At 40.5% G+C, this 122,249-nt stretch overlaps 2 protein-coding genes across 2 annotated transcripts; both read right to left on the bottom strand.

The window, feature by feature from the left end:
* Nucleotides 1-2,615: 2,615 nt before the first annotated feature.
* Nucleotides 2,616-8,862, bottom strand: LOC101742190 (hypodermin-A). The gene is made up of 4 exons (XM_004922543.3): nt 8,572-8,862; nt 7,592-7,847; nt 4,969-5,154; nt 2,616-4,186 (listed from the first exon to the last, which is right to left on the bottom strand). Exons 1-4 carry the CDS (start codon nt 8,790-8,792, stop codon nt 3,998-4,000), a joined length of 852 nt encoding a protein of 283 aa, XP_004922600.1. The 5' UTR covers nt 8,793-8,862; the 3' UTR covers nt 2,616-3,997.
* Nucleotides 8,863-21,203: 12,341 nt separating this feature from the next.
* Nucleotides 21,204-92,619, bottom strand: NGR-A16 (neuropeptide receptor A16). Its single transcript, NM_001134242.1, is given in 8 exon segments — nt 21,204-22,095; nt 23,154-23,266; nt 27,459-27,558; nt 38,445-38,557; nt 40,247-40,388; nt 44,121-44,268; nt 50,132-50,762; nt 92,437-92,619. Coding segments are annotated over 7 exon segments (1,251 nt in total). The 5' UTR covers nt 50,588-50,762; nt 92,437-92,619; the 3' UTR covers nt 21,204-21,916.
* Between the last annotated feature and the right edge of the window lie 29,630 nt (nt 92,620-122,249).

The raw sequence follows: 122,249 nt of genomic DNA on the forward strand, positions 1-122,249 counted from the left end.
GAAGTGTGAGGGAATACCGTTCCAGAAGAAAACGATAATGCTGTCAATCAAGAAAAATAGGAAGAAAGAAGAATTGAAAATCTAGATGTGAGACATAAGATTAAAAACTTATATTAAAATTTATGAAATAAATATAAGCATGAACGAACTCGAATGTGTTGTTTAAATAAAAATACAATTAAGTAAGACTTTGAATATGACGAAGGAGAATTTTGAAAAAGCGAGATGAGTGTATGATCGAAGAAATTCGTAGCCACATTTAGGTTTACAATACACCTCAGCATTAGTAAATTAGGGCGAAAAATGGAAAGGGTTTAGGTAGGATAAGCCAAGTAGACTATTTAGACAGTGCTGTGTGTGTACCCTACAAAGATCTAAGCTTGTTCCCTTGACCACGCAAAACGAATTATAATAATGATCTCGAAAAAAAAAAAAACTAAACATTCAGATAAAATACTTGATAGATCATCAATGGACTAAAATATCCACGAATTCATATCGAAGCGACGGAATCAAATTTTTGGACGTTCCTATACGGAATAACTGAAGCTATTCCAATCAGAACTCTAACAAACTGACTGGTGACGAGCTTGGTGTGCAAAAACATTTTGGGTGTCAGACATATAAATTAAACAGACTAACTTTATTCACACTCTGATTTAATCAATGAAGTAGGAAACCTATGGAAATGAAACGTCAACCAAAATTTCGTGCCAGTGTGACGTCATCTGGCCACAAAACATGGCGGCTTTAGTGCTGTACAAAAGATTTCAATGTTATCAGGTTTTATCGATAAACGTTCTTGGCTCGTTTTATTTTAAGTATTGTTGAGTATTATTTATTTGTAGAATTTATACTTTAATGGGAAGTAAGTAGGTATATTGTTATGTGCAAATATGATATGATTTAGATGGGTGAAATCTAAGACAAGTTCGTCCTTCGAATTTGCCAAGTAAACGATATGATGATTTTTAAAAGTTGCTACACTGATTTTATAAAGTTGTCGTTTGTCGCAAAACATAAAGATTGGCGTAGTTCAAAGCCATCAGCCCATTTCTAGCATGCTAAATGTTATCGTATTTTAAGTACGTGTTTTTCTTAGACTATTACAATCTATTTTAATTGTTTTGCTGACTCTAAAGTCCGTAACATATTACCGCAGCGCACACCAAGGAAGGTGCGCCGCACCATTTGAATCACTTTCGCTTGAGAGTGATTCAAATTTTAAACTTATCAAGGGACCGCGTGAAAAAAAAAACACCTACAGAACATTTATTCGTTAATAAAATTACAAACGTCATTCCTTGTGACTTCCTCTCTAAATTAACTCAATTATTAAATATTTAACGAGTTGACAATAGTGTTTTACTCACTGCGGAATAAAACTATTTTATTTAAATAGTTCCGAAGAGATTTTGTCGGTAGCCTTTTTCCTGAAATATCTAAACAGAATGTCTAAATATGTTTTGATGACATATTTTAAAGAGGTATTTATGATTAGTGTCATGATCAATAGATTCCGACCGAAAAATGGTTTCCGATTTTTCGGATGAGGGCTCCATAATGAATTTAAATATATATAGATAATAGTTTTGGGGCATCGACTTTCTTGAGATCCTATAAAATGTGTTTTAATTATTATTTTTGTATGTTTTAAGCATGATAAAATAAGAAATTTTATATAAGCAATCATATTAAATCGATATCAAAGTCATTATATAATGTCAACCCAAAACAGACGCCCGAACTGACGTGACAATGACATTTGGCGCGCTAAACATGGCGGATTTTCGGCCTCATTAGACGGAGACGGAGACATTTACGTATATTCATGTTTCATTTTATGTACGCACTGAAATACTGTTATATTGTTTTCCTGCGAGTTAAAGTGCTGAGTAAGAACGAGATAGATATATGTTTATGTGTGTGCTTTCAAAATGGGTGCTATTTATATAAGCAATAGTACGTATAGAACAATATGTCGTGTCCCTACTATATAGGTCTATGGATTTAATCTGCCAATTTTAAATTGATGCATTTTATTCAACTACCGTCTTCTGACTTTTTTTTTTTTTTTTTCCTACCTAAGCTGATAGCCCTAGCGGCTATGTCAGCGTAACCCTAACTTTAGTAGGTGAGCTCACGGGGCTCAAACCTGACGATGTTGCTAACACGAACCCTAGCAAGAGCCGTGCCTCGCAGAATTTACCACCGGGTCGGAAACGCGACCCACTGAGAAGATCCGGCGAGAAACTCAGTGGGCTGTGTCTGAGGGTTAATTTACTCGTGGAGCCCTTCGTCGCAAGCGACGGGTTCGACGAAAACGATGACCGGTGCTTGAGGTACCTAAAAGCACCGTTAGTGGATCGGGTGGATCCGAAATGACGTGTGTGTCTTCTGACCGCCTGCATTCTCTTTTAAATATGTCTTAACCGGCTATCCCCTCTTGACTGGTCACGTGGCTTAGTCACGTGACTTTAAAAGCAGTCAATTGAGCAACTAATAACCAATAATATTTAAATGTTTTGCAATACAAACCTCATATTTAATAATAACTCTTAATATCTACATGACTTTATATAATCATAGTAATATAAATAATCATAAGCCTTACAAACAATTGATTTATTTATTATATTCATGTATTATTCACATTGGCGGACTTAATGACGTCTAAGGCAATCTCTACAAGTCAACCGAAGTTAGGGCACAGTAAATAATGCTAGTACATCCAAATATAAATTAAACTTACCAACACAAATACATATTATACATAAGTGTTAATATACATAAATACAAATATAAATAAATACACACATCACATAATTTCGTATTTATTTAGTCATATTTTAATATCTAACTTTTCAAATAAACCACTAAATTTATCGTCAGACACGACGGATCGATTTTCCAAAACATTTACCATTAATCAATAATAAAATTAATAACAATAATAATAATAGTAAAATAAATATAATAATATAGAGGGGGAAGAGGTCGACCAAAGAAGACATGGATGGAGTGTGTGAATGACGATATGAGAGAGAGAGGAGTGAGTGTTGAGATAACGGCTGATAGAAGAAAATGGAAGAGAAAAAATAGCTGTGCCGACCCCACCTAGTGGAATAAGGTGGAGAAAAAGAAGAAGAATAACGCAAAATTTATCATTTCCAAATTTTCATCAACTTCTTTACTCATTTTTCATCGTGAATTTAACATAATCGGGTCTATTTATCGAATTGAGTTTTTCAATATTGAATCCACTGTTGTTCGTCGCAAATCAATCTCCGTAACTATCAATTTACAAAACAATCATAGAGACGTATAATAACAGCCATCCAATCCGGCACTGCGGTAGATTGAAATACGGCGAATGGCGTCACAATTCGTCCTGTAATTTCCTTGAACAGTATTAATATTTTAAAGCAGAGAAGCAAGAGAGGATCTATCATTATCATGGTGAGTCCTGACATGATTCATTGGTCGTCGAGAACGACCAGGGTCTGCTTGAAGATAGTGAATCTTCTAATCCGCACGGGTAGGTACCACCACCCCGTCTATTTCTGCCGTGAAGCAATAATGAGTTTCAGTTTGAAGGGTGAGGCAGCCGTTGTAACCGCACTGAGACCTTAGAACTTATATCTCAAGGTGGGTGGCGCATTTACGTTGTAGATGTAAAGAAATAGAAAAAAAAAATTAAAACAAAAAAACTGCTTTTACTGGTAGGTTGGTGAGATATATTACCGCCAAGTTACTTGATACAAGATACCTATAGACGCAACTTGAATATCATCACCCTCCTTCAGACATAAAGTTTCATCTGTGATGTAGTAACAGGTTCCAGTCACAAGACTGGGACAGCTCTTGAGCTCAGGTTATGAGAGAGATAAAGAAGACAGAGAGAGAGAGAGATGAAAATCCTCGAAAAAACTCTTTTATTCTTCATTCAATTGCCTTAAACTTCTTCAGCTGCAATAAATTTAACCGGTGCATTTATCTATTCGTTCGATTTATGCTTCCACCGATGTCCGTGCAATGTGGCGTGTATCCAAGATGTAACGTCAGGTGCCGACACTCTGGTCACGAAACTAGGTCCGACTGCCCCTTGGTCACAATCACTTGTCTTCCAAGACGACACTACACCCCAGAGAACTCCATTGAGCACTACTGGAGCACCCACGTTCCGCTATAAAAAGAACATTCGTAATGAACAAATTAGCACCGATCGGTGTACCTTTCCTTTTCAACATTCGAACATTCTTTACTGGTGGTAGGACCTCTTGTGAGTTCGCACGGGTAGGTACCACTACCCCGCCTATTTCTGCCGTGAAGCAGTAATGCGTTTCGGTTTGAAGGGTGAGCCAGCCGTTGTAACTATACTGAGACCTTAGAACTTATAGGTGCAAGGAACAAGGTGGGTGGCGCATTTACATTTTAGATGTCTATGGGCTCGAGTAACCACTTAACACCAGGTGGGCTGTGAGCTCGTCCACCCATCTAAGCAATAAAAAAATAAAAAGTAACCTATAGTTAATGCGATTAAGGTAATGAAAGTCCTTCTAGCAACACTATGGTTAATTTTACATAGCATTTACCAAGTGTTTCGTAATAGTTTCCGAAGTACGAAAGTAAGCAATAAAAAAAATTTAACATGTTAATGTTTTTTGGGCGCAATGTAAACAAATAAAGCTTAACTGGCGAGTACCTTCGCTTTACATGGCTATATATATATATATATGTGTGTGTGTGTCAAATACGTGGTAGTGTGTGTTATATATATTTTTTTTGTTGATTTAATGCATTCTGCACTCCTTCTCTATATTCACTATAAGTGTGGGAAATTTCATACTCCTTCGTCCGCGCAATTTTCGTAAAAAGGGGTACAAAGTTTTTACTTCACGTATTCATAAATAGATCTGTATTATACTCGTAGGAAGGTTACCTATAATTTATATTCGGTCAACTTACATTTTCCACGCAAATTTCACTTCCACCAGGAGGATCCAGACACATGATCAAGTCAGTCTTATTGACACCGTAGGCGTCCAGCTCGGCGGCGCACTCCTCAACTTCCGATGGATGGAGATGAGTCACTGTGAGCATTCGGCGGCGCTCTATAGCTTCCATCGATTCGGGGTGTTTGGGCTTTTGTTTCTGGTAAAATAAAGTCGATCAAACTTGTTGTGAAAATGTTAGATCTGTATCAATTACTTTGGTGGCTGTAGAATCTTGCTATTACGGGCACAAAGTGGACCATCGACAATAAATAAATAAATTAAAATTAAAGACAAAGAAGAGAATGAAGTAAGTAGTGCTTTCTTCGGCATTCCCGAATCATAGGCATAATTAAAAATAATAAAATAATAGTTTAGAAAAACTAAAAAAATACGCTATTATAGAAAATCGCTTTTTTTACAATAAAATATTTTTTTCTTACACTATTATTAATTCAAATTTATTAAAATTTATTTTCTATTTTTTAGTTGGATTTTCTAAAAAAGCGTATTTTTTTGTTTTTCTAAACTAATTTTTATTAAAGTATTATTAAAATTAATGATTTTCAATAAAATTGAGCCAACATTGATGTTTATTCTAAGTCGGTAACTTATACGAGAAATGAGGAATTCAGGCGCCTGCTGCCTCTCTCGGATGAGATAGCCTGCGGTTCCCAGGTTCCCTCTCCGAGAACTATTTCTCCTATTTCACCTATGTGATCGGCGCACCTGGTAGTTTCCCTTCTTAATCTTGATGCAGACACTCCGGGTCTCAGGAAAACAAAAAATCGCTAATCCTGATTATTCTAGTAAGGATAACGGATCAAACTGTTTAAAATATTTAAATTGTCATCAGTCCTTAATAAGTATGCCAAATTTCGAGTTAATCCGACGTTTTGAATGAGACCAAAAGCATGTTCATAGATTCCGTTACATACTAACATGCGTATAAAGCTAATAAAAAATAGAACTAATTTAAAATAAATTTCGTAAATAATATAATAAAATAATAAGCTCAAACGTGTCTATTAACGAGAAGTGTCCTCGCTAAGACTATATGATAAAATAAAGCTGCTTTCAGACTAAGCTTTAATAGAATGCTATATAGTATAGCAGCCTATACTTAGTCAATAATATATAGTACAGTACAGTGTGAACGTGTCCTTAACAATATATGGCGCGCGAGATTGTTGTGCTGAGCTATATACTATATGCTATTATATCATAGCGTAGTCTGAAAGCGGCTTAAGGGCGATTGAGGACGGTAATTTTGCGAATTTAACAAATACGTCCATCAAAGCAATCAGACCGGCCACATTATTAGCGTCGGGCTAAGGTTCGGTGAGCTAAGTGGCACATAATCCTTATATCATAATTCGCACACCCTTGTAAAACCTAACTAGCTAAGTGACTAAATGGCCTGAATACATTACAGTCACAATTTGTTATTCATACCACTTACTATCTGATTGATTGCTAAGGTGGTTTACTGATTGAAAACAAAAATACTACTGCGCATATGCTTTGTACTGTACTATGATAAACAAGATTTCTTAAAGTGTTAAAATGGGGCCACTCGTAAATATAAACAGTTTTTTTTTTCATTGCTTACTCACAATTCATCCCACCGCCAGTAATTACGCAAATTATAATATTACGGGTTCGATTTTTATTACACGATGTTATTCCTTCAACGTAGAAGTCAATCGTGAACATTTGTTAAGTACGTATTTCATTAGAAAAATTGATACCCTAGCGGGATTCGAACACTGTTGCATCGCTACATACGAATGCACTGGACGTCCTATCCTTTAGGCCACGATAAGTCTGTTACAGTTGCACACAACCGGCTTTTTAGGCAACCGCTTTGCTCTGCCCTTGGCAATGCTGAAGTCCAAGGGGCGACGGTAACTCCTCGCCATCAGATAGGCCGTATGATCGTCTGCCTATAAGAGCAATAAAATAATTACCATACCACCACCAACCGGTCGCATTGGACACACGCACCGAGAACCACAACATAACTATCAAAAGAAAATGTACTCTAACTCCTATGCATTTGAAGGCAAAATCGTATCTTAAATATAAAGGGGATACAGATTCGGAGACAGTGGTTGTAATCAACAAAACCGAAAGGACATAAGCGAAAGTATAGTTGCTTTGCTAAAAAAATCGGTCGTCTGTAAAGTCGGCTTACTGACGATAGTTGAACGTGACAACGTCATTAGAAAATACTGATGGAATGGTTTCATTTTTCAAACGAAAATTTTAATTTTATTTGTTTGATAGATATTTTGTATGGATATAGAGAAGAAGGTAAATGGAAATCACTATCGCTCACTCACTTGAGTGAGTCCTCCTACTTAGGAGAGAGACAGATGTCGAACGCTGCCGAACGCGGAGGCCGATTGTGCCTCTTTGTCGCTCATTGCGCGGTCTCACTTGCACTTCAAGCCTTTAATGGAACGCCTCAGAGCGAGGTGACGCCGCATGAGTCATGTTTCTTCGTGCATGCAGCCGGCTCCATCGAATTATAAGACGTTGTCATGTCAATATGTTATACGAACATCAATTTCTTATGCCGAAAATATGCTTACCAACGATGGATTCCATGACGTCACAATGAAATGAGTTGCGGCAACATCCATGAACGTCTTCTGAAGTCTTATCGCTTTTATTTTCGGCGTGAACCTCAGGGTTTCAGCCAGCTGGACCATGGCCACATCGAAAATGGGACTTTTGTCGTCGAAATAAGGATGAATTTGTATCAGCTTGGCCGGCAGTAGCAGCCCTCCTTTTTTGTAATTGATACTCCCGAGTCTCACTTTCACTAGTTTTAAAGTTTCTCTCATTCTGAAATAAAAGAATAAAGAATATCGGCCTCAGTGGGAGGAGCCGGTATGCCAACCTGCTTATAGCGAAACGGCTGCCTTTTTTCATGCCTTTTTGTATGCAGACAAGCATACTTAATGGAGAGTGGTTACGGTCGCCCATGGACATCAGCAATGCCATGAGCAGAGTCAAGCCGCTGCCTACCGCTATTTCAGTTTTACATGGGTAGCATACATAAAAAAAATACAAATCTATTCAGACATCAGAATAAGAAAACAAAAAGTATATGTAATTTTTTGCTATCAATCTATATGTATTTGAACCCACGGTAATTTAAGATTAATAATATTATGTATTAATACACGCTATGTAATTCGATTAATACGCGCTATGTAATCGAAGAATCTAGTAGCACCTAGAACGCTCGAAAAGTACAACGCCATTTATTGTCAGTTAGCGGAAACACAAAACTCGAAATGTGTGGAATATTCTCGATAATTCTAGGAATATGGTATCGGTTATAAAAGCTTTGCAGAAATGACACGCAGTCAGTAAGTAATCGGAACTACTCGAAGCGAAACAGCGAACGAAGCACCCGAAGGGAAACGGAAGAGACGAATTGAGAATTATAAGCGTTCTGTGAGTGTTCTAAGTGTTGAATACAGTTTTTAAGTTTCACTCCGGTAGTTTTTTTGTTTATTCCGAACCCCAGCGCGTAACAGTATTTAAAAACGGTAAAACTTACAGGAACAATCCGTCGGCGGCCGTCAAAATCCAATTCTCGTCAATCAAGGCCCCCGCGCTGACGTACTTCGATCGCTGCAGTATCGCAACCACGTACGGGAATACGTGACTGTTCGTCACTCTCGTGTGCTCATCTAATTCAGCATTGCTAAGTCGCTGTACCGTTTCTATCTTACTCGATACAGTTTTAATAAATAATAATACGCAAATGTAGATATTCATTTTTCGAATAATGCTAAATAAATAATACGTGTTCGATTTTCGAACATCGGAACGTTTTGAATGCGAACGACTAACGGCGAATTACGTAACCGTTTGTTTGGTAAACGCGCGCAAACATGCTCCCATTGTTTTGAATCGATTGTTGATTTTAAAATTTCGAATTAGGAACAGCGATTTTATTAGCACTAACTAGGATGAGAAGTCGTCGTGGCCTAAAGGATAAGACGTCCAGTGCATTCGAGTGTAGCGATGTGTGTTCGAATCCCGCAGGCGGGTACCAATTTTTCTAATGAAATACGTACTCAACAAATGTTTACGATTGCCTTCCACGGTGAATGAATAACATCGTGTAATAAAAATCAAACCCGCTAAATTATAATTTGCGTAATCACTGGTGGTAGGACCTCTTGGGGGTCCGCACGGGTAGATACCACCGCCCCGCCTCTTTCCGCCGTGAAGCAGTAATGCGTTTCGGTTCGAAGGGTGGGGTAGCCGTTGTAACTATACTGAGACCTTAGAACTTATATCTCAAGGTGGGTGGCGCATTTTTTTTATTTTTTTTTATTGCTTAGATGTGTGGACGAGTTCCAGCCCACCTGGTGTTAAGTGGTTACTGGAGCCCATAGACATCTACAACGTACATGCGCCACACACCTTGAGATATAGTTCTAAGGTCTCAGTATAGTTACAACGGCTGCCCCACCCTTCAAACCGAAACGCATTACGCATTTACGTTGTAGATGTCTATGGGCTCCAGTAACCAGTTAACACCAGGTGGGCTGTGAGCTCGTCCACCCATCTAAGCAATAAAAAATAAAAAAAACTCTTATCGGAGTCCACAGAACGCCACGTCACGCCAAACCTTTTTAAGTATATATATTTCTTCTGTGCATGTGTTTGTCACTGAACTCCTCCTAAACGGCTGGGCCGATTTTAATGAAATTTTCTGTGTACCTTCAAGTGGATTCGAGAATGGTTTAGATTTACAAATCAGCCCGGCATATGGCGCTGCAGTCAGTATCTATGTTATTTATCTTTGGAAGTCAATCGTGAACACTTGTTAAGTACGTATTTCATTAGCAAAAATTGGTACCCGCCTGCGGGATTCGAGCACCGATGCTACGCTCGATACGAATGCACCGGACGTCTTATCCTTTAGGCCACGATGACTAATATTAGATTCAAATTTCAACTTAATATTAGAATGAGTGCGGCCCTGTCCGAGCCGAATCGCAACTGCCTGCACCAATAAAACGCGCTACCAAAAATATATATATGTATAATTTTTATTTACCACCCACTAAATATCGAGCCATCAACCCACGGAAAGAATAACGTATTCTCTAGTAACAAAGCCGAAGTGTAAACAAGATATCTTATTTGCCGAACAATAACAACACTAAGGTTATCATTTTTCCATTTACCAATCAATGATCTATGGTACTGGAAATGCCGTTTCAGTTTTATTTTTGATTTCAAAAGCAAATTGGCGGGGCGTGCAAATAGCTTGACTATGTGTCTGTAGTGTAGACCGGACTATGGAAACTATCGAATATCATAAATGTTGAAGTCACAAAATCCACCGGCATTACAGGCACACCAACCACACTCCAATTGGAACACAAGCGAGGCCTGGGTTAAGAATGGTCAGCCAGATGTATCCCACCTGAACTGTTCGAGCCGAGTCCAAACTCCCGCCCACCTGGTTTCAAAGAAAAACGCCCAATCTGGTGCATGCTTAACCACCTGAGAACGATGTTGGTCACTGTAACCAACTGCGGAAGAGATGGGGCTGGACGGAAAACGAAAGCTGTGAATGCGGATGCCCAGAGCAAACTGTACGCCACATTGTCATGGAATGCCCACTAACGAGATTCGCAGGCCAAGTGGAAGATCTCAAAAATGTAACAAAAGAAGCTATCGATTATTTCACAAACTGTAAATTTAAATTATAACCAAGCAGTGTAAACGAATGCCATACGATAAATAAATAAATAAATTTCGGAAATAATATGTATATTAAAATTAAAATAACAAACGCGTTATTCAATGATGAAATTTGTTTTATTGATGTCCAATCGATTCGGGTATGCCGTGTTTTATTATTGTATTTAGTCCGGTCGTAAACAAACACATTCGATGCACATATTCACAATTTTTCGAAACTAATCTGTGGGTTTTGAATAATTTTTTTTTACCACGGCAACACGACGCAGATTGACGCGGCATTTGTGACTTGACATTTGTCACTTCTCGGCCGGCAAGATAGATTCGCGCGATAGATCAACCTATAACAAAATCCTTCATTTAAAAATATAATATAGGATAAGTTACTGCCATCTACAGGAGCAATGAGAAACTAATCGAAGCGAGGCCATCTATTGGCCGACGCCCGCAAACATTTTGTTAAGTGCTTGAGTTGCTTATCTATAACAAATTTATTACTTTAACAACACATAAGTTTAAGGACATTCGCTATAAGATGTCGCTAGTTTCCATACAAAAAAAAATTATTTGTCTTAAAGTATCGCAGTATCAGGGCTCTGGATCGCCCTACCTCAACGGAATGGTGGTGTGATCGACAGCGTCACTAGACTGGTGGAGCCAACCGAATCAATTGAATAGTTATTTAAAATTGTTATAAAAAACAAATTTAGTTAACTATTATACATCTGAGGTACTATTATTTGATCTAAGATCTTTTTTGAATCCTGAATGAACTCCCCTCCACGGTGTTTTCCGAGTGCTATGACATGTCCTTCTTCAAACGAGGCTTGTGGAGAGTATTAAGTGGTAGGCAGCGGCTTGGCTCTGCCCCTGGCATTGCTGACGTGCATGAGCGACGGTGACCACTTACCATCAGGTGGGCCGTGTGCTCGTCTGCCCACAATAGCAATAATTTTTTTTTAAACATATGCGCGATTTGATCAGATACGTCATTTTCCTTCAATCTTGTATTCCAGAATCACTTCTAGTATTAACACGTTAACTCTTTGTATTAAAATATTTTATGCTGCGAACATTTCGTTGGCTTTCCATTCATTTGTTTGTTTAGCATAGTATCTCAGTTTCCCTAGAAACTTGAAAGCTCACAAGGTCGTTCTTCTTCATGATACGGAGTGCTAAAGCTTTTGTAGTTCAATTAAATTAATGTACAAGCAAAAGTGGGAAAAAATATGTAGGTGATTATGGTCGATTTTGGATCACTGAGTGAGGACTAGTTATTTAAAATCACTAAACTAAGTATACGGAATTAATGACATTTTAATGACCCCTTGTCATCTTAAATGTTTGCAGTTCGTCCCAACTCCACGAGATGGCGCTTGATTCTGTTTGAGTCGCAAATATTCATTCCACGTCCACCAGAAAATCCATTAGCGCCCTTGAAGCTGGAACCATAGATAATACACATTAATTAGCTATAGATAAGAAACTCAAGCACTCAACAAAAATATTTACGGGCGTCGGCCACTAGATGGCTTCGCTTCGATTAGTTTCTTATTGCTCCTGCAGATGGCAGTAATAGATTACCTATCTTATATTTTATTTTTAATGAAGGATTTTGTAAATTTTCAGAAACAATTTGTCTATAATAAAAAAAACACGCGTGGCACTCGGGGACTGCTGCGGTAGAGCTATTGCATAGCATTTTTTATCAGCTTAAACAATTATAAGTAGACAATAATAGTTTAATATTAAAACAATAGTAAAATAAGACCACGCTATATTTATAGACATTAACAAAAGCAAAACATTAACTGTCCCCTTCACACTCATAAGCTAGATCGCGCGAGAGAGAGATGAGCAAACCTTTCATGATGCGCATGCAGTGCGACGTCACGCCGCGCGCTTATTCACAAACACTACACAAGCGCAACGTGTGAATGTGTTGAACGCGAGCTACATAGTAGGCCTAGTGGGGGTGTTAGGTTTTATTTTCGGTACGGAATTTCTTGATTCGGTCTCCGCGCTCAAAGCCTGCGATAAAAGCTATGCAATAGTTAATAAAGACTTGTATGATTTTTATTTTCTGTGTTTAGTTCTACGAATAAATAATAAGGTTTAGTTATACAATAATTAAATGTCTTAAACAACATATAAGTTTAGAGGCATCCGCCACAAGATGTCGCTAGTTTCCATACAATTATTTTATTTTTTTTATTGCTTATTTGGGTGGACGATCTCACAGCTCACCTGGTGTCAAGTGGTTACTGGAGCCCATAGACATACACAACGTAAATGCACCACCCACCTTGAGATATAAGTTCTAAGGTCTCAAGTATAGTTACAACGGCTGCCCCACCCTTTAAACCGAAACGCATTACTGGTTCACGGCAGAAATAGGCAGGGTGGTGGTACCCACCCGCGCGGACTCACAAGAGGTCCTACCACCAGTAAAAAAAAGTATCGTAAAGTATCGCAGTTTCAGGGCCCTGACTCTACTACGGCCTCGAGAAGTGACTTAGGTATTTTCTCCGGAGATCAGAAGCACCGCTGCCTCATCTAGATTGCCATTAAGCTCAGAAAAATATCTTTTACAGCTTTTACAGAACATAGTGCCCCTTTTAGATTAGGGCTTGAGAGACGGAAAGACCCTTGGTGCCCTACCAAGGGTCAATCTTTGTCTGCAGATGCCGAGCCCTAGCTAAGCGGATTTCATGATGTCATATCTAATCGTTGCAGTCGTCGTGGCCCTAAGAATAAGACGTCCAGTGAACTCATACCAATGCGGCTGTATCCGTGTTCGAATCCCACAGGAAGGTACCGAATTTTCTAATGAAACGCGCACATGAATGGCTTCCACGGTGTAGAAATAACATAGTGTAATAAAAATCAACTGGTGGTAGGTCATCTTGTGACCCCCATAGGTAAGTACCACTACCCTGCCTATTTCTGCCATGAAGCAGTAATGCGTTTCGGTTTGAAGGATGGGGCAGCCGTTGTACTATAGAATTGAGACTTATATAGAAAATCTTAGGCTAGCGTTAACGGCTGAGGAGCGCGAAAGGGAATGGGATCCCTCTTCGGCTCCTCAGCGCAGAAGGCGGGGTGGACGGCGCGTGCGAGAGGCCGCCGCTCAGCCCTCGTAGGGACTATCGAGTGCCGGGTGCGGGGGCTCCCGGCACTCGACTGTTGGTCCGGTGGTGAAGCGGTGCAAGGTGGCTCCTGTGCGCCGCTCACGGTGTGTCGCCCGAGACGAGGTTCTACGGGATTTTCCCGGGGATGAAATCCCGTCTTAACATTGGTACGGGTACCGCCTAAGGCGAGACTTTCGGCGCGCATCGCGGTACCGTAAGTTTCGTGTAGTCGGTGTGGTGGAGCTCGATGGGGTTTAGTCGGTAGTCGTTCTGCGGGGCAAGTGCTTCGCGCGCCTTTTTCAAGGCGTAGTCTCCTGTGAGAAATTGGGGGAGGTGAAGGACCTCGGCCCTTCTCTTCTCCCCTTCTTCCTCTCAGGAGGCGCCGGAGTCCGACATAACCCGGTTCGTTACCCCCCTCGACCGGGTATCCGTAAATGGATTCCCCAGCGTTAAAAAAAAAAAAAAAAAAAAAAAAAAAAAAAAAAAAAAAAAAAAAAAAAAAGGCTAGCGTTAACGGCGTTCTACAGACCTATGTAAGATTGTTTTAAAACTACTACTACAAACTACTACTTTTAACTAGCTGACCCCGCAGACTTCGTAGTGCCTCAATCGATAAACAAAAGACCTAAACTTTTGCATAAAATAAACTTAAATGAAACAAAAGGAATCCGTCCGACGGGGGACACATCAAAAGAAAAACAAAATTGTTATTTTTATTTAATTCCGAGCATTTTCATATTTGTCTACCTTTTAAACCATCTCTGGACTTCCGCAAATAATTCAAGACCAAAATTAGCCAAATCGGTCCAGTCGAACTCGAGTTTTAGCAAGACTAACAAACAGCAATTTACTTTTATATATATATGTACTTATCACAGCGATTCGGTTCTCTTTATCACCCCACTCCATTTTAATAACGCAAAATATTGTACAATGTATTGGCGCCAAAATGAGAAAGCTCAATGAGCAATCATATAAAAATGACAGATTCCAAATTCAAATGTAATATTTTGTTTATTTTTAAATGTAACAGTATTTATGGCCAGACTAAGTAGATTAATTCATAGACATGCAACACATTTTCTTATCGCTTTCAGCTGACATTCCTAAAAGCCACAGAAATCGACATACATCACGTTGTATCCTAATGGTTGAAGGAAACCATATCACGTTCACCAACCTATCTATACAGTACAAATAAAATAACTCACTCCACTTGTGACGTAAGCGACTTCGAATTACCGAAGCATTCCGTGTGTGAAATAAGAAACATGAAGACAGATGCTTATTGGCTCATTTGATTATTTTAAGTGGATATTAGGTTGATCATCGAACGAAGCGATTGACGTGCGACTGTCATATGTCGTATTCGATAACGATCATAGACCTAATAACGATCTAGTAGCTGACGGTATTTACACACCCATAGACACAGCACACTCATAGAAAGAGGTAGACCTAAGAAAAATGGATGGATTGCGTGAAAGACGATATGTGTAAAAGGGAAGTGAGCAAAATGGTATATGATAGAGGAGTATGAAAGGAGAAAACATGTTGCGCCGACCTGAGGTGATTGGGAGAAGGGCAGGAGAATGATGATGATGAGATACAGCTCACTGAGTTTCTCGCCGGATCTTCTCAGTGGATCGCGATTCCGATCCGGTGGTAGATTCTGCGACGCACTTCTCTTGTTAGGGCTAGTTTTAGCAAATTTTTCTCTCAAATTTTCTCTTTCAACATATGTAGGAACGTCCTAAAAGGAGTTAATACTTAGGGCCGCTATAGTTTTACCTTCACGTCCTTACAGATCCATCCGATCCACTAACTCAGATATTAGATGCCTGCAGCTCTTAATAGGAGCTGTCATAGGAGCCACAGTTATCCTTACTTGTCAAAGAGTTCGAGGTGAAAACTTGTACGTACCCTCTGAGGCTCTCGGTGGGTCTTTGGCTTTGGATTCCGACCTGGTGGCAATTCATTCGCGAAGCAGCTGCCCTAGAGGGAATAGGTCTGACAAAAATACCACATAATATTATGTATGACGTAATTCACATTCGCATTTACTGGTGGTAGGGCTTCTTGTGAGTCCGCACGGTTTGTCGTGAAGTAGTAATGCGTTTCGGCTTGAAGAATGAGGTGAGGCCGCCCTTGTAACCATATTGAGACCTTAGAACTTATATCTCAAGGCGGGTGGCACATTTATATTATAGATGTCTATGGGCTCCGGTGATTCAACACCAAGTGGGTCGTGAGCTCGTCCTTTCATATAAGCAACAAAAAATGGAAATATATTCCTATGAATTTTGATGCCATTGATTGATGCAAAGAAAATGTCAGAAGTGTCATCCTAAAAATCTAAAAATAGACAATAGATTGTAAATTTTCGAAAACATTCCAATTCACTCATCGTGAAACATTCCACTGAAGTGTTTGAATACCAAAGATTTTATTTGAAGATACTTCGAATCGTAATTTAACAGAATATTGAAAATTTATTGGTGGAAGGACGTCTTGTGAGTCCGCACGGGTAGGTACCATCACCCTGCATATTTCTGCATATGATATGCATATGAAGCAGTAATGTGTTTCGGTTTGAAGGGAGGGCATATCTTAAGGTGGGTGACGGCATTTACTTTGTACGTGTCTAAGGGCTCCGATAACCACTTAATACAAAGTGGGCTATGAGCTCGTTCACCCATTTAAGCAATAAAAAAAAATTGGCATTAATAATTGATTTTAAAATAATCGGATTTCGTTCACATTTGAACCCGATCAACTATTTAAAGCCTAAAATAGTTTTATTAGTTAAAAACATGTTTAGTTATTACATTCGGACCCTGTTTCACAGTGTTTAATTATTGAAAAATGAAAATTTTGTTTAACATACAATTTTTTTATTTTATTAATATATGAGTGGACGAGCTCACAGCCCACCTGGTGTTAAGTGGTTACTGGAGCCCATAGACATTTACGACGTAAATGCGCCACCCACCTTGAGATATAAGTTCTAAGGTCGCAAGTATAGTTACTTAAATTACTAGGGAAGCCCACAATTATTGAAATTACAAAATTTGACAGCTAAACTAAAGAGATCTGGGTCAATCCGAGCTCTCAAAAGTTCGAGTTTGAGGGAACAGAGAGAAATAGTATTAAATAAATCCACTTCGCAGACATATCTGTATCGATCATCGGATTACCACGCTTACAGACATAGCCCGCTTAATTTTTCGCCGGATCTTCTCAGCGGGTCGCGATTCCGATCCGGTGGTAGATTCAACGAAGCACGGCTCTTGTTAAGGCTAGTGTTAGCAAATCATCCCAGGCTGAGCCTTGTGAGCTTACCTACTCAACCGAATCTGGAATAGCCTCTTGAGGCTACCAGCGATTTTTATCCTTATCCCTTTTATCATCGCACCTCTCATCATCGGAGCAGAGCTCATCCATATTATCTGGAACCGCTGCGTTCATCGACAGTGCGTTTTCAGAGGTTTTTTTTGCCACTTACCATCCGGCTATGGAATGAGCTCCCCTCCACGGTGTTTCCCGAGCGCTACGATATGTCCTTCTTCAAAAGAGGCTTGTGAAGAGTATTAAGTGGTAGGCAGCGGCTTGGCTGTGCCCCTGGCATTACTGAAGTCCATGGACGACGGTAACCACTCACCATCAGGTGGGCCGTATGCTCGTCTGCCTACAAGGGCAATAACAAAAAAAAAAAGATTGTAGCTCACAGCCCACCTGGTGTTAAGTGGTTAATGGAGCCCATAGACATCTACATCGTAAATGCGGCACCCACCTAGAGATAAGTTCTAAGATCTCAGTATAGTTACAACGGGAACCCTGCCCATCAGACCGAAACGCATTACTGCTTCACGGCAGAAATAGGCAGGGCGGTGGTACCGGAGTCTGAGCGGGTAAGACTCACAAGAGGTCCTACCACCAGTAGTATGTGTTGTTTTTTGAAAGGAATCTCCATTGAACTTGTATAATCTATGCTTTTATTATAATAATATTACAAAATAGGAAAATATGTTTGTATTTCCCCTCCCCTTGTTTATCCCCTAATTCACGTCCAAACGAATCAAAGAATTGTTATTTATCTATATATTAATACGTGAAGCAAAAACTTTGTATCCCTTTTTACGAAAATTGCGCGGACGGAGGAGTATGAAATTTTCCACACTTATAGAGAATATAGAGAAGAAGTGCACAATGCTAATTTTTTTTTTTTTAAATAATGCATAAAAGATACATTAAATCAATAAAGAAAACATTACAGACACTACATACCATGTATTTGACGCATACACGCATGCATACTATTTATTGTCAAACTTTTGTTCTTGACGTCTGTTGTCAAATTGAGAATAGAAAATGTTTTGTCTTTGTTAATATTTTTTATAGTGTAGTCTTAGCGAAATTTGTGATTATAGAAGTATAAAATACAATCATAATAGTGTACAAACTTACAATTTCAATTAATTATAGTCGAATTTCGACTACTGCGGGACCTCTAGCTTAATTTATAGTGACAGTTTGAAGTCAGCAGAGTGACATAGGCTACCGTTAATTCCAGAAAAAATCGCATTCCCACATGAAACTGTTTTATTGTATATACGAAAAGAAATACGCGACTATTTAGAATAAATACATTTTCCATTGACCTCGCGGGTGAAGCTGCGGTTAACAGCTATAGTACGTTATAAAATTTGCATCAGAAAGACTACAGATTGAATTTGTTTCGGTAGTTCGTCTTGGGTTTGAGGCTCTTCGAGAAAGCGCTATCAAACCTTACTTTGAGATTCATTAAAATAAATAAGACGCAACTTTAAATAATTTTGAATTTTTTTTGAATTTTTTGAATTTTGACTTTACTGAAGCACAATCATTTACCGTATCGGCTGTTATTAGTGTCTGCTATATTAAATAAAATCTTTCTTTTTTTTTATTGCTTGGATGGGTGGACGAGCTCACAGCCCACCTGGTGTTAAGTGGTTTCTGGAGCCCATAGACATCCACAACGTAAATGCGCCACCCATCTTGAGATATAAGTTCTAAGGTCTCAAGTAAGTTACAACGGCTGCCCCACCCTTCAAACCGAAACGCATTACTGCTTCACGGCAGAAATAGGTAGGGTGGTGGTACCCACCCGCGCGGACTCACAAGAGGTCCTACCACCAGTAATTATGCAAATTATAATTTTTGCGGGTTTGATTTTTATTACACGATGTTATTCCTTCACCGTGGAAATCAATCGTGAACATTTGTTGAGTAGGTACCTGCGTATTTCATTAGAAAAATTGGTACCCGCCTGAAATTCGAACACCGGGTGCATCGCTCAACACAAATGCACCGGAAGTCTTATCCCTTAGGCCACGACCACTTCAAAGACTTTTTTTCAGAAACCATAATATGTGTGCCGTATCATTGTCTATATCTATACTAATATTATAAAGAGGAAAGATTTGTTTGTTTGTTTGTTTCGAATAGGCTCCGAAACTACTGGACCGATTTTAAACAATTCTTTTTCCATTAGATGCCGACATTGTCCCTGATGAACATAGGCTACTTTTTTTATTTATTTTTTTTGGTTTCATGTGTGTTTTAATGTTTCCGAAGCGAAGCGAGGGCGGGTCCCTAGTAATATTATAAAATGAAAATTTTAATATCGTCGATTAATGGCATGTGGAATATATCCTGTATTTTACTGTCATTTTACTTTATCTGTGCTCATAAAATTAACTGTTTATCGTTAATCGAAATCGGCAAGTTTAATTATTTATTAGGTTTCCATATTTGAATGTAATTGTAATTTTTATCAGAGCCATCTACAAGTTTATCGCGGAACTACTATTCAATTTCAATCAAAATAGTTTCATACCAACTGAGCTTTTGTCCTTCTTACACAGATGGCGCTTTCGTCAAAAATAAGAAAATCGATAAATTTAAAATCTCATACCTACCGAGCGAGTGACACGTAAAGTAGGATCCGGAATTGTGTTTTTTTTATTTGACCTCACACATTTTAAAACATGACTCTCTAAGAAGCTTCTAGAATCGCTCTCCCGCTCTTCACACGAGAATGCGTTCTTTGAAACAATCTTTCCCACCCTCCAGTAAAAATAAAAACATTATTTGAAAGATCTATTTATTTCAAGAGCTTTCATAGTAAATAACAATATGCACTAAATTATATTATACATGACTCAAAGATTGCATAACCAGTATCGCTAATTATAATTCCGCCCTGTATAAATACCCACACATACCTAAAATAACAATCAAATTCACATTAGAGCCTAAGCCATGATATTACCGGCGTGATATCCAAGACTTGGACTACTCAAATTGAACCCGGTTAATCTTCACAAAGCTGTTATAACGTGACTAGGTTATTTTTAATACTAGTGCATTTTTATTGGGTATGAGCGATGTCACAGACGGACCGGACACTCATTCCGACCATTGTATCACCCATACGTGGTTGACAACAAAATCCTCCCCGTATAACCTACAATTAGTTGACACGTTCTCGTCCCAATCGATTTAATAACACAGAAACGAATTTAATAATAATCGTAATTTTATTCAGTTTTTTTGCTCTAAAGTACAATAAACATGAAATCACTTATAGTTGTAGATGCATTTTAAACACCAAGAAAAAGGAACTTAGTCTACAGAAGCCCGTTCTACATAACATTAATAAAGAATCTATTACTAGTAACTAGAAACTTAGGAGAGATCCAGCCGAAAAAAAGCCTAACAACTACGCCTCATGAAGCCACTGCGTGCGTCTACTGCTAATGCCCAATATGAGGGTCTATCGCTGAAGAGGACCTTGAAGATTACGTTACCAACCTCAAAAAAGGGGGGAAGGGAGTTAGCTATATTATCGAAGAACATAACAAGCTCTACGACATAAAAAGTTTCGCAACATCTTTTTTTGAAGTGAAAACTTCTTTAGAATCGTTGTGATTTCAAACCGGATGCAACGGAAAAAACGACAGGTAAGAGACACAAATACAAAAATGTGTAGGATGAAGCCAGCAAAGAATGAGACAGAAATATACATACTATTTAATACAGCGCCATCTGTGAGATTTTTTAATACTAACGTGTGTATGAAAGCTCTTGTAGTGAATTTTAATTTAGGATTATACGTGAAATTAAAATATCAATTCACAGAGGGCGCTACCTTACAATTATTTACTAATGACAAAATTTTACATACACTTAAGACGTTTAGGATAATTGTATTTTAATTTTGGAAGGTTTCACTTCTACCACGTGTGAATTGCACACATTTTGTATATTTTTTTATTCCTTTTTTTTTATTCCATTAGAACTTATCAAACTTACCCTTAAAACTTATATATGTATATCGATGACCCTACTTTGACTAATTGTAAATTCTAAAACTAATTTTAAGTTTACAATTTTTGTTGTTTTGTTTGACGTTGTGATGTGTGACGTTATTTTCGGTAAGCAAAATCAGGTGGGCCGTGAATACACTTACACATTTAAGGCAATAATTAACGTGATTGACGTAATTCTAGCTATTAGTGGCGAGGTTAAGTGGCTTTAATCAACAAATAGGTCAGATCTAGTCGTTAATTCGGCCCACGAAAACTGAAGAGATGATATTTTAAGATAATGATAAAAATTAAGTAGCATATTTTACCTATACTGAGACCTTAGAACTTCTATATCAAGGTGGGTGGTGCATTTACGTTGTAGATGTCTATGGGCTCCAGTGACCACTTAACACCAGGTGAGCTGTGAGTTTGTCCACCCATTTAAGCAATAAAAAATATATTCATGAAACTGCTATAGTATTTGCCAGATAGATAATGATTAGGGGATAAAATAAATGATATAGCTACTAAGTAAGAACAGATCATTACAATTTTTCAATTTTTCTGTTTGCTTATTATTTATAGATGATTTTTAAGTAATATTTTTATTTCAACAAAACTTCAATAACAAGACGAATGTTCCAAATAAAATAAATCCAAAACCTTAATGTCGCTAGGTTAATGTTTGATAGCCTTAAGTCATATGTCCGTTTTTATTGTTATGTACGAATGTCGTGCTGGTATGTCCTGGCTTGAAGGATGCCATTATGGACGAGTCCTTCTTCGTGGTGACACGGGACATGGACGTGAAATCCTGCCGTCCCGAACTGGTAGAGCAGCAGAACGCTCTGCGGAATTCGCGACGAAATTTATCTGAAAAGGAATGTAGTAAAAAGGTTATTGTTTATTTTTTCTTTTGTTCCATATTTACATATGAACCTGTTGTGTAGCTGTAAGAAATTAATGGAACCTTAATTGAGTCTCAGTATTATCGTGAAATATCATAGCTATATTGAATTCGATGTGCTGACCACACCTAGTGGGATAAGGTGGAGACAAGAAAGAAGATCATAGCTATGTAATAATAATAATTTTTATATAGTGCCTTTAAAAAATAGTGTTTTTGATATCCTTTTTTTTTAAATATTGTATGAATATTAATATTTTAAATAAATGTAGTAGAATACTAATAATAATAAAATCATTTATTGCCTTTCACATAGATCCAGATTAATACATTTAGATAAATAAATAAAAGAAAAATAAAAAGGCAAAAGGAGTTGGCTCAGCTAACAGCGGATCTCCAAAGACTTGGCTCTGCCCATTGGCATTGCTGACGTACATGGGCGACGGTAACTCACCATCGGGAGAGCCGTATGCTCATCTGCCAACAAGGGTAATATAAAAAAACACGTGTGGCACTCGGGGACTGCCGCGGTGAAGCTATTGCATAGCATTTATTATCAACTTATGCAATTATAATTAGACAATAATAATTTAATATTAAAACAATAATAAAATAAAACCTAGCTATATTTATAAACATTAACAAAAGCAAAATATTTATTGTCACCTTCACACTCATAAGCTAGACCGCGCGATAGAGAGATGGGCAGACTTCATAATGCGCATGCAGTGCGACCTCACGCCTCGCGATCACAAACACCACACAAGCGCAACGTGTGAATGTGTTGAACGCGAGCTACATGGTAGGCGGAGTGGGGGTGTTAGGTTTTATTTTCGTAACGGAATTTCCTGATTCGGTCGCCGCGCTCAAAGCCCGCGATAAAAGCTATGCTAATAGCTTAAAAAACTTACATATGAATCCGTCGTGAGGTTTCAAATTGGTTTGGGGTTTCATCCTATAAATTCCGTTGTAAATTCGAATCTACACTGGCCGAATTGAACGGTGGCTTACAAGCTAAACTCACCACTCATGAGATTGTAGATCAATGGATTTATGGCGGAATTCGCGTAGCACATGACGTGCGAGACAAGCGCCCAAATGGTTATGAATTCCGTTTGTCCCATATCGATTGTGTAGCTGTAAGAATATTTATGATTAAATTATTACTACTAACATAATACCTTTTTTTTTTTTTTCGGGTAGAGGGCCGAACCTCCTACGAGGTTCCCGCGCCTAGTTAACGTTACGACATATGATTGATGTGGTTACATTGAACTGTCGTTAAGCATATCTATTTATTAATAAATTTTTTTTTTCTTAGTTTGTTGGACGATCTCATACCACCACCCACCACCCACCCACCTGGTGCTAAGTGGTCACTGGAGCCCATAGACATCTACAACGCAAATGCGCCACCCACCCTGAAATATAGTTTCTAAGGTCTCAAGTATAGCTACAACGGCTGCCCCACCCTTCAAACCGAAACGCATTACTGCTTCACGGTAGAAATAGGCACCACCACCTACCCGCACGAGATTACTTATAAATATACTCTTTATTTATTGTCAATTGTCAAACTTATGTTTAAAGTCTGTGGTCAAATTGAGAATAGATGAATAATGCGAGTAATAGTTTTGGCGAAATCTGTGATTATATTATAGAAGTATAGTAAGTGTTAGACAATAGAACCATAATAATATTTAAACATAAAATTTTAATTAATTAAAGTCGAATTTCGACTAGGTACTGCGGGACCACTAATATAAATACGCAAATAATTATCAATGCCACAAACAAAACGATTAATCTTTATTTAACTACTATTATTTATTTTTTATTACAAACTAGTGACCCGCCCACGCTTCGCTTCGGAAACATCAAATTTTATTAGTGATAGCTGAGTCCCGCGATGTTAACCGCGGTTATTGTCGTACCGCGGGTGACGCCGCGGGGCGAAGCTGGTCTAAAAAAAGTAGCCTAAGTTACTTCTTATATCATCAGCTACCTATCAGTGAGAGTCCCGTCAAAATCGGTCCAGCCAATTTTATTTATATAATAATAATAATAATAACACTTTATTTAACACCATATGTACAGAGTGAGCAAATAAAACAAATAATAGTCGGTGACATAAATTGGCGGCCTTATCGCTGAAAGCGATCTCTTCCAGGCAACCTTGCAGGGAGAGGAATAAGTGGACTGGACGGTGCTATAGCATAATAATCTTACATAAAAATATATACATAAATACACATGTGAAAAATAAATACAATATAAGATACACTTACATACGATTAAAAACAAATAAATACTAAAAATATGCAATTAAATACAAAATAAGTAGCAACTTGTACAGTTATATTGTAAGAGCCATATTATTGTGCAAAGTAGTGCGATTTTAATCTGAATTTGAAAATGAAATTATATGTATAGATGTAAATGTTTTTTGTTCGGATGTTTGTAACTCAGTGACGCAAAAATGGCTGAGCGAAATTTCAGATAGAGTTAGTTGAAGCATGGGTTTAAATACGGATTTCCTCAATAAAATTCGGTATTTTAGGTTAGAGCATCGATATATCGCCGGAGCATGTATTAAATACGCGTTTCCTTAATATATTAATACAATAATTCTGTTAATTGGTGGTAGGACGTCTTGAAAGTCCGCACGGGTAAGTACTACCACCCTGCCTATTCCTGCCGTGAAGCAGTAATGCGCTTCCATTTGAATGGTGGGGCAGTCGTTGTACTGTAAAAAAATCGGTTGTCTGTTAAGTCGGTTTACTGACGATAGTTGAACGTGACAACGTCATAAGAAAATACTGACGGAATGGTTTCATTTTTCAATTACCGCAATTATCGTTGCTATAAATAATTGACACCACATTCACTTTTCACTGAACTTCATACTTGACGAAAACATGTAAATGTATTATTGTATAGCAGCTGTCCACGCGGATGCATCGCTCACTCGAGTAGGAGAGAGACAGATGTCGAACGCTGCCGAACGCGGAGGCCTATTGTGCCTCTTTGTCGCTCGTTGCGCGCTCTCGCTTGCACTTCAAGCCTTAAATGGAACGCCTCAGAGGGAGGTAACGCCGCATGAGTCATGATTTTTCGTGCGTGCAGCCGGCTCCATCGAATTATAAGACGTTGTCACGTCAAAACCTTAGAATTCATGTCTCGAGTTAGGCGGCGGCATTTACATTGTAGACATGTCTATGGGCTCCGGTAACCTGTTAACACCAGGTAGGCTGTGAGCTCGTCCACCAATCTAAGCAATAAAAAAATCTATTTACATCGTTACAAAGCTTACTAATGCGAAGTCATACATGCGAATTCTCACAAACTACCAAGTGTCATTTTGAATAAATTAACATAGTTCATTAAATATTTGCTCGTCAAATAATGACGCTGCCGATAAGTTAAGTACCTATGTCGTGGCTTTTCGAATTTCGCCTTAATCTAGCTTAATCTTGCTTTGTGGGTAAAACATGTCGTCTTAAGTAATACGCCATACCACCAATACGGTTACGTGAGGCAGGGACGACTTTTACGTCTTTTAGGTTAGGTAATCTATAAGGTAAACAGATTGAATGGTCTCTTCGAAAGAGGATATCCGAGAGAAAAGTGTGAGTGCAGAGATGACGTATGATAGGCTTCAATTTTAAAAGAGGACATGCAGTGTCGACTCCACATAGGGGCTTAAGGTAAGAAGAAGATTTTTTTATTTTTTTTATTGCTTAGATGGGTGGACGAGCTCACAGCCCACCTGGTGTTAAGTGGTTACTGGAGCCCATAGACATCCACAACGTAAATGCGCCACCCACCTTTAGATATAAGTTCTAAGGTCTCAAGTATAGTTACAACGGCTGCCCCAACCTTCAAACCGAAACGCATTACTGCTTCACGGCAGAAATAGGCAGGGTGGTGGTACCCACCCGCGCGGACTCACAAGAGGTCCTACCACCAGTAATTACGCAAATTATAATTTTGCGGGTTTCATTTTTATTACACGATGTTATTCTTTCACCGTGGAAGTCAATCGTCAACATTTGTGACAGAAATTTGTGACATTGAAGATGACACATTATCGCTATAAGACGGCCGGTGTACTGGTATCATGACAATGCGGTTGTGCCCGTATTCAAATCCCGAAGGTGGGTATCAAGTTTTTGTAATAAAATACGGCCCAGATAGTGTTAATTGATTACCAGAGCCTTTTTTTTATTGACCTTGTAAGCAGACCAGCGTGCGGCCCACCTGATGGTGAGTGGTTACCGTTGCCCATGGACTTCAGGAATGCCTTGGGCAGAGCCAAGCCGCTGCCTACAACATCTATAGGCGTTACTACGTAAATGCGGCCACCCACCCGTTGGCGCCTCAAGTATATACCAATTACGCAGACTGTGTAGTTATTCCGAGTTTGATTTTTTACACGATGATATTGCTTGCTTAAATGTAGATAAAGAACTCCTATAGTTTGGGGTCAATCGATACGAGATCGCTGGAAGCTTAAGGGGCTGATCCAGCTGCGCACGGACGATTAGGTGACCTCGCAGGCTCAACCTGAGAGAAGTTGCTAACACCAGCCCTAGCAAGAGCAAGTGCTTCGCATATACTACCACCGGATCGAAACCGCGACCCCCTGAGCAGATACGGTGGGCTGCGTGGGATACCAGTACACTATTAGAAACACAGCCCATACGAAACCACGAAACTTGAAAGGAGATAATATACTCAGTTGCATCATCCATCAGTTGAACAACTCTTAAAATCTTAACTACTGCAGAACGGACTAATGTTTCGGAGCTTACGACATCATATTAGAATTGAAATCGAATATTTATTATTTATAATCGATAAATAAAAGACCTAAACTTTTGTATAAAATAAACTTAAAACAAACAAAAGGAATCCGTCTGACGGGGGACACATCAAAAGAAAAACAAAATTGTTATTTTTATTTAATTCCGAACATTTTCATATTTATCTAACCTTTTAAACCTTCTCTGGACCTCCACAAATAATTCAAGACCAAAATTATCCAAATCGGTCCAGCCGTTCTCGAGTTTTAGCGAGACTAACGAACAGCAATTCATTTTTATATATATAGAAGATAGAAGATACATAAGTAGGATAAAATTAGTCAAAAACACGCATATGATATATTAATGAGAACTAATAGTTCAAATGTATAGAATACATGTGCGTTAGGCATCTGAGTATTTGACCACATCAATATGTATTTTGTGATCTAAAAAAAAATCTAAAGGATATTTAAAAAAAAAAAAGTGAAATGATTTCTAATTAGGTTATAGTCACAACTTACCGCATCACAGATAGCAGGTGAACCGGGAAATAGCATACGGCGAACATTATCACAACTGACACCAACATTTTAGCTGCCTTCCTTCTAGAACGGAGTTGTGCTAAAACAAACACAAAATATTAATGAGTTCGAACGCCCTCCGTCCACTTGGCGTTAAGCAGCTATGAGAGTCCACATGGGTCTCAATAACCAACCACCACTTGGAGACAGTGAGAGAGAGAAGTTTTTTATTACCCAAATAAAAAAACCGTTATTATACCCATGTCAAGAAAATTGTGGTCTTTAGTTTAAGCCTCTTATTTCCAGCACGTCGCGCTTCCAATCCCTCTTTAACCATGGCTCAAGTGATGTCCCTAGGCAGACGATGACGTAATGATTCCCGAAGCCGAAACTTATATGATGCGAAAACAGCATTAACTCTCTATCTGCCATGTTCCCTCGTCACTATAAGTATCATGTCACTAGATCGCTTATTGTATTACACAGCGTAAAATGATTTTATTTTTGTTATATAAATCAACGTAAATATCATTTTTTGTATCAGACGAGAGTATGGCCTAGCTGATAGTAAGTAGACACTGTAGCAGGTGGACATCAGCAATTTTATTGATGGTAGGACCTCTTGTGAGTCCACACGGGTAGGTACCACCGCCCCGCCTATTTCTGACGTGAAACAGTAATATGTAATTATACTTGAGACCTTAGTACTTATATCTCAAGGTGGGTGGTGCATTTATATGGTAGATGTCAATGGGCTCCAGTAACCAATTAACATCAGGTGGCTGTAAGCTCGTATACCGATTCAAGCAAAAAAAAATGCGGTATAGAGTATGTAAGAAATTACGGAGATGGTATGTAAGCCTGGTATGACCTGGCCAGTATTTGGTATTCAGACCCATTTTTCTTGTTCATGTCATTTTTGCGGACTCACAAGAGGTATTATTACCAGTAATAACCCATCAGATAAATAATATTTAACCCATCACACGTTTGTTTGACACGAAACCAAAATCTTTTAAATATTCCGAATACTATTAAATTTCATAGGAAAATTATTCAAACCCCGAAACGCGCCAAATATCCTTCGACGTTGAAAATTAAGATCCTTCGTAAATTTCTCATCTTACGCATTGCTTTTAAGTATCGTTTCCAAGAAATTAATTTCGATTATTAAAATGTAACAGGAAACTTGTTGTTTATCTATGGCTGTGCTTCGCTGAATCTACCACCAAATTCGAATTGCGACCCACTGAGAAGATCCGGCAAGTAACTTAGTCGGTTGTCTCTACGGGGTAGGCTGGACGTCGAAATCTTTCGACGAATTTGACCAGAACGGTAACCGGTCCTTGAAGTGCCTAAAAGCGCCGAGATTGGTACGGGATGGTCCATTCTCGCTCACGACTCGGTCGTGCGCGGACGTGCTTTCCGATCCGTGGCCCGCTTGCGAGCTGCGTCTCTGAACTCACAGTTGTGCTCGACAGTGTAGTGACCGTGAATACATCGTGCTTACAATTCAGTAGTGCGGACGTGCCGATCCGTTGGTCGCTTGCGATTTGCGTCTCGGAGTCCATTTTTGTGCGCTAAAGTGTTGTAACCGCGAACCCACCCTTTACCAACTGCCTTTTTCAAGGCAAAACCAATCGCTACGATCAGGCTTCCTGTGGCACTCACAGGCTAGCGATTTCCTAACCTTTCCCAAAACAACAGTCTTTTTCAAGACTAGACCCCCGCTCGCGATTCTGCCTGCTGTAGCACTATACAGCCCGAGCGGGTTCCTTTCCTTTTCCCCGCCGATTGCCGTTTTCACGGCATAGGCATTCCCCCCCCCTGCTCCTTGCTGTCCTGCAGCACAGGGGGGTTACAAATCCTATCCGGGGCCTCGCCTTTCGGCGAGTTCAACAAAAGTCCCGGGGCCGCCCCCCCCGGGCAAGAAGACCGAAAATGCAGCATGAAGAAAGTGTCAGTGAAAGTGCTAGTGACATTGTCGGGTTCCTCCGGGATAGGTACCCGTCAATTAGGGCCGAGTACTTAGCTTATAGGGCCTCCCGTGGCAATCCCTCCCCCCCCGCGTCCGTCGCCGCATATTTCAACCGTGCCTCGGAGGCACGCCGCGCGCCCCCCGCCGCCGCGTTAAGTTCGAGCGCACGTTCCGACGATGCGACTCACGAAGCGCCTAACGCTACCCCCACCCCCGCGTCCGCGTCGTTTACGTCATCGCGCGCTTCGTCCGTCGCGACCTCGATCGTTTCGAGTTCAGGCTCCGATACCGAATCGGAGATGGATTTCGAATCCGCGTCAAGCCCTCAGCCTGGAACTTCGGATGGGTTCCAAACCGTAACGCGCGGTAAAAAGCGTACTCGCGCCGTGGAGTCCCGGAGCTCCACGACGAAGCAAACAAAATCCGCGACCGCCTCCCGCCCGCAGGTAGTCGTGACACCGGAGTCGGACTCCGCTCGCCGCGTAACGCCGCCGCCGCGTCCCAAGCCCGCGCCCGCTCCTAAAGTAGCTGCCCCGCCCCCGCTGATACTTCAAGAGAAGACAGCGTGGAATCGCGTATCCCAGGCCCTTCAGGCAAATAAAATTAACTACACCCATGCGCGTAACGTCGCGCATGGGATTCAGATTAAGGTCGCAACGCCGGGCGACCATAGGGCCCTCTCAGCATACCTCCGAAAGGAGAACATAGGTTTCCACACCTATGCTCTTCAGGAGGACCGCGAGCTCCGCGTAGTAATACGCGGAGTACCGAAAGAACTAGACATAGACTACGTTAAGGAGGACCTGATCGCTCAGGCACTCCCTATAGTTAGTGTGCATCGGATGCACAGTGGGCGGGGCAAGCAGCCCTACAACATGATACTCGTCGCGTTGGAGCCAACCCCGGAGGCAAAAAAGAAAATCTCATGCCTCTCGACAGTTTGCGGCCTATCCGGGGTCTCCATCGAAGCCCCCCATAAACGTGGCACTCCCGGGCAGTGCTACAGATGCCAGCTTTACGGCCACTCGGCTCGTAATTGCCACGCGCGCCCCCGCTGCGTAAAGTGCCTCGGCGACCACGCCACATTAGATTGCTCGCGAGTTAGGGAAACCGCGACCGAACCTCCAAGCTGTGTCCTATGCCTTAAGCAAGGGCACCCCGCGAACTACCGTGGATGTCCTAGGGCTCCGCGAAAACGTCCAACTCACCCGGCTCCGCGAACCGTCGGCCCAAAGACTTCGGCACCTTCAGTGCCGAAACCCGCCTTCGTGCCGGCTGCAGTTCCCACGGTCTCGGCGTGGAAAAAACCGCTGCCGTATACTAAGGCGGGAACGGAAACCGCACCCCCGCCCCCGCTCGTGACACGCCCCGCGCCCCAGCCTCTGCTCGCACCTCGCCCCGCGCCCGCGTTCCGTCCCCCGCAACCCTCTGCCGTCAACGACTTCGCGCTCGTGCGCGACTTCGTCACCGCGGTGAACTTCGACCGTCTGCGATCGTTCGCTGACGCTATCCGTAGGTCAGGAACCCCCGAACAGCGGCTCGCGGCCGCCTTCGACCACATGGACGTTTACGAGTCCGTGTCGCGTACGTTATAAAATCTTTACCGGTAATCAATGGCGCAAAAAGGTAGAGAAAAACCGTATTCCCTTACGTTAGCATTCTACAATGCTAACGGACTCGCGCGGCAACGCGATCAAATTTTCGAATTCCTCCGCGACAATCTTATAGATATCTTGTTAGTGCAGGAGACCTGTCTGAAGCCCTCGCGTCGCGACCCGAAAGTCGCGAACTACGTCATGGTTAGGAATGACAGACTCACCGCCTCGAAAGGCGGGACTGCCATTTACTATAGACGGGCCCTGCACGTTGTCCCTCTCGATACTCCCTCGCTCTTACATATCGAGGCGTCAGTGTGCCGTATCTCGCTGACGGGACACCAGCCGATCGTCATCGCATCCGTTTATCTCCCCCCGGACAAGCCCCTCCTGAGCAGTGACATCGAGTCACTGTTCGGCATGGGAGACTCCGTCATCCTGGCAGGCGATTTAAATTGCCACCACACTAGGTGGAACTGCCATCGTACAAACGTTAACGGTAGGCGTCTCGACGCGTTTATAGACGACCTCACCTTTGAAATAGTCGGTCCCCCAACTCCAACATGTTATCCGTATAACATCGCGCTCCGTCCGAGCACTATAGACCTGGCATTGCTTAGGAACGTAACTCTGCGCTTGCGTTCCATCGAAGCAATGTCAGAGCTCGACTCAGACCACCGACCTGTCGTTATGCAGCTCGGTCGCCCTCACAACCCAGTCACTGTTACGAGGACCATGGTGGATTGGAATAAGCTGGGCACGTGCCTAGCCGACGCCGCTCCGCCAATCCTCCCTTACGGCCCGGATTCGAATCCATCCCCCGAGGACACCGTCGAATCCATTAACATCATTACCGATCACATCTCTTCCGCGATCATTAGATCTTCTAAAGAAGTCGATGTGGAGGACAGCTTCCACCGCATCAGACTGTCCCCCGATCTTAGGAATCTCTTAAGAGTTAGGAACGCGGCAATCCGGGCCTACGATCGTCTTCCCACGCATTCAAACCGGATTCAGATGCGTCGTCTACAACGCGAAGTCCACTCCCGCTTAAGCGACGCGCGTAACGATAATTGGCATAGTTATTTAGAACAACTCGCGCCCTCCCACCAAGCATACTGGCGACTAGCTAGGACTCTCAAATCCGAAACTACCGCTACTATGCCTCCCCTCTTACGCCCTTCAGGCCAACCACCGGCATTCGATGACGATGACAAGGCTGAGCTGCTGGCCGATGCACTGCAAGAGCAGTGCACCACCAGCACTCAACACGCGGACCCCGAACACACCGAGTTAGTCGACAGGGAGGTCGAGCGCAGAGCTTCCCTGCCGCCCTCGGACGCGTTACCCCCCATTACCACTGACGAAGTTAGAGACGCGATCCACAACCTCCAACCTAGGAAGGCACCAGGCTCCGACGGCATCCACAACCGCGCGCTAAAATTTTTGCCAGTCCAACTGATAGCAATGTTGGCTACAATTTTAAATGCCGCTATGACGCACTGCATCTTTCCCGCGGTGTGGAAAGAAGCGGACGTTATCGGTATACATAAGCCGGGCAAACCGAGAAACGAAACTTCTAGTTACCGTCCGATTAGTCTCCTCTCGACGATAGGAAAAATTTACGAACGTCTCCTTAGGAAACGCCTCTGGGATTTTGTTACCGCGAACAAAATTCTCATAGACGAACAGTTCGGATTCCGCTCAAAACACTCGTGCGTACAACAAGTGCACCGCCTCACGGAGCACATTCTGATAGGACTAAATAGGCGTAAACAAATCCCGACCGGCGCCCTCTTCTTCGACATCGCGAAGGCGTTCGACAAAGTCTGGCACAACGGTTTGATCTACAAACTGTACAACATGGGAGTGCCAGACAGACTCGTGCTCATCATACGAGACTTCTTGTCGAACCGTTCGTTTCGATATCGAGTAGAGGGAACTCGTTCTCGTCCCCGTCAACTGACTGCCGGAGTCCCGCAAGGCTCCGCGCTCTCCCCGTTATTATTTAGTTTGTATATCAATGATATACCCCGGTCTCCGGAGACCCATCTAGCGCTCTTCGCCGACGACACGGCTATCTACTACTCGTGTAGGAAGATGTCGCTGCTTCATCGGCGACTCCAGATCGCAGTAGCCACCATGGGACAGTGGTTCCGGAAGTGGCGAATAGACATCAACCCCACGAAAAGCGCAGCGGTGCTCTTCAAAAGGGGTCGCCCTCCGAATATCACTTCGAGCATCCCACTCCGTAGTAGGCGCGCAAACACCTCCGCCGTTAGTCCCATCACTCTCTTTGGCCAGCCCATACCGTGGGTCTCGAAGGTCAAATATCTAGGCGTCACCCTCGACAGAGGGATGACATTCCGTCTCCATATAAAAACGGTACGCGACCGCGCCGCGTTTATTCTAGGACGACTCTATCCAATGCTTTGTAGTCGAAGCAAACTGTCCCTCCGCAATAAGGTAACTCTCTACAAAACTTGTATACGCCCCGTCATGACGTATGCAAGCGTAGTGTTCGCTCACTCAGCCCGCACCCACTTGAAATCCCTTCAGGTTATTCAATCACGATTCTGCAGGATAGCCGTCGGAGCGCCATGGTTCCTTAGGAATGTGGATCTCCACGATGACCTGGAGCTCGACTCTCTTAGTAAGTATCTACAGTCGGCATCACTGCGCCATTTTGAGAAGGCGGCACGACATGAGAACCCTCTCATCGTAGCCGCTGGAAATTACATACCCGACCCAGTAGACCGAATGGTAAACCGTCGACGTCGCCCAAAGCACGTCATTACGGATCCTCCTGATCCATTAACGGTGCTTTTAGGCACCACAAGCACCGGTCACCGTCCTCGTCGAACCCGTCGCTTGCGACGAAGGGCTCGACGAGCGAACTAACCCATAGACACAGCCCACTGAGTTTCTCGCCGGATCTTCTCAGTGGGTCGCGTTCCGATCCGGTGGTAGATTCTGCGAAGCACTGCTCTTGCTAGGGTCAGTGTTAGCAACTCTCCGGTTGAGGCCCGCGAGCTCACCTACTAACGTTAGGGCGAAGCTGAAATAGCCTCTCAAGGCTATCAGCATAGGTAGGGAAAAAAAAAAAAAAAAAAAAGGGATGGTCCAATAAGATATGTCTAAGGTCACGGCGGTTTTGGGTAGTCTTGTCACTTGGGTCGGTTATCTAAGTAAGCGACTACAATAAGGAAGCTAATGAAATGAAAATGAACTATTTCAACAAGAAGTCCATTTATGTACATAGAATCATTGAAATATATTTAAAATTAACAAAACAAATAAAAATTTATATCATTAAAAATAATTAACAGTGGAAAACATTTAAATATTCCATTCAACTGATACCTATTTAGACTCGACCATTATTATTTTTATTTTTATTTAGTCCGCAAGTGAACTATGTTACAATGGCTCAGGTACTGACAGTCAGGAAGGCTAATGTTTTATGATTTGATATAAGCAGTAATACCTATTAGAGTGGTTACAAGCAGCCTTGATAACATCAACAACTGGTAGGTACCAGTTTTGAGACCATCGTCTCGTTTTTACCATCGCACCGCCCGCCGTCGGAGTAGAGTACATCCTACCTGGAACCACTACGTTCATCCACAGTGCGTTTCCAGAGATCTTTTTTACCACGTACCATCCGGCTTTGGAATGAGCTCCCCTCCACGGTGTTTCCCGAGCGCTATGACATGTCCTTCTTCAAACGAGGCTTGTGGAGAGTATTAAACGGTATGCAGCGGCTTGGCTCTGCCCCTGGCATTGCTGATGTCCATGAGCGATAGTAACCACTCACCATCAGGTGGGCCGTATGCTCGTCTGCCTACAAGGGCAATAAAAGAAATGTTTGAAGTCTCAATTACAATTTTCTGTTACGACCGCCTTGTAATTTGACAGAAGGATCGACTGACGGTATATATTGGCAAGATGCCCACAAAACATCCTCGCATCGCAAATTTCCCTTTTCAGTATACTCGTATATGTATTTTTTATCAGAGCAATAGTATTAATATTATTTATCGTTAACTGTTTATCTTTTGACGTTATCAAAGTAAAAACAACGCATCGTCATTTAACAATAAGGTCGACAATAAATTAGAATTGATATAGAATGTCATTTTCTGTTTAATCGTAATTCATTTTGTGTGCTGCTTAAAGTGCAGCTCTTACAAGAGATCATAAATAACATACAGTAAATTGGAGGGAATCGGGACTCTTTCCAAATTCAACAAAAATGTTCAATGGTTTTTCTTAGGGTAATACCAATAAAATTTAGATTAAAATGGTCCCGTAGGCTTAAATTTTTACATACGATGCGTTATTATACATAGTTCATTACAAAGTATGCACAAAAAGTGAAAAAAGTAGCTTGACCCGATTCTCTTTGGCTTTGGGATGAATCAGGTTACGTATGGGGACAATAGAATTTTTCGATAGGGCTGGCACTATTTAGTTGTTAGGTAGGTACCTAACTTTAGGTAATTAGCTTTTTAATATAATAATATATAATGTGTTACAAAACTTTGATGACCAAAATTAAACTATTTAATATTCTTAAACACTAAATAAAAGTCATTTTCAATTCAATAAAGTTAAATCTAACAACTCAACAAAAGTATTGTGACATCCCAGATTTGTCCCTATTCTAACTCTAGTCTCTATTCCCCCTCAATCTACTGTATTGACATTTTGACATTGAAACCTGGGATCGGAGCCGTAATTGCCGGTATATACAATAGCTATCACTTTAGATCAGCCTTTCCCAAAGTGGGCGTTAGCGCCCCCTTGTGGGCGCTGCAGGCTTAAAGGAGAACAGGTAAGAGATCCTGAAAAAAATGGAGGCGTTGTGTAGAAGCTTGGGAGGCGATTCGTAATTTCATCTAGGACGACCCTTAGAGTGGAGGACCTTAAAAACCTTAAACCTCTTAGTGGCTTTTAAGTAGGCGAAAACATTGGGGCGCTAAAAATAATTTATTCTCAAAGTGGGCAGTAGACAAAATAAGCTGGGAGCCCGTGGTTTAGATCTACTATCTATCTTTCAAACGCGAGTAATATACATACCTCAAATTGCTTGTTCCCGATATTTAGACGCATGAGTCAACTATTTGTATAGACTTTCTCCAAAAGGTATTTTGCATTCTGCTCCCTTTAGACTCTAATTATTCATTGCTGTTATGTTACAAAAACCGTCTATTGACAGCATTTACATACCGAATGTGCATTGGATATTATTATACTGGTCATGTTCGACATTTTACGAGGCGAAACAAAAGGGGATACACACTTTTTTTAAGAAAGCAATTTTGCTAATGTTAATGGCGACAAAATACGAATAGTTTATTTAATTTAGCGAGCGCCTAACATCAAGGAATTCTTTTGCGCTTACCTCAAACAAATATAGCGGATATCCAAATATTTACAGCGATAAATGCAAAACTCGTGTGATCTGTGTTTGTGTTTTCTTTTACAAAGTGACGATACGTAATCGATATCCACCCACGATAATTAAGAGGCACGCGAGCTTTCATTCGTATAGTATAATGTTATTACATCGCGCGCTTGCTTGCTTGTTGAACAACTAAAGTGGCAGATGAAAGCTTCAGTTGTTCCGTATAGTTACGTCCAAAAATTTTATTTCGTCGCTTCATTATAAATGCATGGATATTTTGGTCCATTGATGATCTATCAAATTACTAGTGGCGGAACTAAAGTGGCGGATGAAAGGCGATTGCATGCAGCAGAGATGCGAATGTTGCGATGCATGTGTGGAGTAACGAGAATGGATAGAATACGGAATGAATATGTTAGAGGAAGTCTGAGAGTGCCACTTGTGACAGAGAAGCTGAGAAGTGCGCGCTTGGGATGGTATGGACATTGATGAGACGAAATGAAAATGAGGTTGGTAAGAGAGTGTTAACTATGAACGTGGAAGGATATAGAGGAAGAGGTAGACCTAAGAAGAAATGGATTGATTGCATGAAAGAAGATATGTGTAAGAGGGTAGTGAGCGAAGAAATGGTATGTGATAGAAGAGTATGGAAGGAGAAAACATGTTGCGCCGACCCCAGGTGACTGGGAGAATGACAGGAGAATGGTGATGATGATGATGATGATGATGATGATGATGATGATGATGATGACATTGCGGGCCTGCGTGTTCTTAGGGACTCTTAAAACTGAACACAACTTAAGCATGTACTACCGCATGCCAATACGATGGACCGGCCAATACGATGGACCGGCCAAATGAAAACCACAAAACCACGCTGGGAGGTCCCCTAATTGAGTGTAGTAGTATGACTTCGAGCAGGGAGAGATGGTAGGACATCGTGAGACACGTCCAGTCCACCCTCTCCAACACTGCATAACGATCGGACCACTCAGTCAAGAGTCACACGTATGAGAAGAAAAACCGCATGTGACTGTCACAGAACTGTTGTGACTTTTTATTTCTTAGACGGGTGAATGAAGTCACGGCACATCTATGTGCTTAGTGCGAGTTTTTTAACGTTGCCGATAGTGTAAAAGTTAACTCAAATTTGTATGCAGTTGGAACAGCGCCCTTAGCGGCAAACTTAGGCAAACGTTCCAACTTCATACAAATTTTAGTTAACTTTTACGCTATCGAGAACGTTAAAAAACTCGCACTAAGCACACAGGTGTTTAAGTAGTAGTGGAGTCCGTAGACATAAATTGCTGCCACCGATCTTGAGACATGATTACCGGTTGTCTAAATTTTATAGCACAACAGCTGCCCCATCCTTCAAACCGAAACGCATTACTACTTTGATACAGAAATATACATAGTAGTGGTATTTACCACACACGGACTCACAAGACGCCCTACCACTAGTAATTATGCAAATTATGTTTTTTTTCTTGCGGATTTGATTTTTACTGCACGATATTATTAAAACGCTTCTCTTGTTGTGTGACCAACCAGATAAGACTAAGTAAGCTAGACAGTAAGCTGTGAAGTATATTTCGATACCTCACATAATTCAAGGGTTGGCAGAAGAATTATTTTGTTCGTTAAGCTTAAGTACTCTTTATTCCGAAAATATGTAGAACTTTTTTCTCTTCGATTCAATTATTCTAACAGAACACTATTTACAGCTTTTGGCTTGATATAATGTTTGTGGAACACCCTGTATAATCGAAATAGAATCTTATAGCCGTGTTCTAATCGGAAGTGTATTAAGATGAAATTTTATTAAGGTTCTTGGATGAGCCGGCATCTCAGGCCCTGTGAAACTAATAGTATATAATCAATCTATTAATTCGCATCGTAAAATTACCTATTGTTTGAGTGAAATTCTGAGATTGGCCAGAATGAATGACGGATCAAAACACGCATTTTGAAAATAACAAAAAAAGCGATTAATGACGTACTCAGTTCTGCAGTGGCCAGTTTCTTTGTGTCGGCCTGTCCGGGAATTCCGTTGGAGCTCCAAAGCACCCTCGCTATCTGATGATACGCGACGGCCATGAGCACGAGGGGTAGTCTGTTAAGCAAAATAAAGTTTCAGTCTTCAAAAGCATACATTATCTCATACATTTAGCTACAACAACTTCGCACTTTTACTCTAATCTATATATTTATATAAAAATGAATTGCTGTTCGTTAGTTTCGCTAAAACTCGTGAACGGCTGGACCGATTTGGCTAATTTTGGTCTTAAATTATTTGTGGAAGTCCAGAGAAGGTTTAAAAGGTAGATAAATATGAAAATGATCGGAATTAAAAAAAACAATTTTGTTTTTCCTTTGATGTGTCCCCCGTCGGACGGATTCCTTCTGTTTGTTTGAAGTTTATATCATACAAAAGCTTAGGTCTTTTATTTATCGATTGAGGCACTACGAAGTCTGCCGGGTCAGCTAGTAAAATAATAAAATGACAACTTTATAACGTGAACTTATAAAATCTAAGTCGAACCCCACAGACACAGCCCACTGAGTTTCTCGCCGGATCTTCTCAGTGGGTCGCGTTTCCAATCCGGTGGTAGATTCTGCGAAGCACTGCTCTTGCTAGGGCCAGTGCTAGCAACACTCCGATTTGAGCCCCGTGAGCTCACCTACACGTTAGGGCAAAGCTGAAATAGCCTCTCAAGGCTATCAGCATAGGTAGGAAAAAAGTCTAAGCATGTATAAACCTAAATAGTATTTCATGCCGATGCCGCAAAATATCATCAAAAATTCGTTTTAAGCGAGCAAAGTCTCAAAAGAAAACAAAACGCGATGAAGAAAAATCACTTCCCATCTACACAGATTGACGTTGAATTTATTTTATCAAGCTCCGCTTGGACGATTCAGGGCAGCGGAACGCGAGGCTCACGAAAAATGACAGTATTCGTTAGCCAACTTTTTACTTCAAACGATTGTTCTGTTTTCATTGCGATTAATAAACCCTGAGCTTCAATTGTAATATTTCCATGTTTACTTTTGTAATTAATTTTGAGATCCCTTGCACTGGCGTCAGTTTACGCTTTGAGCTTGATTGGCTTACAATTCAATTTTTTCCGCAAAGAGAGTTTCGATTTGAAGTATCGGACATGACTCGTCCTCATAAAAAAATGGTGCGCGCGCAACTTGGTGCACGTGAAAGAAGTGAAACTTCTTTTGTGGTATGTGAAGAAGAAAAGAAGAAAGAAGTGAAGAAGTATGTGAAGAAGAAAGAAATGAAACTTCTTTTGTGGTATGTGATGGTGATGTGTAGTATTGTAGTTATCTTCATTTTTCATCCTTAAATCAAATTTCTCTTGTAATAGGGAATGCTGTGTTTAAGAGAAACGACCTAACTGGCTTTGTCCCTTCCCTCTCTCCATGGCCGAGTGGTTCGGGTGAAGCTCTGTCTATTTCCTCACTCTAGCTCTTCCTAAGTTGTATATTTTCTCTCTAGCCGTAACGAATCTGTCGCGAGTTAAATTTTACTCTTAACGCGCCTAACAAAGTTTCTCTAATTTCCGGACGGAAAATCCTGTGTGTTTCGCTCATTTTCTCGTGCGTTTCTGGAGAGAAAGTGAAAGAAGAAGAGAAAGAAGAGAGGAGTCTCGTGCTACTAATACTCCTACACTGATTTTGCCTATCTTGCTATCTAAAGCCAACATATTGTCCTCCCATAAGGCCTACCGTGATTGACTCCGGCAGGGGACTGCAAACCAAGTTCCGTTCGATGGATAGCCTTGAAAACTCTTACGTATATATCAAAAGGACTTTGAGGATGTGCCAAACGAGTTCGCTGCTCGGAGACCAGGTCCCGTAGCATTGCAGCAAGTACGGCAGCTCGAAGCGCAGAGGAACGAATCGGACCAGCTTCAGCACCACTAGCTCCGGTATATCTGTGAACAGAGAATGGTAAGAGGTGTGAAGATCTTCTTCCGAACCATCTTTGTTTGACAATCCCAGCAAAAGCCTACAGAAGAACCGCTCTGCGAAGCCCAGTGTTGAAGCTGGTGGTAGAACCTCTTGTGAGTGCGCACGGGTAGCTACCACCACCCTGCCTATTTCTGCCGTGAAGCAGTAATGCGTTTCGGCTTGAAGGGTGGGGCAGCCGTTGTAACTATACTGAGACCTTAGAACTTATCTCTAGGTGGGTGCCGCATTTACGATGTAGATATCTATGGGCTCCAGTAACTACTCAACACCAGGACTGTGAGCTCGTCCACCCATCTAAGCAAAAAAATAAATAAAAACTTAAAAACAACGACAACAATACACATATTTATGTAGTGGGCGACCAATTGTTTGTGACATACGAGTATCTGCGGGATTCCTCACAAGTTACTCATGTGTGGGATGTAGTAACGCCTACACTTGTTGTTAATACCCGAACATTAAACATGTTTACACTTATTTCTTCACGAAGTACTCCAGTATCAATAAATACAATAATAGAAAAATATATATTTGAACATTTCAATGCACATTGGAGCCGTTTTGTTTGAACAAAATTACGCCAAGGTTTGCGTGGGGGAAACAAAAAGAAAAACAATTCTCAAATATCTTTGGTACTTATAAATTTCGAACAATTGAGTGAATGTGATTTCTCGAAGTGAAAGTATAGCTGGTAGCTCTCATCCGATTAAAAACTTTATAGCTTATAGTTTGACGCCTTTTGCTCTAACACTAGGAGTAAGGACCCCGGTAACCGTACTCGTCGAACTCAGCAAAGAGTTTGACATGCAACCTAACCCAAATATCAGCCCGTTGAGTTTCTCGTCGAATCTTCTCAGCGGCTCGCGATTCCGATCCGATAGTAGATTCATTCTCGAAGCAGCTACTCTTTAAGTCGTCGTGGCCTAAAGGATATTACGTTTTTTTTTATGATTGAAAGATTACTGGTGGCCCGAAGGCCTTTCCAGTTTCACTAGGACAGGTGGGCGAGCAAAGGCTCAGCCAGGAGGGCTAGGGTTTGCTAACAACTGCCCGAGCGCCTCCGAAGGAGACCTAACAACTCAAGAGCAATTGCTTCGCGAATGAATCTACTACCGGATTGGAATCGCGACCCGCTGAGAAGATCCGGCGAGAAACTCAGCGGGCTGATGCATGGGTTAGGTTGCACGTCGATCTCTTTGTCGAGTTCGACGAGTACGGTTACCGGGGTCCCTAAGCCTGCTCCTAGTATTAGAGCTGAAGGCGTCTAATGCAAAAGTTATTGGATCTGATGGATCCGTAAGGACGTGGGGATATGACGTCCGGTGCATTCGTGTTGAGCGATGCGCCGGTGTTCGAATCCTAGGCGGATACCAAATTTTCTAATGAAATACGTACTCAACTAATGTTCACGATTGACTTCGACGGTTAAGGAATGACATCGTATAATAAAAATCAAACCCGCAAAATTATAATTTGCGTAATTACTGGTGGCAATTACTGGAGGTGGTGGTCACCACGTGTGAGTCCGCGCGGATAGGTACCACGTAAGCGGATCAGATATGAAAATTTCTATAATGATTAGTATATTTATTGGAAAGGTGCATCAGTAAGTAGTTTATATATTCTGTCTCTGTATTAGATATTTCTCCTGACATTAATTTCCCCATTAATTTCCATTCTTTTCTGTATCTCGCCAATCTAGATTGCTCAAACATGCTAACTTATCTGTCAATTAGCGGCGTCTGAGGGTAATCTTTCTCTGCAGCTACAAATTTCTAAGCGAAGCCGTCACTCATTCCAATTTTAATGGTAAGACATCTATTAACACTTCAAATAGTGTATTACTAGCGTCCCGTCCTCGCTTCGCTTCGGAAACTGTAATTTATTATTGATTTCTCCACTATTTAATGGATGTTATTATGCATATAAACCTTCCTCTTCAATCACTCTATTTATTAAAAAAAACCGCATCAAAATCCGTTGCGTAGTTTTAAATATTTAAGCGTACATAGGGATATAGGGACAGAGAAAGCGACTTTGTTTTATACTATGTTGTGAAGATGGATATTGTCGTCGAGTTCGTTAACTCGCAATATATAGAAAAATTTAACGACCCGCCTTTGATCTATAAGAAGAATCCTCAATTTTTTACGAATGGCATATTGTTATCATCCGATACATCTATTAAAGCCTATACAGAGTTCAGTCATCGCATTTGTTTAACACAAAAATGAACCAAGCCTCCAAAAAGCTATAGAATAAAGTCGCGAATCAATTCATCGAGAGATCAAAAGTATGTTTTATGTATACGGCAAAACCTTATGTGGCATTTTCTATTTTCCATAGAAGTCTTTTAAATGAGTGTAGCCCTAAATCAGGGATGCGAGAAACGAAACTTTCTAATGAAAATGTTTGATGAGGACTAATGTAGGCTTTTAGGGAAAAATTCATTGGTCCGGCACACGAAGGGAACGCTTGTTCTAATTACAATATTCTCGTAGGGAATTGTTTCAAATAATCACAAAATTTAAATGTTATATAAGCAATTTATTTACGGAATAATTTAAACCAAACATTTCCATGTTTGCTTTTTTTGCTTACCGGTAGAACGAGCTCACTGTCCGCCTGCTGCTAACTAGGAGCCTGAGTTCCACCACATACCTTGAGGCTTGAGGTCCACGTCTCAATTGTTATAAAATCACAAAAATTATAATTTATACGCGCTTTATTTTATTAGAAGATGTTTAATCCTACATCGTGGAAGTCATTCGTGTACATAATAATAATATGTCGAGTACAAGAATGGTTTCATTAGAAAAATTACCGCCTGCGTGATTCGAACGCCGGCACAGTCGCATCGCCCGATACCAGTACAAAACCTCGGTAGCCTCTTTGCCTAGTTCGACGAGTAGGGCTACCGGGGAGCAAGCTACATACGAACATGTGCTAGGGTTCCCCTCACTCGAAATGTGCGTTCCAAGTATTTCCCCTCACACACAATTGCCTGGTGGTAGGACCTCTTGGGAATCCGCACGGGTAGGTACCACCACCCCGCCTATTTCCGCCGTGAAGCAGTAATGCGTTTCGGTTCGAAGGGTGGGGTAGCCGTCGTAACTATACTGAGACCTTAGAACTTATATCTCGAGGTGGGTGGCGCATTTACGTTGTAGATGTCTATGGGCTCCAGTAACCACTTAACATCAGGTGGGCTGTGAGCTCGTCCATCCATCTAAGTAATAAAAAAAAAAATTGCGACACGTTAGTATTACTGGTTTCTTAATGTAAGAAGCCATTTTCTTGAAGCCTTAACCCACTGAGTTTCTCGCCGGATCTTCTCAGCGGGTCGTGATTCCGATCCGGTAGTAGATGCATTCGTGAAGCAGCTGCCCTTAAGAAGTTAGGTCTCATTCGAAGGCGCTCGAGCAGCAGTTAGCAAATCCTGGCTGAGCCTTTGCTCGACCAAAGTTAGCAAATCCCACCCCTCCGGACTGAGCCTTTGCTAGCCCAAATGTCCTGGTCAAATCGAAAAGGCTTTTGGCCCACCAGTAATCCCTTAATCATAAACAACCAATACACAAAAGTTAAAAAAGCTCGTTTGCTTAGAAGCTATGATCAAACAACTCAGTCTAATAAATTAGAAGTGCTTAAATGATGCACTGTGTATGTATCACACAAAAAAAAGATTTTAAACTTACTGAAGCACAAAGAGACGAGCCATATAATCAGTATGGCGGTCTTGGCGCGGCCCGTGGTCGACTTGAACTTCAGCGGGAAGCAGATAGCGTACCAGCGGTCCACAGAGATGAAAGTCAGCGTCAGAACTGACACCGTCACTGACACTGACTGAAATTGAAAGAGAAAATTAATAAAACAGATAAGGCTGTCTGATTATGAATAGAAAATACATTTCACCTTATAGCTAAAAACTAGAAAACTAGACTAGAAGATCTTGTTGGAGACCTATAAAGTCGTTGGAATATAATTTTTTTATTACTTAGATGAGTGACGACACACGATCCACCTGCTATTAAATAGTTACCGGAGCCCTTTTTTATTTTTTTTATTGCTTAGATGGGTGGACGAGCTCACAGCCCACCTGATATTAAGTGGTTACTGGAGCCCATAGACATCTACAACGTAAATGCGCCACCCACCTTGAGATATAAGTTCTAAGGTCTCAGTATAGTTACAACGGCTGCCCCACCCTTCAAACCGAAACGCATTACTGCTTCACGGCAGAAATAGGCGGGGCGGTGGTACCTACCCGTGGGGACTCACAAGAGGTCCTACCACCAGTAAGCCCATAGACATCTACAACGTAAATGCCACCACCCACCTTGAGACATGAGTTCGAAGTTCTCAGTTTTAACAGTACAACGGCTGCCCCACCCTTCAAACCAATGACCATCTTATTTGCAGCATCTTATTTCCAGTCAAGATAATGTTCATTTTAGAAACAAGACTTTCTTTTCCTACTTTTGTAAATTTGAATGATTTGATAATATAAAAGAGGCCAGATTGTTACGAAGTTAGAAAAGTAAGAAAAGAAAAAAAGGTCGAGCGAAATATAAATAAGTTCCTACTAGGCCGCTTATTAGATAAAGAGGAACCTTTATCTAAAAGAGGGACCTTTATCTAATAAACGGCCTAATAGGAAAAACACTGAAAAAGTCCTTCTTATTTAACATACATATAACGGCCGTCTGGTGTAGTGGTAAGTGACATGGTCACTACACAAGGGGGTCGCGGGTTCGAATCCCGCCAAGGGAAGATATTTGTATGATAAATAAAAAAGGAATTTCCAAGGTTATGGATGTATTAAATATGTGTATGTGTATAATAAAAATCTTATATTTATTTTCCGTTATCTGGTACCTGTAACACAAGTTCTTTGCGAACTTATCACGGGACCAGTTAACGTGGCGTGATTGTTAGTAAATATTTATTTATTTTATAGCTTACCATTATTATATCATCTGTCCTACCAACCAAGAAAAACTAGATACAATCGTAATAACTACGAATGCGATCTCAAGATACGACCTACTGCTAGACAACTAATTTACATGAACTGGGACAGACGGACCGTCCTGTCTATTCATACAATGCAATTTAGACTTTAAACCAAAATATCAAGGTGGAATTTGTCATTCGTTTTACGACGATAAAAATATTAATTCTTATTGTCAGCTATCCAGTAAGCTTTTGAATACAAACTTGGTCACGACATGACGAAAATCGTCTGACCGGTCATGTGGTCAGTAACTGACCACGAAATCCGGGTTCGAATCAGTATCTTTGCCAAAGATATTTGGGATTAGGAGGTCAGGGTATGAATTTAACTTATCCCTCATAGGTTTCCAACGCCCCAACTCCCCAGAGGAAATACTAGATTTAAAACAGTAATTGACTGTCGTTCATTTAAGCATGACACTTAATACCATCCTCCAAGTTATTTTTTTTATTGCTTAGGTGGGTTGGCGAGCTCACAGCTCACCTGGTGTTAAGTGGTTACTGGAGCCCATTTACATCTACAACGTAAATGCGCCACCCACCTTGAGGTATAAGTTCTAAGATCTCAAGTATAGTTACAACGGCTGCCCCACCCTTCAAACCGAAACGTATTACTGCTTCACGGTAGAAATAGGCAGGGCTTTTTTTTTATTGCTTAGGTGGGTTGGTGAGCTCACAGCCCACCTGGTGTTAAGTGGTTATTGGAGCCCATTTACATCTACAACTTAAATGCGCCACCCACCTTGAGATATAAGTTCTAAGGTCTCAGTATAGTTACGGTACAGGGTGGTGGTACCTACCCGTGTGTTTAGTAACGGCTTAACCAAACGAAAGTGCAAGGTAACGCTTAAATAAACAAAAAAAAACGTGTTCAAGCCAGCGAGCTGTCAAATTTTACGAGCTATCAAATATATGAAGTGTAGCTAAAACATAAAAAAACTTTCCGAAGCCTTTTTAAATCCTCCCGAATTATTTTTTGGATGAATCGTTTCATTATTGTCACTGACTTTCGAGATAGGGCAAACGCGCTGAATTCTACCCTCCGTTTTGTCGACCTGACTTTATTCTCAATGTTTACGCATTAAATTAAATTAACAAATTAAATTTTGAAGTCGTCGTGGCCTAAAAGATAAGACGTCCGGTGCATTCGTATGTAGCGATGCACCGATGTTCGAATCCGCAGGCGGGTACCAATTTTTCTAATGAAATACGTACTCAACAAATGTTCACGATTGACTTCCACGGTGAAGGAATAACATCGTGTAATAAAAATCAAACCCGCAAAATTATAATTTGCGTAATCACTGGTGGTGGGACCTCTTGTGAATGCCGAATGAAACTCTTCCTCGCTGCTAGCGGCCAATTTATCACGCATCGAAAATGATTCGACTTATTTTCAAAATAAAAAAAACGCGCCATGTCTCCAGTTTGGCGCCACCAATCCCTTTGTCGAAAAACCTGTCGACACGTCACTTCGCCTGTTGCTCCATGAAAAAAATAATTCAGTCTGTTCTATAAACACCAGATTTTCAGTTAGGCTACCGGTTTAGTGTCTATAGAAGCACGAAAAACGACGTGTGCATTTCTCACGCGGCAAAAGTGAAAGCTTCAGAAGTATTGTATCTCTTTATTGCACAGATTAAATCTTTGAGCCACCACCCCGCCTATTTTCGCCGTGAAGCAGTAATGCGTTTCGGTTCGAAGGGTGGGGCAGCCGTTGTAACTATACTGAGACCTTAGAACTTATATCTCAAGATGGGTGGCGCATTTACGTTGTAGATGGGCTCCAGTAACCACTTAACATCAGGTGGGCTGTGAGCTCGTCCATCCATCTAAGCAATAAATAAAAAAAAGTTACATATTTATTTCCATTTAGTGTCGCTTTTTGTATTCATGAAATAGTTATGATTTCATATTCAAATTAAGATCCTCGTACTCATTTCCTACCTATCACACTACTCTTTATACTGAGCGGTGTGACTGCATACAACGAAGCAAGTCACGTTCCGTAATTCATGACCTCCGGAAAACTCTAAGAAGTCTTCATCCAATAAATTAATATTGTTACAGAAAATAAAAAATCACAAATCAGCTTTCGTCTTTCCGAATGAATAATTCGTGTATTAACACAAAAATGCTACAGATCAAACGATGATAACAAAAATCTAATTCAAATTCTAACTACGTTAATTTCGAAGTTATTTTCTAAAATAATTCGAACTGCGTATTTATTCTGTTGGAAAAAAAAAAACCTTTTTTCTGGATAGGCAAACACACTTATTCCACTCGAAGTAGCTTTAACCACGAATGAGTGTTTTTCAATAAGGACGTACTCGTGTGTAATCCAGTTATTTGAGGGCTCCTTTGGCTAAAACGTTTTTCTACTGAAACGCTTGATGTAAATTCTCTCGACTTTAGTCGCATATGTGAGATCAGAAATTATGAAAAAGAATCCAGAAGCTATTTATTTATGCATGTACATTACATGTAACATTACTTCTAATATTATATCTTGCGTGTCGGGGATAAGATATGTTATGTATTGCACTGCAAAATCCTGCACACTATTGTGATGAACCGATCATTTGATTCAGTTGGTGGGGGTAAAATTTTGAAAACATTGGCTTCAAGTGCTAAAATTATTAGGAAATTTCGCGCTATGATCTATGATCCAGTTTAAGGGTTCATCATCGAGCGAATCGTAGTCTGACTCGGTGAGTTCTGCCTCATCCGAGGTGCGGATATGGATTTTTGAGCAACAGCGTGCTTAGTTACTTCACCTTCGACATTCCCCCCCAAAATACCCCCCTCAAAACTTCGCGCTATGGTCTATGATCCAGTTTAAGGGTTCATCATCGAGCGAATCGTAGTCTGACTCGGTGAGTTCTGCCTCATCCGAGGTGCGGATATGGATTTTTGAGCAACAGCGTGCTTAGTTACTTCACCTTCGACATTCCCCCCCAAAATACCCCCCTCAAAACTTCGCGCTATGATCTATGATCCAGTTTAAGGGTTCATCATCGAGCGAATCGTAGTCTGACTCGGTGAGTTCTGCCTCATCCGAGGTGCGGATATGGATTTTTGAGCAACAGCGTGCTTAGTTACTTCACCTTCGACATTCCCCCCCAAAATACCCCCCTCAAAACTTCGCGCTATGGTCTATGATCCAGTTTAAGGGTTCATCATCGAGCGAATCGTAGTCTGACTCGGTGAGTTCTGCCTCATCCGAGGTGCGGATATGGATTTTTGAGCAACAGCGTGCTTAGTTACTTCACCTTCGACATTCCCCCCCAAAATACCCCCCTCAAAACTTCGCGCTATGATCTATGATCCAGTTTAAGGGTTCAGCATCGAGCGAATCGTAGTCTGACTCGGTGAGTTCTGCCTCATCCGAGGTGCGGATATGGATTTTTGAGCAACAGCGTGCTTAGTTACTTCACCTTCGACATTCCCCCCCAAAATACCCCCCTCAAAACTTCGCGCTATGGTCTATGATCCAGTTTAAGGGTTCAGCATCGAGCGAATCGTAGTCTGACTCGGTGAGTTCTGCCTCATCCGAGGTGCGGATATGGATTTTTGAGCAACAGCGTGCTTAGTTCAACTTCGACATTCCCCCCCAATATATCGCGCCCAAAGTGTAGATGAAAATTCGACGATAGCATCTAGACCAAAACAATACCTTTTGTTTTCACCTATTAATAGTTTGACAGATCCATTAGACTCTAACAATGTGTAAATTCATATTATAGACAAAGAATAGCAGATACATTTTCTGGCGTCAATAAATAAACGGGTGTGATAACAGGCTTATTGACCAACCCAGTGGTAAATTAAGAGATGAAATCAGATTCTTCGATGTATTATAATAACGGCTATTCTTACCCTTCAATGGATGAATTAATAACATGAAACATGGAGATAATTGAGAGATACCTATTGTACGTACAAAATACTGCTAAATATATATTAGAAGTTTCTTTGTTTATCTTATACCCATTTGTATTCACCGTCAGAGGATTTGACTTCCATATCATAAACTTCTGTAAATAAATTACTTATTAACTGAAAGCTCTGTGAGAACCCAATCCGACTTGATGATTTCAAAGTTTTAACAATCGCTGGGACTCATTCTAATTTCTCTTTGGATTTAGACCGCATAATCCTTGTCGCGTTATCATTCGAAGCGTCCCTAATAGGCCCTATTGTATATGCTTATCTCGTTCAAATTATCTTGGTCAAACTCCAAACGACAATATAAATAGAAGGATATCAAAGAATTTATATTATGGTCTTCGAAAAAGAAATAATAAAAAACAAGCTAATTTCTACATCCAAGATATGAAAAATCTTGAATACTTATAATACATTTTTACAAGACCAATGGTCGAACAGCATGGTCTCTTAGTATAACTACAGCCCAAAAACTTAAGGTATAAGTGATAAGTTAGGTTAATAATTAAGCTATGAAGAGTTGTTGAGTTTTCCATAGCTAGATGACATGAAAAAATTGGTCTTTATGGTCTACGGGCTATAAATTCTTCTTCCAATATACGAAAACAGCATTACCGACGCCCATAATATTTAGCCGTGTAAATAAACATCTCTGTTTTCACCTCGATGGCATGTTCTTTATAGGGTGTCTTTATTGCTAGCCTTGCATTACAGCAAATAATTAAGAAAGTATGAAACAAACCTGAAAATAGGGCAGGACTTTACAAAGCCCTTCCCCAAGGAACCAAGTCTCAGTCACGTCCCACAGCACCGTCGCTGGCAGACAAAACAATATCACCATGAAATCAGCCACAGCTAGGTTGACAATGAAATAATTCGTAACAGTCCGCATTGAGTGATTCCTGTAAACCGCGACGCACACCAGCGCGTTCCCAAATAATCCGGTTATGAACACAAACGTGTGTGTAGCTATCAATATCCACTCGTACGGGTTTGGGTAAATATATTCTTGTATCATTTTGACATACTCCTCCTTTGTCATGTTGCAGTATTGTGGATCTCCAACGCAGGTTTCATTCTCTGCTTCCTCAAATTCACTAGAGTTCGTATCTGTTTTAAATCTATCATCATATTCGCTTATGATTTTGTTGGCTTTCATTTTTATTGGTACATTCAGATCATCTTCTACAGTTGTCATTTCAAAAGATTCTTGTTTGTCAGCTATGTACAAATTCAATTGTTTGGTTGTGACATCATCGTCTGCTAATATATTTTCTTTGTTTAGCACAAAGATAAATAAAAATAATTTATTCACAAATGACACGGCCATTTTGGGAACTATTCGTTGATGTTTTATCGTCTAGCGTTTGAATCTGAAACGAAACAAAGACAATAATTAAATTTAAGACAAACATGCATTTTGCTTGTATACCTCAAACAAATTCAAAAGAAAATACTTTCTAATCTGAATAGATTTCATCTCATAAATAGGTCAAGCATAGAGTACAGATTTATAGCTGAAAATCGTGTGCTAAGCTGTTGTTTCTAACTATAACCTAGCTCTAATGTTCACTTTCGTAAGGAGTTCGAAGTTGGGATCTTGAAATATAAAGTTTTTTTTTTTTTTTATGTCTAGATGTGTGGACGAACTCACAGCCCACCTGGTGTTAAGTGCAGTAACCACTTAACACCAGGTGGGCTGGGAACCCATAGACATCTACAACGTAAATGCGCCACACACCTTGAGATAGAAGTTCTAAGGTCTCAGTATAGTTACAACGGCTGCCCCACCCTTCAAACCGAAACGCATTACTGCTTCACGGCAGAAATAGGCGGGGCGGTGGTACCTACCCGTGTGGACTCACAAGAGGTCCTACCACCAGTAAAGGTTTCTTATTGGCAAAATGCCGAAGATAAAGACTTGCCCCAAGTGATGAGTAGTATAGAACACATAGGTAAAATTAATGTGGATACGGCCACCTTGAAACATTAAGTAGAAGCCTGAATTATTGTGCAAATCGGTTGTTGCACCTTTCCACTGGAATGCGTGACTGCTTCGCGATAGAAACTAAGTCGATGGTGGTAGCTACCAATGCAAACGTCCAATATGGGCATATCCAGTATAATTTTCAGGGCCATATAGTATTGTATATAGTATTGATAATGTCGACTTTTTTATGGCATTTAATGCACACCAATTAACCTTACTTTATTCAAAATCTCTATATATAAAAATTAATTGCTGTTCGTTAGTTTCGCTAAAACTCGAGAACGGCTGGACCGATTTGGCTAATTTTGGTTTTGAATTATTCGTGGAAGTCCAGGAAAGGTTTGATTAATTATATATGAAAATGCTCGGAATAAAATAAAATATTAACACTTTGTTTTCCTTTGATGTGTCCCGCGTCGGACGGATTCCTTTTGTTTGTTTTAAGTTTATTTTATACAAAAGTTTAGGTCTTTTATTTCTCGATTGAGGCACTACGAAGTCTGCCGGGTCAGTTAGTAGCTCATAAATTTTGACTGACTCGGTGGTGCTGTAGGTAGCGGTTCTGACTGTTGCGCCAAGGGTCGTGGGTTCGATTCCCGCATCGGGCAAACATTTATGTGATGAAGAGGTTTGTTTTTTTCTTTGGATGTTTACTGTCTAAATACATATGTATATATTTAAAGTATATGTATGCCAGTCTCTGGTAGCCACAACACAGGCAATCCTAATTTATTCCCAGTTATTAATTATTTATTTATTTATTTAGTTTTTTTATTTTTTTTTATTGCTTAGATGTGTATTTAATTCCGTTGTTTTCGTTAGCAATAAAACTATAGTAACCTTTGTTATGTAAACACGCCTTTATCCGACAATTAGCTCTCAATAACGCATCGAAAGCTGTATATCAGGAAATAATTTGCCAATAAGCTTATCTGGAGATAAAAGCAACTTAATTGTGATCGGTGCTTATCCGATGGATATTTTGTATCCATGGATCAGCGCGTCGTGATAAAACCATGACTGATAGAACTCGCATACTTGTCAAAGTACTTATATATTTTTATTGGCATAGTTTAGAGGGAGTCTTTAGACAAGGATGCATTATGTCTTTAAAGGAACACTATCTATCGATTTAGTATTACCTTTAAGTATTTATTTTATGTATTTGTACTTTTTTTTTTCCTACCTAAGCCGATAGCCTTAGGGGCTATTTCAGCGTAACCCTAACGTTTGTAGGTGAGCTCACGGGGCTCAAACCTGATGACGTTGCTAACACGAACCCTAGCAAGAGCCGTGCTTCGCAGAATCTACCACCGGATCGGAAACGCGACCCACTGAGAAGATCCGGCGAGAAACTCAGTGGGCTGTGTCTGAGAGTTAATTTACTCGTCGGGCTCTTCGTCGCAAGCGACGGGTTCGACGAGAACGGTGACCGGTGCTTGAAGTACCTAAAAGCACCGTTAGTGGATCGGGAGGATCCGAGATGACGTGTTTTGGGCGACGTCGACTGCTTTCCATTCTGTCCGCAGGATCGGGAATGTAGTTACCGGCGGCCACGCTGAGGGGGTTCTCGTGTCTTTTTTTATGTTTGAAGGATTACTGGTGGCCCGGAGGCCTTTCCTGTTTCACCAGGACAGGTGGGCGAGCAAAGGCTCAGCCAGGAGGGGTAGGTTCTCGTGTCGTACCGCTTTATCGAAGTGGTATTTGTACTTGTTATTCGTGCGTGTATGTACGAGTATATGTCTCTGTTATTTATGTGTGTAATTCTGTATGTATATAGTCTGACATGCTATTTAAATAGTTTAATCCTTAAATTGATGTTTTCATATCCCAGTTACAATCATTTTAAAACCGTTTTAAAACCCGAGCCCCAAATACATGTTTACGTTTTAATAAACCAAACATTCACACTCTGATTTATCGTTTCCAATGAAAATATTCAATTTAACAGACAAATTTTCATGAAAATTCTCACGAAACATTTTTATTGGTTCATATAAATAAGAGTGTTATATATGACTTGTTTATGAGTAGACGCCGCGTTTAGTTTTAAGCTCTTGCTAATAGACGTTGGACAAGTTGTTTGGCACTGAGCTTGGGCCATAAGCTTAGCGTTTTTTTATTAATTTTTTTATTGCTTAGATCGGTGGACGAGCTCACAGCCCACCTGATATTAAGTGGTTACTGGAGCCCATAGACATCTACAACGCAAATGTGCCACCCACCTTGAGATATAAGTTCTAAGGTCTCAAGTATAGTTACAACGGCTGCCCCACCCTTCAAATCGAAACGCATTACTGCTTCACGGCAGAAATAGGCGAGGCGGTGGTACCCGTGCGGACTCACAAGAGGTCCTACCACCAGTAATTACGCAAATTACAATTTTGCGGGTTTAAAATGATAATAGTCGAAATAGCCAAAATAGTCGCCTTAACGAAGCCCAAACACATTTATTACGGACTAGTAGTCCCCTGGTAGTCGAAATTCAACTATAATCAATTGAAATTATAAGTTTGTACACTATTACGATTCTATCGTCAAAGACTATTATACTTTTACTAGAGATCCCGCAGGAGTCGAAATTCGACTATAATTAATTGGAATTGTAAGTTTGTACACTATTATGATTGTATTTTATACTTCTATAATAAAGTATAAAAAATATTAACAAAGACAAAAAATATTTAATCTATTCTCAATTTGACAACAGCCGTCAAAAACAAAAGTTTGACAATAAATAGTATGCATGCGTGTGTGCGCCAAATACATGATATATAGTGTGTGTAATGTTTTCTTTATTGATTTAATGTATCTTTTATGCATTATTTAAAAAAAAAAATTAACATTCTGCACCCCTCTATGTTCTCTATAACTGTGAGAAATTTTAAGCTCCTCCATCCGCACAATCTTCGCAAAAAGGGGTACAAAGTTTTTGACCACAAACTATAAGCTATAAGAAAAGTTTGACAATATACAAAGAGTATGCTTGCGTGTGTGTGTCAAATATATGGTAGGGTGTTTTTTTTTTATAGATTTAATGTATTTTATATGCATAATTTAAAAAAATATTAACATTCTGCACTCCTTCTCTATATTCTCTATAAATGTGGCAATTGTCATAATCCTCCGTCCCCGCAATTTTCGTAAAAAGAGGTACAAAGGTTTTGCTTCACGTATTAATAAATAGATCCGATACGGTGACGATTTCATTCCAAAGCGTAAGACATGAGGCGTGTTTGGTACTAACTGTTGCTACTTTGGTACTAGCTACTAGTCTCAATCCTGTTCAGAATATTAATCCAAACAAAAAAATTTCATGTCAATGAATGGCTTGTGGTTGAAAGGTAGTTTTTTGGCTGAGATGGATGAACGAGCTCACAGCCTACCTGGTGATAAGTGGTTTCAAAAATTTACTTATGAGAGAGACTACTCGCCGGTTTCGTAGCCACAAAAAAAAACATAAACAATCTATAATGAACTAACGTGTTATTTAGAAAGAAAACAGTTTTATATCGGTAGATCTCAGTTACATCTGTCTTAATTGGATATTTCAATTACCAAATAGGGGAGAGGGGGGTAGCCCCGGCCATTTTTTTGTTTTCGATATTATGACTATATTTATTACCAGCAGTATTGTATACATCAGAGTGTTGGATGGACAAAATGGGAATGCACGCAGCAGAAATGCGAATGTTATAACGAACAGTAATAAGAGTGGATAAAATTAGAAATTAGTGTATAAGGGGATTTTGAAAGTAGAGTCAGTGACCGAGGAAATAAGGAGTCTAAGGTTGTCTAGGTTGTGCGAAGAGAAGGTGATCATCTAGCCAAAAAGACCCTGAGGATGATAATGATGAATGCTAATGTCAGGAGGGGGTGTACTGAAAAGACTTGGATGGACTTTTTTTTATTATTATTTTATTGCTTAGATGGGGGGTGGACGAGCTCACAGCCCACCTGGTGTTAAGTGGTTACTGGAGCCCATAGACATCTACAACGTAAATGCGCCACCCACCTCGAGATATAAGTACTAAGGTCTCAGTTTATTTACAACGGCTGCCCCACCCTTCAAACCGAAACGCATTACTGCTTCACGGCAGAAATAGGCGGGGCGGTGGTACCTACTCGTGCGGACTCACAAGAGGTCCTACCACCAGTAAATAAAAGCTTTATTTAAATTATAAGGAACAAAAACATTTTATTCAAAAAATTGCCCATCGCTAGCGACTACTTTCTCCCATCTTTTTGGCAGTATACGAATTCCGCATATATAAACATATAAAATACATGAAACTTTTAACACAATATCAGGATATATAAGCACGTATTGCGTCTATAGTCGTTCTAAAGTATACCTGATCGTTCATAAAAGCGCTAAAGCTTCGCAGCGAACAAAAGCTTCAATGAAGGTATTAGCGGTCTATTTTTCTCACAGGTACGTGTCACGTTCGGGAATATTACGATAGCAAAATTCCTGAGTAAATAAGCCCACACGGCGCTCTTGAGCCGATAGTACTACAACAAACTAGATGGCTCCGATTATTAATAGTCTACATGTTAATGTTGTGTCCGGTCTGCAAATATATACAGGGACGTCTTAAATCAGGCTGGGGCTCTTGGGCACACAAGAATTTGAGGCCCTTTTGGAAAGTAAAAAAAGCCCATTATAATAAAATTAAAAAATACTGAGTATGACCATTTATTATAGGTAATCAAATACAGTATGATATAATGTGTCATTAATGATATTAGAATGCTGCTGGTTTTTTGGTTACGATTACGATAACGGGAACCGTTATCGTGATGGCTAGATGGTGTACTTAGTAAATTAGGTAGGATGCTTTCGGAAATATTATTAATTAGTACAGTTGAAATAGGCGCAGTCATCGATTTAATGGCGTAGTATATGCCTTGTAAATATCTTCTGATAAGATTACTGATTTGTGAAAAAAGTTAATGTGCCCGACAAAAATGTTTTGAGAATAAATGTGTGAGAGAAATTGTCGGTCCTTCGGGGCCCCCTGAGAATGGAGGCCCTGGGCACGGGCCCCGTGTGCCCTTATGGTAAAGACGGCATTGAATATATATGTAGGAACGGAACGGTATGGATGAATGACAGATATGGAGCATGACTGAGTGAGAGAGATAGGAGATGTCGTGTTAGGAAGTAAGGAAGACGGCGAATGAATGCGGAACACTTAGTTTTATTTCTTAAGCAAGAGGAGGGTAGTTGCAGGACGCGACCGCAGACAGACACGGCTTAACAAGACGTTTATAATATTTAGTTACATATTATTATATTAAGACGAAATAAAGAATTAAGTTTGTGTGAAGTGATCGACCGTTGCACTGGCCCACCCTAAACATAAAACCCCACATAATTATATAAAAAAACTAGCGACCCGCCCTCGCTTCGCTTCGGAAACATTCAATTTTATTATTGATAGGCTAAGCCCGCCATGTTGCGCGCGGTACGACAATAACGGCGGGTGACGCCGCGGGGTGAAGCTAATCTAAAAAAGTAACCTAAGTTACTCCTTATATCATCAGCTACCTATTAGTGAGTCTCATCAAAATCGGTCCAGCCGTTCCAGAGATTAGCCGGAACAAACAGACAGACAGACAAAAATTGTAAAAAATGTTATTTTGGTGTATGTACCCTATATATATTCATATGCATGTAGTAAACAGCGGTTATTTCAATACTACAAACAGACAATCTAATCTTATTTTTATGTATAGATTTTTATATAAGTTCCAGTAGTACCACCCAAAAACGAATAAGAAGGAGAATTCACAGATTTTTCTGCTTCAAACATCCTACCCTCAGTCTTTAGTCTACTTGTGACCGTAACATTTGCCAATTATTCTTCTTCTTGCCCTTATCCTCTATATTGAATCAGCTTAGCATGTCCCCTTTACCATTCAGGCCCATCATATGCCCTCTCTTCACACGCATCCTTCTCTTACATATCCTCTTTATCACAGTCCACTTACTTCTTACTGGTGGTAGGACCTCTTGTGAGTCCGCACGGGTAGGTACCACCACCCTGCTTATTTCTGCCGTGAAGCAGTAATGCATTTCGGTTTGAAGGGTGGGGCAGCCGTTGTAACTATACTGAGACCTTAGAACTTATATCTCAAGGTGGGTGGCGCATTTACGTTGTAGATGTCTATATGCTCCAATAACCACTTAAGACCAGGTGGGCTGTAAGCTCGTCCACCCCCCATCTAAGCAATAAAAAATAAATAAATAAAAGTCCATCCAAGTCTTTTCAGGACACCCCCTCCTGACATTAGCATTTATCACTATCATCCTCAGGGTCTTTTTGGCTAGATGATCACCTTCTCTTCGCACAACACGCCCATACCATGATAACCTTAGACTCCTTATTTCCTCGGTCACTGACTCTTCTTTCAAAATCCCCTTATACACTCGTTTGTAAGTCGTCGTGGCCAAATGGATAAGACGTCTGGTGCATAAGTGTTGAGGCGATGCACCGATGTTCGAATCTCAGGCGGGTACCAATTTTTCTAATGAAATACGTACTCAACAATTGTTCACGATTGACTTCCACGGTGAAGGAATAACATCGTGTAATAAAAATCAAACCCGCAAAATTATAATTTGCGTAATTACTAGTGGTAGGACCTCTTGTGAGTCCGCACGAGTAGGTACCACCACCCTGCCTATTTCTGCCGTGAAGCAGTAATGTGTTTCGGTTTGAAGGGTGGGGCAGCCGTTTTAACTATACTTGCGACCTTACAACTTATATCTCAAGGTGGGTGGCGCATTTACGTTGTAGATGTCTATGGGCTCCAGTAACCACTTAACACCAGGTGGGCTGTGAGCTCGTCCACCCCCCATCTAAGCAATAAAATAATAATAAAAAAAAAGTCCATCCAAGTCTTTTCAGTACACCCCCTCCTGACATTAGCATTCATCATTATCATCCTCAGGGTCTTTTTGGCTAGATGATCACCTTCTCTTCGCACAACACGCCCATGCCATGATAACCTTAGACTCCTTATTTCCTCGGTCACTGGCTCTACTTTCGAAATCCCCTTATACACTAATTTCTAATTTTATCCACTCTTATTACTGGTCGTTTGAACATTCGCGTTTCTGCTGCGTGCGTTCCAATTTCGTCCATCCAACACTCTGATGAATACAATACTGCTGGTCTTGTAGCTGATCGGATCGGATCGTTTGGAACCTCTGGGTCTGCGGAGGGACTTCGGTTCCCTTTGTATTTTGTACCGTACGTTCCATGGGGAGTGCTCTGAGGAGTTGTTCGAGATGATACCGGCATCTCGTTTTTACCATCGTACCGCTCGCCACCGGAGTAGAGTTCATCCATACTACCTGGAGCCACTGCGGTCATCCACAGTGCGTTTCTAAAGGTCTTTTTTACCACGTACCATCCGGCTATGGAATGAGCTCCTCTCCACGGTGTTTCCCGAGCGCTATGACATGTCCTTCTTCAAACGAGGCTTGTGGAGAGTATTAAGCGGTAGGCAGCGTAAGACCTGTAGCTTGCAACAGCGCTGAATATTGGGTACTCATGAAAAGTAAAGATCGCAATTGGTAATAGCGTCTATAATTGATATAATAAAACAAATTATTTATACATTTAATAATTGCCTGTCCCGATATCTGGCAGATTTTTAGAAATTTCATCTCTTCTCTAGAATAAGGGGTGAACAACGGTTGCATGAAATCCCGTTGTATTTCATTATCTTTTACTTATAAATAAATAGCACACACGTATATATTATATAAAAAAAAAGACATATTATCTAAAAAAATTAAAGAATATTTAATTGAAGATATAAATGGAAAGTTCATCACTTTTAGTTACTATAGTCACAGCATCAAAACTATAATATTTTATTAAAAAGATACAGATACATACCGACGTGAATCTGTTTCTATTGTAAGGATTTTGTTATTGGAAGATCGTATTGTGAAGGTCAGCAGCATTTTGGAATAAAATACTTGGAACCTATTTCTCAAAAAGGACTCTGTATCTACCAGGTTGGCCCAGCTCAACAAGGTTGGCCCAATAGATTAACGTCATTTGCCACCCGCAAAGTCCCGCAAATCGCGTGCGGCCCGTAGGCAAAAGAACTTCGTAAGAGCTTCGGTCCTCGGGTGACAGAAGAACCGGATGGGCCCAGTATCGGGTTGGCTATGAACTCCTGAGAGCAAGAGCAAAACTACTGTCACGCCGGTAAGAGTAACGCCATCTATCGCCGAATAGGAGCAACGAATATCAAAGGATCTAGTAGCATCTAGAACGCTCGAGAAGTACAACGCCGTCTATCGTCAGACAGCGGAAACACATCGAAGGTACTCGACTTGTTAAGAATGTTCTCGATAATTCTAGGGATGTCGTATCGACTATTTAAGCGTTGCAGGCATGTCACGAAGACAGTAATCGGATCTACTCGAAGCGAAACAGCGAACAGATCGCCTGAAGCGAAGCGGAAGAAGTGAACTACTAGTTGTAAAGTGTTCTGTGAGTGTTCTAAGTGTTATTAAAATCTTAATTTGTACTTCGGTAGAATTTTTATTTAACCCAAGCGCGTAATAATACTTCTAAAATACACAAGTTTACTGACGAACCCAAATAAATTAACTTCTTACCAAGCACAGCACTGAGATAGGGGCGATAAAAATTAAATAAATAAAATATTCCTGATTCAAAAACACCTTCTTGAAGCGTTCGCCTAATTGACTAAATGAAAATTTAATTTTAAAACCAACAACTTTCCTCAACAAATTATATTAATAAAACAATATCTGACAAATTGCCTAAATGTCTTTTCAAACTACAATTTCTTACCGAACAAAAGGAATTGAGTTCTTGAAATAGATTTAAATTGAACTCGTAAAGCAGAAGGTTCATTGTTAGAGGTTAGAGGATCTTCCAATCTTCCAATCTTTATACACAATTTTTATTGCATTAATAGATGAAAGAGGTCATAGCCCAACTGGTGCTGATTGGTTATCGGTATCCATAGCAACGACAATGCCATCAGCTACCTTGACCCATGAGTTCCAAGTTTATTGCTAATAATCGACGATATGGATACCCAGTTATAACCCGTAGAGGCATTACTCAAGGCCACAGTAGCAGTATCTTTCGATTACCTTCTAACCTCCCAAAGGGCATCATTCTACTTGATCTGAAGACTGTGTAGCCGTATTTCCATGCCCGATCCTGTGGGCCGAATGGTAAATAGTTGACGTCACCCTAAACACGTCATTATGTATCCTCCGCATCCATTAACGGTGCTTTTAGGTACCACAAGCACCAGTCACCGTCTTCGTCGAACCCGTCGCTTGCGACGAAGGGCTCGACGAGTGAATCAACCCATAGACACAGCCCACTGAATTTCTCGCCGGATCTTCTAGTAGGTCGCGTTTCCGATCCGGTGGTAGATTCTGCGAAACACTGCTCTTACTAGGGCCAGTGTTAGCAACACACCCGGCTTGAGCCCCGTGAGCTTACCTACACGTCAAGGAGATGCTGAAATAGCCTCTCAAGGCTATCAGCATAGGCAGTAAAAAAAACAGTATGTAATATTGTTAGACTTACGTCGTGTCTTCAGATGGAAAACATCATTCAAATTCACTACAAGATTAGCAATAGTGTATTAGGCATAATAGTACAAATTGTGTCATTCGCATTAACCCACAAACTTTTTTCACCTAATGTATTAGCTGTTTTTAACGGCTTTTATTGGGCACATAAACCAAATTGAAGTTAATTTATCAGTACGGATATATCGTAAAACAAATACCTTCACGTTAACTCACGCGAATGTAATAAAATGATAGTAAAACGGCTATTCTTATAAATGTAATTAAAAACTTTTCGAACGCGAAAATCGCGCAGAGCACGGTGGCTATGCCCTGTGATATGCTGATGTGATAACACACTGTGCCCTCGCGAGGGATTAAGGAGACTAAATATATATAGCTACCGTCCTAATATAAATCGTTGTGGCCTAAAATACACGCTGTAAACTGTCGAGATTTTTGTTCGAGAAGATGGCACCACATGATAACCCCCTTGTCGTAGCCCCCCAATTTCCGTCCCGGACGATGGGGCAGCGCACAATGGTCGTCGCCTTAGACGACGTCATTTGAGATCCCCTTGATACAGTCTCCGTGCTTTAGGTATGCCGAGCACCATTCTCACCGAATGCGACAAAAAGTTTGACGTGTAACTTACCCCAACCCAGTAAGTTGCCAAATCAAGCATAATAATAAACATCATCTATATATTAATAGGTGAAGCAAAAACTTTGTACCCTTTTTTACGAAAATTGCGCGGACAGAGGAGTATGAAATTTCCCACACTTATAGAGAATATAGAAAAGAAGTGCACAATGGTAATTTTTTTTTTCAAATAATGCATAAAAGATACATTAAATGAATAAAGAAAACATTACATGTATTTGACGCACGCACGCATGCATACTATTTACTGTCAAACTTTTGTCCTTGACGTCTGTTGTCAAATTGAGATTAAATATTGTTTGTCTTGGTTAATATTTTTTATAGTGTAGTCTTGGCGAAATTTGTGATTATAGAAGTATAAAATACAATCATAATAGTGTACAAACTTACAATTCCAATTAATTATAGTCGAATTTCGACTACTGCGGGACCTCTAGTTTTATTAATTTTATCCAAAATTCATATAATAGAATTTTTACGTATAAACAAACGGAAGAGAGTTTCTTTATTCGATTTACGATCATCTCGACGTGTGAGTGTATTTTAATGTACGTGATTCTCGAGTTCGCAAAATAAATATCGATTGATAAAATAAACTTTTTGTTTTTATTTATTTATTTAAAAGAACGATTCCGGAAATATATTATTCACACTTTCGTTTTGGCACTTCGGTTGTTCTTCAATATTTTTAAGTGATTCATTCCGTGTGTGTTCGAACAAAAACGACAGATACAAAACTTTTACCGGGTAGGTACCACCACCCTGCCTATTTCTGCCGTGAAGCAGTAATGCGTTTCGGTTTGAAGGGTGGGGCAGCCGTTGTAACTATACTGAGATCTTAGAACTTATATCTCAAGGTGGGTGGCGCATTTACGTTGTAGATGTCCATGGGCTCCAGTAACCACTTTACACCAGGTGGGCTGTGAGCTCGTCCACCCATCTAAGCAATAAAAAATAAAAAAAAAAATTTAATGCTGTTAAGAAAAGTTGATGTAGATGATCCTATTTTGTTTTCTATCTGTACCATAAAGCAGACTCTGTCTTTCATAACTTAAGCAAGAATAGTGTTGATTTACACGGCCCACATTCCCATAAACTCTCTCCATGTCATTCTGTTTCTGCAGGATAGCCATCGGAGCACCGCGGTGCGTGAGGAATGTCGACCTTCACGCCGATTTAAATTTAGAACAGATACGTAAGTATGTTAAGGTAGCGTCAGAACGCTACTTTGACAAACCGCAGCCCGCTGTGTTCCTCGACGGATTTTCTCAATGAGCCGCGATTCCAATCTGGTTGTAGTTTCTGCATAGGATCGCTCTAGCTAGAGCTAGTGTTAGTCCTCGCAAGCAAATATGTTGTGTTACGTGTAGATAATCGGTTTGACTTACCTCTAGCTCAGTTTGCATTTTAAGTTACTAATTAAATTTCTTGCTCAATTACTTTCTGCCTTTGGACATTATTAATATACAAAATTTATCTCTACCTACCGCGGAGTGAAACAGCTGGTCTGTGCTGACGTTTCCTGTACACTAATAGCCACATTGAAAAGCTATAAATGATCATTCTTGGTCGCGTTGATGATATATTTGTAATATTCTCTTCATCGCGTTGCGGTATTACATTCGATCCTTTCACCTTTGCCTTGTCACATTATGTCCCACGCGGACTTGAAGAAATGTTATAATTTCTCGACATTAAAGATAGAACGCCGGTTGTTCACGATTTTAGCTTTTCAGCACTAATTTATTTTATTTATTTGTGAACTAACAGTAACAAACGTGTAATATATAAAAAATAGGTAAACAAAATTCAAACAAGTTTCCACCATCAACATCACATATGTGAAGAAAGTGAACAAAGAAAAAGAAATTTATAAATTTACTAGCTGTACCCGTCCGCTTCATTTAAAATTAACATAATTATTTCTCACCCCCACAAAGATTCTCATCATTAACGCCCCCGCAACTGGTGTAGGGAGTCCAACGCTCATATAACTATTAGCCTATCCATTAAGTACATGTATTTTCTACATGGATACCAAGTTTCAAGTCAATCGGATGCTTGGTTCAGTAGTTATAACGCAACATCCGTAAAAACCACTGTAAATTTATATATTAGTATAGATGATTACAAAAACAAAAAGCAACACAATACGCACATATGTATATATTTACATCCACTTCTATTTTATGTATATACATATGGGTATATACACGTCGGACCTAACTCACCTTAAATATATGTCATGAATAATACATATCTATGCGAACATTATAGGAAACGAAATCTCCAAATTGTTCTTTATAAAAATTGTATAAAGGTCGAAGCTTTATTCCCCGATAAGGAGAAATTAATCAAAAATAAATTTATTTTATTTGTTTTTGTATTTTATTTCTTTAAGTCACATCACAGCTTAAGTTACGACATAGCTTATTTGTGAATATGTTTTGACGAATGAAATATCTTGAAATCAAAACTGGTTTAGGGACCTCAAAATCCTGTCTTGGAGTTATTAGAATCCACTGACACTGCAACTTGAAAAGCTTTTTTTATTGCTTTTTATTTTTATTGCTTAAATGGTTGGACGAGCTCACAGCCCACCTGGTATTAAGTGGTTACTGGAGCCCATAGACATCTACAATGTAAATGCGCCACACACCTTGAGATATGATTTAAGGTCTCAGTATAGTTACAACAGCTGTCCCACCCTTCAAACCGAAATGCATTACTGCTTCACGGCAGAAATAGGCAGAGTGGTGGTACCTACCCGCGCGAACTCACAAAAGGTCCTACTGCCAGTAAAAAGCGACATCAAATTTCAAACTGGACCACCCAATTCGTGTCAAAGCTAAATAAATTAGTAACTGTCCCATAATCCTCCTACGGCCTAGTCAGACGACTGAAAGCTCTTCAAATCGGACTTTAATTCAAGCTCTTTTTTCATACAAATTCTTTTATTATTTTTTCACGCAACTCTAAAGAAAAATAATGAAGTCGTAATACGCACAACAAGAAGACTTATAGCCCCATTAACAACGTAACCAAACAATTGGAAATAGCCTAAACCACTAATATTTACCGGTCCGTTCTCAATGACTCAGATAGTTAAAAATAGTTTTACAAATATTCGTTTCGCTTTTGGATTCAAGTATACTAGAGTAATGGCTCGATTCGAATGAGTTTTATTAAGTCAAAAATCAATACAGAAATATACGTTTTTGTTTTGAGACTTCGAACCGAAAAATTCTTTAGAACATTCGTAATTCGAAATGCCATGAAACGGTAGAGCGACAGCAAAGCAAGATAAACTTGAGTTTTGCGTTGTGGTAATTGAACGTGAACTGTATTTATTGTTATGAGATATTTATTCTTCTTTTTTCCACCTTATCTGGGGTCGGCACAGCTATTTTTTTCCTTCCATTCTCTTCTATCAGCCGTCATATCAACACTAACTCCTGTCTCTCGCATATCGTCATTCACACACTCCATCCATGTCTTCTTCGGTCGACCTCTTCCCCCTCTACCTTGCACTACCATTTCCATACACCTCCTAGTCACATGCATCTTCTCTCTACGCATCACTTTAATTTGTTGATTACCGGGGTTACTTTCACACTTCCTCTTAAATATTTATTGTACCTTTATATGACAAATTAAAGACTTAATATAAGAGAAATATAAAATTGATGCGTTGCTTTTAGCGGCTGGATTTGAAAGAGAATTGGTGTCATGGCGGATGTAGCTCGTTGACGTTTTGACGTTCAGAAGTTGAACACACTCCCCAGCCAAAGACTTCAGGACTGTGGAGTGTAGGCAGGAATAAATGAAAATTTCGGATTCGTTTTAATTTTCCCACTTTTTACTTGTTCCACAATAGATTGACAAATAATCTTATGGTTCACCTAAAATATCAAGAATCCAGTAACATGGACATTATGATTAATACCTGAAAACTGGGAGCAAATCACGCATGGTCATCTAGTCCAAAATTAGGATTCCCTGTGCTATGGATATCGAAGACTGACATACATACTTACTATGTAGATTTAACTAGTCAGGTCATAAGTATTGTCACACAGTAAAAACTTTTCTTTTAGAATGCTGGCCACAAAAAAGTTTATTAAATTCGAATTTCGAATTGTTCATGAAAATAAAAATGTATACTTTTAGAATTTTACTCATTTTTAAATATGGAGTGGACGCTTAAAGAAGGCCGCGCTGCAGTTATTGCGTTGCATCGTTGCGGTTACGCGCCAATTAAAATTTTTAACATACTGAAAAATTTGAATATAACCAAAAGATTCGTTTATCGTACCATCAAACGATACAATGAAGACTCTAGTGTAGATGGCAGGTCAAGAAGTGGTCGCCCTCGGTCTGTTAGGACTCCAGCAGTGGTAAAAGCTGTGAAGGCGCGAATTCAAAGAAATCCCAAACGTAAGCAGAAACTGTTGGCCCTTCAGATGGGGTTAAGCAGAACCACGGTGAAAGGGTGTTAAATGAAGACTTAGGGCTTCGGGCATATCGAAGAAAAACAGGACATCGTTTGAATGCTCGTCTAATGGACCTGAGACTGAAGAGATGCCGCGCTTTGTTGAAGCGGTACGCGGGAAAAAAATATCGGGAAATTATTTTTCGGATGAAAAATTTTTTACCGTAGAAGAGAGCTACAACAAACAAAATGATAAGGTGTACGCACACAGTAGTGAAGAAGCGAGCAACCGTATTCCGCGTGTCCAACGAAGTCATTTTCCATCCTCGCTCATGGTATTTGAATCCGATCCGATTGAATCCGAAGATTTGAATCCGTTAGATTACAAGATATGGCAACACTTGGAGGAAAAGGCGTGCTCAAAGCCTCATCCCAATTTGGAGTCACTCAAGACATCCTTGATTAAGGCAGCCGCCGATATTGACATGGACCTCGTTCGTGCTGCGATAGACGACTGGCCGCGCAGATTGAAGGCCTGTATTCAAAATCACGGAGGTCATTTTGAATAAACTTTAGTGTCATAAGAATCTATGTTTTGTTAAGTTCATTTTGGTATATGAATGTTTACATAATGAATAAACTTGTTTCAATTAGTTTACATTAAACATGTGACAGAATTTATGACCTGACTAGGTATATACATACATATCTATATATTAATACGTGAAGCAGAAACTTTGTACCCCTTTTTACGAAAATTTCGCGGACGGAGGAGTATGAAATTTCTCACACTTATAGGGAATATAGGGAAGGTGTGCAGAATACTTTTTTTTTAAATTATGCATAAAAAATGCATTAAATCAATAAAGAAAACATTACACACACTGCCATGTATTTGACACACACGCGCATGTATATTTTTATTGTTAAAGTCTGTGGTCAAATTGAAAATAGATTAATATCGTTTGTCTTTAATATTATTTGTCTATAGTGTAGTCTTGGCAGAATCTGTGACTATAGAAGTCTTTGACAATATAACCATAATAATGTTCAAACTTATAAGTTCAATTAATTATAGTCGATTTCGACTACAGAGGGACCACTAGTATAGATAATAAGCTCCCAGACAAAGAGCAAGCAAACCTGTTCATCGCGTGAATGCAATGCCTCGAATCAGCCAGCATTATTCAATAATACTTTCTTCCATAACTACGTAAATAAAGAAATCTCCCCAAATAGAACAAAAAACCAACTGCCACTTGAAGTAAGGTGTAGGGTGTAAGGGTATTATCTCTTGCGTGTGCATGAGTCGCGACAGCGTGACGATTCAGTGGAGTGCCTTGTGGTACAGAGCATTATTGAGGGAACAAGGCCACGCGGCAGATCACTGTTACGATGGCCCGACCAAATAAAGGCGGTTCTAAACAGTCCCGTCAACGAGTAAATAAGAAAGGCCCGCGCCACACGTGGAACGGCGACCTCTTGTGAAGTGCGCCACCACCCAAACTGATGACCAAGACCACCCTGCCAAGAGACCAAACGACTGAAAGGAAGGTTTATCTATTGCACATCAAAGTCATAATCGACTGGAAAACCGAATCTACTTAAGCCGGACTTTGGATTTGTATCGTTTGTGTTACTCATTAAATATATGAAAACGGCGCGAAAAATTAACTTAAATCGTAATTAAATTAAAGATTGATTCTGATGAAGAAGATTCTGATGAAGTAACTTAAACTTAATTATAAAAATAAACTTAAAACCTAAAAGGGCAATAAAAAAAAAGAAAAAGAAAAAAGAAGAGAGAAGAAAAACTTGTGCCTAATTATAATTTGTTTAAAATTAAAACACAGGCCCATATCTGTGGTAACTGGATTGAAACACAATCTATAAAGAATCAGAGATCTAATTTTAATACATAGAAATATTTGTTTATGGCGTAAAGGTGACGCGCCTTACTTCTTGTTTTCACAACACCTATAATCGAATGATTGAACTTCTTTGAGGATAACCTCATCGTGGGTTACTTAATTACTGTATCCATTTCTCCAAGCGGCGCCATTTTGATTTAAGACTCCACTTTCCATTACGAATAATCGATACAAGCTGGAGAGAACACTTTTTGTCATATTCTAAATGAATAATAAAAGCTTTATAAGCTCGTTATAAGTTATTTATAAACCTAATTAAAGATAAGTAAAGGGATAAGAATAAGATAAAAACTTTAACCTGTAACATCCACCATCGGTTCCAAAAAACGTCATAGACTTGAAGCGCTTTTGATAATCTTCTTATAATGGGCTTTTTAAGCTTTGATAACTCTCTATGAATACAACTTTACGAGTTCTGCTTCTGGAGCCTGGAATTCTGCTGAGTGACCTTTTATTTTCTTACTCAGTGTTTCTTGTTTTCACGAAATGTTTAGTTGGCAAAATATTGTTGGAATTTTGTAATCTAATTGTTTGTGTTATATTTTAGGTACTATTAGGAATCAGAAGTGAGAAATGAATAAAAAAACAATTACCAGTGGCCTAACCTTATCTTACTAATTTTTAATTAAGTACAAATCACAAATCACGAATCACGTATGAGTATGCCGAGTAGTCCGCGAACGTCCGTACCCAGCGCCGGTCAATGCTCAAGTCGCCGAGCCGCTTTTTCTTTTTTTTTTTTCCTTTTTTCCTACCTAAGCTGGTAGCCTTGAGAGGCTATTCCAGTGTAACCCTAACTAGTAGGTGAGCTCACGGGGCTCAAACCTGATGACGTTGCTAACACGAACCCTAGCAAGAACCGTGCTTCGCAGAATCTACCACCGGATCGGAAACGTGACCCACTGAGAAGATCCGGCGAGAAACTCAGTGGGCTGTGTCTGAGAGTTAATTTACTCGTCGAGCCCTTCGTCGCAAGCGACGGGTTCGACGAGAACGGTGACTGGTGCTTGAAGTACCTAGAAGCACCGTTAGTGGATCAGGAGGATCCGAGATGACGTGTTTTGGGCGACGTCAACTGCTTTCCATTCTGTCCGCAGGATCGGGAATGCGCCGAGCCGCACCAAATACGGTGCTTTTATAGGCTTACTCGGTATAGTGCGTTTAGCTAGTGGGGGTACATCTAACATTTTAGCTAATGGGGGTACATCTAACACTGATTATCGCCAAACGTCCGTGCACTGCGAGTGTAACGAGCAAAATGTTCGGAATTATCTAAGTACCCTCCTTATATAGGTTTGCCGAGTATTCTATGACGATGTTTCGGAGGCTCCTTACAGTACATTAAAGTGGCAATATAGACAATACAATAAAGGATCTTCCTCGCTAAAAATATTATGTTGTTTAAATGAACACAATGGAATGTTTATCGTAAAAGCCCATTGTGAAGGCAACATGAAAGTAAAGGGCCTACTTTTAAAGCCCTCTCTCTGGCTGCTTCATTAATTCCAAATAAATTGGGAAAGCTTTTTTAACCAAATTTGAATGAAAATAAAGCGGGCTTTTTTTTCAATTAGAGTCTAAGATTTTTTAGATTCAAAAGTATACGAATGTAGCAGAGTTATAACTAATGTAGCTTTTATTGAACTCAAAGCTTAGGAAAGATTTGAAGGAAAATACGAGGAAGATTAAAACATTTTTGTTACTAAATATGTGGAAAATATGGTGGAATATGGTGGAAAATATAGTTTTTACTGGTGGTAGGACATCTTGTGAGTCCGCACGGGTAGGTACCACAGCCCTGCCTATTTCTGCCGTGAAGCAGTAATGCGTTTCGGTTTGAAGGGCGGGGCAGCCGTTGTAACTATACTGAGACCTTAGAACTTATATCTCAAGGTGGGTGGCGGCATTTACGTTGTAGATGTATATGGGCTCCAGTAACCACTTAACATCAGGTGGGCTGTGAGGTCGTCCACTCGTCTAAGCAATAAAAAATAAAAACGAATAAATCACATCACCATCATCATCACATAGTATTATAATAATAAAATCAAACTCTTATTTCAATTCCTTTAAATAGTCACGATGCGACTAACGATTGTATTGGACTTATGATCTTATTGGATCACCCCAGTTTCTTCGAGAAGCCTGCATGCGTCCAGAGCCTGATGCTCTATGTGTTACTTTTTTTCTTTTCTTTGATGGTGACGATCTCACATCCCACCTATTTACCGGAGCCTATAGACATCTACGACGTAAATGCGCCACCCACCTTGAGATATCAGTTCTAAGATCTCAGTATAGCTACAACGGCTACCCCGCCCTTCAAACCGAAACGCATTACTGCTTCACGGTAGAAATAGACAGGGTGGTGGTACCTACCCGCGCGGACTCACAATAGCTCCTACCACCAGTAATTGTAATTGTAAAGAGATAGAGTTTAATTGTGTCCGATCATATTTTATGTATAGCGTGTGTTTTGTTTCTGATAGCACATCTCCAATTCTCATTACGATATTACACTCCAAATATTAGTCGTGTTAGATAAAGTAAACACAATAAGTTATACGCCGGTATGACGCTGCTAAAGATGATGTCGATAAGATTGTATCCGTGTGTGTACATAGGGTCGTTTTTGCTTTGGTATTTTTTTTCTGCTAGAATTGTATCTGAAGTGTTTAAGTACATCATCCAAATTGTAGTCGGCGTCTTCTAGAAGATAAGACGCCCATTGCACTCGAATCAAGCGATGCGTCTGTGCTGGTATTCGAATCTTGCAGACAGGTACCATTTTTTGTAATGAAATATGTATTTAACAAATAATCACGATAACTTTTAGTAATTTAACAAATTACTAGTGGTACCTACTACCTAGGTAGCTACTACCACCCTTTTTTATTTTTGGTCAGGAGGAAATCGCCGGACTTCCTCCCTCCCCTGGGGATGGAGGGCGGGGCATGTTGAAGTCGAACTAACTAAAACCTCCTGTCGCTCAACAACCCACGTCCGAACCTCGCATGAAACAGAACTCATGAAAAGGCAAAGGGGGAAAGTGAAGTGTGACCGGTGTGACCGGTGGTCGTCGGCGCCACGACCACCAGCCCTCTCGGTCGGCAGGCTATCCGGAGCCCGCCTAGATGGCGCCGGTTAGATTGGGTAGCTACTACCTCCCTGCCTATTCTTGCCGTGAAGCAGTAATGCGTTTCGGCGTTGTAACTATTCAACTGAGACTAGAATCCATGTGTCAAAGTAGGAAGAAGAAGGATCATCGTGCTCCCGTAAGCGGGGGCACGGTACTCCTCTGCCCAGGTAGACGCTCCCTGCCACACAGGGCAGGGGTGAAGTGAATGCAGAAGGGTAGCCTGGGGTTAGGATGTACGGCGACACCCCTATCAGCAGCAGCCGCTCAAACAACTTATCCACATGAGACAGCAGGGTGATCTGATCAAGGTAGGTGGCCACATTTACGTTAGATATCCGTCTATGGTATGGTTCGGTAACCTCATAATGCCAGTCGTTGTAATAGGGAGTGCTCTGAGGAATTATTTGAGATGATACCATCATCTCGTTTTTACTATCGCACCGCCCGTCACCGGAGTAGAGTTCATCCATACTACCTGGAGCCACTGCGTTCATCCACAGTGCGTTTCCAGGGATCTTTTTTGCCACGTACTATCCGGCTTTGGAATGAGCTCCCCTCCACGGTGTTTCCCGAGCGCTATGACTTGTCTTTCTTCAAACGAGGCTTGTGGAGAGTACCCAACGGTAGGCAGCGGCTTGGCTCTGCCCCTGGCATTACTGAAGTCCATGGGCGACGGTAACTACTCACCATCATGTGGGCCGTATGCTCGTCTGCCTAAAAGGGCTATAAAAAAACAAGTTGAGATGTAAGTTCGTCCACCCACTGAAGCCTTAAAGATCCTACTAATTAACCGATCTCAAAAAATGAGAAGGTTCTAAATTCGATTGCTCCCTTTATGTATAAAACTCTTGTAATATTATTTTAATCATTAATGGTTTTCTTCATTTGAAAGCCGACACTTCTCATGTCGTCCCATTTAAATTATAACAACATCTGACTTCAACTTTCTGAGTTATCCTTAATTATACACATTTAATTTACCTCTTTACTAAAATAATAATTTGCATGCACAATTTGTAAACTGTTCGCAAACGAGCATACGGTCCACCTGATGGTGAGTGGTTACCAGCCCTCATGAACGTCAGGAAGCGTCATGGGCAAAGTCAAGTCGCTGCCTACCTAACATACATAATTATAATTTAAATCTCAATTACGTATTGGCGAAATTTTGCGGTAGGCAGCGGCTTGGCTCTGCCCTTGGCATTGCTGAAGTCCATGGGCGACGGTAACCACTCACCATCAGGTGGGCCGTATGCTCGTCTGCCTACAAAGGCAATAAAAAAAAAGTGTAAATTATATACATATCATGTATTATTTTATTCACATCAAAATAAACATCAAAATAAACTGTCCCATCAGTCATACTCAACGGCAGTGTCCTTAAACAAGTATCACAATTCAAGTATCTGGGTCACTGGGTCACTGAGACGCTTGCAGACGATGTAGATATGGACAGGGAGCGCAGGGCGTTGTCAATCAGGGGTAATATGCTGGCCCGTAGGTTCGCGCGGTGTACTGCAGAGGTGAAAGCTACTCTTTTTAGAGCATACTGCCAGTCTTTCTACACGTGCAGCCTATGGGTTAAGTATACCAAGAAATCTTACAGCACCCTGCGTGTCCAGTATAATAACGCTTTCAGAGCGCTGATGTGGCTGCCGCGTCACTGCGGTGCGTCGGGGATGTTTGCGGATGCGCGAATAGATAGCTTCGCAGCAATCATTCGTAAGCGAATTGCTTCCCTAATTCGCCGTGTGCGGGTCAGTCGCAACCGCTACCTACGGCTGTTCGCCTCACGGATGGATCTGGACTGCCCAATAATGCAACACTGGACACGTGTGCATTTTGAGCACTCTGGATCCAAACCAGCCTTTAGGTTAAGGTAGTTTTCATGTTAATTTAGAGTTTTTGTTTTATTATTATTATTATTTGATTTTTTGTTTTTTATTATTATTATTATTGTTTTTGTTTTAGTCCGAGATTAGTTATTATTTTTATTTAATTTTAGTATAAATGAAATGTTAATGCAATGTAATTAAGATGTGTAATATGGATGTAAAATCTGAAGTAAATTAAATAAATAAAAAAAAAAAAAAAATAATGTTTAGCCTAGTAAAACTATAGCACAAACTAAGTTGCTCTATAAAAAGAAACAACATTTAAAGCTATTGCTTCACCAGTTTTGTATGTTTTTTATATTTCAATATTACAAAAATATATACTATTATTATAGAGCTGAAGAGTTTGTTTGTTTGAACGCGCTAATCTCAGGTACTCCTGGTCTAATTTGAAAAAATATTTCAATTTTAAATAGCCCATTTATTGAGGAAGGCTATAGGCTATATAACATCACAATACAAGTGGAGCACCAATAAAGAATGTTTCAAAATAGGGGTTTAAATAGCTCCGTAACATTCTATAATTCAAAAATATTTTCACTTTCTACGTAAATGAAGTGGGGTGATTAAAATTTAGCGTTATGCCAAAATGTTCCACGCGGACGGAATCGCAGGCAAAAGCTAGTGTTTTAATCTTATACCTTTAAACGAGCAATTCTTGTATATATATATAATCTGAATCTCGGAAACGGCTCCAACGATTTTCATAAAATTTAGTATACAGGGGATCCCGGGGGCGATAAATCGATCTAGCTACGATTTATTTTCAGAAAATGTTGTTTTATTCGTGTTTTCAATAATCAACTGTTACCGACATCTATTGGCGAATAATAATACTATTTATCTTAATTGAGGGCAACTAAACAAGATGGCGTTATCAAAAAAAAAAACCATCGTCTAGTACAGTCTTTCTCAAAGTGGGAGATAACGCCCCCAAGGGGGCGTTTGAAACCTAGAGGGGGGCGTTAAGGGGCCCAGGAAAAAATGGGGGGCGTTGATGTGGGTTAGGGGGGCGCTGTAAAATTTGTAATTTCATTTACTTTATAGTATTTTAAATTTCACTAAAATTAAAACCACCTACTACACAATAACGAATAATTAGCTTATATTTCTACCCTGTATGATGTTATAACTTAAAATAATTAACATAGATTTCGTAGGATAGCCCGCCCACACACCGTACGCTATCAAGTTGTAACAAGTTTCTGCGGAATATGATCGATGATAGTTAAAAAATTAGAGCAATTTTACCTTAATTACATTGCACCAGAAATTATTTTAAACATTAGAAAAAAACTACCATGCAGAGTTTTAAAATATTACACATACGTAAACTAACACAAATTGAGGTTTTCTTTACTTTCTTTCTTGTTTTTAACATAAGGGCATTTTACAGCATTTTCCTAGCATTTTATAAGAAATTACTGATGTAAGAATCATAATTTTTATATAAAATGGAAATGCGTATATATAAAAAAACTTGTCTTAGATTATTATTTTTTACAATTTACCCATTACCGTCCAATGTCAAATAGTATAGTAAGCCTAAGCAGCTCACTTATTGTAAACATTGTTTACTATTTTATTTCTATATAATAATAGGTTGGGGAAAAAGTTTCTTCGCATTTTTTAAGAAAATTCACGACATTTTTTAATATAGTTTATTCACATTTAACTAAAGTATGTCGGTACTATTTTGTTCGATAACTTTTTGCCATCTTGTAGGTAGGGTCATGATCCCATTGCTATATAAATTTTGGGGCTTCTGATCAAAATACCGCGACAATTGGTTTTGGCAGTCCTCTCGTGATGTTAACCTGACACTGCCTAAAGAATTCTGAAGAGACCGAAACAGGTAGAAATCTGAAGGTGCAAGGTCAGGACTATACGGCGGACGCAGTAACACCTCCCAGCCAAGCTCACTTAATTTTTGCTGAGTGGCTAAAGATGTGTGAGGTCTAGCGTTATCGTGATGAAAAACCACACCCCTTCTGTTGATTAATTCCGGCCGCTTTCTCTCAACTTCTTGCTTTAATCTCATCAGTTGTTCGCAGTAGAGCTCAGAATCGAAGGTCTTGCCTGGTGGTAACAGCTCATAATGTATAATGCCCTTCCAATCCCACCACACACACAGCATCACCTTGTTGCGAGTTATCCCGGGTTTCGCCAGAGTCTGTGAAGCCTGACCGGCCTTTGACCACAACCTTTCTCGTACGTTCTTGTCGTACGTGATCCACTTTTCATCACCAGTTATCAGCTTCTTCAAAAATGGTTCGGTTTCATTACGTCGTAATAAAGAATCACAAATGAGTACACGGTTCATTAGGTTTCTTTCAGTGAGCTTTTTTGTGTACCCAGTTTTTTTCAAATGCGCCATAACTATTTTGTGGTCAATTCCCAGTTCTTCAGTTACGTCGTAACTACTGATATGCCGATCTTGCCCCACTTTTTCAAAAATTGCATCGATTTTATCCGTAATAGGGCGACCAGAGCGACGTGCATTTTTGACATCAAAATTTCCGGATTGAAAACGCTTAAACCAAATTTGTGCTACTCTCACAGACACTGCACTAGGTCCATAAACATCGCAATTTTTTTTCACGGCTTGCGTTGGTTTTTTACCTTTTTTGTAGTAAAATTTTAAAATGTATCAAATATCTTCATTAGATTCACTCATCTTGACAATACGAAAAATAAATAAAAATCACACATCTTCCTAATTTTAATTTGGAATTATCTTCTTTCGAATTTAAACTTTTAATGATACCAAAACCAGCCAGATACAAATAGTAAATATAGCCAAAGAGATTTTATTACAAGTTCATACATTTTTAAACTATTGCATAGCTTTTATCGCGGGCCTTGAGCGCGGCGACCGAATCATCAAATTCCGTAACGAAAAAAACTTAACATCCCTCACTCCGCCTACCATGTAGCTCGCGTTCAACACATTCACACGTTGCGCTTGTGTAAGCGCGTGACGTGACGTCACACTGCATGCGCATCATGAAAAGTCTGCCCATCTCTCTCTCGCGCGGTTTAGCTTATGAGTGTGAAGGGGACAGTTAAGGTTTTGCCTTTGTTAAGGTTTAATATAGCGTGGTCTTATTTTATTATTGTTTTAATATTAAATTATCATTGTCTAATTATCTATACTAATATTATAAAGAGGAAAGATTTGTTTGTTTGTTTCGAATAGGCTCCGAAACTACTGGACCGATTTGAAAAATTCTTTTTCCATTAGAAGCCGACATTGTCCCTGATGAACATAGGCTACTTTTTTTTAATTTTTTTTTAATTTTTTTTTTTTTTTGGTTTCATGTGTGTTTTAATGTTTCTGAAGCGAAGCGAGGGCGGGTCGCTAGTAATGTCATAAGTTGATGAAAAATGCTATGCAATAGCTTTACCACCGCTGTTCCCGAGTGCCACACGTTTTTTTTTTTTTTTTTTGTCAGGTGGAAATCGCCGGACTTCCGCCCTTCACTGGGGATGGAAGGCGGGGCATGTCGGAGTCGAACCGACTAAAACCTTCTGTCGCTCAACAACCAGCATCCAAACCTCGCATGAGACAGAGCTCATGAAAAGGCAAAGGGGGGAAAGTAAAGCGTTTAGTGCGGAGCACATCTCTTCCATCACCCTCCCCCTCGGGACGCCGGACTGGCGGTCGTCGGTGCCACGACCACCAGCCCTCTGGGTCGGCAGGCTGTCTGAAGCCCGCCTAGATGGCGCCGGTTAGAATGGTCTATCCTACGAAATACCCCGCTGGGTCAGAACCAGCGTGGGTTGAGAACCGGCCTTCCATCACCTGGATGCTCATGCGTAAAACGTGTGCAGAGCAGCTTGCACGTCGTCTTCTTAGGCCCCCTTCGCCGGTCCCCCGGCCGACATGTGAGGGAGACCCGAAACACTTAGAGGGCCAGAGCTTGGGCGAGATCCGCCTCCCTGGACCCCGCTTGACGGCGGCTGGTCTGTGCATCTCTTACGCGCCCCGTCGCCTCCTTTTGCGAGATGGTGCACTCGCAGAAGTCGAGCATCGCCTTCCACGACTCGTCGTCACCGAGCATCGATGCCAGAACACTCGGCAACGACAAGTCGTTTCCTATTTTTGCGACGAGGACACGCCGCCACCCCTCCCATGCGGGGCAGGCGACGAGCGTATGCTCTGCTGTGTCCAAGTCGCAACCACAATGGTGGCACTCTGCCGTCGGCTCGGCTCCGATCCGGTGCAGGAACTCACCGAAGCAACCATGCCCAGTGAGTACCTGCGTGAGCCGGAAAGCATCGCGCACGACCGGGAGCCTGTGCACGATCCCACCGTGACCAGTACACGTGACCGATCTGTCCTCCAAGTAGGAAGCCACCAGTCGGCGAAGGTAGGGGGGCACTCCGTGTCTTACCAGGGGCATTTTTTTAAATAAAAGTATTCTTATTGCGGCATAACTATAATAGTTACACATATGCTGTCGCGACACTTTTTGTAAATAATAATCTTTTCTACAAAGTCCTAGTACATTATTTTATTCTATCATCAATAGTTTTCGTAGGTACGCGACGTAAAGAATATTTTAGGAATTTTTTTTTACACCTTGGGTTAAATTATTGGAGTTTTAGTAAGGATACCAAATTTTTTTCAAAAAAGAATATAGCCTATGTCACTCGGGAATACTGAAGCTTCCAAACAGTGAAATAATTTTTCAAATCGGCTTAGTAGTTTCGGAGCCTATTGAATACAAACAAACAAATCTTTCCTCTTTATAATATTAGTATAGATATTAATTATTACAAATAATAAAAACGCTGACTTAGGCGGCGGTTTTTATTTGAACCAGTTCTAAATTATAAACTAAAATTCTATGAAAAATTACCCATAAATCTAAAACGAAATGATATTAATTTATTTTTCGTAGTTTCCTTCCTTCTTGCGTCGATAATCCTCAGTGCTGAGGGTCGTGGCCTCCTCTAATAACTTTCTCCTGCATCATCTTGCGCCATTCCTGCCTGTCCTCGCCTGTGTGGATAGCAACGTGGACTGAGATATTGAGAGTGGAGCGTATTTGGTCCGACCAGCGCATTGGATTTCTGCTTCTGTGCCTTCTCCCGCATACCTTGCCAGTTACCAGCAGGTTTTCCAGATTGGCGCCTCTCTTTCTGGCGATATGTCCAAGGATTTCGAAACTTCTCCGCGCGCATGTAGTGCTGAGGCGCATTGGAATCTTGAGCTCGGTAAGAATGGATTCGTTGGTTCTGTGTTCTGTCCAACGAATCCCGAGCATTTTCCTCCAGCACCACATCTCAACCGCGTCGATGCGTTGGCGATCGGCTTTCTTGAGGGTCCAAGTCTCTGCGCCGTAGAGAAAAATGGAAAAGACGAGGGGGGTGACGAGCTGCTTTTTGGTATTCCTCGAGATGTTTCTGTCCGCCCAAACACGGTCCATTTGGGACATAGCTCTCTTTGCCATACTGATTCGCCTTCTGAGGTTCTTTTCGGAGGATCCATTACTAGCTATGACGGAGCCCAGATAAATGAAATCCTCTACGACTTTCAGGTTTAGCTTATTCGTAGTTTAATAAGTTATTATTGTTAGTAGTATTATTTACTAGTCGAAATATAATTTTTTAATTATCTTATGATGAGAATCTTATATTAAAGAGAAAGATATTCAACAAAAATACTTTCGTTCTAATAAATTAGCATACGAGGGCGGCACTGAAAATTTCGGGAATTAACGAAGTGACACAACATTACTATTTAAAAATGTATTTATTGCTTTTCGAAGTATTCTCTGCGAAATTTGACACATTTTTCCATACGATGGAACCAATCATTGAAGCAACCATTCCATTCGGAAGGTGGGGTCTCCAAAATGGCCGTTTTGTAGGCGTCCACAGCTTCTTCAGGTGATGAAAATCTCTGTCCACGCAATTTATTATTTATTTTAGGGAAAGTATAGAAATCATTAGGGCTTAGGTCGGGGCTGTACGGCGGATGGTCTAATAATTCTGTGTTTTCTTGCTCTAAAAACTCATTTGTTCTGTGCGCGGTGTGAGAACTCGCATTGTCGTGATGGAGGATGATGCGGCGGTTGCAGTTCTCTTTACGGAGTTCAGAAACGACCTGTGGCAAACAAATGCTAGCATACCATTCTGCATTAACCGTTCTTTGTCCCTGAAGAGGAATAGTCGTAACATGGCCGGTTTTGGAGACAAACGTGGCCACCATTTTTTTTGCAACACTCCGTGGACGAACAATTTTTGTTGGCTTTAACTCATTTTCGAACACCCAAACTCGTGACTGGTTTTTTGTTTCGGGTTCGTACGCGTATATCTAGGATTCGTCACCTGATACAATGTTGTATACAGCATTTGAGGATCCTGCGTGGAATCTTTCGAGAGTTCTGACGCACCAAGTAACGCGAGCCGCTTTTTGCTCTTCACAGAGCGAATGCGGTATCCATCGGGAAAACAACTTTTTTACACCTAATTGTTCATGCAAGATTATTTGTGTTTGACTCATGCCAATGTCTAAAGTTGCCTGAATTTCGGCGGTATGTCACATGTCGATCTTCCTCAATCAGCTTACGCACAGCATCAACGTTTTCTTGGGTGACTGCAGTTTTTGGACGACCTTGACGGGGATCATCACTGAGCTTGACACGTCCACGTTGAAACTCAGCAAACCAGCGATAAATTGTGGTTTTGGATGGGGCTTCATCACCAAATGCAGAAATCATCCGGTCAACACACTGTTTTTGTGTTAAACCACTTCGAAAGTCATAATAAATCATCGCTCTTGAATTTTCTCGAGTCAATTCCATTTTCTCAACGACTCAACAAGTTTGACAAAACCTCGTGACAAGACCGAGAATCTTTTTTTTTTTAAATAAATGGTATTCGATTTTTAAAACCAAGGAGTTTTCAATTAAAAAGATTTTAATATGACAGGAACAGTGGAAATATTCCATTCCCGATACTTTTAGTGCAGCCTAGAGTAGTAATAGTACAGTAAACTAGCAATTTATTTTGGTGATTCTGAATTTAAACAAACATATTTATGAGAAGAATCCATTTTTACTTTGCAAATTTGTAAATACACGCTCTGTAGCAATGTACGGACATAATATAATAATATGAAGAAACAATAATAGCATCTACAAATACATAATTATGTACTACGTGGTACTACTACATTTACTAAAATTAATACAACATTTATTAATTAAATTAATGAAATTGTGGTTTTAAAGTTTTAGGGGTGTATAAAAAATGGGGGGCGCTGAAAAGTAATTGATTTTCAAAGGGGGCGGTAAAAGTAATAAGTTTGATAATCACTGGTCTAGTATTTCTAATGTTCCTTCTTCTAATGTCTCAATACTCAAATTACCATTTATGTCAACTTTATAACATATTAACCTCTTTTAAGATTTATGTCTTAAATCATATAGAGGTTACATACAAAATAATATGTTTTTTTAAGCCATTGCATAGTTTTTATCGTGGGCCTTGAGCGCGGCGACCGAGTCATGAAATTCCGTAACGAAAAAAACCGAACACCCCTCACTCCGCCTCCCATGTAGCTCGCGTTCAACACATTCACACGTTGCGCTTGTGAAGTGTTTGTGCATAAGCGCGTGGCGTGACATCACACTGCATGCGCATCATGAAAAGTCTGCCCATCTCTCTCTCGCGCGGTCTAGCTTATGAATGTGAAGGGGACAGTTAAGGTTTTGCTTTTATTAATGTTTAATATAGCGTGGTCTTGTTTTATTATTGTTTTAATATTAAATTATCATTGTCTAATTATAATTGCATAAGTGGATAAAAAATGCTATGCAATAGCTTTACCGCGGCAGTTCCCGAGTGCCACACGTTTGTTTTTTTCTTTGCTTTGTTGATAAAATTACGAACCGTTTATACAACGGGACGGTCCACCATATTTTATTTCACGTTGATGAAATTGGCAGGTTGACATACGACAGTTCCCCAACCTTGGATTGGGGTATCGATATCATGATTGATATCATACCTGTATGGGCTTGAGTTTGTCGTGGAGCTTTCGAAGTATTGTTTACACGGTTATTCCTGAAAGTTTTATGTTATTTTTTTCAATTATCGCTGAATTCCGGCTTATTTATTGCTATTACCGCGAAACATATGCTTAATTGTTGAAATCGTTTTTTGTTAACAATTACTATTTTTTATTTAAAACAAAAGAAAATACAATATTTTCTCATTGTAGCGATACAAATAAAATAAATCTAACAAAAAGGCTGAATCGCACGAATTTTTACTGGTGGTAGGACCTCTTGTGAGTCCGCGCGGGTAGGTACCACCACCCTGGCTATTTCTGCCATGAAGCAGAAGCAGTAATGCGTTTCGGTTTGAAGGGTGGGGCGGGCGTTGTGACTATACTGAGACCTTAGAACTATATCTCAAGGTGTGTGGCGCATTTACGTTGTAGATGTCTATGGGCTCCAGTAACCAACACCAGGTAGGCTGTGAGCTCGTCCACCCTTCTAAGCAATAAAAAAAAAATATGACAGTTACAGTGTACCAACAACATTCAACTCCCGGATGAGCCCTCGAGATTCCGTACTCATCCTGGAGAAGGTGGAACAAATAACCTTTAGGCTACCAGCAAACTGGTGGTAGGACCTTTTGTGAGTCCGCACGGGTAGGTACCACCACCCTGCCTATTTCTACCGTGAAGCAGTAATGCGTTTCGGTTTGGAGAGTGGGGCAGCCGTTGTAACTATACTTGAGACCTTAGAACTTATATCTCAAAGTGACTGGCGCATTTACGTTGTAGATGTGTATGGGCTCCAGTAACCAACACCAGGTAGGCTGTGAGCTCGTCCAACCATCTAAGCAATAAAAAAAAAGAAAACCCTCCATCACAAACAAAACACATCTCTATGGAATGATACTAAACTATTCTATTAATATATTAATGGAATATTAATACAAAAAGTGTGACGAATAAAATAAATTAAACGGATAGCTTTTTAAATAAAAACGCATAAAACAAAATTAAACTTCATATCGTCTCGAGCCGTAAAGCTTAATAAAGCTTAATCGTCGCTGGCAGCGTTCACCACTTTTAAAGCACGGAGTAAAATAATTAGGAATGAAACGTTTATAGCCTAGCAATTTATGTTCTTTGATAAAACACAAACACTTTGTTATCGATGAATGAGCATATAACATACTAGCTTTTGCCCGCGACATCGTCCGCGTGGAATAGTTACTTTGGCATAACGCTAAATTTTACCCGCCTCTTCATTTACGTTGAAAGTGAAAATATTTTGGAATAATAGTAGTTCCTGAGATTAGCGCGTTCAAACAAACAAACAAATATAATAATATAGCTTATATAGCTTAGCTTAGACTTGTGAGGAATTTTCTCGACGATTCTAGGAATGTCGTATCGATTATAAAAGCGTTGCTGAAATGGCACGCAGTAGTCAGTAATCGGAACTACTCGAAGTGAAGTGAAGTGAACGGATCACCTGAAGCGAAGCGGAAGAAGCGAATTGAGAATTTTAAAGTGTTCTGTGTGTGTTCTAAGTGTTACAGTGTTAACTTGTACTTCGGTACAATATTTATTTATCCCGAACCTCAGCGCGTAACAGTAGGCAGCGACGTGGCTGTGCCCCTAGCATTGCTGACGTCCATGAGCAACGGTAGCCACTTACTATCAGGTGAGCCGTATGCTCGTCTGCCTACAAACGTAAGAAAAAAAAGCTATGTAAGCACGTGTTTTATCTATATATAACAGACGCGTAATACTGTTCTTGTATTGTTTAAAATACTCCACCGCGATTTTATTTTTAACTCAACATTATTTATCATTTATTGCATTAAATACGATTTTCGTAACAATCGTTCGTTTTGTTTTGAACTATTTGCGTAATTCTTTGCGGGACACTAGTGTCGAGTGTTTGTCGATATCGATAAAATATTTTTCAGTATTAGAATTTGCTTTAAGTTACGTAACACATCGTCTGCCTTTATCGTCTAGAAAATACGGATGTGCAAAATAGTTATTAAACAAGCTTTGTCGTAAAATAGGATACAAAAATAAACTAAACACAGAAATTAAAAAAATAATCAATCAAACAAGTCTGTAATTGTTTTATACAAATTGATTAAATTTTATCAATTAGTGGTTTCTAAAAATTTACAAAATCCTTCATTATAAATAAAATATAGGATAGGTAATTTAATACCGCCATCAACTGCAGGAGCAATGAGAAACTAATCGAAGCGAAGCCATCTAGTGGCCGACGCCCGTAAACATTTTTGTTGAGTGCTTGAATTGCTTATCTATAACTAATTTATGTGTATTATCAATGAGTATAACCACCCGAAATATTTCTGCAGGGATCCAGTCAAGCAGTCTGATTTCAAGGTTGAGACGATCGGTTAAATCGATGCCTTAGTATTTCCTGGTGCTATAGTAAGCTTGCACAGGTAGATACTATCTTGCTGCCTATTTCTGTTACAGCAGTCGTGGTTTCCGAAGAGTAGGTAAGTAATACCCCCCCATTTAAGAATTCCCTGTGTTATGGGTACTAGAGATTGGCATACCTATAAGCGTTTAAATATACATATATATCGATAATAAACATTCAGACAAAGAGCAAACAAACCTGTTCGTCACATGAATGTTTGCCCCATGCGGAAATCAAACCCACGACCCTAGGCGCAACAGTCAGGGCCGCTAACTACTCACTACCGAGTTAATCGAGACTTTAAGCTATGCAGCAAAGAATTTGTTATCATCTTTCAAAACAGATGGTGTCTTAATTACTGGTGGTAGGGCCTGTTGTGAGTTCGCGCGGGTAGGTACCACCACCCAAAGCAAGTGAAGCAGTAATGCATTTCGGTTTGAAGGGTGGGACAGCCGTTGTAACTATACTTGATACCTTAGAACTTATATCTCAAGGCGGGTGACGCATTTACGCTGTAGATGTCTATGGGCTCCGGTAACCAGTTAACACCAGGTGAGCCACCCACCTAAGCAATAAAAAGAAAATCATAATAAACAAAACATCGATAAATCTTCATTAGTAACAACGCTCCTCACTAGTAGTCATAAGTTGCATTCGATAATAACTCAATCATTCGATTTTGCAGAAGCATCGACGTTAGAATAATGTACCTTAATATTTTTATTAGGAGCTCTTCGAATAGTTTCGTTGTAACTCACTATTATTTCAAGGCTTCGTGGACGCCAGCCGGTGCGAACTGTGTGTGATTTCATCCGCGCAAATAGAAACTCATCTTACATTCTTCACTTATAGGGGCCGATCATTTATTGTATTAGTTCCTTTATATTTAATTTCAATTTTATATTAGAAGTTGACAACTTTAATTTTAATAATTTTAATTCAATTTCATTTTATTTGAGTTGATTGTTATTTATTTTTAATTTTAATAATCCTTTTTTTTATTGTATAGATGGTTGGACGAGCTCACAGCCCACCTGGTTTTAAGTGGTTACTGGAGCCCATAGTCATCTACAACGTAAATGCGCCATCCACCTTGAGATATAAGTTCTAAGATCTCAGTATAGTAGTTACAACGGCTGCCCTACCCTTCAAGCCAAAACGCATTACTACTGCTTCACGGCAGAAATAGGCAGGGCGCCTTCCCACGTGGACTCACAAGAGGAGGTTCTACCACGAGTAAGAAATTCTGATAAATTGTAATTTTAATTTTAATGTATTTTCATTTTAATATTATGTAATTGTATGTGAATTTTTATGGGCTTAAGTTACCTGAAATAAACGCATTTCATTTCATTAAATTACCGCCACGGTTTCTTTGCTCTACACCTCCAATTAACTCAGCTCTATCGACTCTATCGACCATGACACTCGCAACAATTGTGTATTACAGTTTTACGGATGGGTTTATACAATGCCGTCTTTACCATAAGGGCACACGGGGTCCGTGCCCAGGGCCTCCATTCTCAGGGGGCCCCGAAGGACCGACAATTTCTCTCACACATTTATTCTCAGAACATTTTTGTCGGGCACATTACACTTTTTTCACAAATCAGTAATCTTATCAGAAGGTATTTACAAGGCATATACTACGCCATTATATCGATGACTGCGCCTATTTCAACTGTACTAATTAATAATATTTCCGAAAGCATCCTACCTAATTTACTAAGTACACCATCTAGCCATCACGATAACGGTTTCCGCTATCGTAATCGTAACCATAAAACCAGCAGCATTCTAATATCATTAATGACATATTATATCATACTGTATTTGATTGATAAATGGTCATACTCAGTAAAAAAATGTTATTATAATTCGCTTTTTTTACTTTCCAATAGGACCTCGAATTCTTGTGTGCCCAAGGGCCCCAGACTGATTTAAGACGTCCCTGGGTTTATATGTTTATAACAATTGGATTGTTGTTGTCACGTTTGAAGATTGGAAGACATTCGCGTGTCCACTATAGCCGGTAATATAAAATAGTAAGCATTAGGAAGGACGCAAGATATTCTTTTAGAATTTAGTATTTTAATTAACAGTTTCGACTTGCAGTTACTTAAAATTTTACTGGTAGTAGGACCTCTTGTGAGTCCGCACGGGTAGGTACCACCGCCCCGCCTATTTCGGCCGTGAAGCAGTAATGCGTTTCGGTTTGAAGGGTAGGGCAGCCGTTGTGACTATACTGAGAACTTAGAACTGTATCTCAAGGTGTGTGGCGCATTTACGTTGTAGATGTCTATGGGCTCCAGTAACCACTTAACACCAGGTGGGCTGTGAGCTCGTCCACACATCTAAGCAAAAAAAAATAGCGTGAATGAATTTTCGTAAATAGGCGTTCGTGCGATGATAGAATTTCATCCATTATTAACTGACATATTGTCGATTCATTTCGTGTATTTAATTTTTACTTTTGTTATATTATCAACAACAAACAACAGAGGAGAAAATGGTACAACTAAATGTTTTGTATTTGTTTGTAATGTGTTAAAATGATTTTCAATAAATTTCCAATTCACAATAACTCCCAATTCATTAACGTATATACATGTATAAGCTTTTTAATAAAATCAATTTTAAATTGTGTGATGTTATTAATTATGTTCATGTTGAGCACTCTGGATCCAAACCATTTGTCATATTGTTGATGTTAATTTTGAGTTTTTGTCATATTATTATTATTTGATTTTTTGTTCTAATATTATTATTATTATTGCTTTGGTTTAATTCCGAGATTGTAGTTATTGTTTTTATTTAATTCTGGTATACTATATCAAATGTTAATGAATTTAATATGGACGCAAAATCTGAAGTAAATGAAATAAATAAAATAAAAAAATATATCACACCCCTATCAAATCTGAACACCTGTCTATTGTAGAGTGCAGTAGGTAACCCTACGCGCCGTCCCCTAAGCTAATTCAACTTTGTTTCGACACCAATAGATGGCGCTGCCGCACTTTCTGCATCGCGCTATCGTTTAATCTCAAGCCTTAGTATATGAATTACGTTCACTCATTAGCAAGTATAACATCTTTTATATGTATATATTACATGTCTGTCGACTAATTTAACTATTGGTTATCTATTTTTGTAAAAGGCCGCGTTGAATGTATAGGATACGCGGCCTTTGTAAATTGTAATAAACAATAGAGATGTGAACCGATTACAATTTCTGACTCCGGTTTATTACCGATTTGTTTCTCAAAAAACCGTTTTTTTTTTAAGGTATTCATAGGTTTTTTCCGTAAAGGCTAAATAATCATTAAATAAAACAAACTTACGTGCAAACGAAGAGTTTTCTTCATAAAATTAATAGAGTGAGCATATTTTATATAGGCTTAATGATCATATTTATACTATACTATAATAAAAAGCTTTTTACTTTTGATTTAATAGTATTGTATTTTTTCAAAGTAGGTTTTTCTTATATTTTACATCGTAATTTTAGTGTAGTTTTTAAATGTAATGCACGGTAATTTGAGTCTGCTCAAAATACCTCTTTATATTTGATCTGGTAGCACGGATGTGAACTGTTAATGTAACGCGTACTTAAAAACCGATATTCTTAAATAAAAACCGGTGTTTATCGGTATCTATAAAAACCGGTTTTCCTCCGGTTTTCTTCGAACCGGTTTACATCCTTAATAAACATAACAACTTTTTTATGTTTTAGAATTTACTGGTGGCCCGGAGGCCTTTCCAGTTTTACCAGGGCAGGTGGGCCAGCAAAGGCTCAGCGAGGCGAGGAAACTTAGCAACTATTTCATTTTAATAAGTTGAACTAAAAAATATAAAGTTTAGAAATTCGTTTTATTAGACAGCATAGAAAGTGACCAAGGAATTCGTCAGAGAATGAGCAATAATGTTCTCCGATTATTAAAACGGTACCTTGCGATAACCAACCCCCATGCCAAACGCGTTGACTAACGCCCACCCTCCCAAACATGACTAATAGATATTCCGGGTCTAGCTAATAAAAGCATCATAAAAAAGTCAAAAGAGTATCTCTATTATATGTTCAAAAGTTATTCAGTTGAGAAATGTTTAGAAAGTTTGGAACTTTTGCTCTTTTTCAAAGTATAGAAGAACAGGAAAATCAAAAATAGAGTCTCAAAATACACGACAAACTTATAGCTTTTTGTCCGTTAATTGTGCCCGAGTTTTGGTTAATAACTCACCGACTACACTCTTAGAGTTTACGCATATTCAAAACTTCTTGATATTAATATGTATATTAATTTTAAAAAAAAAATTTTGAGGTGTGAAATGCTGGTTGGTTTAAGCGCAATTCCGCTTAATACGCGTCATTTTGTAATTAAAAGTGGGTTTTATTTGGTACTAGCTTTTGCCCGCGACATCGTCCGTGTCGAATAGTTCACAAATAATGCTTTATTTTAGAACAAATTTGGTTAGCGTAAAAAACGTTATAGTGAGCCAACCTTAACATATAGACAATTGCTGTTGCGGACTTTTTTTTAGATTTTTTAAAGGGGAACAATTCTGTAATACATTATTTTAGCAAAACTTTAACCGTTTCTGCAGCGCACGCAGCGGAAGCTCTCAAAAGGGGAAAAACCCCGATTTTGAAACATTCTTTATTGGTGCTCCGTTTGTATTGGTCTTAGCGTGATGTTATATAGCCTATAGCTTTCCTCGATAAATGGGCTATCCAACACTGAAAGATTTTTTCCAGTAGTTCCTGAGATTAGCGCGTTCAAAGAAACGAACTAAACTATTCAGCTTTATAATATTAGTATAGATTAGCTTCAATAGTTCGATGTTTTAATTATAATTGAAAATCAATTAAGCTTACTCCATTGAAAATAGCTGAAGTTTTTTTTTTTATATTTGACTATCCTAAGATAGTTTTACCAAGTTTTATAGTTTAAATGTCTCTCCTGTAAAGTCGCAAAAATTTCACGTAAAAAAATAATAAAAAAATTGCTTAGATGGGTGGACAAGCTTACAGCCAGAAGCCCATAGACTTCTACAACGTAAAAGTGCCACCCACCTTGAAATATAAATTCTAAGGTCTCAGTTTATTTACAACGGCTGCCCCACCCTTCAAACCGAAACGCATCACTGCTTCACGACAGAAATAGCCGGGGTGGTGGTACCTATCCGCGCGGACTCACTAGAGGTCCTACCACCAGTAAAATAGATTTTCACCCCTCGATTTGATTTCTTTTAAACTAAATGCTATTCTTTAATGCTTTCTATTACTCGTAACGATTCGTGTTAGCTCACAACATGCTCTACCACTCTCTACTCTTTTTTTCTGATTTGATTTTTAAATAAAGCACTTTATTTCTTCATCGGTGAAATAATTCATGAATATAATTTAATAGGTTTTTCATTAGAAATGTCGCACCAAGCTGCGGGATTTAAACACCAGATGAGTCGCATGGCTCGATACGAAAGCACCGGGCGTTTTATCTTTTAACCCAAGAGGACTTCAAAGCCATTAAGCTCAGCTATAAGACAGCCAAAATCTCCTATTACTTTTACTATTGTTACGTAATTCCGTAAAACTTAATGCGACACGTAGGGCCCTTACAACATACTCTAAAAAGCGTTTTACGATTACCACAAGACCGTGTGACTCTTAATCCAAAACAATGAAAAGGCTACCTCACGTCAGAGTACATGAATAGTGTTGCGACACCAATAAAAGCCCTCTAAGTAGAAACCCCTATACAATTTGAAGAACCATTTTTTTTCCCTACCTATTCTAGTAACCTCGAGGGGTTATTCTAGATTCACCGGGCCAGTAGGCAAGCTCACGGGGCTCAACCGGGAGTGTTGCTAACACTGGCACTAGCAAGAGCAGTGCTTTGCAGAATCTACCACCGGATCGGAAACGCGACCCACTGAGAAGATCCGGTGAGAAACTCAGTGGGCTGTTGCTAAGGATTAATTTACTCGTCGAACCCTTCGTCGCAGGCGACGGGTTCGGCGAGGACGGTGACCGGTGAAGAACCAAATATATCTGTTTGCTTAGTACACGTTTTTAACGTTCTCGATAGCGTAAAAGTTAACTCAAATTTGTATGGAGTTGGAACGTTTGCCTACGTTTGCCGCTAAGGGCGCTTTTCTTTTCGTAAACCTAACTCCAATTCTTCTCTCTTCCCAATCGCTGGTAGCCTAACTGTCTATTGCACGGTGGACGAGAAGGTGAGCTCACGGGCTCAGCCTGAAACAAACTGCTAACACTAGTCCTAGGCAAGAACCGTGCTACGCAGAATCTACCAAGGGATCGGAATCGCGACCCGCTGAGAAAAACCAGCTAGAAACTCAGTCAGTTAAGGCTCCAAGAAAATGGCTTCTTACGTAAAGAAATCAGCAATACTAACGTTTTCTACTTGTGGGATATTTCCCACGTATATATTTTCAACGTAACGATATTTTCAAGTATTCTTGGAACGTAAATTTCGAGTGATAGAAACCCTAGCATAACTTCGAAATTGTATCTATTATAGTATAAATACTAATATTATAAAGAGGAAAGCTTTGTTTGTTTGTTTGTATTGAATAGGGTCCGAAACTACTGAACAGATTTGAAAAATTCTTTCACTGTTTGAAAGCTACACTACTCCTGAGTGACATAGGCTATAATCTTTTTTGAAAAAAATTAGGGGTTCTTACTAAAACCCCAATAATGTAACCCAAGGTGTAAAAAAAGTACCTAAAATATTCTTTACATCGCGTGCCCTGCGAAAACTATTGATGATAGAATAAAATAATGTACTACAACTTTGTAGAACACATTATTGTTTACGTAAAGTGTCGCGACAGCATATGTCTAACTATTATATTTATGCCGCAATAAGTGTTCTTTTATTTAAAAAAATAAAACAACGTCAAATATAGTTGAAATTTTTGTTAAAGACCCGAGCGGAGTCGGAGCGGGCCGCTTGTTATAGTATAAATGCTTGAATCGCGCTAACGATTTTTATCGAACAATTTTCCGAACGAACAAGATTCGAACTGTCGATCTGTCGCAATATATATCGCTTGGTATATAACTGAGCTTCATATGGGAAGTGATGTTTTGATACGATATATACATTGGCCAGAAGCGACCATCATCATAGTTCGCCTTTTCATATGAAACACCGCGATATCATCTCTTTTTGCATTTGAGATTCACAAAAAATTATCATTGACTTTTAAAATTACACATTTAAAACGTAAGATTTTTATTAGTAATGCACAGTGTACGACTTAACTTTGTAATTATTATTAAAAAAAAAGAACACAATATTCCTAACCTAAAAGTACATGTTATTATCCGCAACATGCTTCGTCAGATTACAGAAATAAAGTTATCAGCAACATGCTTCGTCAAAAAGTACAATACTTACTTTCAGCTGCAAGCGTCGTCATATGACATACGTCACATTTAAAATGTTTTTTGTCCTTCCAAAATTAATTCTTTGCCCAGACATCCAACAAACTTTTACGGGTTGAATGAAAACAAATAAATATACTTTTTTTTTTAAATCGAACCACGATGCCTAAAGCTAATACGAAACGACAGTAATAAAACTAAATATTTTACGTAATCACTATACAGCTGAGAGTTAGACCTCAATTTCCAAAAGATCAATGGCGCTATTCACGTCCTGATATCTCACGGGCTCCGGTAACCGCTTAACGTTAGATAAGCCGTCACTCGTTTGTGCAATAATAAAATCGAATTGTCAACACGGCTATTTCTGATCCGAACTGCTTTAGTAGTTTTATTGGTGGTAGGACCTCTTGTGATTCCGCACGGGTAGATACCACCCTCTCTATTTCTAAGCAGTAATGCGTTTCAGTTTGAAGGGTGGGGTCGCCATTGTACTGTTAAAACTGAGACCCTAGAACTCATATCTCACCTGGTGGCGGCATTTACGTTGTAGATGTCGATGGGCTCCGGTAACCATTTAACATCAAGTGGCTGTGAGCTCGTCCACTAAGCAACGCACTGTCTAAGCAATAAAATAAAATAAAAGTCCCTTTCATATTCTATACTAGAGATTAAAGAAAGGAAATAGTAATAGAAACCTATCCTTCAAATTTCGTTACATACTTAAGCTAATAAGTAATTCTCTTTTTGTCTACTTAATAAAAAAATGGTTTACGGTATATTACCGATGCATGCCATGTAGAGAAATTACCATTGCTCCAATCGTTTTATCATGTATTTTGACGCTGAAAAGCTTCGAAAACAGGAAGCAAGAGCTTTCGATATCCTACTAGGCTAATAGTATAATGAGCGGTCACCCCCTAACTACTCATGGCTTTAGTTGTGAATATTATTTTAAATAGAATTTATCATTGTACTTATAATAAATACTAGCTCATAAATCTATATATTAATACGTGAAGCAAAAACTTTGTATCCCTTTTTACGAAAATTGCGCGGACGGAGGAGTATGAAATTTTCCACACTTATAGAGAATATAGAGAAGAAGTGCACAATGCTAATTTTTTTTTAATAATGCATAAAAGATACATTAAATCAATAAAGAAAACATTACACACACTACATACCATGTATTTGACGCACTCACGCATGCATACTATTTATTTATTGTCAAACTTTTGTTCTTGACGTCTGTTGTCAAATTGAGAATAGATTAAATATTGTTTGTCTTTGTTAATATTTTTTATAGTGTAGTCTTGGCGAAATTTGTGATTATAGAAGTATAAAATACAATCATAATAGTGTACAAACTTACAATTCCAATTAGTTATAGTCGAATTTCGACTACTGCGGGACCTCTAGTATTGATTAATTTTTAATATTTTTGTAATGCATATTCCATTTTCGTTTTGACTTACTTATTAAAATAATATATAAATCTTTGATACATTGAAACCGATGTTCTATTAGTTCGAAAACTTACCTTCTGTTTAACTTGAAAAACTCACACACACATTAACCAATGTTCTGAGTTGGAGAATTTCACACGAAAACAAAAGAATATCGACATTAATAATAACCAATAATAAAGTTTATTTTTGTATAAGTTTAGGGATTCGATTTTTTACGAGAGCGCTTTTGTCTGAGCTCCGTTGTTGTGTACGCTGGTCGCGACGGCTTCGGGACGACTGAAGAAACCCGAATGACGAATGTAGACGTTGTAGACCGATTGACACTGTAGACGAAGACATTGGACGTAGACACTGTCACGCTATTGAAGTTCACTCGAAATCGTCTGTATCGCCGCGAATCAGAAACGGATTTCTGCTTTTTTTTTTTTTACCCGGAAAACTAGCCGCACTCGTCCGCTTCGCTGGGCATATAAAAATTAACTTTACTAGAGGTCCCGCAGTAGTCGAAATTCAACTATAATGATTGTATTTTATACTTCTGTAATCACAAATTTCGCCAAGGGTATACTATAAAAAACATAAAAAAAACATTAACAAGCTGCCTCACCCTTCAAACCGAAACGTATTACTGCTTCACGGCAGAAATAGGCAGGCTGGTGGTACCTACCGGCGCGGACACACAAGACGTCCTACCACCAATAATTAAGCAAATTATAATTTGCTTGATTGTTTGATTTTTATTATAATAATAATAATAATAATAAACATTTATTCCAAACACAAATTAAGTACAAAAAATAAATAAAAAAGATAACAAAAATAACGAGAGTTGGAAACGGTTACCGGCTCAGCAATGCCTAACAGTAACGAAACAATCGGTCCTGCGGCGCTGATCTTCCGCCGGCACCTGCGGAGTGACGCGCACACCAGCATCCGACCGACCAATACACAACATTGTAAAATATATTAAAAAATAAAAAGAACATGAATAATAAAAATAATAAACAGTTATGAAAAGGACAACAAAATGACATTATTAAATTAATTAAATAAAAATTGCAGTTGCAATATTACACGACGTTGTTCCTTCACCGTGGAAGTAAGTCGTGAACATTTGTTAAGTATTTATTTCCTTAGATTTGGTACCTGCCTGTGGGATTCGAATTGCATCGCTTGATACGGATTCACCGAGCGTCTTATCCTTTAGACCGCGATAACTTCAAATAAAAAAACAACAATAACCGTTATTAGAACTAATGATTCGCCTAGGAAGCTCTTGGAAGATGAGATTTCGATTTACCGTTAAAAAACTCACCCGGAAATTTATACTATATACGTAATCGCTTTATTATAATATTTGAGCGACAGCTGTGGCCCGAGTGATGGAAATTAATAATTTCCGAAGACATCTCGTGAAAATTAGATATGAAATCGAACGTTTTTGGAGTTTACTCCTTTAGAATCGATTTACATATATAGGCCCGGGGTATGAAAATTATGGGGACCAAAATCGTACTAGCATGTCACACGAAATGCGTTATGCGCCTGATTGCGCATGTCACACGAAATGCGTTATCGCAGGTGACGCCGGGCTGCTGCGCCGGCAGTCCGCCACAAAGCCTCGTACTGATCGCGCGTTTCTCTCATTATTGTATTTTCATATATTTGTTAGTCGTTTGTTTTGTGTCTCGTTAATTTGTTAATAATCTGTAGTGTATCGTGTTGTCGTAATATAGAACTATTTCTCGTATTGTTTCGTTTAATTTTTTATATCCAGTAAACTCCAGTCGTGCGTCGGAGCGGACACACACACTTTTTTTATAAGTAATTATATAAGCCGTTTATATAATTTAAGGAATGACTTCTGACTCTCTCCGATCTGCGTGGACTTAAATTATTATCTGGTAACTGATTAAAATAGAGAAACTTTTTCAAAACTTGGATCTTGGAACTTGGATCTTGGACCTGAATCCTTCTGTAAGATATGATATCAGCACCGAAACCGTAACCCGTTTCTCGCAATTGCCGCTAATTATACCCCTGACCTTTTTTTTTTAATACGCTTTTAACGTTAACACGTTACCATCTGTGCTTAACCAACATTTTGAAGTCGTCGTGGCCTAACGGATAAGACGTCCGGTGCATTCGTGTTGAGCGATGCACCGGTGTTCGAATCCCGCAGGCGTGTACCAATTTTTCAAATGAAATACGTACTCAACAAATGCTCACGATTGACTTCCACGGTGAAGGAATAACATCGTGTAATAAAAATGAAACCCGCAAAATTATAATTTGCGTAATTACTGGTGGTAAGACCTCTTGTGAGTCCGCGCGGGTGGGTACCACTACCCTGCCTATTTCGGCCGTGAAGCAGTAATGCGTTTCGGTTTGAAGGGTGGGGCAGCCGTCGTTACTATACTTGAGACCTTAGAGCTTGTATCTCAAGGTGGGTGACGCATTTACGTTGTGGATGTCTATGGGCTCCAGTAACCACTTAACATCAGGTGGGCTGTGAGCTCGTCCACCCACCTAAGCAATAAAAAAATAATAAAGGTGCTAAAACAACAAACATACTCTTTTGGAACTCAACAAAACTTCCCCTTGGACCCCAACACTCCATTTCGATGCCTCCAATGAACACTAGTCTAACTCAAAATTTTAAAATTTTCGTTATTTACGCAAATCGCTTCACTTTTTTTAAAAGTATTACAAATCATTATTGATGGGGTTCGAAGCAAGAGTAAATCAGCTAGTTACACAAAAAGAAACCATAAATATATCTGCTATAATAATGATTTTATCAACATTTTCCGTTTAAACGCTCCTCCTGTAAACCCACGAATTTGGAGTTAGCGTAATTTTCATTGGAGGCATCGATTTTATCATTTTTCATAAAAATAAGAATGTAAGTTAAAATAAGACATGACCTAAATAAAGGTCTTCGTTGCCAGGTCATAAAATCCCTTAAAAAAAAAAACTTCAGAGGTGTCAAGGGACACCCGGATGGAACGAAGTTCCTTTCGATTAATTAGTGAAGGAATTGTAGTTTTTTTTTTAAGTTATAATTATAAATTACGGCATTATGAAGAAGAAAAAAACAATACTATGAACTAAATTACTATTGTTGAAACGCTATCTCGAGAAACTGTACTCATTACGCGGACCAATCGGATACGAGCAATGTCACGCGATAAGCGCCTACACGTTGATTGGTCAGAATGACGGATCTAAAAAGTGTCGTGACAACTTTTCGTAAGAATTTTTTCCGTCTAGCCCCCTTTCACAACGCGCGATAAGGAACTTCGTTCCAAAATATATTTGTCTTCTGCTAATCGTCTGCGAAATACGTGATAGCACTGCGAATTTGGCATCGCGACCCGCTGGGAAACTCAGCGGGCTGATAATTTACAGCCGATTTCACTGATATTTTACATGTATAACCAACAATAAAAATTCGAACCTAAAGACATCAATTCATCAAAGAAACGCCAATCGCCCGAACCTCTCAAGGTTCTATCTGTGACGTAATAAACGCGCAATTAATCACTAGCAGCGTCACGAAATCGATCTGCTTGACTTAACTATTGAGTACAGTACATGACGAATGCTATAAATATTTCAGCTTTGATTATAGCTTTCGACTATATTCATCTGAGGGACTCCGCACAGAGTCCCTTTTTTATTTCACGTGAAATTGGGGTTTTTCGATCGATGTCTAATTAACACCACAATTTAAGCAATAGCAGCTCTATTTTTGCAGTGATTTACACGGTTATTGTTCTTTTTTTTTAAGGGATTTTATGGCCTGGTAACTGAGACCTTTAAGTCATGTCTTATTTTAATTTACATTCATATTTTTATGAAAAATGATATTATGGAGTGAAATAAAATGAAGATGATTAATTGGAGACATTAATCAGCTGGGATGAAATTACATGAAATGAAATGAGATGATATGGGATGAAATATCATCTCAGTAAAATGGTGGTCATTTACTAAGATTTTTTCAGTGGACTTTTTGGAGGATCCCGAGAAATTACGTCCAGCGCTTTGTTTCAGTTTCCCACATTTGTGCACTTTCACAGATATTAAACAGTTAATAAACCACCGTTATTACACATTTAAACCTGAAGAAACACTAAATAGATAAAATACAACAAATCACACAGCTTCACTCCTCGCGTTCCCGCTAAAAATTCCTTTATGCGGTAATTAAAATAATGTCACAGACTATCTCCCTACCAATATGACGTGCGCTCTGTTTCAGGCATCATAAAAAGATGCGTTCTTAAATCACATTAACACAATCAAACGGCAAATTGAACGAGAAAAAAAGTATGCCTGTAGAGCAAGATGATCTAAGCTAAAACCCTCCTCATAAAATTAAGGCTCGCTTTGAAAACGCTAAGTCCATTTTGTCCCACAAACTTCACTCCAACTCCTATTCGGGCTGACATAGCAATGTTTTATCGGAAATTTGTTGCTACAAAATCTATATAGTTAAGAGTGTAGTGACGAAGAAATCTTTTATTTGGCTAATTTTGGTTTTGAATTATTTGTGGCAGTTCAGAGAAGGTTCAAAAGGTAGTTAAAATTGAAAATGCTCGGAATTAAATAAAAATAACAATTTGGTTTTTCTTTTGATATCCCCCCCGTCGGACGGATCCCTTTTGTTTGTTTTAAGTTTATTTTATACAAAAGTTTAGGTCTTTATATTTATCGATTAAGGCACTACAAAGTTTGCCGGGTCAGCTAGTCTATACTTAAAATGAATTGCTGTTCGTTAATCTCGCTAAAACTCGAGAACGGCTGGACCGATTTCGCTAATTTTGGTCTTGAAATATTCGTGGAAGTCCAGAGAAAGTTTAAAGGGTGAAAAAATATGAAAATGCTCGGAATTAAATAATAATAACAATTTGGTCTTTCCTTTGATGTGTCCCCCGTCGGACGGATTCCTTTTGTTTGTGTCTTTTATTTATCGATTAAGGCACTACGAAGTCTGCCGGGTCAGCTAATATCGAATAATAATTATCGATGTTGACAAAGCGATGCTACTCATATAGTGACCGACAGACTTAACCCTAATTGATCTTTCCAGCTGTTTGACGTCCGTCGATTATATCACTTTGGGCACACCGGGCGGGCCCAGCACGGCTTGCTCTAATGTCCTATTTTTGTTATCACTTTATAGCCAAGAAACTTCTTACTTTAAAACAGACTTAGAGATCTCAGAGTTTAATAGCGCGCTATCTCTTCTTCTGGGTATAATAAAGATAACATTTTGACGTGACAACGACTTATAATTCGATGAAGCCGGCTGCATGCACGAAAAAACATGACTCATGCGGCGTTACCTCGCTCTGAAGCGTTCCGTTTAAGGCTTGAAGTGCAAGCGAGAGCGCGCAACGAGCGACAAAGAGGCACAATCGGCCTCCGCGTTCGGCAGCGTTCGACATCTGTCTCTCTCCTACTCGAGTGAGCGATGCATCCGCGTGGACAGCTGTTATACAATAATACAATTCAAAGCACATTCATACTTATAAAAAAACTACATATTATTATGTACATTGCAAAAAAAAAGTTGACGTAATTGTATTTATGCGTACAAATAAATGTAACTTGATCAATTCAATAGTGATTTCCATTTACCTCCATTTATTCTCTACATCCATACAAAATATCTATCAAACAAATAAAATTAAGATTTTCTTTTGAAAAATAAAACCATTCCATCAGTATTTTCTTAGTCACGTTCAACTATCGTCAGTAAACCGACTTTACAGACAACCGATTTTTTTAAATAAAAATAATAATAATAATAATGGTTGGTTCGAAGTAAGTATCAGTTGAATGGAATATTTTAAATGTAACTTATATGTAATTATTTTTAATAAATGCATTATTTATTTCATTTGTTACATACTTAGTATTTTTAAGTAATGTTTCAATGATACTATGTACACATATGGACTTGTCGTTGTTGTCTGAAATAAAATAAATCATTCATTAATTCGTTCATAGTTATAACTATAACTTTTTTATTGCTTAGGTGGGTGGACGAACTCAGGGCCTACCCGGTGTTAAGTGGTTACCGGAGCCCATAGACATCTACAACGTAAATGCCGCCACCCACCTTGAGACATGAGCTGTAAAGGTCTCACTTTCAGCAATACAACTCTAAAAAATTAAAGAAATGCAATCAATAAACGGTGTTCGAATCCCGCAGGCGCATACCAATTTTTCTAATGAAATACGTACTTATCAATTGTTCACGATTGACTTCCACGGTGAAGGAATAACATCGTGTAATAAAAATCAAACCCGCAAAATTATAATTTGCGTAATTACTGGTGGTAGGACCTCTTGTGAGTCCGCGCGGGTGGGTACCACCACCCCGCCTATTTCTGCCGTGAAGCAGTAATGCGTTTCGGTTTGAAGGGCGGGGCAGCCGTTGTAACTATACTGAGACCTTAGAATTTATCTCAAGGTGGGTGGCGCATTTATGTTGTAGATGTCTATGGGCTCCAGTAACCACTTAACACTAGGTGGGCAGTAAGCTCGTCCAGCCATTTACGCAATAAAAAAAAATAAAAAAAGAGAACGGTGACCGGTGCTTGGAATGCCTAAAAGCAATGATAGCGGTTCGAGAGGATGTGTCGTGGTCTCCCCGTAAAGTGCGGACTAAAGAGCTGAAACAAACTTTGGCTATCAACATTATAATTATCTTTGTGATAAATTTTAGACGTATATGTTATATTACTTACTAATATTGTTATTCGTTACCTAAGGTATAGCATAGTTGTAATGTTTCTAGAATAATTTCTAAGCTCCGATAACCACTCAATACCGATTGAGTTTTGAGCTCGTCAGCACATCGACGTGATTCAAACTAGATCCGAGACTTTTACAACTCCAATGATACATGTTAAAATTAGAACAACGGGTTTTTTTTTTTGTAAAATTTATGAATCAATTAAATATTTGTTCAGAATGAGTTGTTTCATACTAGTACTCTATCTATCTATCTATTATTTCGTTCATAGAATTTTTATTATAAATTAAAATGTAATGTTCTAGTTAACTTAATGATCGTTTTATTTATTTGAGCAAATATACCGCACACAACATTGCTATCATTATTCTAATAGGCGTTTTAATCACGGACTTCGGATTAGACGTAGATTATAAAAAAAACGGATATGATTAATCACATCGTTAATGTTTTAATTCGCTCACTCAGGCAGTGTTGAGTAGCTTTCACTTGGTTACATTAAAAATTATCTTCTCAGATGTAAAATCAAACCAGAAAAATTATATTAATTTGCCAATTCTTCGTAGGTTTTTTTCTTTTATTGCTTAGATGGGAGGACGATCTCATGGTCTACCTGGTGAGAAGTGGTTACCGGAACCTATCAATCGTGAGCATTTCTTAAGTTCGTATTTCATCACGAAAATTGGTACCTGTGGGATTCTAACACCGGTGCATCGCTGCAGACGAATGCACCGGACGTCTTATTCTTTAGGCCACGACGACTTCAAAGCTTGCTTTCGGTGCTTCGAGAAGAAAAATTAGATTATGAGAAATGGCTTGAACATGTTCTTATTTTAATGACTCTGAATTATAATCATTACGTATCCATCAGATGTTTTCTGTTTTGAAGGCGTACAAACAAATAAAATTGAATTACTACCGCATCCGTTCTTTCTAACATCAATGTACCAGTAGGTTTAATCCGGTATGTGGTTACCCAGATATTCGGTAACAAACCTTTAACAACGTCTAGCTTATACGAATTAATGACGTAAGTACGACGAACTTCTACGTTATCTGCTTTAATTAATTACGTTTTTATTCAGTAATTTTACTATACCGCGCTAATGTTATATAACGCGGAGATTCTACCTCCCAAAGTTTATGTTTATTACTCAGTGGTAAGCCCTCGTACATTATACCCTCTATATTGAATGCAGCTTAGCTTTTATATGTGTTTCACTTGTTCTATGGTCAGAGGAATCTGATGATTGTGGCGGTAGCCATCACAGAACACAAGATATTTGACAGATGCCTGAATCTCGCTTACGACATTTTCAAGATAAGCTTGCATATCGACGCTTGAAAGGCAAACATGACTAAGCGACAACAACTGCTTTGTACATAAATGATAGGCAATAACTATGTTCGATGCGCAAAAAATTTATATTTCTAAGTCTATTAAAATAATTTCAATCCTACAGCTACTAGCTAGATTCTACTACAGATAGATTCGTTAAAATAAATTTTGTTTTCAGATATTTCAACTTTAAATTAGTTTACTGTAAAGTTCACGCATTGTCGCTTAGTCACGTTTGCCTTTCAAGCGTCGATATATACAAGTTCCGAACAACAACATTCGGACCGTCGATCTACTGAGCAATATCACCCGCTCGGTGGAAGATCTTCCCTTTGTCGTATACCTCCACACTGGTAACCCTGATGTGAGACGTCTAGGTCTCAGAGGGGTGTGTGGCGCATCACTACTCAATGCATGCGCCCATCACTATGCGACCGCGGGCCGAGGTAGCGCCCGAGAAGACGGAAGCAATCAACGCGACGAGCCTTGTTTGTTTTTTATTGTTTAAATGGGTGAAGAGCTCACGGCCCTTTGATGTTAGGTGGTCACCGGAGCCCATGGATATCTACAACGTAAATGCCGCCACCCACCTTGAGATATTCTAAGATCTCAGTATAGACAGATGGTAGCAGCGACTTGCCTGTGCCCTTTTTTTATATTTTCTGGTGGCCTGGAGGCCTTTCCAGTTTCACAAGGACACGTGGGCGAGCAAGGGCTCAACCAGAAGGGGCGGGATTTGCTAATAACTACCCGAGCGCCTCCAAGGAAGACCCAACAACTCAAGAGCAGCTGCTTCGCGAACGAATCTACTACCGGGTCGAAATCACGACTCGCTGAGAATTTTCGCGCGAGAAACTCAACGGGCTGATGTTTAGGTTAGGTTGCACGTCGAACTCTCTGCCGAGTTAGACGAGTACGGTTACCGGGGTCTCTCTCCTACTGTTAGAGCGGAAGGCGTCAAAAACAAGGCTTATTGGATCTGGTGGATCCGTAAGGACGTCTCTAGGGCGACGACGGTGACTGGCTCCTGCGTGATCAGGATTCGGGGAGCAGTCAGCGGCGGCAACGAAGCCCTTAGCACTCGTGACGTCCATTAACAATCTTGACTACTTCCCATCAGTTGGACCATACGCTCGTCTGTCAACAAAGGCAGTAAACAAAATGTTTCATAATAACCAAATTAGTAGCCCTCTACATTAGAGCCATACACTAGAAAACTCATTCTTCAAACTCAGCTTTTTCTGCATTTGGTCACCTTGTCCCTATTTGAGGTTCCTTACTCATTTTAGCTTCGCTCTAGGCTGTTCTGTCGTCGGCTGACTGGTAGATGAAGGTAGGTAGCTCATGGGGCATAGCCCGAGAGAACTTGTCTACAACCGCAACTCTTGAAACTGAACACTTCATTATGTAATTGGTTCTAGCCTATAGTCATAGGATATGGTCATCGTGGTACGTCAGAAATGTTTACCTTCACGATGATTTAAATCTAGAACCGATACGTAATTATATTAAGGTAACGTCAGAGCGCTATTTCGACAAATCGGCGCGACACGACAATTTTCTTATCGTGTCCACCGATAATCTATTAGACTCAGGCGACGGGGCAACGCAAAACCGCCAACGTCTGAAACATGTTTTGTCGTGTCCCCTCCCGGTGCTTTTAGGCTCTTCAAGCACCGGTCGCCGTCGTCCGAGTTCGATGAGCAAACTAACCCATAGCTTACTGAGTTTCTCACCGGATCTTCTCAGTGGGTCGCGATTCCGGTGGTAGATTCTGTGAACCCCTTAGCTACCAGCGAATAGGTAGGGGGGAAAAGGATATGGTCAGTATTGCATAAGATTTATTTGACATGGTCTTGAAGACGCCTTGGGTCCCCGTATCTTGCGATGCGACTTTACTTCTGTTCGAATAGAAGAGCATACTGGCGTGAGGTAAATCATTCATAACTAGGCTACCTCTTTCTGTGAGTAAATTGGTGATCATAGTACGCAGGTATAAAACTCAGAGAATGCTGATGCCAACAGGTGAATCTCCTTTACCACACTCACGATAAAAAATGGATTAAGCTATTTATTTATTTATTTTATTTATTTATTTATTTAATAAGTTGCACCAACAAAGTGATCATCAATACAAAACATTGACAAATTGACAAAAGTTCATGGCAGATGTCACCTCAATTATAGGTGCAATCGACATTGCATTAACATCAAAAATAAAAATAAAATATACAGCTAAGAATTGGATACATTTCATTCATTGCTTAAGATTAATTTAATTGGGAGATGATCCGCGACAGATTTTTCCTGTAAGTAGTGAGACAATTTGAAAAAACATCTATTTCACTTAAAATAAGTTCAGCGCAATCGGACAACTCCGAAGGAACATTGACGGAAACCGTTAAGGGTTAACACCACAGAGCCCTACTAACAAAGCAACTCCCGCGGATAATTGATCGGACTATATGTTTGTTCATTTCAGCTAAAAAAAACCAGTGCAAATAATGGTTTGCGCAGGCATACCTCATTTTTCTTTTAGTGGTAAAATATTTTCAATGAACCGACACTTTTGTCCCCAGATAATACGTGTAATTTAAAATATGATGACCTCATCTAAAATCGAGATAAATCTAAGATTACAATCGAGATTTTAATCTATACTATGATTTATTTGGCGCTCATCTCTCATCTATCAACTTATCACTACATCTATTTTTAAAATATACCTACGTCATATTTACCTACATGAATGGAACTGCCGACTTTTTTTAAATGAATTAGGTTAGGTTACTGCCGCATTGGCAAGACCGCTTCCCGGGGCATTGCTCTGCCCATAAAAAGAAAAAGAAATGGGAGAAATGAAAGTTGTGACGCAATTGCAATTTTGTTCAGAGGATCACAACCGGGGTCTCATACTCATATCAATAGATAAACAGGCAATTATAATGGAAATACATCTAGCCTTCGAGTTGAATTGACCCTAGTTTATTTTAAAAATAGCAAAACAGTCTTAACACCCCTCCCCTCTACTCAACTTCCTCATGACCTTAAACCAGGTCACGTAGCAAACTAAAAATATCATATCATTTTAAAAAACCCAAAAATACAATACATCTAGACATCAATACATCGGCCAGCATTATAATAATCTTTTAATAGATCTAGAACGATGATAAAGGAAATTTTATAAATTTACTTTTTGACATTCCGGGCTGACAAGCATACTAATGTCGCCGAATCAGACCTTTATGATCCGTGACCACGAAAACACTCACTTAAGACTCTATATATAATATACCATTGATATTAGTCCATGATGAGGAATAAGGTTGTTAAGAGAGTTTTAACTACGAATATGGAAGGCTTTACAAGGAGACCTAAGAAAAAAATGGAAGGATTGCGTGGGGGGCGGTATGTGTAAGAGGGCAGGAGAATGATGATGACTAGTCTATGATGATCTGCAAGCGAAGTAAATTGTCCCTTCGTAACATAGTGACACTCTAAAAAAAACTTGCATACAGCCCGTCATGACCTAAACAAGTGTTCGCTCACGCGGCCCGCATCCACACAAACTCTGTCCAGGTCATCCAACTTGGGACGGCGGGATTGCGTATACCCTGTCCCGCCGTCTCAATAACTCCGACTGGGCTCCGGCCCAGTCCGGGGTAGGGCGCCGGCTGTGAGCGGCAGGAGGTTTTAGTGAGGGTCAACTGTCACATACCCCACACGCTGGAGCGGAATCCGGCGATTTTCTCCTGTAGAAAAAAAAAGATATGTGGTGTCGTGGGACACCGGATAAGAACGAAATTTCTTATTATAAAAATATTAATTTTAAGTTCTTTTCGAGGTATAAAGAAATAATTTTTCGAGTATACATTTTTTATTATGATTTTTTTATTGATAAAAATAAAAAATAAAACTACTTTACAAAGTTATAGACTTTATTTTATTCACAATGATTTATAAAAAATATATAATAAAAATATGTTATTATTTGTACATTATTACAAAATTAAGTCGTACACTGTGTGCATTACTAATAAAAATCTTACGTTACGGACGTTTCTTCCCAGTTAGGATACCCCTCCGCATCGTCCCATAAGGAACTTAGTTCCAAGAAAAGGTTATCGAAATCCGCTTTTGCATTATAGCCATTAGAGCAACGTGAAACAAGATGGCATTCTTGTTCTGAAATCGTACGCCCCTGAGCTGACCCCTGCGCTAACGCGTTTGTATCGCCTCTCTTATTGCACGTCCACCCTACACCCAAGAAGAGTGACCGGTCGGACCCATCGACCTATAGACCTATCACAGCAATTTCTTTGCATTCCAAGATGATGGAGCTAATATTAAATGGATAAGTACTGAATTATCTTGAGGATCGCCAGTTGATCAGTGGCCGAGAGTACGGTCTCTGTCACGGTCGCTCAGCTGGCGATATTCTTTTATACCTTACTCACCGGTGGGCTGAAGCTTTGAGAAGCAAGGGCAAAGCTCTTGCTGTAAGTTTTGATATCGCGAAGGCCTTCGACAGAGTGCGACATCAGGCAGTTCTGTCGAGGTTACCGTTTTACAGAATCTTCGAGGGACTCTGCAAGTGGATCGCTAGCTTTTTGGATGAGTGGATTATTACGGTCCCTATAAACGGTTGCTGCTTCAATGCTATGATTATTAACGCTGGCCCCAGTGTTTCTCGGAGCGTGGTGCCGGAGAGACGATCAAAGCTTGCGTCTGAACCGAAGAACTCTCTAGAGCAAATCTCCGAGTAGGTTGCAGCGGTGTCGTTGAAGATACAAGCTTATGCGTTCACTACAAAGAAAGACCCTTTTGTTATGGTGGCATAATTCCAAGCAGTATCCCAGCAACCTTCCACTAGTATTGGCATTTCGGGGTTGACGTTTCGAGCGATGTCCATTAAAGGGGTTGTTGCCATATAGATTGCAGTAATCCCTTCCTAAATTTAGGCAGTGGCTTGGCTCTGCCCGTTGTATTGCTGGCGACCATGGGCAACGGTAACCACACACCAACGGGTGAGCCGTATGCTCGTCTGCCTACGAGGGCAATAAAAACAAAAAAGTAACATGAGTTCTAACTCGTGTCAAAAAAAACCATGATATTACCTCGTCGCCCCGTTGCTCTTTTCAGCACCCGCTTTAGCAGAACCAATCTAGGCAAGCACTCACCTCCTCCTCGTCTAACTAACCTTTATAATAATCTAGTCAGTAAAGCTGAAAATCTTGACATATTTGGCGATTCCCTTCCAATATTCAGGAAGAAAATTATAAAAAGTTGTTGTTGAACCTCAGCCTCAGCCTTGGTCTGAGTACTCGGGTATTACTGTCCTTGTTGTCTTTCTTTTGTTTTAATTTTTTATTATTATTAATAGTATTGTTAAATCTCTATTGATATATTAATGTAATGCATGCTGTGATTGCCTCTAATAATTAGAGTTGCAGTTATCAATTGCTCTATACATGTCAATGTTATTTTATGTCTTACTGTAAACCCTGTCGGTAATCCTTAAATAAATAAATATTTGGAAACAAGTCCTAAGTTTCTTACCGATTCATCTCAGTTGTGAATCTGCAGTAAATTCATGACCGTTTATTGTTCGCGGCATTTTGGAACTAGATCGTTTTCAAACGAATAATTAATATATTGTTATAGCTTCCTGACGGCGGGTACAAATCAAGCTCAACTACAATGTTACAATTGTTTATTACAAGATGTTAAAAAAAAAGCGTACGATACACACGAATATATAATATGCTTCAGGGGAAAACCTCGTGCCAGACACCTGTAGAATTGTTACAACAAAAAAGGACATGTGTCATTATAGTATAGGACTGTAAGATTAATACACTGTGTACTGGCATATTTCGAAACCATTGACCTTATCAGCTGGGCATCCCCGTAAGCGCCTGAGAATATTTTAACTTCCATTTTTTTGTCGCCTTTATAGACATACTACCCATCTGATGGTGATTGACCCCATTTTCTGGTGGTAGGACCTCTTGTGAGTCTGCACGGGTAGGTACCACCACCCCGCCTACTTCTGCCGTGAAGCAGCAATGCGTTTCGGTTTGAAGGGCGGAGCAGCCGTAACCATACTGAGACCTTAGAGCTTATATCTCAGGGTGGGTGGCGCATTTACGTTGTAGATGTCTATGGGCTCCAGTAACCACTTACCACCAGGTGGGTTATGAGCTCGTCCACCCAACTAAGCTATAAAAAAAAGGTACTACCCATCTGATGGTGAGTGATAATCGCCGTGCATGGATGTCATGACCGCTCAGATCCTACTGAAACCTAATTTGAAGAACAAATCACGACAAATTTGTACCAGAATGAGTAATCTTACTTTTTTTCCCCTACCTGTTGGCTGGTAGCCTAAGGGGCTATTCCAACTACGCTCCGACGGGTAGGTGAGCTCACGGGCTCAATCTGAGAGAATTTACTAACACTAGCTCTAGCAAGAGTAGTGCTTCGCAAAATCTAGCACCGAATCCCGAATCGCGACCCACTGAGAAGATTCGGCGAGAGACTCAGTGGGCTGTGTCTATAGGCTGTCCATGAGCTCACGTACCCTTCCGCGTGAATTTGGAATAGCCTCTTAGGCTACCAGCGATAAGGTGGGGGAAAAAGAAAAGAAAACTAGATTTTTCTTACCTCGTTTGGAGAAGGACTCTCTATCAACCGCCCGATTAGCCTCCTCATGTCTCTAGGCAAACTGTATGAGCGTCTGCTCTACAAACGCCTCAAAGACTTCGTCTCATCCAGGGGCATTCTCATCGATGAACAATTCGGATTTCGTGCAAATCACTCATGCGTACAACAAGTGTACCGCCTCACGGAGCACATTCTCGTAGGGCTTAACCGACCAAAACCGCTCTACTCGGGAGCTCTCTTCTTCGACGTCGCAAAAGCGTTCAACAAAGTCTGGCACAACGGTTTGATTTTCAAACTTTTCAACATGGGCGTGCCGGATAGTCTCGTGCTCATAATATGGGACTTCTTGTCGAGCCGCTCTTTTCGATATCGAGTTGAAGGAACCCGCGACCTCTCACGGCTGGAGTCCTGCAAGGCTCTGACCCCTCGCCCCTCCTCTTTAGTTTATTCGTCAACAGTAATCCCCGGTCGCCGCCGACCCAGTTAGCTTTATTCGCGGACGACACGACTATTTACTATTCGAGTAGAAACAAGTCCCTAATCATGAGGAAACTACAGAGTGCAGCCGTAGCCCTAGGATAGTGGTTCCGAAAATGGCGCATAGACATTAACCCAGTGAAAAGTACTGCAGTGCTATTTCAAAGGGGAAATCCACACGGATTTCCTCCCGGATCAGTAGAAGGAATCTCTCACCCCCGATTACCCTCTTTAGCTAACCCATACCCTGGGCCAGAATATTTAAATACCTAGGAGTCACTCTGGATGCGTCCATGACATTCCACCTGTATATAAAATCCAGCAGTCCAGTCCACAACCGTACCGCGTTTATTCTCGGTAAGCTCTAAGCCATCATCTGTAAGCGGAGTAAAATGTCCCTTCAGAACAAGGTGACAGTTTACAAAACTGCATAAGACCCGTCATGACTCATGCGAGTGTGGTGTTCGCTCACGCGGCCCGCACACACATAGATACCCTCTAATCCCTACAATGCCGATTTTGCAAGTTAGCCGTCGACAAAGAGTTCGACGTGCAACCTAACCCATACATCAGCTCGCTGAGTTTCTCGCCGGATCTTCTCAGCGGGTCGCCATTCCGATCCGGTAGTAGATTCATTCGTGAAGCAGCTGCTCCTGAGTTGTTAGGTCTCCTTCGGAGGCGCTCGGGCAGCTGTTAGCAAATCCCACCCCTCTTGGCTGAGCCTTTGCTCGCCCACCTGTCCTGGCTAAGCTGGAAAGGCCTCCGGGTCACCAGTAATCCTTCAATCCTAAAAAAAACTCTCTATCAATGTGTTTTTAAAACACGCGTTATGACGTCATAACAGTAAATCAAAGGGTGCTCACCATCTGGAAGGCCGTAAATATTAGAAAATTTTCCAAAACACGCAGAAACGTACTGTTTGTGATGTCATAATAAGTCAATATCCTGTAAATAATGTTACCGAATTGTGCTCGGAATAAAAAACCAGAAAAATATGTATGGAGCGTTTAGAACAATGAAATGAAGCATTATATATAATAAATATGCCATTGTAAATTATAGATTAGAAGACTCGTGTCAATCGATGCTGCTATAAACTAGGGTTCTGCTATTCTCAACAGGAACCATTATTTTAGGTAGGTCACACAAGTACGCATGAAGAACTTGCATTTTTTTTTCCTACCTAAGCTGTGGTCTAGAGATACCATGTCAGCTCTCGGGACTCAAGCCTAACGATTTTGCTAACACTGGCCCTAGCAAGAGCCGTGCTTGGCAAATCTACCTCCGGATCGGAAACGCGACCCACTGAGAAGATCCGGCGAGAAACTCAGTGGGCTAAACTTACTTGCACAGTGAGAGAATCTTTTAATAAAAAAATTAACCAGCCAAATATTATTTGCGAAGTTTGAGTTTTGCAGTAGTGTTGCAATGCGTTAGTTTAATTATCTTTTAGATTTATTTTCGTTTTATTATGAAACTCATTTGATCTATAAAGACAGCCAATGCAGAGATTGGTGAATCCATTTCACTCTTCTTCAATCTGTATCTTAAAATTGACGGCAGAATTAATCTTGAAATACCAAGAAGCTCTGGTAAATATTAAAACCAAAAACAATATCTTTTATTGATTTATTAATGAACAATGAAAACTCGATTGTAAAAATGCGTCATTATTATCGTATGAAATGCTCCGTCAAACGATTCCAGTAGTTTAAGTATTCAGATAAAAACCCGCTAAATATTAAACAGTACTCGATTCTAATGATACGTGACCTGTGCATTAATGTACGACTATAAGTTGACAGGCTCAGAATCAGACCCGCAAAATGATTTTAAAATAACCTCCTATTGATTTTGGGGGGGGGGTCAAAATATTACAATTGATAATTCCTTACCTGGACTGAAATAGCTCACGACCCACCTGGAGTAAAGTGGTTCTTATAAAAATAAAGAGTAACCATGTAAATACCGCCACCCACATTGAATCACAAGCTCTAAGTCTCAGTTATATAGTACAACTTCTGTCACACCCTTCAAACTGGAACGCATTACCACTTTTTATTTATTTATTATTATTGGTTAGATGGGTGGACCATAGCCCACCTGATGCTAAATGGAACCCATAGACATCTACAATGTAAATGCGCCACCCACCTTGAGATATAAATTCTAAGGTCTCAGTATAGTTACATTATATTTGCAGCAGAAAGAGGTGTTGGTATCCCACAGCTCTCTAAGACATAGCTCTCCCATATTTAAAACTGCAGGTATTGTTTCCGAATAAAAATGAGCCAGACATTGGCTAAGGTACAGCGCCTCTAAAACAATTATCTCACAATCTGATTTCGCCTCTGAATGTACAACGTCAGCTATCTTAGTAATAAGGTTAAGAACTTAAGATTGTGGTGAAACCCCTCACATTTTTCCTCGAGGAAAATCGGGGGATTTTCTTGAGTCGTATCTTCGTTTTGTCGTCTCGTGATTATTTTTTTCTTATACATATCACGTTTTTTTCCATCTTTGATATGAGATACAAGAATAGGTACATTGTAATATACATATGTACAGCTGTCTGTATTATTGAAATTCCATTGTACATGAATTGTACAATGAAAATAATGTAGTTTGTTATCAGATGCTTTTTTTATCTTTAACATTTCCGTGAGATGCTTTTTTATTGAACTAGTTTTATCGACTGACTCACGTGCTCACGTGCGTGCTAAGCGATTGTGTCCATGGACATCACAAACCTCGCCATCCTGATGGCGAATTGATAATTGAATTTAATAACCAATTTTAAGACTTTTTTTCTCCTACCTAAGCTGATGGTCTTGAGACTATTTCAGCGTAGCCTTAACTAATAGGTGAACTCACGGGGCTCAAACCTGACGGCGTTGCTAACACTAACCCTAGCAAGAGCAGTGCTTCGCAGAATCTAACACTGGATCAGAAACGCGACCCACTGAGAAGTTTTTAAGACAGAACCGTCTCGCAATACCAGAAATAATCTATCTATCTTCTATCTGGTCAGGGTCATCCGTGGCTATCGCACCATCTCCTTCGAGGCGGCGTGTGTACTGGCTGGGACGCCGCCTTGGGTCCTGGAGGCGGAGGCGCTCGCCGCTGACTATCAGTGGCGGGCTGACCTTCGTGCCCGGGGCGTGGCACGTCTCAGCCCCAGTGTGGTCAGAGCGCGGAGGGCCCAATCTCGGCGGTCCGTGCTGGAGTCATGGTCCAGACGGCTGGCCGATCCTTCGGCTGGTCGTAGGACCGTCGAGGCGATTCGCCCGGTTCTTGTGAACTGGGTGAATCGTGACAGAGGACGCCTCACTTTCCGGCTCACGCAGGTGCTCACTGGGCATGGTTGCTTCGGTGAGTTCCTGCACCGGATCGGAGCCGAGCCGACGGCAGAGTGCCACCATTGTGGTTGCGACTTGGACACGGCGGAGCACACGCTCGTTGCCTGCCCCGCATGGGAGGGGTGGCGCCGTGTCCTCGTCGCAAAAATAGGAAACGACTTGTCGTTGCCGAGTGTTGTGGCATCGATGCTCGGTGACGACGAGTCGTGGAAGGCGATGCTCGACTTCTGCGAGTGCACCATCTCGCAGAAGGAGGCGGCGGGGCGCGTGAGAGACGCACAGGCCCGCCGCCGTCGAGCGGGGGCCAGGGAGGCGGATCTCGCCCAAGCCCTGGCCCTCTAAGTGTTTCGGGTCTCCCTCACATGTCGGCCTGGGGACCGACGAAGGGGGCCTAAGAAGACGACGTGCAAGCTGCTCTGCACGCGTTTTATGCATGAGCATCCGGGTGATGGAAGGCCGGCTATCCTCAACCCACGCTGGTTCTGACCCAGCGGGGTATTCCGTAGGATAGACCATTCTAACCGGCGCCATCTAGGCGGGCTTCGGATAGCCTGCCGACCGAGAGGGCTGGTGGTCGTGGCGCCGACGACCGCCAGTCCGGCGTCCCGAGGGGGAGGGTGATGGGAGAGATGTGCTCCGCACTAAACGCTTCACTTTCCCCCCTTGCCTTTTCATGAGTTTTGTCTCATGCGAGGTTTGGACGTTGGTTGTTGAGAGACAGGAGGTTTTAGTCGGTTCGACTCCGACATGCCCCGCCCTCCATCCCCACTGAAGGGCGGAAGTCCGGCGATTTCCTCCTGACAAAAAAAAAAAAAAAAAAAAAAAAAAAAAAAAAAAAAAAAAAAAAAAAAAAAAAAAAAAAAAAAAAAAAATCTATCTTCTATCTACTTAGTATGGCCATAAATACTGTTACGATTTTTAAAAAATCTATTGCAGATAACATTTATTATTTTTACAGTGTGTTAGTTTCATACATAAATATAAAACAATTTAAAGTGTAAAAAACTTATTCGAAGTGGTCTCCATTGGCCGCAATACAGTCATTTAAACGTTGAGGCCAGTTATCAATAGAAGCACGCACTCTTTCCATGGGAAAATTTTTCACTTCCTAATGGTACGGATTGTTTTAGGGACTCCAAATTATCATGGCGCTTAGAGCTAAAACTGACCATAAATCATAGTCCAACGGATTAAGATCGGGACTAGACGACGGCCAGTCTTCAGCTCTGATGAAGTACGAAACGTTCGTTTCCAACCAAGACTGCGTAGACCGAGCTTTATGACCTGGCGCCGAGTCTTGCTGGAAGGACCATTTTTGATTATTGAACATGGTGTTGTTAAGGGGCTTCACTACGTTCTCAAGAATGGTATCTTGATACACTTGTGCCGATGTTTTGATACCTTTTTCACAAAAGTATGGCTCAGTCACTCTTTCATAGCTAATACCCCACCAAACCATCACTGAAGTCGGATAGTTCCCACGTTGCACTCTGTCGACTAATTGGGAAGCTTCCTTAGAGCTTTGAACATAAATACGGTCATTTTGTTTGTTAAAATGTTGCTCAATTATAAAAAAATTCTCATCCGTAAACAAAATTTTTCGATGACCTCCCTTTGCGTACCGCTTCAGTAGTTGTTTCGATTTTACCACCCTATTCTCTTTTAAATTATCAGTTAAGAAATGACCAGTACATCTCTTATAGGCTGCAAGTCCTAAGTCATCTTTTAAAATATGCGACATGGTTCTAGGTGCTATCTTCCCCACCGAACGTGGTCTCGCCTTGTCGCGGCGGTGGGGCTTAAGCGTGCACCCCGATACCGTGGAGCAGCGTTGTCTGCACAGGGGTGCCGCGAACAAAGAAGACTGCACACCGTGTTCCCTTTTCCCACCTTTGATGGACAAAGGGTGCGTGAAGCGGGAGAGGGCTCCCTTCTGGAGCCCTCTTGGATGCTAGGCCATGTCCCCGGCAGCTCTTTGGCTGCTAAAGGGGAAGGCCCTCCAGAGGAGGGTACCAGTACGCCGGCGTGGCCACACCGTGGTCAGACGTGTGGGTCTGTCAGTAATGGTAGACCCCACGTGGATGAGAAATGAACCGGAGGGCACTCCCTTCCGGTCGCTGGTTGCCATGTCCCCGGCTGCCTCTTGGCGGCTACAGGGGAAGGCCCCCCAAAGGGGGGTACCGGTCTACCGGCGTGGCTTCGAAGAAGCACACCGCAATCCCTACCGAGTAGGGGACGGGGGCTGCTGCCGTGAGGATGCGAACCTCTATAAAAAATGCCCCAATCCCAAGTTTTTGACACCTGACGATGGGATGAATGGCTGGAGGGAGTCTAGTCCCAAGGGTTGTCCCATACCGTAATCCCCACTTGGTGGGGGGCGGGGGCCGCTGCCTAGTAGGGGCCGCGAGGATGCAAACCTCTATAAAAAATGCCCTAATCCTAAGCCTGTGACGTGCCCGGTGATGGGATGAGTGGCTGGAGGGTGTCCAGTCGTGAGGGCCGTCCCAGGGGACCGACCCCTGGTTAAATAACAAAGGAACGAAATCAATGATGGCAGACTTAAAGAAAAAATTACCCCAGGAGGGTACCACTCTAAGTAGAGAATCCCTCCGTGCTTCCACCTCGGTGGGAGCATGCTGCCCCACGTATTCAGTGAAAATTTCGGGAATTAACGAAGTGATACAACATTACTATTTAAAAATGTATTTATTGCTTTTCGAAGTATTCTCCGCGAAATTTGACACATTTTTCCATACGATGGAACCAATCATTGAAGCAACCATTCCATTCGGAAGTTGGGGTCTCCAAAATGGCCGTTTTGTAGGCGTCCACAGCTTCTTCAGGTGATGAAAATCTCTGTCCACGCAATTTATTCTTTATTTTAGGGAAAGTATAGAAATCATTAGGGATTAGGTCGGGGCTGTACGGCGGATGGTCTAATAATTCTATGTTTTCTTGCTCTAAAAACTCTTTTGTTCTGTGCGCGGTGTGAGAACTCGCATTGTCGTGATGGAGGATGATGCGGCGGTTGCAGTTCTCTTTACGGAGTTCAGAAACGACCTGTGGCAAACAAATGCTAGCATACCATTCTGCATTAACTGTTCTTTGTCCCTCAAGAGGAATAGTCGTAACATGGCCGGTTTTGGAGACAAACGTGGCCACCTTTTTTTTGCAACACTCCGTGAACGAACAATTTTTGTTGGCTTTAACTCATTTTCGAACACCCACACCCGTGACTGGTTTTTTGTTTCGGGTTCGTACCCGTATATCCAGGATTCGTCATGAGGATCCTGCGTGGAATCTTTCGAGAGTTCTGACGCACCAAGTAACGAGAGCCGCTTTTTGCTCTTCACAGAGCGAATGCGGTATCCATCGGGAAAACAACTTTTTTACACCTAATTGTTCATGCAAGATTATTTGTATTAAATTCATGCCAATGTCTAAAGTTGCCTGAATTTCGCGGTATGTCACATGTCGATCTTCTTCAATCAGCTTACGCACAGCCTCAACGTTTTCTTGGGTGACTGCAGTTTTTGGACGACCTTTACGGGGATCATCACTGAGCTTGACACGTCCACGTTGAAACTCAGCAAACCAGCGATAAATTGTGGTTTTGGATGGGGCTTCATCACCAAATGCAGAAATCATCCGGTCAACACACTGTTTTTGTGTTAAGCCACTTCGAAAGTCATAATAAATCATCGCTCTTGAATTTTCTCGAGTCAATTCCATTTTCTCAACGACTAAACAAATTTTGATAAAACCTCGTGACAAGACCGGGAATCTTTTTTTAAATAAATAAATGGTATTCGATTTTTAAAACCAAGGAGTTTTCAATTAAAAAGATTTTAATATGACAGGAACAGTGGAAATATTCCATTCCCGATACTTTTAGTGCAGCCTAGTAAGTAACTATGTACTAAGTTTCATGTTTGCGACGTTGTAACATCAATTTTTAGATAACAAACGCTCATGTGTCATTGTATACTGAAATGTTGATTTCTATCTGTTTACAAACGAAAGACTTACACGATCGCGAACGATATATCGAACCTACAGAATTAAAGTGGCTTAAACCAAAATTCTTATTTTTTTTTTGTAGTTAACTCCAAAAATATAATTGAAGAATTGTAATTTTTTAGTTTTCGATCTTACTTTTACATATTATGCGTCTGATTTAAAAGAGACGAAAAGAGTACTTTTTCCTTTTCTAGACTAAAAGAGATTGTTTAATTTTATAAACTAATAGAATAAATATTTGTAAGTCGTTCGAAGTGTTTAAAAACTGATTTTCTAAATTTTTTTAGTTAAGTCGCTTCAATGCGAAAGTTGTGATATGGATTTTCCAACGTATAAGATGTGATTATTTCGTGTTAAGTTTGGACGAAAAATAACAATGAAATAAATATTATATAAATAACGTTTTTTTTTTATTACCTGACCTGATTACATAGGGGTTATGCCAGCATAACTGGGCAAGTGGGTGAACTCACAGGGCTCTAACCAGAGGACGTTTCTAAAACAACCCTAGCAAGAGCAGTGATTCGCAGAATCTACCACGGGATCGGAAAAGCAACCCACTGAGAAAATCCGGCAAGAAACTCAGTGGGCTGTGTCTGTGGATTAATTTACTCGCCGCGCCCTTCGTCGCAAGCGACGGGTTCGAGGAGAACGATTCTTGAGATACCGATAGTGGATCAGGAGGATCCGAAATGACGTGTTTTAGACGACGTTGTCTGCTTACCATTCGGTCCGCAGAACTGGGCATATAGTTTCCGGCGGCTACGACAAGAGGGTTTACGTGTCGTGCCGCTTTTTGGAAATGGCGCACTGATGCTGACTGAAAGATGCTTATTGATGGAGTCTAACTCCAGGTCATCGTGAAGATCCACGTTCCTAACAAACCACGGTGCTCTGATGGCCATCCTGCAGACAAAGGATTGGATAACCTGAAGAGAGTTAATGTGTGACGGGCCGCGTGAGCGAACACTACACTATGCAAGTTTTGTAGAGAGTTCACTCTGTTTAAAACTGCTATATTCACATCATTACCACTTCCTACACTAGCGCTATTTCGGTGAGTCTTCCAACAATAACTTGCTGGTTACAGACGGACACTCTTTCTATTTGTCCCCTATACAAGAGGGAGCTCCATACCTCTACCCTCCATAGATTAACGTCAAACAAAAACGATTGAACTTTAGCCCGGGCAGAGGGGTTTCCCCGAGGTCCGTCCCGCGCTCCCGTAAGGGGACGCCACGACCCGATAGTCGATAGTAGTAGTAGAAGATTGAACTTGAGAGCAAGTATCCTTGTTCATCGCACAATGTTTGCCATATGTGGTACTGCCATCTAAGCAGTTGAAAAAAAACCGTATTTGAATTTTTGACACTTTTTAAATTTTCTAATAATTGTTTGCCCAAGAAATTCAAATTACGATCATTATGCTACTTTTTTTTTGTATTTTGTTATTGTTTTGAATTTATTGCGGAAAATTTGTATTGAAACAGGAAATGCATTTAATGTTTACCGATTGGAAACTTTTGACAGAACACGATTTAGATTTTTATCATCACACAAACGATGCCACATCTCGTGCATCTCGGTCAGATAGCGAATGATAAATATTCGGATACGTTGAACGGTATTGAGTGGTATACCTATCGGGCATCTTGTTGAAGTTCCGCAATGAAATATGTACTTTAATTACCTGATATTACAAGCGAAAATATTCTGTCTGTGGATAGAAAAGTACATAATGCCGTCGTGGCTTTTTTTTCTACCCATTCGCTGTTAGCCTAGGAGGCTGTTCCAGCTACGCCCGGGCGAGTAGGTGAGCTCACGGGCTCAACCTGAGAGAATTTGCTAACACTGGCCCTAGCAAGAGCAGTGCTTCCACAGCATCTACCACCGGATTGGAATCGCGACCCTCTGAGAAGATCCGGCGAGAAACTCAGAGGGCTGTGTCGATGAGTTTTTTACTGGTGGTACGACCTCTTGTGAGTCCGCACGGATAGGTACCACCACCCTGCCTATTTCTGCCGTGAAGCAGTAATGCGTTACGGTTTGAAGGGTGAGGCAGCCGTTGCAGTTGCGAGCAGCCAACTATATTTGAGACCTTAGAACTTATATCTCAAGTTGGGTGGCGCATTTACGTCGTAGATGTCTATGTGCTCCAGTATCCACTTAACGCTAAGTGGCTGTGAACTCATCCACGCATTAAAGCAATAAAAAAAATGGGTTGGTTCGCTCAAGCTTTATCTACATCGTTACCTACCCGCGCGGACTCACAAGCGGTTCTACAACCAGTAAAAAAAGAGAGAAGATAAAAGGGTATCTCCCGACTTAGCCCCGTGTAATAATAGGGGTTCTCGAGTACTCCCAAAAAATCCACTGGAGTCCCGTAAATAATCACATCATCCATTATTAGAAAAAAGCAGGACATGTGTCTAAAAACAGAAAAAAAACGGGTTAAAGCAGTAGGCAGCGGCATTGCTGACGTTCATGAGCTACGGTAACCACTTACCATCAGGTGGGCCGTATGTTCGTCTGCCAGCCCGGGCAAAAAAACTAATGAGAAAAAAAAGAAAAAAAAAATGATTATTATTAATAATAATTTATAATCAACAATTAATTTCATAATTTTCTTTATGCCGTTGATACTGACGTCATGACATTAGCCGCGATATTATAAAATCATTGTAACGTCATCAGAACTTGATGCGTGTGCAATTTTTGAACTAAATCGGACATCTTCGAGTACATGAAAATTACGTTCCAAGATTCCTTTACATTTTTTTTTTTTTTTTTTGTGTAAACTTAAATTTCTAAATTTTTTTTTTCCTTTGTTCACTCTCTACTTATATGTGGATTTTAATGATGGAAACATGTTTGGTTACTGTTTTATCTATTTTTTTAAATATTACCATTTTACTTTGTACTGTTGGTTCCCCAAATAAATAAATACAAACAAATGTACGTACATAAAAATAAATACTGGCACTTCATCTGAGTGGTGGTAGGACCTCTTGTGAGTCCGCACGGGTAGGTACCACCACCCTGCCTATTTCTGCCGTGAAGCAGTAATGCGTTTCGGTTTGAAGCGTGGGGCAGCCGTTGTAACTATAATTGAGACCTTAGAACTTATATCTCAAGGTGTGTGGCGCATTTACATTGTAGATGTCTATGGGTTCCAGTAACCACTTGACACCAGGTGGGCTGTGAGCTCGTCCACTCACCTAAGCAATAAATAAAAATAAAAAAGTCACGTCTCGAAAACCTTGTAATGAAGATGCCACAAGTCATAAATGCCTATCGTAATTAAACACACCCTTATCGTGTGTTGTGTAAAGCTATTTTATTTTTATAGTCGAACGAGACATACGACTATTTGGGTGTGATTGGCAGAAAAAAACATTGAAAAACGTAGTATTGATTGGACACAATTGCGAACAATTACGTGTACATTACAAACAATCAAAGGTTTTTGCTTTGCATCTACATGTCGTGTGCTGTTGCAATCTTGTCTCTTTGAACTTTTTTTTTCTTAGATGTGTGGTCGAGCTCACCTGGTGTGGATTGGTTATCGGAGCCCATAGACATCTACAACGTAAATGCCGCCACCTTGAGATATAGTTGTAAGGTCTCAGTTTTTACAATATAACACCTGCTTTACCCTTCAAACCGAAACGCATTACTGCTTCACGGCAGAAATAGGCAGGGTGGTGTAACATACCCGTGCGGACTCACAAGTCGTCCTACCACCAGTAATTACGCAAATTATAATTTTGCGGGTTTGATTTTTAATACACAATGTATTCACTCGCCGTGGAAGTCAATCGTGAACATCTGATAAGGAAGTATTTCATTGGAAAAATTGGTACCCGCCTGCAAGATTCGAACACCCGTACATCGCTAGATACCAACCTTACCAACTTACCTTCTTATCCTTTAGGCCACGACGACTTCAAATTAAATTATTTGAAAAAAAGAACATTTTTAAATGGTTTATGGTATTATTGCAATTGAACTAAGTAATAACTGTTTATTTTTGCCGCGAATCAGTCTTGTACTTGAGGCTGAAAAATGACGTCATATGTCATTCGTTAGCGCGTGGCCTCCGCGTGGTGCCGGTTCCGGGACAGCCCGAACAGCCTCCTGGCCACGATAGGGAGTCGCTATTGCTGCCCTGTACTGAGGCACTGGAATGAAGTCCATGTTGGCTCAAGACCAGCCATGGTCAATGTAAAATTAATAAAATGTACTGATTTTTGTTAAGAAAGATTTTGTATTACTAACACTTCATATGGAATTCAATTCTAAAATAAAAAATAATTATTATTATTATTATAATTAAGACTTAGACCTAATATCTCAAATTAACCAGGAAGAAGAAGAAGAAGGGTCGTCGTACCCCCTTTCGGGGGCACGGAACGGGCCTCGGGGCAAACCCCACTACCCGGGACGGAGCTCCCTGCCACATAGGGCAGGGGTGAATTAGATGCGGGGAGGACTTGGGGAGGGTACGTTGTTCGCAGCGTGCACGGCTGCACTACATCGACAAAACATATATACTTATACATAATACGATGGGCTTGAATGGCTCCAGGGATGACGCCCGGCAGCAGGATCCTCCGGCGTCGTGTTGTCCTCAAAAATTTTTTTTTTTTTTTTTTTTTTTTTTTTTTTTTTTTTTTTTTTTTTTTTTTTTTTTTTTTTTTTTTTTTTTTTTTTTTTTCCCTTACTAACTAACTACAAACTAAACTACACTACTATTTACACGGGGACAACAGTCAGCGGCTACGAGGGGCCCGCCACCGGCCCCATGCCGCGGCCCCGCCTCTACAAGTCAGAGGGGGAGCCGCGGCACTAGTATGGCGCTCACCCGCTCCGTGCTCCCCAGAAGGGGAAGTCCGTCACGGGGAGGGGCCGACTTAAACACTCCCCAAACGGGGGAGTGGTCCACCCTCGAGGGTGGAAAATGGGTCCCCATAGGGGGGCACCCCAACAATGTGGGGGGAAGTGACGAGTGTGGACAGCTCAGTCCCATGGGGGCACTCCCATATCACTCCGGTTAAGCCGACTATCTTACCATAGCCGGGGGTTCCAGTAGCTCCCTTGGTAGCGCCCTACCATCAGGTGGTCTAGCGTGCAAGGGAGCTATATTGTGGAGATGCTCGTGGGGTCCACCGTCAGCCCGCTCGTACATATTACGAGCTAGCCTCCGAATGAACTCCTCGAGCGACTCCACATCTAGATCCCGGGCGATTACGTCATTTCTGACGTAACGCCCTGCTCCGACTATCGTGCGAAGAGCCAGATTTTGCTGGACCTGTAACCTCTCCCGCATACCCTGCGGGATGAGGTGATACCAGGCCGCAGCTGCGTACGTGATACGGGAACGGACATACGTCTTATAAATGCCGAGCTTAGTCCTGACCGGCAACCTGGAGGCCAACACCGGCCGGAGGAGGAATCTCGCATAGCGAGCTGCCGCCAACGCCGACATGGCGTGGGCGGTCATCCTCAAACTCCGGTCGATATCGACCCCCAAGTACCGGACGCTGGATCTAAACTCGACATTAGCGCCACGGAGACTGAGCTGTCCCGGGACGACTGTTGTGCGGACTGGACCGAAGAGAATAGCCGCAGTCTTCCCCACGTTGACCGCGACCCTCCATCGGTCCAGCCACTGGGGCAGTAAGTCCAATAACCTCTGCATCCTCGAAATGGCCGCAGAGGGGAAGTTGGATGACGCGCAGTAGGCGCTGTCGTCGGCAAACAGCGCCAACTTCACGTCGGCTTCCCACGCTTGTAGGTTGCCCTCGAGCGTGGGAATATCGTTGGTATAGAGAGCGTAGAGGAATGGTGCCAGGACGCTCCCCTGCGGAACTCCGGCCGTGACTGGGCGCACCGACGACTTGGCGCCCTCGACCGCGACAAGGAAGGATCTTCCCTCCAGGTACGACCCCAGCAGTCGCACGTAGGCGTGCTGGAGGTCCGTGTTCTGCAACAGCTTGTGGATCAGTCCCGCATGCCAGACACGGTCGAAGGCCTTCTCGATATCGAGAAAGACTGCGGCCGTGTACTGGCGCGCGTTGGACCGATCCGCCAAGTGATGCATAACGCGGACCAATTGCAGCGTTGTCGAGTGACCGCTACGAAACCCGAATTGCTCGGGTCTGAGAAGGATGTGCGGCGACATCCTTCTCAGCAGCAGCCGCTCGAACAACTTGCCCACGTGCGACAGCAACGTGATCGGACGATAACTGGAGGGATTTCTCCTGTCCTTGCCGGGTTTGGGCAAGGCGATAACCTTGCCCAATTTCCAAATTCCCGGGAAGTGTCCTGTGGACAGAATGGAATTGAACAGCCGTGTCATATATGACACGACCGTTTCAGGGAAGTGGAAAAAAGCGAGGGAGGGAATACCGTCCTCGCCCGGCGCCTTGCGCCTCTTCATCCGCTTGATGATGAGGCGCAATTCGCTGGGAGTGATGAGATCACCATCTCCCAACGGTGGCACCGGGGAGGAGAGTAGGCTTGCTACGCTCTCTTCCACCGATTGGTGGAATGCGGCCTCTGAGGGTGCAGAGTCATTAGGAGCGAACTGCCGCTCCAGCATTTCGGCCAGGATATCGGCGCGGGCCTGAGCCGAGAAGCATCGGTTGCGCCTCTCGTCCACGAGTGGACAAGTCGGGGCAGGCCGATTTGAGAGCTGGCGACAAAGCCGGTGGAGGGATACTGAGGAGGGGTCCTCGCGGGCCTCCTCGATCCTCTCCTGCCAGGCATAGCCCCTAAAGGTGCTAATCTTTGTCGCCAGCTCCGCTTCCAGCTCATTAAGCTCGCGCTTTATCCTGGGACAACGAGTTGTCGCCCAGAGCCTCCTCAAGCCCCTCTTCCGGCGAATAATCGCCTTCAGATGGGCCGGGAGTATACCTCTGGGCCCGCCGCTGGGCACAAGAGTCGTCGCCTGGTCGATCGCTCCCCTGATGGAGTCAACAAGGCGGGTTGCCGCATCGTCGACCCCATCAGGGGTGTTGGGGTCCTGAATCACGGGAAGGTCGACTAGTCGTCTCTTAAAGAGCTCCCAGTCGACCTTCGGTCGTAGGGGCGAGGTCGCAACCCGGGTAAGCCCCATTCCCAGTGTCACCAGGACAGGGAGATGTGGGGTACCCAGGTCGTACAGTGCCTCGATCGTTACGGGGCACCGTAGCCCCTTGTGCACACACACATCCAGCACATCGGGCTGATAGCGCGCGGCGGTCG

Source organism: Bombyx mori, chromosome 20 (genome assembly GCF_030269925.1).
Source record: "Bombyx mori chromosome 20, ASM3026992v2".
Lineage (NCBI taxonomy): Eukaryota > Metazoa > Arthropoda > Insecta > Lepidoptera > Bombycidae > Bombyx > Bombyx mori.

What these genes read in the sequence shown, in the direction of transcription:
- LOC101742190 (XM_004922543.3), bottom strand. Translation starts at nt 8,792, where the DNA reads ATGAATATCTACATTTGCGTATTATTATTTATTAAAACTGTATCGAGT. An exon ending in GCCGCCGACGGATTGTTCCT is followed by an intron (nt 7,848 to 8,571) that starts GTAAGTTTTACC and finishes CTTTTATTTCAG; the next exon opens with AATGAGAGAAACTTTAAAAC. An exon ending in CGTCATGGAATCCATCGTTG is followed by an intron (nt 5,155 to 7,591) that starts GTAAGCATATTT and finishes TTATTTTACCAG; the next exon opens with AAACAAAAGCCCAAACACCC.